Raw genomic sequence first — 106,178 nt, forward strand, 5'->3', positions numbered from 1 at the left:
TCAGGAAAGCTCTTTGTGTCCACCTTGATGAGAGGCAAGGAGGATGTTTGTCTCAGCAGATAGATGGCTTTGCAGATCCAGGGGAAACTGTGAGGTTACCAAGTAGGTGACATGAGCAGATTAACAAGAGCATGGGATACCTTCAAAATAAACACAGCCTGCCACAGGTCTCCATATTTAAGAGCAGCATTTCAGGGTCAACAGCCTGGTAGCTTTGGTCAGTCAGTAAGACCTAGCATTAGCCTCTGAAAGGGCGTCAGTTTCTACTTCACAAAACATAGCTTAGAATCTGAGTCTCCCAGGGACTTTTCTACTGCAAGCTTCTCCTCATGTGGCCAAATCCCTTCAAAGCCCAAGGAGCAAAAGAGAGGTGCTGGTCAGTCAACAGGCAGCAACGTTTTGAGCCCATGTGAGCAATGCACAGGTGCACAAAGTCAAAACTCCCCCCAGTGACATGAGGTGAGGAGGAAAACAGGCAGGTAAAGACCTCCACAGAACACATCCTCTGAAAGCCTCAGCTTTCCTCATACCTTCTCCCACCTGTCCTCATCACATACCACCCCAGGCAAATAACCGACACACAAGACAGAATGAAGGTCCCCTCATGTACTCATTGTCAAGCTTGCAAAGAAGTCCAAGGAGAGATATGCTATAATGCATTCAAACTACACCACTGTCTCCAGGAGCAGGACTTTCCCTAACCATCCTTCCCTCAGCTTTTTCCAAGAGAAGCAGGATAATACTTGCCTTTCTCCAGATCACCAGGGAAAACATCCCACTCCTAAGTGCAACCTCACCTCTTCAGGCTCTGCCCCCTGCCCCCTTCCCTCTTTCCTTCTCCACCTCCCCCACGGGTCACACCAAAAAGGCTACCAAAGCCTTCAGCAGATTCTCCAGCAAGAGAAAAGGCAGTCACAACCTCATTACAGTTTGCAATGAGCTGAGGGGAAAATACTTCTGCCCAATTAGAATTCTTAATGAGCGCCTGATTATTACGAGTGGGAGCTGGCCGGCCTCCTGTTTTGTCCCATCTGTAATGGCAGGACAGCTTCTAGCATCCTCCGTGTATCTCTTCCCCTCAGCCCAGCAGGAAGAGGTATAGTAACTCTTCACTAATCTGTACCACACCCTGGCAACAGCAAAAGAGAAATACTGCTGGTATTAATACATCAGCTCTTGCTGTAAATCAAAGGTTAAGCTTTCTGCTGCTTGGGAGAAACCTTTAGTCACTAACAATGTCACCAAAGACGCCAAAGACACTGAGTCATGTTGCACCCCAGAGACTGCTCTGCTTGGGGGTTTTAAGACTCTTTAAGAAGTGCTTGGAACCACGATGCTCTTTTTCTGTCCTATTTTATCTATTAAAAAATGCCCACCTCAAGCAATGGCTACTGTCAGGTGGTCTCAGCAGCACAGGAGAACTGCAAAATAGGTATTCACAAAAGAGCACACAGTCAGTGCTGCATGGTAAGCACAGGGCTAGGGTCTCCCAAGGCAGAAACACAGATCAGGTGCAGAGGACAGGATGGGGAATGTGCTGTCATCCCAAGGGGGATCCCTGCAGGGTGGGCTTGTGGTGTATCTGCAAGGCTGCTCTCTGAATCATGTTGAGAATTTTGCTATCTGTTCTCAGCTTGGGACCACAGACATCCCCAAGATGCCTCTCAGCAGCCTTCGTGTTCTCCCAGCACTACAGGCCCACCAGGCAGTGGCAATCCATAGGAGGATCCAGACTTTCTCCACCCCACATCTATGTCTGAGACTTTCAGCCAAAACCCTTGCAGCTATTGTTGACTCCTCCAGAAACCATGACTGCCACCTGTAACTTTCATCAATTTTTTCCACCTTCTATAGTGATCAGCACTATCTTTTCTCTGGCTTTCCAACAGTCCTTTCTTCAGCCTAAAAACACAAGCCAGCATGTGAGAAGGGCAGGAGAGGTTGTCCATGCCCAGCTTACCTAACTGATGTGACAGTCCCATGCAGCATTGATTTGAGTGAAAGAAAACAAACCCAAACACTAAGTGCTCTGATGAGATACTAGAGATGGAGAACATCTTTACTGTATGTTTAAGGCTACCTTCAGAGTTTACCTGCAGTTTACTGGAGCAATTGAACTGAAGTGTCTCATGCAGTCTTGGTGATTCAACTCTAGCCCACATAACTAAAGTGCCCAAGACCACTTGATGATGTGATAGAGCCAAGTGACTCATAACCAGGAGTGCTTGGACAGGACACTCCAGTGGCCACCATGACTCAGTTTTTGCTGCTACTGTGACACACACAAGGAATGACTAGGCCCAGATAGGCACAGGCAATGAGTTAGTCACTATACCTTGCACTGATTACGAAGGTTTCAAGGGACTCAGTAATCACTGAAAACCGTACAGTTGCATTATTTGTCAATACATATGTACATATATATATTTATTTATGTATCTTAGCAGGAGAGACAGAAACTTTCTCATCAAAAGTTTAGACCTGCTATGAACACAAGTATCTCTTATCCTATCACTACAAGCCCTTCTAAAAAGTCCCTCCCCATCTTTCTTCTAGGCCCCCTTCAGGTATTAGAAGGCCACTATAAGGTCTTCCTGGTGTCTTCTTTTTTCCAGACTGAACAGCCCCAACTCTTGCAGCCTGTCCCCATGTAGGAAGTGCTCCAGCTCTGGGTCTGTTCCTCTGAAGATTACTGTCTCATGTTGAGAGTGGATAAACCAGCAACCAAGTGGCAAGCTGCCATCCAGGGGTCTGATGCAGTCCTTTGGCACTTGTGCTGGAAGATCTTTCTGGCTGCATTGCCAGAGGAATGTGGAGAATGCAGTGCACCAGGAGCAACTGAAGTTCAGCACTCCAGCCAGCATGGGGACACACTGACATGAGTCACATACGCTGGCTTATACAAGCAGCAATACAGCCTCAAATCTCAGGATGTGGCTGGAAGAAGAGCCCAAGAGCAAGAGACATCTAGCCTGCTCTCACACTGCAGAGTCCTCCCTCTGAATCAGAAGGGGGAACATTCCTTAGCAAGAGCTGGGCAGGGTTTTCAGGTGACTTAAGGACCTTGCACCAAGTTATCATCTGAAACAAATGAGAAAGTGGACTGCAGCTGAACATCATGCTAAGCCTTGAGCCCTGTTTTTGCAGTGCTGCCAGACCTCCCTGCCAGAGCTGGTGCTCCTGCAGACTAGTTGATGGGCTTCAGCCTGCCATGGTTAACATAGCACCTCCTTTTCCCTGCTAACATCTCGTCTGCACACAGAGTCCAGTCCATCCTCTCAGGAAGTGTGGGGCAGCATCTCTTAGCCAGTGATGCCACTGCAAACCTGGCTTTCCCCATAGCCCTGCCAAAATGCCTCCAAGCCTGACTACTGTGTCCACCTCAGTCACCTGCCCAGGTTAAGCTGAGATCTGACCTACACCATTATTCAAGACCAAATTATACAACTCTGAGTGATCTAAAACACACACAACATCCCTCTGCAGTAAGGACTATCAATAAGCAACACCAGTATCTTTACAATATGGCCCAAACCACAGCCAGGCTTCCTTCAGCCCATCATGATGTCTTGAAGAGACAAACCAGGAGCAACAGGAGCATTACTGCACAGTAGGTTCCAAACACAGAGTCCAGCAAGAAAAAGTAAGAGGGAAATTATTCAGCATGTGAATGTGCCACAGTTTGCTCCAGGCAGCTGGGCATGGCCCTACCAACTTCATGAAGTCAAGATGGGGCAACATCTGCCCTGTGGCTAAAGCGCAGACTGAAAGGAAGCTGCATGCCCCATGCTAGCTGGCAGTCCCTCCCTGTTTGCCATGCCCCTGGCTAGCTGTGTCGCAAGGTGACTGCCAGCACATGGGCTGTCAGCGCTGCAGGAACTGGGGAAAAAACATCAGGCTAAGAAACCGGTTGCAAGTGGGATAAATATGTGAGAAGAGGTGTAGGCTCCTTTCTGGGAGTTGAGCTAGGCTGGCCAGGCTGCTGGCAGAGTGAATGAAGGTCTGAATGATATAACAAGGCATTTAAGAAGCCCAGTTTCCTCTGCTTTACACTATCTCTTCTTTCCCTTCTTTACTTTGGCTTTCTTTTTAGTCAGTTTAAGGGCAGACAGCTTATCCTATCAAGCTGCCCTGAGAGGAGGAATTGGGCTGTCCAACCTTCTAGCAGCTCCTTTCTGACAGACATTTATTCAAAGAATAGAATAGAATAGAATAGAATAGAATAGAATAGAATAGAATAGAATAGACCAAGTTGGAAGAGACCTGCAAGATCATCGTGTCCAACCTATCATCCAACACCACCTAATCAACTAAACCATGGCACCAAGCACCCTACCAAGTCTCCTCCTGAACACCTCCAGTGATGGTGACTCCACCACCTCCCTGAGCAGCCCCTTCCAATGGGCAATCACTCTCTCTGTGTAGAACTTCCTCCTAACCTCCAGCTAAACCTCCCCTGGCACAGCCTGAGACTGTGTCCTCTTGTTCTGGTACTGGCTGCCTGGGAGAAGAGACCAACCTCTGCCTGTCTACAACCTCCCTTCAGGTAGTTGTAAAAAGGTCACCCCTGAGTCTCCTCTTCTCCAGGCTAAGCAACCCCAGCTCCCTCAGTCTCTCCTCATAGGGCTTGTGTTCCAAACCCCTCACCAACCTTGTTGCCCTTCTCTGGACACGTTCCAGCAAGTCAACATCCTTCCTAAACTGAGGGGCCCAGAACTGGACACAGTACTCGAGGTGCGGCCTAACCAGTGCAGTGTACAGGGGCAGAATGACCTCCCTGCTCCTGCTGGCCACACTGTTCCTGATGCAGGCCAGGATGCCATTGGCCCTCCTGGCCGCCTGGGCACACTGCAGGCTCATGTTCAGCCTACCATCGACCAGTACCCCCAGGTCCCTCTCTGCCTGGCTGCTCTCCAGCCACTCTGACCCCAGCCTGTAGCACTGCATGGGGATGTTGTGGCCAATGTGCAGAACCTGACATCATTCTCCAGTTTCAGCCAAGAGAGAAGCCCAGAGATTCCAGAGATAATGAAAGTCCTTGCTCTGAACATCTCCACCACAGGAGAGACTGCAGTTTGAGTCAAAATACCAAGCACCACAAAACCTTCATGGAAGAAACCATGTAAATACCCTAGGCCACAGGAAACACCTCAGAAGAGCTCTTGCAGGGAACCAGCAGGTGACGGAGGCAGGGACAGCCCAATACGTCTGGGTCAGCAGCAGGTCTCTCTTCTCGTGGCCTCTGCACAGATGGAGGACACGTCTGTCTGGGAGCAGATGCATCCATTGCACCCGGTCTGCTATTGTGTAGATGCCTTTCCTGGCATCATTGGCCAGCACTGAACTGTGAATTAATGTCCAGGACTGCCAAAAGTGTTTAAAAGGCCTCTCCGTCTCTTAGAAAGGAAAGCACATCCTCATCCCTCTTTACACCAGCCCCAAGGAGACTGTACCCTCTATACTAACAGTGCTGGGCCAGCTTTGTGATGAAGCCACACTGTGCTGCTAATGCTCCTGCATCCTCTAGGCAGAATGAGGCCAATGAGCCTGATCTATGTGCAAATCTCCCCACACCCTCTCCACAAATAAGCTCATGCCAGGTCAGAGCCTGACTCCACCACTGACTTCGCTGGCACGCGAGTGCCTACCAGCTCCTTCAGAAGCTGCTGAACCAGGATTAATGATGGCTGTGACTCTTGCCTGCTCTCTGTGGATTTTCTGCACTCTGCTTGGGAGATCTCAATTCCCTCCCTCTGAAGGAAGATGACAGCAAATGAAGGAGCATTAGTCCTTCTGTTTGCACTGAAACACTGGCAGTGCCAGCATACAAAAATTGGAAGGAGTCACATACCTTCTTCTCCACATTTAGGCCATATCTTGGGCTAAACTATAGCAATTCACTCAGTGACTCCTCCCCAGCACAGAAGGGCAATAGAGAAAAAGGAGAGAAAACCCATGGATTGAAATGAAAACAGATTTAATGAAACAGCCAAACTAATGCCAATATAAAGCACACAACGTTATAGTCAGTCCCGTGGATGTGCGGTGGTCACAATAAACTGGAAGGCAGTCCACAGGAGCAGGAGGACCCCCCCCACCCTCAGCAAACTTCCCCCTTTACACCGAGTGTGATGTCATCCATGGTCTGGGATGCACCTGTGAGCCAGCCCAGGTCAAGCTGCCCTGGCTGACTCAGAACTGCTAACAGCCTGCAGCCCATGGCACGCCTGTGATTGTGTCCCAGAGAAACCAGGACACTTCCAATTTGAAAAACAGAAGAGCTAGGACGCTTTCCAAGCCTAGAAACAAACTTAAGGCCAAGGCTGACGTTCCAGGGATTGTTGCCAATTAACTTAATGGATAAAATTCCCCTCTTCAGCTGTGCTTTGTGCATGCAGGAGAGGAGCCGGACTGTTTTCATGCCCCAATTCCATATACTAATTTTTGCTGTGTTCACTCATCTGCCTGTTTTCATGCCTAGAGTATAAGCTGGTGTTGAAGTTGCATCTGCTGAAGAGCCTCTCTGCTCCCTATCCTGGGGGCTATTTGAGGGCAAAAATATCCATTAACCATTTACATTGAAGCACATACTCCACAAAAGCATGAGCAAGGAACATAATGATGCATCAAGTCCCACAAATTCATCAGCTGCGGCCACGCTGAGAGAGATGGAGGGAGCAGTGCTGCAGAGCAGGGTGGCTGCTTGTGAGGTGGTCACTAGGCTGCATGGGCTCCCCACCCCACCTGTACCATCACCTGGAAGGTGCAGCTTGCTCCTGGAGCATTACAACACAAGTGAAATCTCTAGCATGAGCAGTGACCCCAAACAGCCCCCATGTCCAAGGGTGGCTGGGCTTTCAGGGCAGCTCTGCTCACCTGCTGGCTGGCACTAGAGGACATGCACTGCCATAAACCCCCACAGCCCTCTGTTCCTTCCCTGTGGACCTGAATTCACATCACATCCACCCTCCTCCCAAAGATGTGAAGGCCTAAGTGGTGCTTTCTTGTCTTGCAAGTGGCTGTTTCACCAGCCTCAGCTTCAGAGATGCTGAATCAAATAACAGCAAGTTCCTAAACCTACCACAGAAAGAGAAAAGGAGCGAGAAAGGTCTAGGTGCAGTGTGCATTTCAGAGTGCATGAGTGACTGACAACAAACCCCAAATCCCTGAAACTCAGAGAAAACAGGAACAAAAGGTGGGAGAAAACCACACAAGCACAGGGGAGGGGGTGAGGAGAGGGGCTCTCAGTATTGATGCTTGAAACAGGCTCTTTAAAATGGAAGATAATGACACTGAAAATTATTCCGAGCTTTTCAAAGGCATAAATGACCAAACTGCCTCCTGACTCCTGAATTACATTATCCAGAAAGAACTTAATAGCATGTTATTATCACTTCTTCTCGCTGACAGGATTTCGGCACTGAAAAGACAAACAAGAAGTGCATTCATAATCACAACCGTGTTCACCTCTGCTGCGTGCTGGCCACAGCTAATTCCAGGTAAGTGGCTCAGTTGCTGGCCAGGGGAGCATGGCAGAGAGGTAATTGCCTTTGTCACTGCCTGAGGGGGACTGGCTGGGGGTCCTCAGAGGACAGCAGGTGCTGGAAACCTGCTGTATAGTGAACAGCATGGCTTGAGCTGGCTAGTGGCAGCTGATGAGGATCTACCCACCATGGGCCAGCTGTGGTGGGTCACAGTGCTCTTTATCCCAGCATACACCTGTGAAGGGCCTAGGGCTGTGCAGACAGCAGTGGACATCCCATGTCTGCTGCCTTTGTGGCTCTGCTGGCCTGTCAGGAACTTACAGGAATGGCAGCAACACAAGATAAGAGAACAGAGGAACATGCAAGGTCTGGGGAGTGTGAACAAGCAACCTGGCCTGAGTTCTCCAGGGACAGCCCCAGCCTCTGTTTTTTGTCATGTAGTTACTTTTCATGACTGGCAGCCAAGGTGATAGTGGTGCCATTCATTTCCAGAGCTGGGCAGCTTGGTAAGTCCTTCTCTCTCTTCTTCCACCCCTGCCACCCCATCCTTCTGCCCCGGTTCAGAGGTTAGAAAACAGCTCAGTCACATTGTGCCCTGGCCATGCCCCAGGGTGGGCATTGTCCTGGTGTAAGCCAGGGATGACCCTAGATTCACACAGCACCATTGTACTGCTGTCTGAAGGGTACCACACAACAGAGTTTACTCTGAGCCACTCCCAAGGCCTTTCTTTACATCTCCCTTGTGTTTTATCAATGTGTGCCACAGCAATCCAAAAATCCTCTCTCCCAGGAAGTATCCCATCTCCTCCTTCCAATGACCAGAGACAGCTGCAGCCATATCAGAGCAACACAGGAGACCAGTCCAGAGGAAAAGAAACAAAGACAAGAAAGAAGCAAAGAGCCAGAGAGCTCTGCTTGGTTGCCACTGCTACAGAAGTGTTTCCATGGGGCTGCCTGGGATGCAGAGCATGACCCAGTCCATCAGAGTCCCTAGGAAGGAGACTGTCCGTGCTACAGTGCTCACATGAGGCCAGCCTGAACCCCAGGGACAGCACTCATACAAGCACTCTGTGGGCTGCTCATGATCTATGTCCCAGAGTTAACAATATTTCATTTCAGCAGCCTTGCTTTGACATCCATAGGCCACTAAGCTAGTGAAGAGTGAAGGGGGTAACCACCAATAACAACAGCCAGCACTGTGCTCTGCTGCCCACTCACCACACATGTAGTGGTGATTCCCACCCCCCTGGCAGCACAATATGCCAAAGAAATAATCCTTCCCCGGTGGCAGCAGAAGACAGGCTGTGAGGAGAGCTTATGCAGTGTACCCAGAGCCACTCACACCACCAGGGTAGGACTGCTCAGCCTAGCCTCAGCAGGAAGCTCCAGGAGGTCATAGGAGCAGCCATTACCACAGCAGAGGGGCAGAGCACATGGCAGAAGAGCATACAGTCTCATGCCTCCCTCAAAGGCTCCTTCAGGGTCTACCTCTTGTCTAGCCAGTGCTTGGCAGATGGCACGAATGTGGTGACCAAAGGCAACCATGGGGAGAAGGCCTGGGACAGAGCTCCCAAGAGTAAGACTGTGAAGCATAAATGAGTTGTGTAAATCATATAAACTGGGCAGGGAACAGCCCTTGGCCAGTGAGGGCTGTGAGGGCAATGCTGCACAGCTTGCAGAGCTCTTCATTCTGTTCCCTGGCTTCAGAACTCTCACTCTGTGTGCACACAGTTGAACAGTTGTCTATAATTTCTCAGGGGTGTCTATAATTTCTCCCAGAGAACTGACTCTTCAGCCTGCCACGCACAGTTAGTAGTTGCACCACACTTTCAGCTGATGTCTCACACCACGTCAATCTGCTTTCTTCCCTCTGTCACTGTTCAGATCACATCAACACGCTTCAGGTGCATGGATGCCCCAAAGTAAATCCCCCAACCCACATCAGCTCATTGCTCAGCTCCCCATGCTGGCTGTTGCAGAGCAGCTATGTCTGTGCTGACCTTCTGCTCCTGGAAGTTATGCCAATGGACTTGCCCTGCTCCAATTTATCTGATGACCCTGCAATGCAGAGGACCAACAGGAGTCCTAGTGCAGACTGGGTGCAGCATAAGCAGCTGCAGGATTGGCTGTCCTATGATATATGCATCTTATATTGCCAAGTTTTCCTTTCAGCCTTATCAGCATGATGGATAGTTTAGCTATGGTGAAGTACAAGATAGTAATAACAATGGCCATGATTACTATTTTTCATATTTTCTTTAAGAGCAAGAAGCCATTACCAGGCTTCATACATGTCACTTTATTTATTAGCCACATTTAGTAATCTCTCCCATCTTTGCTTTATTAAAGTGAGGCACTATTAGGCTGTGTGCTGGGAGGAGAGCAGGGGCTCACAGGGCAGCCACCATGGGGAGACACCCACTTGCATCCACACCGAGCCCAGAGCTGCAGGCCTGCAAGTCACCAGCAGCTGACTTGCATTTTACATGCAGGCACATCCTGCTAGGTCAGACTTCAGTGTTGTTCCCTGTTTTGCAATGCTCCAGTTATAGGGAGAGGCTTTATGAGTGTTATTTATGCTCATACGTATCAGAGGAAGGAAAAGTAGCCTCAGCACAAAAAGATTCTGAATTAAAATAACATATTCAATAAAATAATAAAAGAAAATATCAAAGCTCCTCCCTACTCCACAGTGCTCATGCAGTCTGGGTGAACAGTTCTCACCAGATCACCAGAAATTCAAGTACCTGGGCTGCAGCAAGCAGCTCAAAGAGCAGCCAGTGATCTGACACTGTGGCTGCTCTGTAGTGCCACAGAGGGTAGTAAACAGAGTGATGCTCTCTGGATCACACAAGCAAATCCAGAAAGGCCCTTTGACAAGGTCACCTTGAGCTGCTTCGGGTCAGCAGGAGGTGTGTGGCTATGTGCAGAGTCACAGCTGCAGGCAAATGGATGGTAATGATCCCTGCAAGGCACAAAGACACGGATCACTACTCTGCAGAGAAGCAGCTACAGCCTTCCGAGTTGTCGAGGGAAAGGCCAGGCTCAGCTCACACCTCCGAGTGTGCTGAATGCCCTCAGCCAGGGAAACTCGGTACTGTCTTTATGGAACCTGACTACCATCACACAGAGGTCATTTAGCATCCTTCCAGGCTGCACAGGAGACCTTCTTCAGCTGTATGGAAGCAGAATTTACTCCCAGTTTAAAGCCTATTTGACATCTGAAGTAGCCACATTAGGACCATGGAGAATGCTCATAGTGCCTCTTCTCGGGAAGGCACTGTAACATGCAGGTTTTGTCCAGAAGGACCCGAGGTGGCTGGTCAATGAGAACGGCCAGGTAAGCTACCCAGGCTACCATTTGCCAGGACAGACAGACTCACAGCCCCAGTCCACGACCAAAGTAAACAAAAAGAGCCAGCAAGCTGGGCTTCAGAGCAATTACAAGCCCTGGGCAGGGACACTCTGTCTCATGTCTGAGCACAGACATTGACACAGAGGGAGAGCTGAAAAGGCTGAAACCCAGATCCAGCCTCATCCCACAGTGCTGACTCGACAGTGATGTGAGCCAGCCCCCTGCCTGCTTTGTGCTGTGGATGTATGGCTTCATGGGAAGCCTGGCTGGAAGGAGCAACAGGGCATCTGTCTCTTTCTGTCCTCACAGAGCCACTGAGCCACACTTTGCCCAGTCCTTGAAGCCTCCAGGGACTGAGACCCCCTCTGCATGACATGTCCTAGCTCTGCACCACCCTCCTGGTGAAATGCATCTCTGTGCACAATCTAACTATCCAAGCTGTAATTTGTGGCTATTGTCTCTTGCTAAGCCATCTGGCACTGCCAGAAGGAGTTTGGCTCTATTGCTTCTATAACTCTTTCAAAGAGCCACTGGCCATTTTTGGCTCACGTCTTTGCTTCCTCCTTGCCAGACTAAACAAGTCCTTCTCCCTTTCAGGCTATGGGCAGTAGGTCCTGGCTATGGTGCATGCCCTCCTGTGAGAGACTAAATCTTGTCTCTCTTGATGTGACTCAACAAAGAAAATCACCTTTGCTGCTTGCCCAGACAACAGCTGATGTGTATCGGGCACTGGATAACGACTCTCTGGAATGTGCATGGACAAGGTCATCTCTACCCATCAGCTACCCCAGCAAGGGAGGATGGTGCAAAGGACAATGAATTCACCACCTGGACACATAAAAACTGTATAAAAGATCTGAGCAACTACTGGCGCGGAAGAAGGGAAACTCCTGGGCAATGCCGCTCTGAAGGAAAACAAAGGAAATACCAGGAGAGAAAAGGACAGAGACATCACCATGCAGCCTGGAAGCAGACCAGCAGGAAGCCTCTCTCCGTGTCCTAAGTTCTGCCTGCTGCAACTCATGGAGCTGAAGAGGCTGCTCAGAGAAGGACTTGGACTTCAGGATCTCTCCCTCCCCTCCTCCAGCGGAGGACAGCACAGCCAGCAAGGATGACATCTCCTCCATGCTGAAAGGGCAGCACCCTTCCTCCACAGACCCAAACTGTCTTGGGGGTGTGGTAATAAAATTCCTTTCCACTTTTCTCTCCCTCTTCTCCCCATTTTTTTCCTCTCTCTCTGCCTTCTTCTGTTCCATACACTTTATTCTGTTAATAAACAGCCTCACTGTTGATATTTTGGCCTCACTTGTGCCTCTAATTTCATAATACAGGAACAGTCAAAAGAACTGAGCCTCTTTCCTTCTCTGGACTGCAACACCTCCCCAGACCCAATCCAGTTTTCCCACATCCTTCCTCAACTAGGAGAAATTTAAAAGGACATGGTTTCAGTTTTGGACTTAGCAGCACCAAGATGAGGAGCAGAACAAGTAGCCTCCCCTGCCACATTCCTCCTGATGTAGTCTAGGATATATTTTCCACTGCAAGCCCATATTTACCTGGGATCCCCCATAATCCTTTCATGCTCCTTTTCAGCAGGGCTCCTACTTCACTAGATTTTCTATTCAGCCGAAAGGTCCGAGTGATACCTCATGGAGTAGGATGTTAGGGGGGTGCCACTATCACCTACATAGTGCCTGGAAAGGATCATTTTTCTCAGCAAGCTAATTAGGTAATGTCAGTCTCTCACTGTGCAGCTTTTTTGCAGTCTCAGGCAGCACTTGAGCAACACTGGAGGAAAGAGGACCCCCACCCTGAAGGAACCTCACCAGGGCTGACCAAGGGCCAGCCTCATGCCAGCAGGAGCCTGGTGGCCCCAGTACCCTGGTGAAATGGGGACCCAGGTTGCCTTCCAGCCAAGGGCTTTAGCATGTGCCAGCACATCATCCCCAGCAGAGTGACAGCTGCTGGCTGATCAGCTGGAACAACAACCCAAAAAAGCCCAGGAGTCCCGCCTGGGGGAGTGAGGGAAACAGCCACAGGAGAGCTCCACAGAAACAGAGCTGAAAAAAGCTGCTGAACTGCCTTGCAGAGACTGCTGCACCTCAGCAAGTGTCATGCCACACTCTACTCATGGTGGGGGTGGGAGGAATGGGGAACCCTCTGTTGTGCCAGAGGTGGCAACTCACCTGCCACAGCATCTGGGTGACCTGTGAAGCAAAAAGCCAAGAATGCAGTCCAGAGCATTTAAAGATCACAGCTCCACTTAGAACCATGCTGGATTTCAGTACTTACACCCAAAAGGTGGGGGACACCTTTTCCTTTTTTCCTTTTTCCTTCCCCTTTTCTTTCCACAACTCTCCTCCCCTCCTATTCCCAAACCCTCAGCTCTCACTAGGAAAAACTAATTGCTGTGAACACACAGAAACATGCACATCCTCCCACTGCTCTGCAATGCAGGTGCCTGGTTGGAGCACCGTGGCCACTGCTAACTGTCCATCATCACACTGTGGCAAACCAGTTGAGGTCCAGTTCCCTTGCAAACAACACAGGCAGGACAGCAATCACCCCCACTGGCTGACAGTGCATGAGGACTGCCAGTGGGAAGGATAAGGAACTCTTTGGGCCTTGCAGACTTGCTCCACACAGCATGGCATGAGGCAGCGAGCATGGAGCAGTGGCTGTGGCTTTCCCCTAGAAGCATCACCAGCTGGCACCTCACTAGCTGGGGTGCTCCCCGCTGGGAACTGACGGAGGTCCTGGCCACCAGCAGTGCTGCAGCCCTGCCCAAGGTACAAAGCCACATAAGTGTGTGGCCCTGGAGCCTCCAGCAGCGTAGCAGAAGGACAGCAGGATTTCCTGAGGGCTGCTGTGCTTCTACAGCCATTGAGACTATCAGCTAGACCTGCAGGCAGCAGGCAGGAGATGGCTTTTTGGTGTGGAGCAGAGAGCAGCCCTTCTGCTTTGTTTCAGACATTAAAAGAGAAGTGATGAGAAAATTTACAGGCTCCAGTTGCTTCCTTCCCTGTGTGATGATTCCCTGCATGCTCTAGGAACAAGCAGCCTGCCCACACCCCTTTGGACTCTGGGTACAGTTGGGGAGAACTGTACCAAGGGGACATGGAGATACACAGTGGGAGGGGCGGGGGAGAGCCCTGCCAAGTGATGCATTGGAAGGTAGCCTCAGTGACCCAGGGGGAGTCATTCTGGCACTGCCCAGGCTGTGTGCCAGTCACAGTGCATTTGCTATGGGATGCAGGGAGTGGTTCACATGGAAAGCTTCTACGCTGCAACTGGATGATGTTCACACACCCCTACGGGGCAGCAGAAGGCACCAGGTAGCCTTGATCTGCAAATCTGTATGCCACCTACCTGTCATTTTTCGAGTTCAGTGGATGCACTGGGTAAAGGCTGTGGTGTTTAGTCATGCTCTCTCTGTCTTTTTCTTCAAATGGATGTAAAAAATCATACTCTGACTGCCTCATTCTCCACCTCCAGCCAACGTAACGATGGTATGTTTAAATGCCAGACGAAAAGCCTGCTGGATGCCCAACACTTCCAGAAGCACTGACAGCCTTTAGGGGGGAAGATAAGTTTACAATGTCACAGGAACTGAAAGTCAACTATTAGTTTTGCTTCTCTGGCCCTAGCTCTTACACCACACCTGTTAGTCCCAAGAGTCAGTGGGCTCAAAAGTCTGCTGTAAGGCAAATGTTTAATGCCTGCACCAAACTTCAGCTTGCTCACAGCTGAAGCCAGGCAGACAGCAGCCTGTGCACTGCCTGCAAGCAGAGCAGCAGAGGCTATGTTTCTAGTGGTGACAACACCAGTAAATGCAGGTTGGAAGGAGAGGCCAAGTGCCCAGAGCTGATCCAGGTCATCCATGTCTGACAACCACAAATTGGGATGAGAAAGTGTCTTTTCAAAACACTTTTAACACATTCACCTTTGAGAGCTTTCAGCAAAAAGACAAGGCAGGAATGTTAAAGGGTCAAACTCTGGGTCTTTCCTCAGGCAAACCCTCCTTGATTGACTGTGGGAAGGGAGAGAGCTGAGCACAACTGACAGAGGAGTCCCACTGCTAACACTGAAGCATACAGCCTCCTGGCACAGACCAATGACAACAGACAAAGCTCTTCCAAACACATCTCGCTCTCTGCCTGCTGCATGTTGCCAAAAACAACAGTGTGAGAGGTTGCTGATTCTCTACCACTTTCAGAGCCAGAACCTTCCTCAGGCAGCAGGACTAGCATGGTGGGATTTAGAACAGGTAAACGAACAGGCAAGGCTGAGAGTAGGCTGGGGGCTCAGTAGTCAACTAAATGCCAGCTGTGCAGAGCCCCTCCACAACACAGGATCTTCCAGAAATGAGGGATATAACCAGGGCCTCGCTGTGAGATGTGCTTTTACACACAGGTGTTAATGAAACCCAAACTCTGGTTGGTATATCCAGACATGGATAGGCAAAGGCATTTGCAGGGGCAGCTACAAGATGAAGATGTGAAGTCAATGACCTTTGCTGGAGTGTCTCCTAGACTTCAGTCAGTGCATCAGGCCAATTTTCTGAGCAGAGCTCTACTTGTGAGGGGAACAAGACAGGCCCACACACTCCAGCCAGCCTAGATGCTGGAAGTGCCTAAGCAAGGCACTGATTCAGCCCAACTACTCACATGAGCAAAGATTACTCACGTACAGGCTACAGGACCAATACTCCAGGGCCCCTATGACTCCCTGTCGACTCAGGATCTCGTCACTGCAATTACCACCACTCTCTTGCCTGACGCCACCACACAGCCCAGAAGTCAGGGCACTCAATCTTACTGGGGTTTATGGGTTTAGTCCTTAGCAAAGATGGGACAGCACATCACTCCCACTGCTGCCTCCGCAGTAGGAAGGGCTCAGAGAGTTAACATCAAGGTCAGGAGACTGACTGCATGTGAGACCAAAATCCCTTGTTTGTTCATCCCCCTCCAAAACTCTGCTAATCACACATTTCCTAACGGTCCTGAGCCAGCCAGCCATGCTTACAATCCAAAGCACAGTCACTAGCATAAGCCACACTTCTGCAGCCACTAACTCACCACACCCAAGCACACCTGTAGTCAGGTACTTTTCCTGGATTACATCACTTACCTCTTCCACACAGCCAGAAAGAGAATCAGTTCCTGAGGGACTGACCCACACTCTACCCCCTGCTTCCCTTCCCATGCAAATGGACTCAGTGCAAGTTGAGGTCTCCCATCTGTGAAAGCTGGCAAACTCTATGCAAAGTGGCAGAAAGCATGGTCACCTTGTGGCTTGCTCTCAGGCACAGCCAGGTGACTGAGTGACAACCCTCAGCTTAGCAAGCTTGCTGGCAGTAGAGGGACATTCCTGACCTGTCTTTCATGCCCCCTTTCATCAAGACAGTGTATGAGAAAGCTGAAATGATCTGAGCAGTCACCTCCATCCACCCTTCCTGGCTACAGGAATCCTCACAAGCAGCAGGGATGCCTCCCAGGATCCCAAATAAGTCTCACATAAAGGAGACCTCTAGGTGAGACCTCCTGGTAGTAACCCTATAGCTGCAAAGTCAGAACTATCAGACCTGTCACTTGCACCACCAAGCAAGAGGCAGGTTTTCATCTGAGGCAGGAGCAGTGAAATGTCACAAGTGACAAGGTGAAATGCTCAGTGTGTGGCACAGAGATGGTGATGTCTTATAGATGCCCTGCAACATGCTCTTACAGGCAGGGAGGAGGCAGGATCAGGGTGGATTTGGGTGGAAAAGAGTGGTGCATTCTCCCAGCAAATTAACATATTCTCCTCTATTCCATCCCAACACACACTGGCACAGCACCAGAGAACCCAGATGTGGAACAAACCTCTAGAGCAAAGATGAAGAGGCCATTTCATTTTGCTTGCAAGGAGTTAACAGAGATGTCTGGCATCACTCAGTGGAGAAATGGAAATGGGACTGATGTCAGAGGCCCAAACATCATCCTGAGCACACAGCCAGGCATCCATCTCCCAAAAGTCTCTCAGCCAACACATTTATTTTGCTGTGTGGCAGCACAGTACAGTCATATACATTATTACCAGCAGTTTCAGAGCCCTGAACACCTGAACAGAAATCAGACTAAGGAGACTGCTAAAACCAATACAAACCCTGTTGGATTTTAAAGGGACTTTCCATGTCTCTGTAAGGGTCTGAGAAATGTTTTCAGGCATTCTAGGCAGGGTGGGGATTCTCTTAAATTTGTACGATTCTTTAAGGAGAGGTTTTTGCTTCCAGTGCTGTCCCACTGGAATCCTAGTGGCATTTCTCCTGCTCAGATGGGGAAAGAAAATACTCTGCTCGTCCTGTCATGTGGTATCCCTCACCTCCTTTTCCTAAACCGTGAAATGGCAGAGCTCCAGGACCAACTCCACCTTCCAGCGCCAAAGGGAAAGCTAGTGCCGTAGCAGGCAAGGACAGTGCAGCCTGTAATGTGGAACAAGACACCAAAGAATAGACAGCCACAGTCAGAAAGGCAAATGTGCTGTGGTGAGCAGAACGGAGGGAGGGAGGGAGGGAGAGCACCCAGACCTCTCCCACAGGTTCAGGTCAGTACGTGGAATGCTGCATCCGGCTCAGGACAGCGATGACCAGCTTCCCCAGCTGGGACCCCTTCAGCCACAGCAGGAGTTCATAGAAGTTGATCTGCCACAGGCTCAGGGACTCTGTGAGTGAGATCTGGGCCCTCCTGTAAAGTGAGTGACTCTTGCTCCTCTGGTACCTAGGAGAAAGACAGTTGCATTAGATCCAGCAGGATGCAGCCCAGCAGGAAGGCCTGTCCTACATTTCCAGTACAATTGACCCTCCCTAGAGGAGGCGAACATCCCACATCTGGAGAATCACAAGCAATGGGGAACCCTGGGAGTAGGGATTGTCTCCAAGTGATGTTCCTGAGAAGCTGGGGACTGCCTTCCTAGCAGGAATCTGGCAGAAGAGACAGCCTGCTCCCCTGTAAGCCCAGCTCTCTTCCCACTGCATTTAGTGACCCAGGAACATAGCATCCTCTGCTTCTATGCCCAACTTCACTTCAGCTAACAAAGATTGGTGCACGCTCCTATAGTCTTTCCTGGCAGCACACTCATAATGGTCCAGCAATTCTGACACATTGATTCCAGGAAATGTAGTCCTCTACCTTTCTTCAGAAGCAGAGGTTAACTGGGCTTTGTGGTCCCTCATCAGCCAGAGAAATAACTGCTATTTCTTCTGCAAGGATGAGAAATCTCAGGCAAAAATGCCTTGACTCATAAGATTCACAGATGGAAATCTCTTGCATGACTCCTGCTCCTGGCTTTTAAACACCAACCTGATCTTCACAGTCAGCCCTAAATCAGGCTGCAGAAACTGGCAGCAGAGAAATGGCAGGTCTTTTCTACCCACAAATACGTTCCAGTGGTTATGCATGTAATAGGCAGGTAAGGACCTTTCCCTGTCTGAAGGGGCTAAACCCTAAGCCCTTACCATAAGACCTCCAACCCCACCCCTGGGCCTTAAGGGCCCTGAGTAGCCTGGCACATCCTCCCCCAGTCCTCTGCCCAGGATCTCAGTTATACTCTGGCCTGCATCTTCGGTCCCCACCTAAGTAATGCTCCCCAGCTCATGACCTGCTGTGAAGCCCCTTGATCTGGATCTTAATTCATAAAATGACCTCTTGGCTTGTCCTCAGCTATGTGTTATCACCATGCACCTGCCTGACAAGCACTAGGCCTGGACCTGATCTGCAGACTGACTTTCTGGTTTGACCTTGGACCTCTTCTGTCACCATGATGTTGCATCACAATACAGGCTTTTGGCTGGACTTGACCACCATCTGTGTGTCTGTCTTGCTCACCTTGCTCAGATGCTGTGAGACCGGGCCCTGACTGTCTTGCTGGCCCCAGGGTCCTCCCTGACTCCTGGCCCCCAGGGACAGACTGCCCCTGCTGCTCCATGTCTGGCCTCTGGTGCCTGGAGAAGAAACTCACGTGGAAACAGCTCTGATGCAGCAGCGAGACATGTTGAGGAAGGAGCTGGCACTGGCCCGTGTGCGCAGGGCTGCCTCGATCCCCCTCAACAAGTCATTGGTCTTCAGCAGCAGCAGCATCTGGCGGGGGACGTTGTTGAGGAGCTGGGTGATCTGGGGCAGGTAAGCAGCAGCGTTGGAACGGATCTCCACATCCTGAGGCCAGCCAGGTCATGTCAGAGAGAAAGGAGAGAGAAACTGAGAGTCCATGCATGGCAAACCCAGGTAGGGATGCAGCTGAGATCTGGCAGGGGTAGATGGTGTTATTCCAGACCATGACGCTAGACCAGAACCTAAAGAGCATTTTGTCCTGCTTTCCAGCAGACACCTAGCTGTCCCAAGCACTTACAGCACAGTCACAGATCACATTTTCCATATTCCCACCTGCCCCTCAGTGAGATAAGGACTTGTCCTCTAACTGGCAGGATTCATAGTCTCTCAGGAGACCAGGGCACTTGCTGCTATCTCAGTTCTTGGCTCCAGGCATCCCTGCAGCAGCCATGTCTCATTACTGCCCTTGCAGCGTTCTGACTGAGTCTCACCTCATCAGCCCCAAAGCTGGCAAAGCTGCATGTAGCACAGGACTGCTCAGGAAGGTGAAGGCATGCTGCAGAGACAACCAGGTTGCTCTTTGTCTTGTTGTTCCATGCAACTAATAGCTTTTTGCTATACTTACAAAGGCTGTTTCCAAGGCCTAGTTTAGTCCTCTGTCCTCCACACAACACAGAAGAGGTGAGAAACATCATGCAGTTATATGCCACATTAACCCAAAAGATTGAAAACTGTCATCTGTCAGATGATGGGTATATCCAGGCCTATATCCTGTCTGGCAGAAGCCAGTAGTAGGCACTTGAGGAAAGAGTGCAAGATCAAGGCAGACACAGGGTGATCCTTCATATTCCTTGGCTGCCCAGCTTCCAATAAATACACTATCCCACAGTATGATCCCAGTGGTAATAGCCTGAGCCACTTAAGACAAGCTCCCCTGCAAACATGAGCCACCACAGCATGCAAGACAGTCAACCCCCACTCTCCTGTCTCCTTTTAGATCTGAGAGTTCTCTCACAATCTTAGTAAACACAGCACAGTGTGGTGTGGAGCCAATCTCATACACATACCATGTTCCTGCCTCTCCCTACAGAGCCATGACACGAATCAGCAAATCAAAGTAGAAGTCCCTTGAACACCTGAGATCTCCAGAATCCATCAGAACACATGCAGAGAACAGCAAATGGCTTCTTACAAGATGGAGGCTCTTTTGTGGGAAAGGACAGCTCTAAAATCTTCTCTCTGGAATGAGGGACAGCTGACCTCCACTTCATGATATTGGATCCCACATTCACTCTTTGTGAACTTCAGACTTACAAAGTAACAGTTCTGTGCAAATCGAGCGTGCAGGTCACAGTGTCAAAGATGTCAGCTCAGACATCACCACAGTTGCTTGGCTGCTGACAAATAAATGTTTGTATCCTCCTGCCTCCATCACTGAAGAGATACACAAAGCTTCAGCAAAAAGATGCTTAGCTCTCCTAAACAGTAAATGTTTTGTTCTATTATCTGGTGGCAGAAAATTCCTCCCGATTATCCCTTATCCATTATCCCACCCAGTATCACTGCAGAGCCTACTTATTTTCCACACACAGGTTTTATTTGCTATTTATTTTCCTTTTATTTTTAGCTCCAACTGCTTGCCCACATCACAAAACAACCACATGACCTGTCATCAGAACTGTCATTTTCTGTCAAGGGCGAAGGCTGTGTGCAGAGGAAGAAATGAGCTATGCCACAGGACCTGAGAAAAGCCCCTTGGCTGCAGTCACAGAGGCTGCTGCAGGATGCAAGCAAAACATAATCATAAAATCAGATGAGATGAGGCCAGCAGCCACCCTGAGCAGTCAGCTGCCTGGCCCTGGCTTAAGATGGGCACAGCTACACCTATGGCAATCCTCACACATTTGCCCTGCTCCTAAAACACTGCAGTGCTGTGACTCAAAGGCTCCCCTCTCCTCATCTGCACCAGTGTTTCTCTGGCCTTGCTGTTAGAACTGTTTTTTCTCAGGTTAACCCCAACCTCCTTTGCTGAATTTAAAACTCATTACTTCTGGTCCTGTTTCCAGCAGCCCTCAACAGATTTGAAAATCACTACCCCAACTCTTCTCGACCTGTGCTCTTCTGGGTATTTTCTGCCCTAACCTGCTCAGGCTTACCTTATGGGCTGCACCTGTTTGACCACTAGTCCTTGTAGCTTCCTACTGGACTTGCCCCAGTGTCATGGAAACTTTCTTGAGTTGCAGTGGCCCAGTCTGGGGACAGCACTAGAGCGATGATTTTATTCCAGGAGGGTTGCTCCCTTGTCTCACAGGCTACTCTCACGTCGCCACATCCTCACGCACATTCTCAGGAGCTCTGTGCCGATGGTAGCTGCCTACACAGCACTTGGCTCCTGCAGCTGATACAATCTTTCAAATTCACCTTTAAACTAAGGGCAAGCAGCAGCTCATTTCCTAATGCCACAGCAAATCTGCTCATCTCCCCATTATCTGCCACAGGATTATCCAGTTTCAGCCTTAATTGTGTCATGTAGGCAAAGACAACAAATTTTGCTCCACAGACACGATTCAAGTCAGTGACAAAGTTCATTAGCCCACACAAGGCACCATGCAGTTGCACCTCTGGCATAACCTTCACCAGCCACTTCAGGATAAGCATTTCGTATCAGCTCAGGCTCAACACCGGCCTTGTAGTACTGGAACCAGCTCTGTGTTGATTTCCTTTGGTGCCTCTGAATTTTTTTCTGGAGCTACAGCACAAGAACTCACCAGATCAAGCACAGATCTGCTAGACAGTCACTCTATTATTTCTGATCTGCAGAAAATTAACTCATGTAAGAAGCAATCAAATTACTGGGCGGGGGGTCCATTACCCAAGGTATCCGACCTGCTCATTGCTATGGATAATGGCAAGCCAGTGCAGCAAATGCTGCCACATCCATCAAAATCAAATGCCAACCCAAAGGAATTTCCAGAAGAGAACTTCACAGGACAATATTCTAATACTACCTAAATGAATTTCATCCTTTCCACTACAAATTCAGGCAGATAAAACCAAACCATAGGATACAAGATGTTTCTGCCCTAGTCCATTGCCTGAAATCACATCACTACATCTGCATCTAAGAACAGCACAGCTGCCAGTGGCTCTGACTACCCTGAAGGCGGTGTTCAAGTGTCAGGAGTGTGAGAGGACTTCAGAAGGATCCAGCACGTGTGGATAGGAAAGGGTGAAGAATGTAAGTGGCAATTTCCTAGATTTGTAGTGATTGAGTTGACAGGATCTGCAGTTAAGCAACCTTGACTCCAAGTTAATAGAGTTTCTGATTGGGTGGTAATTTCCAAGGGGTTTTAGGAGTTTGTATCAGTGCTGATAGTCATTTGCATGAATAGTGATAATGCATTACCCTTCTCATGTCTTCCCACTATGCCTTTATGTCTCCTCTACCTTAACCTATCCTCTTTGATGGTTCCCTGCACAGCTGCATTCAACACTTTCTTAAGGAAAAGGCTGCCTACAATTGTCAGAACTGGTGAACACTTACTCATGAAAATATTATACAAAATTCAAGCAGCCCACAAGAAGTGTATCTGGGAAATGAAGTTCAGCCACTACATAACACATTGTAGGAGCAGTCCTGGCTTTTTCCAGCTCAGCTATCAATACAAAATTTGCTACAGAGCTGCCAGGGGTTGCCCAGCATCGCTGCAACATCAGGTGGTGACAACCACGAAAGGCACCTGAAGAGAAGAAAGGGCAAGGACAGGAAAGGACACAGAGGACCCACCTCTCTGGCTGAGACTGGTGACCGGTCAATGCCCCTGTTGACAGACTCCCAGGACCTGGCAGTCAGCATGCAGGCAAAGAGAGGGTACAAATCCCCTGCCCCAAGCCGCCGGCTGTACTTCTGCACCCTCTTCATGTCAGCCTTGATGAGGGCCTGCCAAAGGCGGCAGTAGTCCATGCGGAATGACTCGCTCAGCACCTAGGGAGAGAGACATGGGCCCCAGAACTCCATGGAGGACAGGGATCTAGGGGGGGAAGCCTTGTGCCCCCTAGCTTGCCCTGTCTTCCACTTCAGAGCTTGGAGGGCAATGAAATTAATAGGAAAAATATATTTGTATGGGCTTAGCAGGGCAAGGCTGCAGCTGGATATGCTCTTTCAGCCTGACATCCACAAGCAGCCTCACAAAGCCCTGAAAGCTCCCCGCAGCTACGTACCTGGTAGAGCCCATGGTCCAGGAGGATAATGTGGGCCTTGCCGGAGGCTGGGCACTTCCTCACTAGCACATTGCCTGGGTGTGGGTCACAGTGCACAAAGCCATTCACAAAGATCATTTCGCTGTAGAGTTTCCCCAGGTTTCGAGAGATCTGTGAGCAGACAGGAGATGGTCACACGCTGCCACTCACAGCAGGGTGCCTGCCAGGGAGGGAGGCAGCCCCTTGCATGTCAAAACTGCAGTAAGCGAGGGTCTGGTACGTGCCAATGTCCCCACACAAAGCTCTTGCAGCTCTTCAGACTGACAAACACACAGGGTGGCTGCTGGCATCTACTACAGAGTGATTCAGGACATTCAGGGAAAAATCTTTGCCAGGGTATCATGAAGGTGTTTGTGGGGTTAAGAGTTATATAGAGACACTTGCCTAGCATAAAAGTGAGAAAATACCTGTGGGTAGGAACAAAGTTTCTGGTAAAAAGGAGGGAAATGAAAGAGCAGGTAGGGCAGACAGACACTCACACAGAAGGCATGGAAAGAGTTCCCTCTTCCCTCCCCCCATGACACAGTTCCCCACTTTCCCCCTTACTTTCCTCAGACCCATGTTAACCTGTGAACACAAAGCAGCACAGAAACACTGTTTGAATTATTCTGTCACTGCTATGTCCCTCCATGCTGCTGCTCCTTATCACCAACAGATGTTAGTGAAGTTAAAAATCTCCCAGGACCAAGCAAATATTCCCAGGGCCTGGCATCAATCCCTCACCATGCACTAACACAGGAGCCTTGCCCTGACATCCCACTGCCAGCCCTCCCTGCCATCAGAGAGCAGCACAGTGCTCCACAATGGAGTGCTGAACAAGCAATTAAAAGACAATCATTATAAATGATTCCAAGCATGTCCCCAGACACATAATGGAAGCAGCAAACAGGCAGCTGTCCCCATCAGCAGAGGTGGTAGAAGGGGTAACAGGAGTACTAATGACAGCTTGTCCTACAGAAAACCAGACAGTTGGGGAAGGGTTTGCTTTAACCACCTCTGCAGCATGGACACTTCTGAGAAAAGCATGTTATAAATAGTGTCCAAGTAATTACAACTGAGGAGAAAGAATGGAAACCCTTCCTACAGCAACAAGAATGACTGTAGGACCGGTGGGACAGAGGGTTGTCCCAAGGGTTGTCTCAAGTGGGACCTGAAGCCATTGCTGAAATCACAGAGAATGCTGCCCCCTATGCTGGCTCACAGCTCCCCTAGTAACAGCTGTCACTGTAACGGTGACTGAGAGGAACGAGGTTTCCTTTCTGAATCATCAGCAGAGATCACTGGTGTGACCTTTATAGATCTCCCAGATCAACGAGTACTAATTGCACAGGACCAAAGCACCAGGAGCTGTGACCTCCGGAAGAGCTGAGCACTTGCTGGCAGCCCAAGGACATGCCAGATAGTCTGGTTTAAGCCAGTCATCCATTCACACAGCCTCCCAAGGACCTGTACACCAGGAGGAATGGATTTGGACATCATGACTGATCACTGGCATCCATCATGACACCTGTGTGCACACTGAGCAAACCCCATTTTGCCCTCCCTGTCTCAGCTGTTTGCCTTACAGAGACCTGGAACAGTACAGAATTATTGAAGGTGAGAACTTGGAGACAGTCTGAGGAACTATATGCTGCCTCATACCCACTAAATAAAAGTCCAGACAAGGTCTGTAGATGTGTTGGCTGGTTATGGATAAAGCCTGGAAAGCTATTAATTTGGGACACTGGAATGTGGGCTTCTCAAAGACAGCAGGCTCTCCTTGTGTGCTGTGGTGAGGGCATAGGTTGGGAATATCAAGCAGTGGAACAAGCTGCCCAGAGAGGCTGTGGAATCTACATCACTGGAAGTTTTGAAGACCAGTGCTGATAACACCCTGAGTAAACTGGTCTGATATCATAGTTGATCCTGCCTTAAAAAGAAGTTTGACAGGACACCTTCCGAGGTCCCCTCCAATCTCAAATATCCTAGGACCCTACAAAAACACCTCTCACCAAGTCATCCACGCCATACTCATAACAGCATTTTATGGTATGGCTGTAGGTTCCAGGTGCAGAGATCTCCCCTCCTGAGTCACCACCAGCAGAGAGGTGACTAAACAGACCTATAGTCTTAGCCTTTTGCATCCCATGACGCAACACAAAAGCAGCTCAGGACTCATCTCACCATGAAAACAGAGGGATCACAGACTTGTTCAGACCCTCAGGGTGGATCATGAGTGCAAGACAATCTTCCCTGTAAGATCCCCATCCTCTATCCCTTCTCAGCTGTACCTATATTTACCTCTTCCCCAGCATGCAACCTTGAGCATCTGCAGTAGTTAACTCACCCAAACCAGACCCGCCTGGTGGATGTGGGGAGGCCTGTGGATGTAGTCTACCTGGACCTCAGCAAGGCCTTTGACACCGTTCCCCATAGCAAACTCCTGGCCAAGCTGTCAGCCCATGGCTTGGATGGGAGCACACTGCGATGGGTTAGGAACTGGCTGGAGGGCCGAGCCCAGAGAGTGGTGGTGAATGGTGCCACATCCAGCTGGCAGCCAGTCACCAGTGGTGTGCCCCAGGGATCAGTGCTGGGCCCCATGCTCTTTAACATCTTTATTGATGATCTGGACGAGGGCATCGAGTCCATCATCAGTAAATTTGCTGACGACACCAAGCTGGGGGCAGGAGTTGATCTGCTGGAGGGTAGAGAGGCTCTGCAGAGGGACCTCGACAGGCTGGGCAGATGGGCAGAGTCCAACGGCATGAGATTTAACACATCCAAGTGCCGGGTTCTGCACATTGGCCACAGCAACCCCATGCAGAGCTACAGGCTGGGGTCAGAGTGGCTGGAGAGCAGTCAGGCTGAGAGGGACCTGGGGGTGCTGGTCGACGGTAGACTGAACATGAGCCTGCAGTGTGCCCAGGCAGCTAAGAGGGCCAATGGCATCCTGGCCTGCATCAGGAACAGTGTGGCCAGCAGGAGCAGGGAGGTCATTCTGCCCCTGTACACTGCACTGGTTAGGCCGCACCTCGAGTACTGTGTCCAGTTCTGGGCCCCTCAGTTTAGGAAGGAGGCTGACTTGCTGGAACGAGTCCAGAGAAGAGCAACAAAGTTGGTGAGGGGTTTGGAACACAAGCCCTACGAGGAGAGGCTGAGGGAGCTGGGGTTGCTTAGCCTGGAGAAGAGGAGACTCAGGGGTGACCTTATTACTCTCTACAACTACCTGAAGGGAGGTTGTAGACAGTCGGATGTTGGTCTCTTCTCCCAGGCAGCCAGTACCAGAACAAGAGGACACAGTCTCAGGCTGCGCCAGGGGAGGTTCAGGCTGGATGTTAGAAAAAAGTTCTATACAGAAAGAGTGATTGCCCATTGGAATGGGCTGCCTGGGGAGGTGGTGGAGTCGCCATCACTGGAGGTTTTTAGGAGAAGACTTGACAGGGTGCTTGGTGCTGTGGGTTAGTTGCTTGGGCGGTGTTGGATTGGTTGATGGGTTGGACGCGATGATCTTGAAGGTCTCTTCCAACCTGGTTTATTCTATGTATTCTATGTATTCTATGTATTCAATGCAGTCTGTATAACTGAGTGAGCATACAGAAGACATGTGACAGGGATTTATGATATAAACACAGAAACAGGCTTTACTTTTGAACAAATAAATAAATAAAAGCACAGGGTAAGAGCTGTGCTGCAGAGTAAAATATTTTCCCTCACTTTTGTATGTTGAATTACCTCCAAAATATGATAAAAATTAAATGACTACAGAAGGCACCAACACTGGTGAATGCTAAACAAACAAAAGCAACAAAAAAAGGAGAAAGGTTAAAGGCTGTATTTCTAGGGCTGAGTGTAAGATGTGAATAGTGACCTATCATTACAATTCAGACCAAAAAAAAGAGTTCATGTTTCTAGAGAAAAAGTTTAGGAAAAACAGCAGGACACCATTAATTCTCCAGTACTGTGCCACATCACCACAAGCCTGCATATGCAGAATTCACTTTGGAAGAGTGCAGTTAGGAAAAATGAGAAAACAAACAAGTGAAAACCTCTGCTCAGGAGGAATTCAGCATGCATTTAGGCTGTGTTAAGACCTTGGGGTGAAGGTGCTCCACAAATTAGACAAAAGGTTGCAGAGCTTTACAGAAGCAAAGACCAAAATAAACACACAGGCATTTTGTTATGACATGGAGAGGTCATCATTCCTTTCTCTGTTTAGCATCCAACACCACAAGGTCTTTGTCATTACCAGGGTCCCCCAGCACTGTTCTGCTGCACACTGTAAAACAATGATAATCACCCTTGGAATCCCGCATTCATTTCCAGACACCTCATTAGCAGAGAGACGCAGACTACAGAGAGTGAGTTCAGAGAAAGCATTAAATGACCAAGCTGCAGGAGGAATTTACTTGGGGAAAATATTAAAAGTTTGGAAAAAATATTAAAATATTAAAGATTAAGATTCCAAAGTTGGCTATGGAATGGCAGAGGACAGGCAGTCTACCAATACTAGAAGACTCGAGCAGCAAGGAAACAGAAGCACTTGTAGCACTGGATGTGCTACAAGAAATACAACTAGGCAGATGGGGGTGTAATCAAGAATGGCATGATTTATCCATAACACACAAGAAGAAGAACCATGCTAGTCAGTAAGCAGACCTGAGCTGGATCCATCAGAATAACACCACGCACTGCCTCTTGCTAGAGGCACATCCTTGCCTATTGGTGTGTTGCTGCCTAAAAGGAGTCATTGCAGATAGCAATCTGCCTTTGCTACACTATGTGACAGGACCATGACACTGTGTCAGGCAAATCACACATTTTCAGCTCAACCTTTTCATTTTGAAAAAAGGGTAGCTGAAGAGTAAGTAGATTGCAGATGACAAAATGGAGAGTCAGCAACCTGGGCCAAACAACGGAGTGCCAGATACATGTATGACAGCCAGATTTGGAGTAACTCTTCACCAAACTAAGCACACAAAGTTCATTTTATGTACTCAGTATGGCACACCATGGTCACAAACCATACCCTGTGAGTTGTGAGTTACAAGCAGATACAGAATAAGAATGTAATGCAGACATCACAGATTGTGACTGTGAAGCATCACAGCTGGTCAACTTCATTGGAAGTAAGAAAGACAGAAAGCATGACTGTGAAGACCCTTCCAAAATTTCACTCTCTAGATGGTGAAAACCTTTCTCCTAAATACCAGCCTAATCTTAATGATGTCCAGTTCAAATTATTTCCTTAGCTAACATAGCCCTAGAGCTTAACTAGCTCCTTTCCTCTCCAGCATTTACAACTCCAGTGTGTTTACCAGTAAGATAACAATCATCACAGACAGAGCATAAAAACTGCCCCTTTTCTACAGGATCCTCATTTATCTGCTATGTCCTAGGAGTCAACCTGCTTTTTCCCCAGTCACACTGCACTGGAAACACACACTTGCCTTGTGATTGACTAATATCCCAAAGCTAATTCTAGTATGTCACTTCCCTCTGATAAACACCCAGCATATTTCAGAAATCCTTCTTATTAGTTCCTAAGTGCAAGTCTTTGCTCATTTTTATCCCTTTCTATCACTTCAGTCCCCAAAGCCACCAAGTGCTATTGCGACTCTGGTCCTCCTCTACAATGACATAACCTCCCAATTTTGTGTCATCAACAACCTCCTTCACACAGTTCTGTTCATGTTGAGGTCATCACTGAATCTATTAAATAAGATCAGTTTGCAGAGCAAACCTCACAGAACTCCACCACAGTAATTTTTCTCCATCACTGCCTCTCTCAGTTTCTTAACTACTTTGCAGTTTCCTTACTAATCCCCACCTCTTCTAGTTAACTGATTCATACCCAGAGTACCAAGTATTTTACCAAGTACACCTACTGCATTTCTGTCATGTAATTCAGAGGATCCCAAGCTGTGGTACAGGGAGTAGCAGTGACCTATTTCTTGCATGCATACCCAGATGCAAACTGTTGCTGCCTTCAGTTTTGAAAGCCTAGACAACCTGTTACCCTCCCATGATCCACTAGGAGCTACTTTGGATGAAACCATATTATAAGTCCCTTGCATACAGCCCCATAGCAGCAAACCTCTGGACGCACACTAGCCGCTGTATGCAACTCTCCTCTCAGCACGCCCAGCTTACAGATCAACCTGACAACAAAGTACTGGAAAGTCCATCATAAATTAGTATCTTACAAACTCCAATATGCAGTAGGTAGCAAGAAACCTCTCAGGAAGAATGTGTGCAAATTTGAGGTTATGAATGCAGTAAAACAAAAAATGGCACAAGTATCACGTTCACAGATAGCTGCAACGTGAAAAACCAACCTGGGTTATCCAGGGCAAGTCACTGATACTTTCCTGGCCTTGTGAGCAAGCTGGCCCTGGCTTCATGCCTCTGGCTGACATGAAGAAGGCAAAGAAAAAAATCCTGTGACATGGTCCTGTAGACCTGATCTCACCGCCTGCCCCTGATAAGTCTCAGATGAAACTGCCAGATAGTGCCTCATACTTTCCTATCCCACCTCCATCTGTGACTGTCTCTTTAGATAAGGAACAGATACTAGTCTCTGACCTTAATTTGGCTTTAATATTTGCCAATTATTTTAAGAGATGGCGACACTAACTTCTATTGATCTCATTAAAAGTAAAGGTCGTTGTGCAGCTCATTTCTCAGGGCTCAATATTACCTCCTCAGGCCAAAATAATACCATTGATTTTGGAACCTTAATCGAAGGTTAATTGGATTGAAGAGTGTATTGGGTTTTTGCTTTCTTTCATTGTTGTTATTACAGCCTTCATCCAAGAGTTTGCTTAATCCTGCCAGGGCAATCCTGCCCAATTAAAATGGTGTCAAATTAGCAATGGGTGTGGATAGAAAACAGCCACAATTTGGAGCCTGCTCTGTGTCTCTGCTCTGAAATGGCTCCTGTTCACAGCACATTAGGATGGCCACACACAAGAGATCCGATTTCACAATCTGCCTTCTGTGATCCAGTTCTGAGGATCAAAACCCAGTGTTCTCTAATGCAGTGCTATCTCTATGCACTGATCTACCACCATAGCAAGGTGATGTCTGGACACACATGATGTCATTAAGCTACAGGAATAGTTTTTAGAACTCCTGGAGTGTACTAACAGCATATGCCACACTCCCTGTTGGGGACTGAGGAAATTATTTTCCTGCTCAATGCCCCATCTTCCATGGCATTTAAGTGGGGAACAATATTTAGACTCATCTGCTGAGGGAACTGAGGGATTAACTTGGTAAGTTTCTACAGATTCTCAAAAGCACACAGGTAGAGAAGACCAGTCATTTATTTAATTGCTTCTTGTACCTCTCTCGAATGTGAAATAGCCATGGGGATCATTTTCCTTTGGTTTTAAATGTAGTTCTGTTTCCTTGGATTTAATATAAACCTTGTTTCCAAGATTCAAGCAATGGACTGACGCTGATGCTTCAGACTGACTTTCAGCAAGGAACAGGTTCGTATGCAATTTAACTCTTTTTACCTGGAATCTTTGCACAGTTCAGAAGCTGGAAATGCTGGAGGTCATCTTTGCTTACCAGCACCTTGTAAATTTTCATCAAGCTTCAGACAAGAGGAAATGTTGGAGGATATGCAAGGAAACCTCTCCCCAGACTAAATCAGTAGGTGCAAAGAGCAAGAAAAGCCTTTTTGCCCAGAAACAGTGTTCTTCTCTGTGCTCCGTTTCAACTAACACTTGAGTGTTATACGCACAAATACTTGAGACATGAGAGGTTTCCACACTTGTCCTGACAAAGGAATCCCACCCTGGGAAATCCCACTTAAATTTCAACAGCTACAAGGCAGCAGCTCCTGCCTCTTGGCAGAAGAGTAAATCCCACACTGAAAGTGTATTTCAAGTTGCAAAGCTGTCAACCATGAGAAGGTAGCTTGGCTCTTTATTGAGCCTTATAAGAGATACCATTCCAGTGCAGAACCCATTTAGTAACAGAAGGAAGCAAAAAGCCACAGAAGGATGGGGTGACAGATGGCAGTAATTGCACACAATAGCTCATCTTAAGTACCTTAGCTGTTTGCTTTCACTTCTCAGCTGGACAAAACACTTTTCCTGTGTTCTGAATCATCCACAGCTCATCACCAGGCTCTTAGTGAGCTGAAGTAGATGGCATTGTTTCCTTTCCCTGACTTAAGTCCAAGCCAGGATGATAATGGGGGACTCCGCACTTGGCTAACTAAGCTGGCTGGTTAGCTGGAGGACATGGCATGAGTGCATCTGGTAAGCTCCACAGCTCTCACAGCCTGCTGACCCAGCAGCCTCTCTAGAGGCAAGCAGAGCATCCACAAAGAGGGACAGTGAGGACCCAAGCAGTGGATCAGAGATAATGATACAATTTGTACACAGACAAGGTCTCTCAAAGTAAACCAGGTAAGATCAGAATGGGTGCAAAACAAGCCATTTGTGATCCTCTTCCAAAGTCCATGCTCTACATAGCCTTGCTGTCCTTCCTCCCTCCTGCATACAGTATGCTATAAACACCTTGAGATGTCAGTCTGGTTTCCCTCCCCTTTCTACCCACCTCTGCCAAATGTACTGTAAAAGCTCTTGTGTCTTAAAACAGGAACAGCCTAGGTTCTACATGTCCCCCTTAACCCTGCCACAGCCCGGTCTTCCCTCAAAACTCATGCCAGCTCATTTCCTGCTAACGCTGCTCTCCAGGCTTCCCTCCCACTGTCAATATCTTAGCTGCATGCTCATCCTCAGCTGCGCTTGCACATGAATAAGTAACTGTTCCACAGGCAGATATTTCAGTGTTTGCACTTGTCTTTAGAAATCAAAGCCTTCTCTGATTAAATGCCATTACAATCCAGCGCTTGCATGGATCCAGAGAGATTAATGTGCTTTTGGGCAGCTTTAATGATAATCCTGCTACAGACGGTATTAAGTAAATGTCAGTAACCTGGTTTGAAGGAAGCTTTCACCTCAGGGATCCTTTCCATTTAGAGGAGGGAGGCTCAGCTTGCTTTTCAAGGCTGCATTGTCAGACAAGAGAAATCCTGCTTAGTAAAAACTCTTCTTCTTCCACCCAGTAAAACAAAATGGAGTATGATGACAGAGGGGTCAACAGATAAACAGATTGAGGTGATTCATAGGGAGCTAATGCATCCCTTGAAAGCCAGAATCTTATAAGCCATGTCATAGTTTTGAAGCCCCTCCTTATGGTCCTTTCAGTGTTTGATGCCTTTTGCTCACTTCACCACCATGTTATGCAGTTCTTTACCTGAAATATTAACAGCAGCAACTGAAAATGGACCTTGGTCATATTTGTCCCCACCTGCTGCACCTTGCCAGAGGGTAGATCTGTGATGTGCACTGCTCCTGCCTCATTTTACTGTGCCCATAACAACAGACCTTATTCCCCATCACATGATTCTGACAGGCTTGGTATTCCCTCCTTCCTACTGTTGCTTTATCGGTAATCAGTAGAAATTAATCATTAAAATTCGGGTGTGAAGAGAGCAAAGGAAGAATGAACAGCTCAATGCAGGCACTGACAGTGTTGGCAGAAACTCAGTCCTACCACTGAGCTGAGTAACATCCTATACGTGACAGATTGCCAGAACTTCTGAAGCTTCATCTTTGCAGTAGAAGCCTGCTGCCAATCTTTTTTAAGTTCCATCTTAGCCATCGTTTAGAGACCAGCTCGGAATCAGCAAAATATGTGGTTTCATTGTTGCACAGAACCTATTGTGCCAAAAGGTCACCAAAATTACCTTCTCAAAGGCATGAATGGTCAAAAAAAGGAGATGAATTTTCACCCCAAATCTCTCATACTAGAAGAAAAAGCCTCTGCAAGCTAGAAGAACTGAAATTAGCTGCTTTTCTACTTTATTTTGGCACATATTGGCAGAAAACGTCCCACTGAAAGGCTGAAGTCACCAAATTCTCCACCATGACTGGTTGGGGAAAGCTACAGAAGGTTGCAAAGAATGTTCTTCCCCAGGCTTCTCCAGATAACTTTGCCATTTAAGAAAATCCAAAGTAGAAGCCAAAGCCTCAGGAAGCTACACTATCCTAGCTACCTCAACCTTAGAATGAATCTGCTGTTAAAGTACTGTGAGGAAGTGCAGCTCAAAACAGTCAACTGTTGTATCCGAGTGCAGTGGGCTAGACCTGACCTGTCTTTATAGTAGAAAAAAGGCTAGGATTAACTCAAATTAACAACTTTGTCACTTCTGACCAGTAGACTTCTCCAGCTGAATGGAGCTGACTGTACATTCTGCCATGGACAAGGCCTTCTTAAATCTCTATTGATAGCAAATTCCATGAGCTGCCATGTTCTCAACAGTCACACTATGGTGTTCTTGGTAGACCAGGTGCATCCAGGTACCTACCTTGGTAAACACAAAGAAAGATCATCAGCACAAAACAGAGAAGGAATTGTTTCTACCTCTGATCAGCTGACAATTACCTCTGGATTGCCCCGATGAGAGGGAAGAGGAGAAACAGTGATATAAATGCTCCAAATTCTTCTTGATGGAGACATGAGAGACCATGCTATCTATGGGTAACCTTCTATTAATCTAAGAAGTCCCTTAAATGAAAATGGACCACCTATCTTGCAGAGAATAAAGTGTCATTCAGTATTGACCTTGGCTTGTTCATCACAGTTACAATGGAAAACTGTTTCAGAATCTACTTTAACCTTAACTTTTCTCTCCTGTGTTTCAGTGGAGAAACACGTGAGAAGATGGCTGCCTTTCTACCTGCAGAGGTTACCAGAAAATCTCTCACTGAGTTCTGCAAGGTGCAAGAGCAGAGAAAAACGTGAAGAGAAACAAGCAAAGAAAGAGGCAGGTTACCCAATCCTCCACCTCTGTTTTTGCTGAGTTCTTTAGGCAGAGAAAAAGGCACCTCCTGACACAGGGAGGCAGCTGAGAAAATACAGTTAACCCTTTGGGGGCGCACCAAACTCAACCTCAAATTTCCCCATCTCTTGAGAGGTCTTTGGCATGTCTCTAACTGATGGCACATGAACTTTGCCATGGATAGAAAGGGGGCAGAGGAAGAGCAGAGAGAGAGGAACTTTCATATTTCAGAGGTAAGTGGATGGACAGACTACCTACAGTTGATTTTATGCCGCAGCTCTTGGATGACCAGGCAACCAAGTGCATCTTTGAAGCTCATTCACAGGGCACAAGGGAAGCAGCACTCACTGAGGGAAACACTCACTGACTGAGAGTTGTGGCTTGACACACTGTCCAGTGGCTGAAAACCCTTTCCCCTGACATCTTCCCAATCCTTCTGGGATGTAATGCCTTCTTTTCCTCAAGAATCCTTCAGCCACAGAGAATCCAAAGTGCTCTTCTACCTTCATGCCTCACACACAATCTCATTCACTGGAGGGATGAAGTCTGTTTAATGAAGGACTGCAAAACTACACAGCAATGTAGGACCAGGAAGCAATGAAGAAAACCACTGCATCCAAAAGAAAAAATGAGGCTTTGGAAAACAGAAGAAAACAATCCATGTCAGAGCATTATACCATGGCTAAGGGCTCCAGCACTCTAATAAATGATCATGTAAAACCCATATCTCCTGCATAAGGTGATAGATGCATTTGTCCAGAAGAAAGTAAATGCAGAAGAAAGAGGGATGGAAGAGAGACAAAATGAACCAGAAGCTGAAGCTGTTCCTTTAGGAGAACAGGAACTATCATTCTGGAATAAACTGTGGGTGTATGTGATATAAGAGCATGGTCATCTTTCGTGCTCTGGCTTTCTGAAGACCTTTTGTGCAGTGTCCATGACAGTGTTCCCCAAAAAGGGATATGGACTTTTCCCAGAAGCACAGGAACTGAGACCTCTTAGATTGATTGCTCTGTTCACATCTGTGTGTGCTTTCTTTTCCATTCCCTCCTGTCACATTAGCCTCTGCTTTGGATCAATGTCAGCTGATGTCAACATCAGTTTTGCTTTGCCCACCTCACCCAACTCAGGGATGGCTGAGTAACTACCTCATTGACATTGATGCCATTCCTCTCCATGTAGGCCCTGTCATTCACTTGTCCCCCTTCCATAAATTCCATGAGGAGGACACGCCTTGATGAGAGCTCCCAGTAGATCCTGGGGACCTGAAACAGGAACAGATGGGTTAGGTCAAACAACAGGTTGGGAAAGCAAAGAGAATACATAACACAAAGCCCAGAAAAAGTAAAAATGGAACAGGCTGAAACAAGGACTTGTTTTTCTCCCTGAGAACAAGGGAGCTAAATCCATTTATAGGCCTCTTCACCAGGACAGCAGCAATGTGTGCAAGGATAACACAACAGCAGGATATGTCCTTATGGCACATTTCTGGCCACACTCCACAAGATTTTGACCACCTCCCACATCCAATGATTTCTAAGGGCTTTACCTGCTCTGCAGCTCCTCTAGCTGGGCTGCCTAACTAGTACCTATCTCAAGTTTCTGAATCATCCACTCAGGTCCTTTAGACAGAAACTGCATCTCATTTATCTCATTTGCTATGCCCAGGGCCTACTTAAGCAGCTCTAAAAATGATAAACCATCATCATAAACTGTACGTCTGCAGGGCCCCATGGAACACAAATGCCTTTGAGCTGACAAACCCTGTATAGTTAGGTCATCTGCAACTGAAAACCAAGTGTCAGAAATAAGGGGCTTGTCACAGAAGCCCTGGGAGATCCTTAACTATCTTATTGTCAGTGTGACACAGCAACAAATGTAAAATATCAAAGCACTTGTCATTCAATCCACAATAAATCAAACTGAGGTGAGATAACAATAAGAGGCCTAGTGTCATCCAGGGAGGCAGTGACTGGCTCCCTCTTTTCCAGCTTCTTTCTCCTGCCACATTCTTTCCATGCTGCAGCCTCTATTGTAGAGAGTCCTTTGCTGACATTCCCTTTGGATATTGCTCACATCACTGTGCTGACTACCTCCCAAGCTGTCCAGATTTGCTTTTGCACATGGGTAAAGCCACACAGGTACATTTTACTAAAGGTGTAAGGGAGTTCCACACATCTTTTTTACTATGCCCCAGTAGAGTTGCACATTCTGGATCCTCTAAAGGAGAGACAGCTGTGTAGACCCCTCTCCTTACCTGCCTGACTCATCCATGGACTCAGGACTCATATACTGCAAGGGTCCAGCATCTTGGGGCAGGACCAGCAGAATTAAGAGGTCCTGTCCATCTGGTGTGACAGAAACCAGAGGAACAAGACAGGCCACTGTAGCTCAGGTTCTCACAGCCTTCCCAGCTTATCTGGATGTCCATTCTTTACAGTCAGATAGGTGTGAAAGCAAACCGAAACAGTTCCCCAGACCATCCAGCTCACTGATCCCTGCTGCCTTAGATCATTTCAGGTGACACTCGTTCTTGTCTCAAGATTTACAGATGCAAGTCAGTGGGCTTGTAAAGTACTATCCATGCATTTGGAGATGCCTTTCTCACTCTCAGCCAAATTCTGCAGTGATTTTTTTAATTACTCACAGATGTTTGCCTGTAATGCTAGTGCATGGAAACAATTTATCTGTGGCTTTAAAAGCTCAAACAGGTTCACAGCACAAAATCTACTTCTCAGCTTTCTAGCATGTTTAGGAAAATTAATGATACAGGAGCCCAATTCTTCTGTTGCCTTTGGGTGATGAACATGTCTCTGAATTGGCAGGTCAGACAGGAGGATCCATTACTTAGCCATCTCAAGCCATTTGTTATTGTTACACATATTGATATCATGATAGCTCCTTAACCCAGTGAGGAGGTAATTGGCTGTCTCCATGGGGATTTACTTCACTGTATCCTAGTTACGGCTGCAACGGATACAGCTCTTCAAGGTGCATCACTTCTGATAAGCGCCCACTCAGCAAAATCATTGTCCTTTGACCTTCTGTAGCCCTGGTGGCTTTTAGCTATCTGTGTCTATGGGAAGGCCACTGCTGCTACAGGGCTCCAGGACTTCCCAAAAGCTGGAGTCAGGTAACAAGGAATTATAGCCCTTAAATGGGGGAAACAAGGATAAAAAGATGCACCAGCCTGCAAAGTCTAACAAAACTCACCTGATTTCAGGTATTTGTCACTTCCATTTTGGGACTTCTGCATAAACCTGAGCTGAGAACCTCATTTTGATGTGTGTATGCAGGAGGGTCCAAAGGAGGGGGCATTTTTTACTGCCTTTGTGCATGTGCAAAAGCAGGTACATAAGTGACTGTGCCCAGAGCACTATGTGTGCTTGATTATACTTGTGTATGTCCAGAATGCACACAGCAGAGGCTTCTGCTTCTTGTGCATCAGCAAGAGAGGTGTGCATGTGCAAGCTTCAAGACAGGGGCTCAGGTCTTTCCAAGAATGAGATGTGTACATGACTGGCTGTACTTGACACATTTGTCAGTGACCTTAGTGCAGCAGCAGGGCAGATGGGGCAAGAGTGTCTGTGGGGGAGAGCAAAATGTTGGTGCAATTGACTTTGTGTATGAAGACAACATGAATACATAAGCCATGAACATGTACGAAGGCTGAATGCTCAATTCCAGATTGAAAATGTACTTTTTTGAAGGAGGAAAGATCATGCTTCCTCCTGAGATATACAGCATTCCCAGTCCTACTTGACACCATCAGCTTCAGTCTAGCTTTTCTGGTTTATATCCATTTCTTGTCCTCAGTTGAGCCCAGGAAAGAGGTACCATCAGATGGCTCAATAAAGAATGGAAAACTCACAAGTCTCTGGACCAGTTCAGAAATGCTGGGAAAACAAGTAGCAGGATCCAGAGACAGCTGGCCCCAAGTCACCACTGCTCATCCAGTATACGGTGCCTACAGCCGGTAACTGATAAGGATGATGCCTGTCTCAGAGAAGTTTCGGGTTGGTATCAGCAGAGCAGTTTAGGATGAACAACACACAGAGAATGAGCTCCATTCTCCCTCTGTATCGTTCCTCTAAGTGGTGAATGAGGTGCACAAGATGCCTAAAGTCAGACTATTAATGTACATACATAGAAATATGTGTTTCCTCACCTTCAGGAAGTCAAACTTCTTGAGCATATGAGCAACCTTCTCAGCATTTCTGCCTTCATTGAGGAAATCCAGCTCCAAGGGCAGATTCTTCTTAGCTTCTTCCACCAGCCACATGAACTCAAAATCTGGAAAGATCTGCTTCACAACCAAGAGGAGAACCTGAGAACAAGGAAACAATCAGCTGCATCCTGGCTCCAAAATCATGCAGCTACAGATAATGCTGTGATAGGACTCTTCCACGTCATTTACAACATCCCTAGCTTATGCCCCAAGTGCTTGTAGGGTTCACAGTGCAACACATGGCGTCATGCTTTGGTCATGCAACACAAATTTTGACTTGCCTTTCCACAAAGGCACACCTGGGAGTTAAATGACAGCACAGACACCACAGGGAGCCCTGCTGACTAGAAGAAAAAGAGCAAAGCCCTGGAGAAAAGACCACCCGGCTAGATCTCACCAATGGCGTGGCCCAGGAGCAACTTTCTTCTGAGTGCTGACTTTTAATGTTACTCCTTTCCACTGCTAAGCAAGAGTTTTGCTAGCACAGAAAATCCACTGGCCAGTTCACAGAAGACTGTGGCATCTGGATACAGGTAGTAGGCTACATATCTTTAAAGGACGCCTCTGGTGAGGGTCAGAGGGCACGCTGCTCCTCAGCATCAGTCACAGGCATCCTCAGCAATGCTGAGCTGGTGTTTTCCAAGCACCGCGTATCGACCACCTGACATCCTCCTCTTCTTAAAGGCATTAGGTACTCTGCTACACAGGGTCTCTTTCTGGAAATCTTTGCTTAAAACAACATTTAAGGGGTGAGTAATGGGCAGTCCTTCCTGAAGAAGATGAAGACTATGTGACTGGATGGCATAATCAAAGCTGCACAGCAGTCAAGCATGTTTTCTGTTCCAGTGAAGGGCCAGTTTCAGAATCAGTCACAAAATGACACCAGCTGACAGTCTGGACCACATCTTAAGGAAAACAAAACATTCTGTGGGCTTTTTACCTAACTACCTGAGTCATAAAACAAAAATAAAGCATAAAGAATTCAATCCACATTGCTGTCTTTATCTTTGCTCTGTACACCCATCTGAGAATTAAAATAGACTTGTCAGTGTGTGTTTCTGGACACTTTCACCTTCTAGACCTTCACCACTGAGGTGGGAATTCCTGCATGGCAGGAAGAATGTTTAAAGACCACGCAGAAAGCTGCTATCATTGACATGCATGGAAAGAAAGAAATTTATGAATCATCGCTGTTCCTGTTCAGCCGCGTGAAAGCATTTTGTTCTCCACCCCTGTCTCCACTTCCCTTATCTAAATGTAAGTTTCAAACTCAGTGTTCCTTTAAAAATGTAATCACCAGGTTCCAGACACTATTGAATGATTTTTCTACTGTCATATCTAGAGGCTTAAATCCTTTCAAATCTATCTCACTCGGTGATCTTCGTGAACATACACATAAACTTCATAGAGGCTGCACAATTATTTCATGGGTGTCCAACGTGCATTGGTTTTGGCTTTCTTTAAATTCTTTAAATGCTCTTTTGAACCCATTTGCCAATTTGACCATCAGCAGGGACATACTTAACAAATATCTGGCCTCTCCTCTTTCTGACATCAGTCTAGCATATGATCTTGAAATAGGTACCAAAATAAGAAGAGGTATCTCGGTATCTCCCTCTGGATTTATCAGATGCTGTACCGATTTTTAAAGAGTCAGTACTGATGCCATGAAACTTCAAATGAATTTAGGAATCTTCCATCTAGCTTTTTCCATTCAGGCTCCTTCCCATTAGTCTCTAAATAGAATAGAATAGAATAAACCAGGTTGGAAGAGACCTTCAATATCATCGTGTCCAACCTATCAACTAATCCAACCCACCTAATCAACTAAACCATGGCACCAAGCACCCCATCAAGTCTTCTCCTAAACACCTCCAATGATGGTGACTCCACCACCTCCCCAGGCAGCCCATTCCAATGGCCAATCACTCTCTCTGTGTAGAACTTCTTCCTAACATCCAGCCTAAACCTCCCCTGGTGCAGCCTGAGACTGTGTCCTCTTGTTCTGGTGCTGGCTGCCTGCGAGAAGAGATCAACCTCCACCTGTCTACAACCTCCCTTCAGGTAGTTGTAGAGAGCAATAAGGTCACCCCTGAGTCTCCTCCTCTCCAGGCTAAGCTACCTGACCATCTCCATCAATATGTAAATCAACCTCCCATCTAACTGGAATGTCTGATTCTTAAGAACCAGACCTTCAGTGCATATTCATCTGGCTTTCACTTCAGCCTACACAAAAATAACCTCACACAAGGATACAATTATGCATGTAAGCCAACACTCCATAAGAGACCCTTTAAAAACAAGACTGCATTGTGTCATGTTGTGAGCTACTTCTCCACAGATCTCAAGGATGACAAGCTAGACTGTCTGTAGAGGAAGGACAATAATATATTGCAAAAAAGCAAACACACTGGTTTAGTTTCAGGTTTTCTATGAGGATTAGTCTAAAAGCAGAAAATAAAGGAATCATTCTCAAATTGTTCAAACGTGCCTGCCAATATAACCAGGAATCACAGCAGCATGGTGTGAGGAAAGATTTTTCCTGTGACACCTACTGTCAAAAGGACAACTATCCCAAAGTGGGTGTAGATGGGTGGCTCATTCATACACAATTCTCTTATTGTCCTGGTCTTACAGCCTTTCATTACCTGTTAGTCCTTCTTTAACTGCTTTGTTTCTGCCATCCTGTCCTGGCCAGGAGTGAAGGATGCCATAAGCCCCTTGAGAATTGCTGTACCTGTGATGACTCACAAAAGCAAACTCTGGGCAGATCACTACAGTCAGACCTGAATCAATTCCACATCTACAGCTGGACCCAAAGCCAGTTCAAACAGTTCTGTGCTCTCAAAGAAGCTCTGCAACAGACATATCTAATCTAACTGGGATATCTTTATTGAACCAATTTTTTTTTCACTATGAGTCCAAAATAAATGTTCAGCTGCAAAAGTATGTGCTCCAGCTGGAACCAGCTGTGCTTCTTTGCAGACTAGCCAGGATTGCTCAAAGCAGAGCGTTTTAGCTGCCCAAAGAAGCAGAGTTACACTCTTCTCTGAGAGGGTGCTGGCAGCATCTTTGATTCCTGATCTCCTGTGTTGGAGAACTCTGTGTCACTGCATCAGCAGCTCACTCTAAAAACTTATTAGACCCCCCATCAGCTTAAGGTTCCCCTCTTTATTCCCCTGGGTGTACCTGTATGACAGCGGATACACACATTACTGCACTACACATATGGATATGCCTATTAGGAGAGCTTTTAGCTTTAGCATTACCATTTACAGACCTAATCCTTTGCCTCTCCCTCACCTCAACCTTATCCCCATTTCCCCAGCTCCCTGCTTTAACAAGGGGAAGTTTGGCCAAAGCTACAGCATGGTACTGAGAACACGAATGGTACCCACCATTCAGCAGAGGACCAGGAGACAGGCACTGAAACCTCTGTGCCAGGGGAAGTTTAGGCTCAAAGTGAGGAGAAAGTTCTTCACTGAGAGTGGAATGTGCTGCCCAGGGAGGTAGTGGAGTCACCATCCGTGGAGGTGTTCAAGAGGGGACTGGATGTGACACTTGGTACCATGGTTTAGTCATGAGGTCTGTGGTGACAGGTTGGAACTGATGATCTTTGAGGTCTCTTCCAACCTGGGTGATTCTGTGATTCTTGCCTAACTGAATCTCTCATTTGTGATTCTGCCTGTGTTGGGTGATCCTCTCCATGTTTCACTGTGTTTGTTTCCAGCATCAACCAACTCAGCACTAAGCTGCAGCTCAAGAAAAAATGCTGAATCACAGCAACCTTAGCCACTGTTGAATCCATACTGGAGTGTAACTGAAAACATGCTAACCCTAAAGAATGATCATTCCTTGGCCACACAGCCCTGAATGCAAGGGCAACTGAGATTTGTTTAATCAAGCAGTTGATGGGCACACAGGCTGAAGAGAGACTTCAAGACTCACGTTCTAGTTCTCAAATCTCATATGGACTTAATCTGTTGTCATTCGTGTTTACCTATCATCTCATTCTGCCCCCTTCACTCTTACCTTCTTGCTCAGCTTCTCCTTCCACACAATCACTTGCACTGTAATCCTCATCAGCTTTCTGTATCATTCCCATAAGACAACACTTACATTTGGAGGTTTCAGGGCTGCAGGATGATGGTGTTACACCTGCTTACATCACGGGTAAATGCATCTCCCACAGGTTTTGAAGGCAATTGCTCTGTAAATCAAGTCAATAGCTAGTTTTACCTCCATAAGCAAAATATCCTTGGAGCTCTGGGCTTGGACCTTCGGGTGCTGGATTTTCACTGCCACCGTTCTTCCATCCTGCAGGACTGCCTTGTGCACCTGAGCGAGTGATGCTGCTCCTAAGGGAGTGTCCTCAAAACTCAGGAACAGCTCTTCTATCTGCCAGGAAAAGAGACAGAGGTATCAGCTTTGGGGTACCAGACACTGTCCTATGGAAAGCCCTGCCACAGGCCAAAGACAGCAAGTGCCAAAGCTGGGGAGGCTCATCCCTTTGATACTACCTCTCGTAAGACCTGAGCCTTGTTGCTGCTTGGCCTCCCAATGAAACCTGCCAAGCGTGGAAGTGCCCCGGAGATATTTTGTTCATGGAAATCCGTGGCAGACCCCAGTAGTACATTTCATCTAGGACATGGAGTAGTCAGGCAGCAAGTGAGGGACCCCTCCTGAAAATGTTTTGCAGCAGTAATATCCAGCATCCTTGATTGCTACTGCATGCAGAAGTCAATGGCTCTCCCTTTGCATGTATTTCTTTTGCATGTATTTTTAATGCCACCTATCATCACCCCCTGAAACCTGACACTTCATTGTTTGCAAGCATTACAGCAGCAGCAGTGAGCTTACTTGGTCAAAGCCAGCATATGGCCAGAAGCAATGGTAAGGGGGTGGGCATGGGGACAAAAATTGCAGTTTGCACCTTTGATGATTTGCCCTGAAAATATGTTTGACGTGTGTCCTGGCTTCACCGGGTTAGAATCAGAACCAGTTTTATAGCCAGGAAAAGAGTATTTCTGAGAAGACTGCAGCACCCAATTCAGTGAGAACAAAGTTGCTAAGACACCATGGGTTTGTTTATGGCTAGCCATGGTAAGCAGGTCTCCACATAGTTATCAAGGTCTTTAGCAGCTTTAAATTAGACAGATGCTAAAGCTAGGAGGAGCAAAAGCAGCTGACTGAAGCTGGCCAACACGCGTATTCCGTACCACAAACATCACGCTCAGTATAAAGACAGTCCCTGGAGAGTCTTGCCCATCATTCTGCTCCCAAAACTAACATTCCTGTTCACTGTGACCCTCGATGTTTTCACTGAAGCTGTGGTGCTCACAGTGCTTGACATCTTGCACTCACTGCAAGTGCACAGCTCACAACCACTACACTGCCCGAATACAAGCTTGTGTACTTTCTGTTAGTATGAAGAGGGTTATTATTTTCTTTTGTTAAATCTGTTTCCATTTCAGTCCATGTGTGCCTTTTCCTTTTCCAAGTTCCTCTTGCTAGGGACATGGGGTGTCACTGGGTAACACAATTGGCTAAACAAAGACAGCATGATAGACTTTCACACACATCCAATAAAAGGAACCAGTGCTCTCAGCTCAGAAAAAGCACCAAGTGGGGACGGCAAAGCACTTCATGGGCAGGAGAGGAAATTATTAGCAGTTCTGACTGTGAAATTCAGGACTGGACTATAAGAAAAGTTGCAGATGAAGACATAGATTTACCAGGTGAATGAACAGAATGCAAAAACCAAGGCAGCCATGGGTGTGGCAATGGGAGGTGGGCAAAGGCTCATCTTCCCTTCATAACACAGCACCCTGTTAGAGACTCTCAGTGCAGCACTGGACAGCTTGAGCCCTATAAACAGTTACTACAGTAGTGTGGTAGCTGCTAGTGACTAGCTCTGCACCGTTAGTTAGCTCAGAGGGAGTGCCAACACACTCATGAAGCTTCAGGCATGGAGCTAGTTCATGTAATGCTAGTTAAGGGTTTCTGTCCTGCTCTGCAGAGCAAGGTGCAAATAGGCTCTGAGGTATCAATAAGTCAACAAAGGAAACCTGTCCCACTCTTCCCGCAGGCTGGACTGGTTTTGGGCAAGCAGCTGAGAAGCTTGTAATTTATGCAGTAACAAAAAAGAAGGAATGTCAGTGCATTTTTGTAACCTGCTTTTTAAAAGGTAATTAAGGATGGGAGCTGCAGAGAGCTAGTAATTAACTATGAATAAAGACTTTCTAAGCAAAGTCTTCATGCAAAGCACTTGAAGGAATATTCTTTTTGCTGACAACGAAGAAAAATACTATACAAGGAGCAGACTGTTCCCTCCTGCAGCTGCCAGGGAATGAGCCCCCTCCCACACCACCCTACCCCTTCTCTCCCAGTACCTTCTACAGAAAACCACTGCTAGCAACAAACTGGAGCATTTGCAGCAATTAGATTCCAACAGAGACTCAGCTGCCTCCAGTAATTCACTAGGAAGGTGCATTTTATTTATTTAATTAATTCCCTTTGGTCCTGGCAGCAAAATCAATTAAGTAAAAACAACTGCATTTAAAAGCAACTAGTTATGTGGTTTTTAATTACAGCAGGTCCATAATTCAAACCTATTGACGTTCATGTCCCAAGAGAAAAAAAGATTTTTCTCTCTTTAACCCCCACCCTTTTTTTCCTAACTCACTTCTGGATTTTGAGGCTCTTGTTTCAGTTTAGTAAAAAGAAAGACTTTTTCCTTTATGTAAAGTTTGTGTATCAGCCAAAGAGAGGATATCTTAAGGGGAATAATACAGACAATATTCTTGTGTCACTATATTTTTTTGAGGAAACCTCCTTTGAAGACAGCTGCCTCTAGGAGTTCTTTTGGGCAGAAGTATTGCTTTTAAAAACTTGATATTTAAAATATGAAAGTCAGGTTGGCAGTCACAGAGCCAGCTGCAACTCAAGAGGGAATTTGTGCAGACCCACAGGCTGCAGGTGAGGGCAGCGAGGTGAGGGACTGCAACGGGGCCTGCGAATTGACAGCTCCTCCAGGAGCGTAAGGGTAGAGTGTGCACATGGGGGAGGGAGTAGATCACAGCCAGGCCATTACATGAGCAGCTGTGAGGCTGAGATAAAGCAGGAGCACCATTACAGCTGGGTTCCAGGACCCCCCACTTAGCAAATCACCCTCATTCATTATGAAATTCTCTTTTCACAGCTCGCTGGAGGCAGCTAGTACTTCTGATGCAGGCTGTGTGTCCCAGACAGGCAAAAGCAAGCAAGAGTCTGTATGACTTGGGAGCAGAGGTGAGTGAGGCTCCCTTGTTGCCTGCCAGAGAGCAGGATCCTTCCCAAGGGGTGGAGGCTGCAGCCATTTCATGTGTGCAGTGAGTTCCTGGAGCAGGCTGCAGGCTCTTCCTGCTCACAAGCACCTAGCTAATAAATGCCCTTAAAAACTCTACCCATGGGTTTGGGATGTGTAATTAGCAAGCAAAGGTCTAGGATAGTCTCAGAGCCCACACAATATAGAATTCTCAAGCTTCTTTCAAGCCACAGCTGGTCTCAAAGGGCCTTCTCAAACTGGCTCTTACCATCTGTAACACTGGCAGGAGATGAAACAAGCATAGTTTCCAGACAGGTTTAATAAATATTTAAAAGAGAAAAGGAATTTTAGGGCTGCTCTTTTAAAAAGAGGAGCAGGACAGCCAGCTGCAGGTTTACAGCTGTACAGGTGAGCAGTGTCCCTGCACGCAGTAGATTCCCTCACTAGCCTTCTGCACAGCCAGTTCCCATCAGGTATGTGCTCAGCCAGCCCATGAAGGTGCCTCTGTACTTCTCTGTCTGGAAATGGAGTCCTCACCATTTAAAGAATGAAACTTGTTCAGTTTTAAATATGTAAAACCTTTCCATGATTGTTGGTATTAGTATTCACACCTCAGGGAGATGATACAAAAGCTCTAACAGGATCTATCTACTTAGGCACTTATTAGTATGTATTTGTGCTGAGGTGGCACCTAGAGACCATCATTAAGCCCAGAGTGCTGCTGTAGGAGGTGCACATCCACTGCAGGCCCTGCACACTCAGCTTTATGGGAGTCCCCAGCTGTCACCGCCAGGTCTCCTCACATGCTGAAGTGCCTTCCCAAAGCACACAATGCTCGGCTGGAGGTCTGTGGCATACACCAGCTCTGCTGCAATGGTGAGTATCAGAATGCCTCAGTATTTTTTGTGAATCTGTCCTTAAACACTGAGGAAGTTACTGAAAGTCAATTGGATTTAAGCTCCCAAATCCTGAGTCCTTTCTGAAAGTATTACCTTACATGACCTGCCCAGCATGTTATGAGAAGCCTATGGCAGAGCTGGGATTTAACCCAGATATCCCAAGTTCCAGCCTGATGTCTTAATCTCCAAACCATAAACGTTAAATGTGCGTGCCTTGCTAGCTAATTTCTTTTGAAATATACTGCCTCTTAATCCCAACCTTTTTATATCCATCTGTTGCAGCAAATGATCAAATATTACCGCCTGGTTTCACCCTGCCCACTCCAGAGAGAGGGATATTCCCTTCCCTCTCCACAAAGGCTGCTAACAAGGTACCCTGGAGCAGGAGCTGAAATCACAATGCCCCTTCCTGACCCAGTGATGTCATCCTGAGTGGAATGTGGTGGCTGCACTCTGATGTAGTGACCACAGCAGATGAAGCACCACATCATGTATCAGTAGTCTGTTCAGGACAAATTTAGGATGCACTGGGATGAAGGATCACTAATAGAAGATGTCTCAGCAGCCCAGCCCTGTTTAGCTGGCAGGCTGAATCCCTTCCAGCATGGTGCTCCAGAGCCCTGTATATGGTGCAGCCTGAATAAGGCTACTGTGGGGTCTAAGAACATTTTGCTTTACAAATCCTATCCAAGAGTTTTCCAGAAGAGTCCATTACAGTTTTGAAAATTCCACTCTTCCACAATCACTTACAAAGAACCTTTCCTCTACTCTGTGCCAGCTGAACCAGTCCAGTCCAGGAGGTGTCAGTGAAGAGACTTTCAAATGCTCAGCACTTCCCAGGGGAAGAGAGTCCTTCACCAAAGCATTTTGAAAAATGCCTTCAAATATTTTCCAGGACATCAAAGGACTCTTCAGCCTGGAAAGATAGACAATAGGGAGGGAATGTCACAGAGCTCTATGAAATTACTTCTGTCGTGGAAAATGGGATTGGGCATGTTCATTCACTCCACAGAAGAATGGGGGGGCAACAAATTGTCGATTAGCACACAAGATTAGCAAATGGCAGGAGTAAAACAAGCAAAAAGAAGGTTTTTTTTTTCCCTACACCAATTAAGCTGGACAATTTATTGCCACAGAATGTTATGAATACCAGAAGTCCAGCTGGGGAGATAAGTCACTGAAGAAAATCACAAGTTATTAAACAGCAATATACAATCTCGAGACCAGGCAATCTAACCTTTGGATTACTGGGACCAGGAAGATGATACCAGGTAAAGCTTAACTGTATGTCTGCCATGCTTTTATAGCCTTTGTCTCTTAGCCAATATTTGCTGCAGTTAGTGGCAGAGTAGTGGGCTTCAGCATTTTGTCTGATCTGTACAGTTATCCTTATGTTCTTCAGAATCTCTTCCCACCAAACTGACCAATGTTCATGACAGCAGCATGATGCAGGAATTATTTCACAGGCTGCTAGCTTGGGAATCAGTTGCTGTTTGACAGCCTAGAAAAATAACTGAGAGATCCTGTAAGATTCCGAGTCTTGCACTTTGTATTTGGAAATAGCAATGTATTGGATCTCCTGCTATTTCAGAAGGGACTGACAAGGCAACACAGGATCAACTTGAACTTCTTGCCTCCAGGAAACTCATCACAAGCCATGATAAAACAGAGCTTCATTAACAGTACAGTAGCTCAGTCTCCTAGCATTTTGATGCCACGTACAGGAAGATGCAAATGGGAGAACTGGGCTAAATCCATTCAAGACAAAGAGAACCATACAGTTGGGAGACAGGTACATGTCAGAAGCAGACAGAAATAAAGTGAATACAGTATGTAAATTTTGCATATCTCCTTGTGCTGTGATTCTTCAATGGAATTCCCTTGATGAGGTGACTTGATTCATCCATTTATTCCATTCCTGACAGACACAGCACTGAACAGTCCCCTCTTAATCATAGGTACATGGATGGTGATTTGCTAAGGTGAGCTCAATCTACAGGAGCTTTCTGAGATTTACACAGGGATCATGCAGTCTGCAGCCTCCTAGAGCAGACAGCATGGGGCACTGTGACAATGGGATTTGTGAGCTTGTTGGAAAACAAACCAACACAATACCACTCTGGGACAACAGCAGGTTTCCCTGGGGAATTTTGAGGGCTGCATTTGCCATCTTAACACTGCCTAGAACAATGTCCCCTCTATTTCATGTGGCAGAAGAGCTGAAGAGTTACTCAGTTCTGTAACTGATACATTTTAAGGCTTGTGGCTCCCAGAACTTTTGGAATTCACTTTATTTACACTAGGATCCTATTGCTCTCAAAAATGTGACAGCCTTTCCTGGAGCAGGTTTAAAAGATGTGAACTTCATCCTAGGGTGGTCATCTTTTGAAGAATGTAACTGTCCATGGCACCAAGGACTTACCAACCCCTGCAAGTCTGTCAGACTAAAGGATCTAGGAGTGAGCAGTCTACTTCCCAGTGAGCAAATGAGGGTTTTTTCCATTGTCACAGCCTCTCTATCCCCACTACAAAAACAAAATATCACAGTATTGCTCCAAGAATTATTAAGACAGCAAAAACTGAAAGATTAGATTTATCACAGCAGACAGTGGATTATGAAGAATAATTCATCAAACGTCAGAACAAACAGCCCACAATTTACAGGCGGCTTTGTTGAGTCAGTGAAATCTGATTGGACTTCTCCCCACCTAATGAATGCCAAACCTAATTGATGGCTCCTAAATGCATCTGTCAAAAACAAGTATTTATTAACTCAATATTTTTATTAATACTGTAGATATACACAGAAGAGTGGCTTTGTTCAGCATGGGGTCCCTGGTGTTCAGACACATGTAAGTGTGCACACACAGAGAGGTATATACCACACAAATGCACAGGTAAAAGGCATGCATGCATTCTGAAACAATTAGATATAGCTTGCTACACCAAATCCCTGCATCTTCCAGTGCACAGGATGGAAAAGCAATGTGGTCCATCTCAAGGGGAGATGTGCCTACCTAGAATTTTTTACAGCTGAGCTCTTACACTGGCTCTCTGTGATATCCCACATGATGCTGGACCACACCATTTTGCAGAGCTCATGCACAGATGAGCAGAATTAGGGCTGTCCAGTTAGCTATAAATGAGCCCTTGTTTAATTTCTAAGGGCCAAATTTCTAACTTCAATACCTTTTTTAAAAGAACTTATCTGTATAATTCATACACACAGCAGTTATTACACACACAGCCAAAGACATTGAACTTCATCTGCCAGTGGTACACATTTTCTCTGGGCATGTTGATCACTGCTAACCTGGTTTTTCACTGCTAATGTTGCACCACAGTAGCAGAACACCAGGGCTGTCCATCAGCTACCAGCTTTTCTTCTGGGAAAGGGCTGTGAGACAGCTTTCCTGTTATTTCTACCTGGTACCACTTTGGTACTCTGCATTCCACTACCAGCTATATCACTCTGGGATCCTACCAACAGCATTTCCCAGTGTAAAGCCATGAATCTTACAGAAAATTAACTCTGCTAAAGGAACAGTTTTTGATTGCATCATCTAGAGACCAAAGTTGGCTCACTCATTCACTGCCAAATCATAGAATTGTCGAGGCTGGAAGGGACCTCTGAAAGTTATCCAGTTGAACCCCTTCTGCAGTATGCAGGGGCATCCTCAGATAGATCAGGTTGCCCAGAGCCCTGTTGAGCCTCACTTTGATATCTATTCCCTGTTCCACTCACCCATCATCGTCTTTAGTCTGTTCTGGATAGAAATGCAGTGGGAGACCCTACATGTAGCCACTCTTGCTTTTATCTCATTCATTCACTGAACTGTACAGTAATAGTGTCAGTCCACTTGCTATAAGTACTTCTAATTGCTACAGAGCCATACTTTAAGTGCCCTTTTTTCCATTCCTGATGGCTCTTGCTTTTCTATGCTTAGACACACTCATGGTAGGTTCATTTATTTTCTTGAATAAAGTCAGATCCTTAAGACAAGGCAGAACTGTCTGAGAATATCACTCATCCGGGATCGAAACCAATCTCAGTGGTGACAGCTACAATAGGCAGTAACAGCAAGGAGCAGACAGAGCTGATGTACATCTCCTGAGATCCTACCTGTGAGGTGGACCTCATCTCCCATCTCTCTGAAGGGTCAGTCAGTTACCCATGGCTCCCACACACAAAACAAAAAACCAAACCAAACCAAACTACCCACTCCAACAAACACAAGGACTGCCATGGTCATACTGGAACTTCACTGGCTCAGGAGCTTCCTCTGTCTGGCACAAGGAGATAAATGTCCTTCATCAATTAAGCCACTGGGTGTCCTACTACCTTCCAGAAACAAAGGATACCAAGATTAACTGACACTGCACATCAGACTGTCATAAGTGAGATATTAAGCTGGATAGTAGAAAAGCAGAGTCTAGGTACTACTCGTATGGCCAGTTCAACATCTCCAGTGGCACAAGCACATACAGAGAGAGGAAACAACAAAACTGGGATGTCTCAGAGTAGGGCTCTAACCTATCCACCAGTATGAACATTACTGCTGGTACTCCACTTCAGGCAATGCAGATAGCTTTCCCCATGTCTGTAATCCCATGCTCAGAGTTAAACTGCAGGAGGCAGTGTCTTTGCAAAATGTCCATTACCAAAGGAAAAGTTTTGCTGTCAGAAGTTGCATCCTAATTTTAAGATGCAAGTCCAGATCTCATAGAGAAGCAAGAAGGTAGAATAACCTTGCACTACTGAAGTCAATTTTTTCCTCAGTGATGATAAAGCACCAATCCCTCTAATTCTGATGTGGCCATTGAGAAAATGTTCATTTCCTGTTTCTAGATGCAGTCAATCAGCACAATCACCTGACCTGTTCAGCATCCCATTTGTTTCCACCCCAGAATAAACTCTTGTGCAGCTTGTTGGTTTTCCACTATCCTAAAACACTTCCACAACCCAGTCTGTCTGTGACTGGACACCACCAGCAGCTATTGTTTCCTCATCCGGAGAGTCAAGCCAAAGTCCACCAGCAACACTGCTTTTGTAGAGAGAGCAGGTGGAAAATTATAGTCTTTCAAAATGCACACTAAATAATGTCACTACTCTCTCTGTTTTGCATGATCTAAGCATCTTATAGCCTATACAAAATGCACAGATCAAAGTAGTGTAAGGCTGAGGCATGTATATACATTTATATACACACTTGGTCACTTTTCATCATGCTGAAAAATAAAGTAGTGACTTGTGAGTGACTTATTCCCTGTAACAGTGCAGGCTATGGGGCTACCTCATGTTCTCTGCCCTCCCCTTGCACATAAAGACTTCCCTTTATCTTAATTTGCTCTTCCACCTTGAGCTGTCCCTCACTTGAACAATGCTGATTGAATCTACTCTTTTCTCTCTGTCTTTTTGGAGAAATATTGCTTCACCTGCATCTCTCCTGCCTGCAAGGATGGAGCCACACTTGTCAGTCATTCAGACAGACTGGGATCACAGCCCTTCAAGAGCACACAACTTCTCCACCCCCAGTGCTGAAAGCATTGCACTCACTCTCTCTCTCCCCCTGCTAACCAAGAAGGCTCTCAGTTTTTATACCGGCATGTAGTGAGAGCAGGGCAGAAGACAACTCTCTCGCAGTCAACAAACTTCTTTCTGCATCCCATCTGCCTTAAGGCATTCCATGGTTCAGGAGGAGCAGTGGTGACCCCTTTCTCCTGAGATCTTTGTGGCTTACTGTGTTCTCTGCAGCTGCTCAGCTCCTAAGCAACAGAGCTGAAAGTGCTAACATAGCAGGAACATCCATGTAGTTCCTAAGGAAGGCAGCAGTTTCCCCAGACTTCTGCTCTTCTAATGGCTCTGTCATTGTATCTGAGCAGCTTCCTTACCCCTTTCCCAGCTTTCTGGACATGTTCCACAAAGCTCTGCTCACAGCCCCTAGCCTCACCACTGCATCTAGATAACAGCTCCCATAAAATTTCCACCTCCTTTCTGGTGACTTCTAGTGACTGTAAATAGAGACTACTTATAGACAAAGTACAATTTCAGCTTGTCTCAGACATCTTCTTTCAGGTAGTCATCTCTCTGTTCATATTCAACACAGAAAAAGCACAGTTTCTAATAGTCCATTCAAACCATCCCTCCTTGTCTCCTTCCATCACAACCGACAATGACACAAACTTTCTGACAAGCATGCATACAGAGCTGGCCTTGTCATCAACACTGACCTATGTCATTTCCAGACTAGGTCTCCATCTAGTACTACACACGGAGTGCTAATGCTCACTAGTGATAGGTGACAACAATCCACCTGTTCTCCCCAAAGTTCCCATTTCTCTGGAGCTGCAAATGTAGTAAGACATGTGAGAGTCCCTGGCATACCCAGAACCCCTTGTCTGAATTCCTGCAGACATACTCCCAAATGACTTATCCCTTCCACAGATGCCAACAGCCTCTGGCAAAGATAGCACATTTGGAAAGAATGACCAAATCACAGAATATCCCAGGTTGGAAGGGATCTCAAAAGGCCATGTGGTCCAACTTTTCATGGGAAAGGAGCGTAGATGAGATTATCACATCTTGAAAAACTTCAATAATGGGGACCCTACCACATCCCTGGAAAAGGTGGTTCCCATGATTGATAGTTCTCAACATAAAAAAATCCTCTTCTATCGAGACAAAACCTCTCCCAAAATGCCACAGAGAAGAAGACACGCCACAGAGATGGGGCCAGCTGGCATATTAAGCAAGAAGGTAAGGTTCAAGAAAGTACCCATAAGCAAATGAATTTCCAAGACCCTTTTGACTTCAGGCATAAACACATCCCTGCCATGTACTGGCTGAAACATGAGTAGGAAAGGGTCAACAGACCCACAATAAACAGGCTCCAGTTAGTTGCAGCCAGGCAGAGGGAGACTCTGCTGAGATGCCCCAAGGGCCTTGTCAGCAGTAAACCTGCACAACAGCAGCAGTCCTGTGAGAAATAACCAGCTGCCAGAGACTGAGAATATATAGGGACCTTCGGGAACACACATCACCTGTGCCTCATCTCAAATGCCTCTGATTCAGCTTTGAAAGCCTAGGGGCTTCGAGAAGCACACAGGAGAAGGGGTGGTGAAGAAGAACCATCCATGGGCAGGTTTATGAGACTATACAGAGAGTGGTGAGGAGATGTCTAGAGGTATGTTTGGAAGAGGTGAGCTACAAACACCTCATCAGCAAGCAAGGCTGTGCAACAGCTTGTGCAGAGAGTTAAGGAGGAGGCACAGGGCAGCGCATTTGTGTGTGCAGCTTGAGTGGAGCAAAATCCTCCACTGGCAGAGAGGCAGGGTCAGGACAGGTGTGTGGGTGCAGAGACAGGGTGTGCAGGGGGAGTGGAGAGCTGTGTTGCAAGGCTAGGTATCTGGCAGGACAGTACTGCATACGTGTGAGTATATGCTACGCTGACAGACCCTTCTACTCCAGCTCCCGAGAGAGAGGCATACTCCCATGGGTACTATGTGGAATGCTCTTAGGTGTCTTCTCAGAAAGAGATGATGGAAAAGTGGTTGTAGGCTCAAGACAAAGAGCAGAAATGACAAAAGGAGCATTGCACTATGAAGCAGCCTATCATCGTGGTGGATAAATGAACAGTACAATAAAAACACCACAGAGAGCAAAGCCCAGCCCCAGTCAAACTCTGCCCGGCTACAATGCCTTCCCCAGGCTTTGGTCAGAATTACATCAATGCAAGCATGATAAAGTTTTATTGAAGCACAATATAGCTCCAGAATAATAATAGAGAAAAATGAGAGTGAGGATCTGAAGCAGACATGGAAGTACATGTAGCCTGGCAGACGTGGGCAGCTCTGTCTGAATTGAATTCATATCAAGAGCAGGATTTAATGAGGTCACTACCATTAGAAGAAATTAGCTAAAAATGTAGGAAAGCTCTGCTGAAGATGTAAAGCTTCTAATCCACTTACTCTTGCTGACTGTGCCTTGATGGGATACTGAAACTCTGTCACACCTGGCAAAACAGCCAGTGCAAAAGGCACAGCTGTATAGCAGTCCACACCACCAAGAAAAAGGTGTGGGGACTGAAGTCAAGGAAGAATGACTTACAAAGGGATCTAGATGGGACCCTAGAGTTTGTGTCCTTTGCAGCCTGCTCTCAGAAAAAGTAGACATCCAGAAAAGCAATTAGAGAGAGACAACTGCATGGCAAATTAAATCCACAAGTAACTCTGCCAACAGTATCACTGACACCATGCTGGGGAACAGGCTCCACGCATTCCCTAATGACCAGTTACACAGACCCCGGAGCTCAGAGTTCTCTGCACTGATCCAAAGAGAGAAGTCCAAAGAGAAAAGTCCTGTGCTCAGCCAGGTACATTATTTCCTGTTCCCTCCTTGTCAATCTCTCCTCTGAATATCAGCCTTCCCTTTCTTCTCCTGCCTATATTTTCCCTGTTTTCACATCTCCTACAGTTTATTTATTATCCCTCTTCCTTCTCCCCATGTTTTGTCATTTGCGCCCAGATCTTCTTGTTGGGCTGCAAGGTTCCTGGTTCAATGGCACAACTCAGCTGATTTGCTCTTCTTAAAGCAGAGTCTGCTCTCATGTAAATCACCCTCCAAACCCAGCCTGTGAAATGGGCTTGTTCACTAAACTCTATGAATAGGGAAGTAGGCACAGCTGGCCTATTCATAATCAACATAAAAAATAGATTAGCACTTTACAGATTAAACATTATCGTTTCAAGAGTTAACATAAATCAACGACGCTTACAGGCCTAGCATTGCTGCTGCCACTGCACACTGACAAGCACTGCAAAGGAAGGGCTGCCAGTCCAGGGTGCAGTGGGAAACTGCTTGTTTGTCTTCCACCTTGAAGGCACGTTCTTTTCTGGCACCCCAAGGGTGTACTGCTAGAGGTTGCTACAAGGAGAAAAGTGGGCTAAGGCAACAAAAGTAGGGGGTTAATTTTGCTTAATTTACATGCATTTCAGAGCAATCCAGCAACCCACTATTCTAGAGCCAAAATTCAGCTGCCCTACTTTACTTCCTGGAGTTGATGCAAGTCAAAAACAGATGGAGCAACAGAGTCAGTCTCTGGAATATGAATAGGACAAGGAGCCTCTAAACACCAACTGGTACCTAGCTCTGTTTCCTGTAGCTCAAAATCACTGGGCTCCTGTAGATGAAGCAAAGACATTTGGAGGAATTCTATCTAATGTAAGTAGGGACACCCATCTCAAAACACAACTCATCGTAACTCAAGGAGTCACCTCACCAAGGACTCCAGACATGCCCCAAGGAAAGCAAAGCCAGAACAGAGTAGTCCAGAAACTGCTACTGGTCAAGCTGCACCTCTTTCTTCATAAAGGACAGGACACAAAGTCACTGGAGATGTTCCACCCAACACAGTGCTACGGTTGTCAGACAACAGAGAGCTAACACCCATAGAACCAGTGCAGACCATGCCCTTTCCCTCCCCACTGCCCACTCACAGAGAACCACCCAGTGTCCTAAACGTTTAGGACCTGTAATTCCTGAGCTGGTCCTGAAAAAAACCTTTGACAGGATATCCCAGTAAGAACCAGACACACAGCTCTTTCAAACAGGAAAAAATAAAAAGAAAAAAGAAGTGAGGTTATAAGCCAAAGGACAAAAGACTGCCTGGGACAGGACAGTGTGGCCTTAGAGGGTGTTTTGGCAGCCAGGGCAAAAACACTAGCAGGTCACAAAGGAGAGGGCAGCAAAAGTCACATGGAGAGTCTTCTTTAGTATAACCCCTTTTAATAAGCCCTAGTAATTTTAATTGCTCTAGCCTCCTTCTAGCCTTTCTTGATAAATGGGAATAACAGTTAATAGACCTGAACCAATCAGTTACATCCAATAAGCTGTTTGGCAAAATTAGCTTTGTTCTCCACTCCAACTGATACCACCTCGGTTCCATTCATTATCTGAAATGAGCCAACTAATGGATATTTTCTACTAATCATTTGAAATTTGGAAGGCTTGGTGCTGAACAGCCTCTTCCAAGAATTTGCCAATTTGAGACAGAGTAGTTACGTGAGCTTTGTCAGGCAGAAACTCACGGGTTTGTAACAGCTGAGCTTTCCTGGCACAAGCAATAGGTCACATGAGTTTATTGCTTCAGTTGTACAGACAGCTTCACAGGTTTGGCTCTGAACCACACACCTTGTAGAAACAAAGCACTGCAAAGCTTACAGAAAAGAAGTGCAAAATGTACTTAATGTTCACAAACACAACTTGGTTTTTCCGAAGCGAAGAGGAGGAAACTTTCTCCCTCTCAGGCCAGCCTGCCTACTAGGGACTGACACACTTTGCTCACTGGAGGAAAGACCTTTGAGACCCCTTAAATCCCAATTCTCACTTCAATTCTCAAAACACAAAAGCATGTTGACTGTGAGGTTTCCCATGAGGAGAATTTTCAATGTTCTCTCCCACAGCAACTTTTTCACTCTGCCAGCACGGTGAAGCTCAGCATCCTTCTATGGAATTCGGAGCTGTCTCTCAGCCAGGTCCCAGAAGTGCCATAAAACAGAGCCCATTACATCAGTGTACAACTTAACAATTCATAAAAATGCTATGTGTCTATTCTGTCTTAGGAAAATGCAGATGTGCCAAGGTTAGGACCTGTAACTCCTTATTTCATTTTATGTCATTGGTTTCATCTACAAATAACCTCCTGCCACAAGTCACCCAACACAATGCACCATGTTGTCATGTTTGCCATGGGTCAAGAGCCAAGTAACTGTGCAGATGTAAAATTCAGAGACAAAACAGGAGACATGAACCAGGCAGAATGAAGTAAGACATTAAAATATCAGCAGGCAGAAGACAGGATTCCCTGCAGCATCAGAAAAATCAGGCATAATAAACCCAGCCTGAGTCTAGATCAGAGTATTGAGTAAGACTATTTCTGAGAGTACCACCAGCAAGCTTTGAAGCAGAAGCCAGTCGCTCCACATGGCAGCTGAGTGCTTCTGCCACTTCCCAGATCCTGCCAGAGGCTGCTGAGCAAAGGAGACACACACCACGTTCAAAAAAAGGAAGTCTCTGTATGCAAGAAGGCCACATAAGAACTATCAAACCCAGTTACAGATAGCAATTTCCACTGACTGTTTGGAACTGGAGGAGTTACCCATGGCTGAGAGGTAGTTTCTGCTGATGGCTAGAGCATTGCTGTGCAGCACATCCTCTGCATGATGTGGACACCGAACATGAACTTTATTTGCATCAGAGCAACATTTCAAGCGTCATAAAACTCTTGAGAAACTGAAGAGATACTACCACCTGCACACAAGACACTGTGAGCAAACAAGTTCTGTGTAGGTGTGTCATACACTGACCCCCAGGCACCTAAAAAATTTGTAAACTAAAGGAAAAAAAAGTCACTAAGTATGGAGAGGAGAGCTACTCCCCACAGCAGGCCAGGCCCCGTTGCATTTTCTGATCTCAAATCTTTCACTTTCTTGCAAAAGGCCCTCAAAAAAAACCCCAAACAAAACAAAACAAAGAAAAACCCAAACCACCAAAAAAAAGCTGCAGACAATCTACTGTCCAACTTTCTGTTTTGTAAATCTTATTATCTTGAAAGAAGCCAAAGAAGATTATCCTCTAATCTATTCACAAAACCTTCCTTCTCTTAGACAAGGGGCTTAGAGCACCCAGGAAGAGGCTGCCATGAGCAAGACTCAGATCCTCTCCCAGGAGCTGTGAACAGAGAGAAAACCCCCTGTTCCAAATCTTCCCTGCCACAAGGGCACATTTCAGCATCGTTGGTGTGGATCACTAACACTGGACCCTGAAAACAGAACAACTAGGGACACAGGGAATAAAACAAGGTGGACCACCTGAGCCACACAAAGGTCCCTGTTTGCCTTCCCCACCTGGCCTTGGCAGTGAAGCAGCAGCTCTGAGCAGCTACTGCCCACATGAGAGCTTGGTGTAGAGGCAGCCACACAGAGACGCAGCAGTAACTGGGGCCTCTTACCAGAGACAGGGCAGGGAGAGCACCACGGAGGCTGCAGCAGCTGCTCCTGCCTTGCAGTTGAGTAATGCAGGCCCATTTGTTCTGGATGACATTAATGCTATTCACCATCCATCTCAGACTCTTTAAATTACCTTTTTATGGCCAAAATCCTTTTCATAATTGATAAAAATCTCTTTTTTATATCCCAAGTTATTGCAAAAAATGTGAAGGTTTTTTACTCCTCATTACAGTTTTAATACAAATGTGTTTTTTATTGACAGCTGCTTGGAAGCCCTGACAGGCCTACTGAGAGAGACTCAGAGGGCTGTGAGAAGGGCAAGATCCTTCCATCTCATTTCCTAGCACCTCACACTGTCAGAGTAATGCCACCACAGCCCAGCCTCCACTCTGGTGGGTAACACCATGCAGGAAGAGGTTTTCTGTAATGGACATAATACCCAGGGCAGGAAGAAGAAGCTCTTGCTGACCTAATTCTAGTTTCCCTTTGTCTATTAGGAAAGTACATGAGAGCCAACTTGACAGAGCACCCCAGCACAGCATTGCTGGAGTGAGGTACTTCAGGATAGAATCAAGGTCACAAGCTATGGGAGAGATCCAGGTCTTTGGCAGAACCATTTAACATCAGTCCCATGGCCCCAAGCAATCATGACAGCAAACATGCACTGACTGTGCCACACGTCAGTGCTTCTAGGCAGAACACTTGGCCACAGGCTGTGCAACACTTGAGGAAGCAGGCACATGTCCTGGTATCCTGGATGGGCTAGGCAACACTGCCAGCCTGGGAAGTGGCTTTCTGGAGCCATAACAGGATCTGCAGCATCATGACCTGAAGACCCTGTGATCTAGCAGGGTAAATGAATCTTCTGTAGAGCAATGTAAAGAGCCAGCCACAAAACGTGGCTCATACTCCCTTGGGAGCACCCTGGATGCTGTAGGACATGCAGCATAATACCCAACAGCCTACTGAAAGACTAAATGCTCTCCCACAGGGCTGAGCACTGTTTCAATAGCTTTGCAAATAAGAAGTAAGCATATGTCTCATCAGAGCTCAAAATGCTAATCAACAGTTACAGAGGGAAGGGAATCAGTCCATCCTCCCCGTCACTGACACAGCAAAGGCTGCCAAGCTGTACCAAGAATGAGTACAGAAACAGCACTGTAAATAGGAATCTCTTCCCTCTGTCTTTTCTTACACTCCAACAGTTCAAGGGAAGTCTCTTGCTGTGTGAACTAGCACCTTGCTGTGGTCTCATTATAAATCTTTTCAATGGTAGGTTCACACAGGCATATCAGTTTTGTCCCTCCCTGTCAAATGGCCACATGCCATTGGTGCACATCACTGCAGCGACCATGCTCCCATCTACATGGGTACACTTCAGCTGGAGGAGTAACATTCATGTGCCCAACCCTGAAGACACTTTGGGAATCTTAAAAGCAATTTTAAGCAGGGGGACAAAGGGCAGTATTCTTCTTAGTCACAGTTTTGCTGCAGGGATAGTAATTTCTTAGATAAGGATTTTCTGTTTCTTACTGCACAGCACTGGTGCCATGCCAGCTACAACAGTAGGAATCTAAGGAGAGCAAAGCCCTCCAACCTAAGGCTGAGTCCTCCAAACATCACTGTGTAAGTGCATTCTGCTTCACAAACCACAGCACAGGGGGTTCCTCTAGCACATGTGCTTTGCTTACAAATCACAGTCAAACCACTGACATATCTGGCCCTGCTCAATCAGCAAGCTCCATTATTGTATGGCTGCAGGAGGCTTCTTGCAAATGGCAAAATAGTCCTTGAAAAACAGGTAAAAGCTGCAATTAAGTGTGGATGAAAAGGATGGTCTCCTTGGAGGTGCTAGCTAATCAAGCAATTAGAAACTACTTCCCATTACCTGCACTCCCACAAAGCAGAGCTGAACTGACATCCTTCCAAATGACTCTTTCCATCTCCAAGTCCTTTATACAATTTGGTTTCAGCAGAGACAAGCCTTGACCTCTGGGCACTCACAAGCCCTTTCTCCCGGCTTTGAACAAAGCAAGTACTGGAACCAACACATTCAATCACTAATGTGTTCTCCCTGTGGAGCCTGTTTAGCCTCTCAGCCTTCCTGGAGTGCAGCAAACTCACCAGCAAAGGTCTATCTGCAAATGTGGATGCCTGGGGTCAGGATTTCTCGGGATCCATCACTCCACACTCCGCAGCATTTGCCACTGCTCAGCTTTGGCAATTTCTACTCATCTCTGCAACATCCTCATATCTCTTGCTAACAGATGTTGAAGCTAAGTCAAAGGGCAAGAAGAAAGGACAGACCCCCACTCCCATGGCAAGCAAGGCTGGCCCTGTGCCCTACACCAGCTCCTTGCCCTGCAGGCAAAGATGCAACCTGGACACAGAGCACTTGGTAGCCACAGCGCACAGGTGCTCTACCAGCATGAGAAAGACCCTGCCTGGGACCACAGTGGCCTCATGGGGATGCTAAATCTATCCTTGCCCTAACCCTCAACTGCACAGGAACAGGGGCCAGAGAACCAGCCTGGCAGAAACCTGCCAGAAAGAAGCAAAACTGGAAGACCCAAATTTGATTACAAAATTCTGTTGTATAAGGATGGGCTGATAGCAGATGAGCAGTATCCCTGTAACCCACAACCACAAGCCAGTTCCTTCCAACAGACCAGCCAGAGGAAGGAACCTCTAATCCCAGTGCTGGCAAAACATTTCTTCCATCATTTCTGCTTCCCAAGCACAACAATTTAGTGGTTCTAAGATGCAGCCATTATGACAGGTTTCTCTTTCAGAGCCCCTCTCATCAGCCTTTCTCCCTAAACGTCTGGTGTCCGTGTTTCACCAGAAGTCGCCTGGCTCTCCTCTGTGTGCCCTTGGTTGAGTTAGAGAGCGTAGCTGAATCAGCTGTCTTTCCTTGAGTCATTAATAGCTTTGGAGAGAAAATAACAATTCTGGGGTAGGTAACATACTCATTTTGCTTTCATTTTCCACACGACACCTTTTCACTTTCAGGACCTTCTTCAAGCAAGGAAGATGAAAAGAGAGGTAGAAGAAACTCCTTCAACTGTATCTCATCAGCTATTATTATGCATACAGCTTTTCCCAACTGCTCAAATCCAGCCTATGGTATCTCCACTGACTCCCCAAAAGACTCTATGATCTTGATGATGATTGTTTACAGGACTCATTGTAAAGATTTCTTTGTGCTGCCTCTCCCACAGGTACTACTTGTACCGCCCTGAGAATGCCACCTCAGCCTCCTGCATACAACACTCAAGAGAATGGATCACTTCCCACCATCACTTAGCTAAACCACTGTGGCTATTAGAAAGACAGCATCTGCTCACTGCTGATTATTTTTATCCAAATGATCCCCAACAGCTACAAAGGTTCCCCTTAGACTTAAACCAGGGTTTGTCAGGGCAACCCATCACTATGCATGCACAATGCTCCTCCTTCCGTGTCAGATCAGCACACGTGCCGTTTTCCTTTCAAGCAGTGCATTAGCCCATGGCAGCACAGCTACATGCTGCAGCTCTCAGCTTCAAGCCATGACATTGGCCTAAAGTGGGAGGTTCCCCCAGCAGCAGAGTGTCACACAAATCTGCATGGTGACCAAAGAACTACATTGAACTGCTGTAAAGCTAACTCACAAGCGCTCTGTCTTTGCTCCAAGATCGGTCCCATTGACATGGTCTCACTTCACTTCCCACAAAATCACTCCATTGGTCAAACAGCCAAGCCTCTGACAAGATTTTCAGGAGCAGACCACAACAGAAGACAGACTATTTCTAATTGACTGAAGATACAATGTTTCTGTACAAGAAATTGGCTTTTTTGATCTTCAAATATACGTGCCTTTTTGCAAGCTCTTGCCTAATTCGTCAGCCTTCACATTCCTCCCTATGTATCTCAGTATTTCCAGTTGCTATTTCTTCCATTTGCTCTGCACTGACCCTAACTGGATGTAACTACCTCTTGCTTACACTTGGGATTCATCTGAAGAGCCTGCTCCTGCACCCAAGGGAAATGGAAGTCTTACCACTGAATTCAAGAGCTATGAGGTTAGGCATAGGCACCCTGGGAAGGTTCCCTCTCTATCATTTTCTCTTCTATTTGAATTCATCTGCAAGTTCCCAGGTGTAATGCAGGCCACAAGAGGAGTGGGTTTGGGATCCCTCTTTGCACCCTCCTCTGCCCTGACACTCCACCTTGCTCTTCTGCCATGTATATCATATTTTCAATGTACTGAGGACATAGTTACATGGGAAATAAATTTGTTCCTGAATTAGCCCCATTAAATCTTCTGGGCTCCAGAAAAGACAACTTTGGTGCATTATGTTCCCCAAATCCTTTTTGTTTTCAAACACCTTGAACTGATACCCTGTAACTAACAGACATGGGTGTTTACCTTGGCATTTAATACTGCCCAGTCTCACCAGCTCCTTTATTTCTGTACTTGTCATTCTCTTCATTCTTCTCTTTCACCATCCTCTACTTAGTATTTTCTTTCTGTCCCTTTCTTCCCATTTCTACCTTTTTTCCCTCCCTTTCTGTATCTCTTTAAATATTGCCCAGCACTGCAAATGTGGGTGAAATAAATACTAAGACAGAAGGCTGCTGTGGAGACTGGACTTAAGCTGCCTTGCTGGGAATCAATGAGGTATGGAAGGCTCATCTAGGTTCATAGAAGCTGAAAGAAACCAGGTAGTATCAGTGGCAGCTGAACACACACTTGAGAAAAGAAAGGCACTGACCTCTGAGCACCTGCCTCAACCTCTGAAAGATGCCACACAAACAGAACCAGAGGTGGCTGCTGTGGTAATTTAGTGGGTGCTAATCTTGAGGTGGCTTTCCATGACTCCTGTAGAGGGAGACTGCCAGAGGGAGGCCCACAGAGCAGCAGGAGTCCATCAGCCTACCCTGCTCCATCTATCCACTGAGCTATGAAACACGGCTGACACCAGCCATGCTACAAAGATGCAGTGCTGAGAGAGGGAGCCTCTTGCAGGTCAGGGGCTGGTATTAACCCTGCAATTAAACTACAGGGAAATATTGTCGTTCCTGACTAGATGATATCTAGACCCTAAAACTACACAAAGGCAGACTCACCACGTCCAAATCTACCCATAATATACCAGTAGGTACAAATATTTCCTTTATCCCATTGTGTTCGCCCCAGTACCTCCTTATCACATAGTCAGGCAGTCCAGAACAACCAAAACCAGTCCCATAAATCTATCTGTGAGCAACAACAGCTTCCCTTCTTCATCTTCCTGTCTTCCTCCTCCTCACACATACCTTTTCTATCATTGCTTTTGCACATTGTTGCTTTCTGCCTCCCTCACCATGTTGGCTGTGATCCTTGAAATGCTTCTCCTCAACCTAGGCTGGAGTGAGAGGATCTCTTTTTTGTAAGGGGCAAGATGCAAAACCGCAGAATACCCTCCCCAAATACTGCAATTACTTCCCTTGTATCTAATGAACACTGATGTCAGTGCTGTGGGCTGCTGAGGGTTAATGGTGATAATTTCCTCAGCTACCATGTTACCTGACTGCAAGCAACAGAAATGATTTATGCTATTATTTTCTTTGGGGGTTAATTAGGGGCTCCAGAAAGTAAAGGGCTGTCAGTGCCAGCTGGAATTGGTCTAGTGCGGCCAGGGGAGAGCAGTCATCCCTCACAGAGTTCTGCTAATATATCTTTGCTGTAAACATCAACACCTCCAGATCCTACCTCTCAGTGTCGCAGACGACCCTTCATCCTGACCTCCAGTAACTCTGTTAGTCTTGGCATAACCTCTGAGGTATGCTGTTCTGCTGAGTCCTGCCATTTCCACCTAGCAGCTTTCACATCCTTAATCCTCTGTTATCTTCTCCTTTCCTAAGCTTACCAACCAGTAATGCCCATCAACAGACAGGGAATATTAGCATGGCATTGTCCCAGGGGCAAGTAGAGAAGTCCCCTCAGTATCTCTTGCACCTCAGAACCACCTCCTGTTTTCCTTCCTTTAGCTGCCCTGGGCTTGCCAAGGCCCAAGAAGGCAACAGGCTATCGGCTGCCCTTACCTCTTTGCCCAGATCCTCACGGATAACTTGCTCAATCTCCTGCCTGGTGCTCTGTGGAGCTTGGCTGTGCAGCACTTTGAGGGTGCGTGTGTACTCCTCCGGCAGCAGGTAGTCCAGTGCTCCCAGGTGCTGTCCCACCTTGATGAAGGTGCCTCGGTTAGCGCAGCACAGCTCACGGAGGCGCTCAGCAGAGCGCAGGTGCACCTGTGGAAAGACCAGAACATAAGCCAAGCCCTTCTGCTGTCTGTTACATGCACACACACACAGATGTACTTTTCATTTGTCCAGTATTTAAACAGACCAGGGATTTACTTTCTTGATTTTGGGTATCATCATCCAATGTGTCAGCTAAGTATTAGGACTCTGACTTGATTTAGAGGGGCTGAACCAAACGAGATGCTCCCGAGTACAAAGGGGCTTTGACGCTTATTTGCACAGGCACCAGGATCAGTGACAGCACATCAGTTTTTGGCTCTATCCAGAGCCACATCCTTGCACAGAATAAGAAGTCTAGCCATAAGGCAGCACTGGTTTGTCACTGTGATCCACCACTACAATGTGCAGTTTGAGAATCCCTATTCAAAACAATGTAAGTCAGAACCACAACTATGTATGTTAAGACTCTTATGCTGTGTGATGAACAAAAGTGAGAAGAAAATCACAGATACCATCCCAGAAACTTTCAGGAACCTGGAAGAAGAACCTGTTAAAAATCAGAACTTCCTATGTCTACTTGGCAGTAAGGAGGACAGTATGTGAGAAGTCCTTCATGCTTCTCCGTTCACATCACAAGGAGAAAGTACATCCTTCTAGTACAACTAGCTCTTGGTCTTACTCCTTGCATTGCCAAAAAAACCCTGCAGAAGAGTGTTTAAAAACTAACAATTAGAAGACTTGCCAGCTTTGCTCATGGTTGCCAAAATGCAGCCAACAAATGAGAAAACCCGTCACCAACCTCTTCTGCATTTCAGCTCCTGAGGTTCTTTCTGCCTCTCAAGAACAAACCAGCCACCACATCCTTCAGTGACAATGATTTATTCTGCCTTTATTATTCTCACTAGAAAAGCCTCCTGCCAAGGACACAGATATACTCAATATTCTTTAATAAACTTCAGATAAGTTTACTCTGATACATTAATAAAATCTAAGCATGAATCAATGACAAAAAATAACTCTGCACCGCTCTCCTGTTAACATCTGACACCTATCTGCATGGAGGCTCCAAATTCCTCCAGCTTCTCTAACTGAAGGTCAAATCCTGTATCTGCAGACCTCATCTGCACAAGATTCCATTAAAAGCCTCAAAGTATGTGGCAGAAAGGAACGCCATGGCAAACATGCATGAACAGCACACACAGCCACCCCATTTAGCAGCTGCCTTCCCCCTCTGTGCAAAGCAGTGCCGTGTCACATCACAGGAGAGGGTAAGCGTCTCACATTTGGGAACACATCAGGGGGCAGACCGGGTGCTGAGCTGCAAGTGCATGAAACAGAGGCCTAGGGGAGTGTGAGGAGAAAGCCTAATGTGCAAGTCTCACACTCCATGTGTGAGACTTGACAGCTTGATGCACACAGACAACACACACACGCACTTCCCCAAGTGGGCATGCACAGGCAAGCCTAACTCACGCTAGGAAAGTGAGCTTCCCCTAGCACATTGCCCGCTCAGAAGGACTCATCAAAATACCATCCATGAGCATGCCTAGTGTCTCCCACACTATCATGCTGTATTTTACACACCAGCTTCAAAGCTCATGCTCTAACAAGCCAGCCTCTGCCCTGGCTGCTTCCCCTGCTCTCCTCCCCTGTGTGTCTGGCTGGGGTAAAAGTAAGCCAGAAGGGGACAAGAAAAGGAAGCTGTGAAAGAGAACGAGAGAGCAAGAAAAGCAGTGAGGGCATAACAGGATGAAAGAGAAAAGCAGTGGGAGGGAAGGAGCTATAGCAGCTGGGTAGTTTGCGACAGCACTAGGAGTGCAGCCCATTACAGGGAAACAGCTTTTATGCAGCTCTGATAATCGCCTTCTGCCTGCTGCCTTCAGTCGTGGAGGAAAACCACCTGCCAGCACTGAAGGGGAAGGGGGACGGTGTCCTGCCACCCCCCCTGTTAAGCATCAGGAAGCCATAGCCCAGGGCACCAGCAGGAAACAGTGGCAAGGCTCCTGGCAGATGTACTCCTAAAAACCCAGCTCTGAGTATAGGCCAGCACAGGGCCCTGCGACCTCCCACAGGCACAGCAGGAGCCCAGCAAATAGCCTCAGGCTGAGGCACGGCTCAGGGCAGAGTGGCAGCAACCCTGGGGCTCTGGCACTGTGCTGGGCATGAGGCTGGGCAGCCAGGCTGGGGTTGAGATGCTGGCTCCAATACACCTACAGATCCCCATACAGATCGCCAAAGGAGATAGAGAAAAAACAGATGGAAAGCTCAAGTAGCTGAAAATGCAACTTGCTATAGACACACTTGGATGAAACATCCATCTTTATGTCAGTCACAGCTGAGGAGGAGGCAGAAATAGCCTCTCTCTTCTCTAGCACAAGAAGAGAGGAAATTTTGGGCCTCCCAGACTTACCCATCCTGTAGAGAAGTCAGTTGGCCTCATGGGCACAGCAGTCCTGGCCAAGGCAGACTAGTGCATCCTCAGGAACAAAACTCTCATGCACCCCATCCTCCACCATGCTCTCACTCTGGCTTGGTTATAACTCCTAAGAGACAGCTGCCCTGGCTAGCTGACCAGACCAGAGAATATCAGCTCCTAGCCCTCCCCAGGAGAAAGAGGATGACCAAGGAACTTATCTCAGATGAAGGAAATATATCTATAGCCCTAGGTCACATTAGCAGCAGAACTACAGTGAGAATGAAGCAGGACTGTGAATGCAGCTTCTGAAGTTGCTTTTCTTAGCAACCAGGTCAGGATTTATAGTGGAAAAATATTCCTAACACTATTAATTGCCTGAATCTTCCCAAGCTAGATCACAGTCCAGAGAGAGCACTTGCTTCTCTGATAGATGACATTCCCTTAATCATAAGCAAGAGAGCCACATTTCCACTACTGTGTCCAATACTGTTGACCCACACTTCTGTCCTACCTTGAAGAAACTGCACAGTAAATGGAAACCCCAGAATGGCTCAAACCTTTTCTCCAAGGAATCCCACGAGATATTGCTCTTCGTTGCCCAAGCAATACCTTGGAGACTCTTCTCATCAGAAAAAAGAACTGGGAACAACAGCCAGTTAGACATGGACCTGCATTATGCCCAGGAGCTCACTGCAAGGAAAGGAAGCGTTTCATGTGTTGAGGATTGCCAAGAATAAGCCTCCATCAGGAAGCACTTCAGATCACAAATACTATCTGACTGCATATATGGAGGATGCAGGTACTGGGTGCCTTAAAAACAGCAATAGAAAACCTAGAACCCATTGCAATGACAGTCTAGTTGCATCCAAGGGGCATCAAGAAATTGTAATAAGCATACAGCTAATATAAACTTCTGTAGCCTTCACTAATGTTATCCATCCAGTAATCAAGCTGACTGACAGCAGGGATGCTGCAGGGAGACACACGACTCTAAATTGGACTGTTATTGCTTCCTTTTGTACTCACTTCCCTGCCTACCTGTTATGAAAAAGCCCATTCCTCAGCACACCAGATACTTTCCATTCAAATGCTTCCTTACACCAATACTAACTGATAATACTGCTAATCACAGACAGATCCATGTCTTTGGAATTTGAATAATTTCTGCTTCAATATACCCCACTACCTAATACTTGATTATTTGTGTACATTATGTATTACATCCCTAAGGAACTACCTGCTTGCCCATATGAGAGTAGGGCATTCCCTGTGTTCTCACTTAGGCAAGTATATTGTTATCTCTTCAGACCTACAATTTTAAGTTAATTTGCCCTGGTACAAACCCCAGTTAAAAAGGCATTCCCCTAATCCTCAGTTTTGACTTCCATAGCTCAAAATAGTCTCAGTACAGATCAAGATCCTTCAGAAATTCCACCACAAGAGTTGGTTGCCAATGCAAGAGCCAGGAAGCAAGAAAGAGAGCTTTATAGCTTGCAAAGGGTAAAGAAGCACAGGGAACTAATGGAGAGAGCCCAACAGAAGGCTACAAAGATGACCAGGGGACTAGAACATTTCACTTATAAGGAGAGGCTGAGAGACCTGGGGCTATTTAACCTGGCAAAGAGAAGACTGAGAGGGGATCTCATCAATACACATAAAAGGTAAAAGTCATGAGGATGGGGCTCTGCTCTGCTCTTCTCAATGGTAGCCAGTGATAGGACAAAGGGCAATGGGCACAAATTAGACACAGGGTTCACCTGAACTTAAGGAGAAACATCTTTCTTTACTTTGAGAGTGACAGAGCATTTGACCAGGCTGCCCAAGGTTGTGAAGTCTCCTTCTGTGGAAACTTTCAAAACTCACCTGGATGCATTCCTGTGCAACCTGATCTAGGCAAACCTGCTTTAGAAGGGGGGGTTGGACTAAATGATCTCCAGAGGTCCCTCACAAACCCTATCATTACATGATTCTATGACAGAGATGATCACTTAGATTAAAATGACGATTTCTTAATTCTCAGTTTCAGAAGCGAAGGAAGAAGGAGCCAAGACAGCCGGCAGGATGAACAGGGAGCTCTCTACAAATGGAAGGATATACACAGTAAACCTGCATCAGACAGCTGAAATCTGGTGTTGGTGCTAGAGCCTTGTATCACTGGAGCTCGAGGCAGCTGAAGTTAAAGCAAACACTTTCCGTGATTTGTGCAAACCTTCCCTGGAGATCAAAAGGGACTTTTCCCAGTCACTGCCAGCCCATTTCACACTGAACAGACATGCAAGCCCCCACTATTCAAGACTCTGAAAATCCACACAAACATACTGACCTCCCACCTGTGTTACACATACCCCCATACTTTCCCCACTAATGTTCTGAATGGAAAACATGGCTTTTAATAATCCATACAGGTGAGTAAGAGGTGGCTTAGCACAAACTTCTGATCTGAGATGTCACTTGGGTCAGGAAACATTCCTGCTGGACTGAGGTCCATCTCTTCAGCCAGTCACTTCCCAAGCTGCCCTGGAGAAGAGGAAGCCGTGTTGCTCAACTGCAGCCCAGAGCACCAGTCACCTTGCTGAACCCTGCCCTTGCTGGCTGGTGCATACACAGCCAGAACCAATCGCCTGCTCAGGTTCCATCTTCGTTTTGCTCCAAGCTTGGTCATTTGTGCTCTGATTATCTCTCATTACTGACGACCTTGCTGTAATGAGTTTTAATCTGCCTCATATTAATTAGAAACATTTTCATTAGCCAGCTCAATTTTAGGTAAATAGCTAATAGAAGCAACTCAGCTGCAATTAGTTATCTGTGGGGCAGTTCAAGAGAAAAATCAGAAGGGAGCAGCTGTTTCCCCTCTAGACACCTCTGTGATACAATGCACTACTCTAAGTGTCCTCAGCAGGGAGAACAAGGACCACAGACAAATGGTCAGAGACAAAAGGAAAACAACATGTTAAAACAACTCGGATGCAACACTTCTATGGCTATAGCATTGCCTGTCTACTCTCTCCCACTAACAGTTCTAGATGTGACTGCTGAATACAGGAATCTGGGAGTCAGGCTGAGTCCTTTACACCTACAGACATCACCTCCAGTGAACAAGATTCTGCTCTTGAAGCTGTTTTACCTTGTGACTGTACAACACATTCTTCATGTTGTACAATATCTTCTGGGGCATATACACTTGTGTGAATGGTAGAATAGAGTAGAATAGAATAGACCAGACCAGGTTGGAAGAGACCTTCAAGATCATCACATCCAACCCATCACCCAACACCATCTAGTCAACTAAACCATGGCAACAAGCACCCCATCCAGTCTCCTCCTAAACACCTCCAGTGATGGCAACTCCACCACCTCCCCGGGCAGCCCATTCCAATGGCCAATCACTCTCTCTATGAAGAATTTCTTCCTAATATCCAGTCTAAACCTCCCCTGGTGCAGCTTCAGACTGTGTCCTCTTGTTCTGGTGCTGGTTGCCTGGGAGAACAGACCGGCCCCCACCTGTCTACAACCTCCCTACCTCCCTCCCTACCTAATGGTACTTACACACAACGATATTGCATGAGAAGGAAGGACCAGACCTATGCATACACAGATGTAGAATACTTGCAAAGTTAGCAGGTTCCCAAAAGTGCCCTCAGTGCTTTGCAGTTCAGATAAGGCTGGTATACAAAGAGATCTGTCCTATGCTTCATTACAGAGTACCCATGGAGGATAAGAAGAAATTCAGCAGCGTGGCTGCAGAAGGCACAGTGACATTTATAGAAGCCGCAGTGAAATTAGGCACATGTCTCAATCCATTGATCACAGTGCCTGCAGCTCCTGTTACAGAGGCAGGTGAAATTATAATAAATTTGACACAGTATCTCTCAAAATCTTGCAAACAAAATTAATTCAGCTCAGTTTGGATTAGACTATGTGAGATGGCAATGAAAATAAGATGAGGGCTGTAAGGACACAGCTTTGTGTTTAGCTGTAGTAGGGGGCCCTCCCAGCCATCAGCCATATTAAGCCCCGTTTTATTTGCTGTTTCCAGGTGCTGTAAGGAACAAGATCAACTGAGACACCATGTTCAGGAGTGTTCCATAAACAGGAGCTGCTGCCACATCTCACAGAAATCACAGACTATTGACTGAATGGCAAGAGATGATGTGCAGCAAAGATGCCCTGAAGGGAGAGCAAGCCACAGACAGCTATGTCCATGTAAGGAGACCCTGAGAAGGCAGTAGCATGGGAAGTGAGGTCCTGGGCCATGGGGAGGGTGTGGTAAAAAGCCAAACAAGGCCACAGTGGGAATTGTCTCTCACTGAAGCTTATACAGTAGTAACTATGCATATGTAGGCATCACATAGGGCAGAGGGATATAGAGATGGTGTCTTCACTTAGAAAAAGGTCTTAAGTTTCACAGGGACCAGAGAGAGCAAAACATATAAGGAAGAGTACATCAGGAACCACTGCAAGACAGATGAACCAGTATGGTATAAAAGAGAGTTTCATGGCCTGCCCTCAATAATAAAATGAGATGTTGCCAAAAGGCTGACCTTGTAACATTCTCCAACTTCTCAAGAGGTTGAATACTGTAAATGTGAAGGAAAACATACAGGGTGTTACTAGGGTGAATGAAGAGGTGGAAGATGAGATGAAATGAATATGAGGGGAATGTTCACTGATGAATATTCCTGGCCTTCAAAGAAAAGTGTAGGAACCCAGCAGCAGGCATGACAATGGACATTTGACAGCCTCTTCCCTTAATCCCCACACACCATTCTGCAATAAAATGCAGCTGGAAAAGCCATGGACTCCACAGGAAGCACTGACAGACAGAAGAGAAACCTCACTTTTCAGTGTGTCTTTCAGCATAACAAGATGGATGGCCAAAGCACAGAAGGAAAGATGGAGACAGCTCAGCTAAGCCTCATCTGATTCAGCAGCTGAGGGTCATGACAGGGTAGCTTCACACAGTCTGCTCTCCTAGTGTGGGTGTGCAGGAAAGAAGGAGGCACGAAGGCAGCCGTTGCAGCTGGAGGGGAGAAATCGTCACATCCACTTTGTCAATGCCAAAGAATCTGGGCTGACATTTTTCTCTTCCCAACAGTCGAATCCCACCCTACCAGCTGCATGTCACAGCTGACCTCCAGTCAGGACCCATCCGAGTCAACGTCAGGCGATTAAGCTACGCAGCAGCAGCTTCTCCCCCTTGTACATATGCAACTTCTCTCCCGGCAGGCCACTCCAATGGCCAGGGGAGTGCAGCAGGCAGGCTCCCTCTCTTACAGCCACACAGACAGCACTCAGCTTGGTCACAGAACACAGAAAGAAGGGTTTCTACTGCAGGCTCTGCAGAGATCTCAGTACAGCTCCTTACCAAACAGAGAGGCAGATTCCTTCCCCCCTTCTTCCATCTGAGAAGCTCTGACCTTTAAAGTACAGACCTCTTCCCATAAGAACAGGATGCCTGAAGAAGAGACAGTAACACACGAAATACCTAGAAGTGATTCAATTGGACTGACAAAGAAGTCAGGAAAAATAACCATGGTTTTATGCCATCAGTTCCAAAAGCCTGCAGTGACTGCCACAGCACCACATCCAACAGACAGAGGGGCTACAGTGCCAGTAAGCCACCATCAATGGCAAAGTGCAGGTCTTCTAAAAGTGCCTATGCTCAAACAAAAAAGCCTTGTTACTCAGAAGGCCTGTTCTTTGCCAAGTACCAGTGTTGCTGACTTCAGTGGAAAAAATTATAATAAATACATACATACATATATATTAAAAAAAGACTCTAGCTTTTTCAACTGGTTATCACCACACAGCTCTACATCAAGAAAGCCAGCTAGTCCCAGCAATGTCACCACTATGGGAGACTGACATCTCTTCTGATTCATACACAATCAATAGACTTGCTAAACTAAAATTAGAAGCTAAGGTCTTTCCTCCCAGCCACTCTTGTGCTTTCTCACTGAAAGCAATAGGTTTGTGCAGGTGCCAGTGGAAGCAGAATTTGGGGAAAATAGGCTTATGTGGGTGCTAGTGAGGGCAGCATTCAGTCTACTGAATCCTTACAGCTGCTGGAAACGCAGGCAACAGAGTTTATATTGGTTTTGAGAGTGCCACTTCAAAATAGCAAGAGATAGCAGTTTAATAAAGTAAAACATGAATATTTGACATGACACCAAGCTGAGATGAACTAAAGCAAAGCCCAGGTGATACTGCATGTTGGTTATTCATCATTGAGAGCAGATTACTTTTGCTGCCACAATAAGCAGAAGGAATTACCCCCAGCAGCAACAGAGGCAACTGCTTTTATTGCAGCTGGTATCACAACGAACAGCATTGTGCATGTCCCCCCTGCACTTGTCTGTGGCTCACCAAGGTTGTGAAGGGAATAAAACTGAGATTGGCTTTGTATACAATTACATATTCAACATTTTGCCCTTTCCATTGCCAGTTGTTGAGTTTTCCCTCTTATCTAAGAGATGAATGAGCATCCACGTGGCAGGGATGCTGCACTGGTAAATGTCAAACATATTACAAGAACCTAGAGTAAAATAGTCAGTAAAGCTGTTGAGTATCATGTCTCTTTCCAATTTTAAGAAAACTGAGTGGCCCTCCAGCTGCAGACTCACTGTTAACCCTGATTTTATTTACAAGGAATTGGGTGCAAAAGGAAACACTTGATGTGTGATGAGCTGGGCACAGAGCCAAGAAGAAAAGGAGCTGAAAGTCTCCACCTCCAGGTTACCTATCCCACCCAGTATTACAGTGAACATTTAATAGTCAATATTTAAGAACAGTTCAGTCTAGAACACTATAAACCAGATTTCTGCACATTTGCCTGTGAAGGAAAACCTTATCCTCCAGCACTCCAGAGAAGCAACAACAAATAGCATGAAATGGGTATCTAGGGTGAATTTTCTCTTGATTTAAAAGATGCTGATTACTACAGACCACCTGTGCAAGTACTCCAAAGGGCAGGGTAGAAGAAAATTAATCCATCACTACCCAGTTATAACTTCTCTGAGGAGAAAACTGCAAAAACAGGCAGCACTTGCCACAATGTTAAAAAGAAAGCCTCGCCTAGGAATCCACAGGTTCAGTCTGAATCTCACAAAAGCAAAAGCCAAGGTTTCTTCGTCAATAGGGGGAGAACCTGGTATAACAGACTTACCCTGGACAAGAAAAAAAAGTAATGACACAAACACTAACACAGCAGCAGAGATAACAGGCAATCTCCATCAACAGGTTAGTCAAAGGCAGCTAATTTCAAACCTTGGGTAGAAGGTAAATAATAAACTGAAAGCAAAAGGCCTTCCAGAAAGGTGATCAGAGCAAAACCTGACAGAAAAACAATACTGTTGAAGATCCTCCAAAGAATCAGACCTTGCTGGCAAAATTCAATCACTGTGTATAGCCTCAAAGAAAAATTTTGCATGACACAAAAGACCACAGAGATCCTACACAGAAGGATGAAATCACAATAAAACTAGAAGTTGGCATCAGCAGGCAGGAGAAGATGGAAAATGGCATAAACATGGTCTTGGTTTGTTCTCTGGAAAAGAGTGGAACTTGACTTAAACAGGAAACCCTTAGTGGCAATAAAGCAGTCCAAATGACAACTTTATGTCTTGTTCTAAAATCCATCAAATCCACAAGTCCAGCATTTCTCACTTCCAAGCCTTCACAATGCTGCTCAACCATGACCCAGAGAGAAGATACTGGTCCGATACCAACCAGGAAGACCTCCCTTTCCCATGGCAATGCCCAGGCTCAAGCTCATTTTGGCACATGGTATCAGAAAGCCAAAAGCTCAATAAAAGTGAGCTTGGAAACCCACTCTATACTTCAGTCCTAATTTTGCAAATCCCCCATCTCCAACAAACTATGTTGGCTTACAGAGAAGCACATGTCTGTAGCAGTCATACAGAAGCTGTTAAATTTTACTATTCAGTTGCCTGAAAGAAGAAAAAGAAAGAAATGCCTTCTGTTGGCCTATTAATCTGTCATAACCAGATTCTTCATAATTAATTTGTCCCTAACTGTTGCTTTGTAATGGTACCAAGAGAACATTTCAGGAATGGCAATTACCTCTGGTGTCAAAATGATGAGGAAAACAAATGTTCAACCATCAACAAAACGCAGTGTCTTTTCCACTCCCACCCAACGGTGGGTGACAGCACTGCACATCAGAATTACGGTGCAGTTAATTACCAGGCATGGTGCAACTGAGAATTCCTTCCTCAGCTTGAGATTACATTTGTTGAGCAATGCAGGTTGGAAGGAGGTGCATCTGTCACTGGGATGCAGGTTGCGTGGAGAAGTGATCTTACCTTGCTTCTTCCTTCATTTACTACACAGCCAACAATTACAAGCAGTGAATGCTATTTAAAGATGCCTGCATTTGCCTTTTAATGCTAATAGGAAATATAATGGGTTTCTAGGTTATTTGTAAATGGAAGAGCTCCTTGGGTTATGAGCTTATTGGATTTCAGCATGTTACAGAATCCGACATCTGTTTCTGAAGTGGGATTTCCAGGAATGAAGCTAAGACACACACAATGTGGAGTTCACCTCTCCAGGTGAGGACCACATTCTGCCAGAGCTGGGGGAATCCTACTCCAGAAGGGCCTGGGGCATCCTGCTGGCTCAACTGCCAGTGACAGAGGTGTGCAAAGCTGCAGCCTGGGAGAGCTTTCCTGTCTGGGGTCTCAGTTTTCTCAGAAAATTAAGATTGTAGCAAGTCTTTGCCATGAGAGTTACTAATGAATGCAAGGCTGAGTGAAGTCTGTATCAGCAGCACAGTGTGGGCCAGGCAGGTGGCAGCCAGGACTGAAGCATCAGTAGGGAGAAGTAAAGGCAGAGCTGGGTCAGGCTGCAGGAGAATCAGGAGAGAAGGAAATTGATTCAGTTCGGTGGCAGTGCAAGTGGAAGAGAGGTCAGCTGTGCAGGGTAAGTGTGAGAAGCTACAGATGGGGATGCACCACAAGTGCACGTGTGGAGCTGCTTCTGCCAATGCATTTTGCTCAGTTCTCAACCACGTTGTCAAGCACTCACTACCCTAAAGTCGTTTGGACAGGTTTAAAAGAATCAAACATCAGACTCCTTCCTGGTACAAACTCAGCCCACACCCTGTGGCCTTTAGGGTCAACAGAGGTAAAGGAAAGTTGCAGCGGATCTAATTCTGATGGTCAGGGTTGCAGGAGTTTGTACAGTTCATGGGAGTTCTTCACATGCATCAGAGGTTGCACACACTTTTTGTCTTCAGGGACACAGTCCATTACATGCTCAGAGCAAGGAAAGCATGATACCAGCTACCACCCTTGCTGTTTCTCACTGCCCATCTCCCAGAAGCCATCAGTTCATTATAACAATGTTCCCCAGTCAAGGATCACCACTTCATATATTGGCAACGAATAGCACCCAATTCAGACTGCCACAGCAAAACCTCAGCTTACTGGAAAAAACAGAGACGCTGTCCTGGAGAGGAAGTGGAGAGAGAGTGCAGGGCACTGCAAAGATGAAACAGTTCCTGCTGAGCTCTGGAAATGCCCATCTGTGCTGCTTGACTGTGAACACAAAGGAAAGAGCTCTAGGGAAGAAAGTATCTTCCCCACTTCTCTTCACACAACAGTCCTGTGATAAACAAACGGGAGTGCAAAGCCTGCTGCCCTTCAGCAATCCTGTGAAAAACAGCTTGTGTTCAGAGCACCCTACAGTAACAAACAGGCTGCACTGTTACAGAGTTCACAGGCAACCCAAACCCCTACATTTTCATACAGAGACTGCAGGGGCAGCATAGATAATTTCGGAGCTGGGTTGGTTTTTTTCAAAAGCAGTTCTGCTAGTGACCTTTTCAGTGAATTTACCTCTAAACTCAGCAAAAATGGATCCAGGCTTGGCAGGAGGCATTTCATAAAGCACTGTGCATCTGTGTAAATGTGCAGGCTCACATGCAGATTCATTGTTCAAGGGGAGCTGTATAAAGACAACCCTTGTCACAATGTTTACCCGCTCCCTGTGGGTCCTTTCCAAGTCACATCAACTCAGTACAGTGACAAAACCAAGTTGTTACTGGTGTCAGAACTGCCAAAATGATGCTGCTGCAGAGGAAGGAGCAGCAAGCTGCTCTGAATGGTGCATCATCAGCAGAATCTGCAGACACTGAGACAGGACTCTCAAGTCCAAAACAAAACCAAAAGCAACACAAAATAAACAGACAAACCAAACAAGAACAAAATGCAAACCGCTTCTGTGGGACCAATAGCTGGCTTAACTAGGCTAGCAGTGAATGTGATTATAACCTTGGATTCACTTCTCCAAAGCCATCTTTGAACCTTTGACTCTGTCTCAGAAGTGGCTAGTTTAACAGAAGCACTCACACTCATACAGGCACATGTCCACAAGCACGTAGATGGCTGTCCAGATATACAAAGATGCAGGCACTTGCTCACATCAGCAAATTTCCAGGCAGGGCAGTAAAGACACCAGTAAATAAAGATGTAGCTTCCAAACCTGGCACTGAACTTCACAATTTGTTTTCATCTGAAAATAAATCAGCAACTGCTCCAACTCAAGGGAAAAACAGCTTCCTTCTTTCTTAGTCCCCAGGGTTTCCACAGCCTGGCAGAGATCTGCCTGGTCTTAGAGCACTAGGTGGAGAAAGACAGCAGAGTTCCTTACAGAGACACCTCTCCCTCAAGTATGCAACAGAGTGGTCCCCACATAGGTGAAACAGTTTGCCTGGAACCCACTAGTGGACCTACAACATTGATAAAAAGCCCATAGAAGTTTCTGCAAGATTCCACCCACCACGGCAATTCTCTCAACACTGGTTTCAGAGACTAAATGAAGACACTGGCTCGACGAGTAAGGTAATTGTGTGCTAACCTCCAGCACATTCTTGCATCAGATACACTTTGGGGAGAATGTGATAAGGTCACTGGTTTATCAGAGCAAATCTACAGCATTCAGCCCTGCTGTGAAATGCCAACCTGGCCTGATACAAGTAGTACCCTCTGCATGCCATGCTAATCTTACCACTCCTAATTTAGGGTACTTCAAGCTGGTGTTCCATTGCAAGCTGACTACAGCAACTTTAGAAAGGTGAACAGATTCCATGACATAGGTCTTGTTAAGGACACAACAGACAAAGAGAATGCTTACTTCGTCACTGCAAGTACGTGTCTCTACCCCTAGATGAATTTTTCAGGCATCCATTTATCCTACTCTCAAATAGGACTATTTCAATTCTCAGGCCAGCTGTTTTCCTGATATTAAAATAGATAAAGCACGGGCTACCTGTCAGCAATATTGATATTACAGGTGGCCTCCAACACCTAAGTCATACAAACTGGCTAGTAGTTCACGACTACACAGTCCCTCCTTAAGAAAACATCCTTAATTATGGCCAGATTCACAGTCAATAGGACCAGACTTAAGTTACTTAGGGTGGCATTCTAAAGCAATTGCTTCTTTTTGTTTCCTCCAGTCCTTACACAGACCTTCACAACTCTGAGAAATCCTATGCTCATAGCTATTAGTGCCACTCACATCTAGGGGGGAAATCTAGCCATGTAAATAAATCTCTACAGAGAAGGTACCTCCTCTTGCCATATCTCTTAACTTTGCATCGATTAATTGTTCATTTCACATTGGGACTCAAGATAAGATTACATCTCCACTTCCCATTTGCTCTTTTCACAGTGCTCCTCCTGGCGTAGGCTCCTTGCAACCTACATCATTCAAGGGCTTCCTCACTGTACCGCTTGAGATGTTCTTGAGATACTGCTTCGGCTATTGTGTACTTCCTCAGCAACTACAAAGGAACAAAAGTAATGAGGTCTTCAGGGATTCAAATGAAAAGGGATAGCCCCACCTGGAGGGCAGAAGACTAAACGCTCCCAAGGCACGGAGTTAATTTAACTCCTGCTGAGGAGGCGCAATAAAGATGTAGGACCGTCTAGGCAAGTGCCTAACACCTCACACTCATGCTCCTAGAGTGAAGCACTTCAGGGATAAGGGTGCGCAGCCAGGAAAAAATATGCAGCGAGGCACAGCCTCTTTCTCCTCACTTGTTCCTCCTTCAAAAATGTCCCAGTGAGATGGCCCATTTCTCTGAATAAATCACTGCACAGGACAGAAAACACATCTTTCCCATAGGCACACATCCCCTCACTGCCAAATGGACCTTCCTCATTCTACAAAACCAAAACCTAGAGATGCTGTGTCCATAGTATTCAGATGACACTGCTCTAGAAAGCAGAAGGAGGAAAAGGAAGTGTTTTATAATTATAAAGATTTATTGTACAGCTTGTTATGTGTTTTCAGTGCAAAGCTTTCATGCTTAATGTGTTGGCAGGAAGTTCACTAGACAGCAATGCTCAAGTGCAAAGTCATCAAGCCACCAGCTGGCCCTTGCTAGTAGCTTTTTTAGGCTGCATTAGTGTCCAGCATGCTTTTAGACTAAGAGAAATCCTGGGGAGCACATAATAGGGCAACCAAATATGATGAGCTCAGGGACTGTGAATGGGCTGTGAAGCTCTTCACCTCCCTATTACTGGTTCCCATTTAGATTGGTGACGGAAAGTCACTGCCACCTATTGGCTTTTCCATCTTACAGGGAGGTTCATTTGCTTCTCACCCAGTTCACCACCGGTTGAAGCACAAGCAGAAGGCCACCACCACCACAGGCACTAACCATGGTGTGGAAGAGCTCACAGTCCCTACTCACAGTTGCCTTTTTGAAGGAATGCCATGGAGAGCTCATAGGGTTTTCTCTGCAGAGATAGTCCACCTCCATCACAAAGAAACTTTCAGGACCTAAGTTCCTATTATCTAAGGCACCCAGTGCTACTGACTCATGAAGGAAATCCAAAGACACAGGCTATTCCTTGGCCTGAATTATCCAGAAACTGCAGGTTATTTTGGAAAAACACATGCACACATACACCCACTCATTTTCTTTGCAGCATCCTTCAGTCCATCAGCTTCACTGTGAGATACAGCTTGTTGTGAAAACAGCCACTCCATCGTGAGAAGCAAACACAGCAAACACTATGAATAGCCTCCATGGAACAGGAAATCACATTCTGTATAATGATGGCACAAGGTTACACCTTCCAAATATTTGCCCAGATACTGACAGCCCAATAACCAGGAGTTTGCATGAGAGCATCCTCATTCTGCTCTACAAAAAAAAAAGTGAAGTTAATTAACCTTGCCAAATGGCTTCCCCCTGACAAAGCAATTCTGTAGCCAACAAAGTTAATTCAAGAATGGATTCTCACTGTCTCCCAAGACACCTTGACCACACATCCTTTCTCTCCTTGCTATCTCCTCTCTACTAAAAACAAAACAACAAATAAACAAACCAACCTGTATCTTCATTCACAGCAGCAATCTTTTGTCCTACAGAGGAAAACAAAAAATGTCCTGCTCATGGCTCTCAATTGTGGCTGCTTGTGCTGAAATCTGCAAAATGAGCAACCTAATGCAATCCTCTTACCACAGTGGTGGCAACTTGGAATCCCACTGATGCCAGCCCTTAAACAAACTGCATGTTGTGAGATCCTGACTGATTGACAGTGGGATCAACAGAAATTGATGCCAGCAATATAGGAAGTGTCAACCAAGACATCCAGGTGCTACAGTGAAAGACACACTGGAAATGGCAAAGGGTAGGCTGACTTGAACTGAGGAAGCAAACACTCAAGGAGGCAGAAGAATGTCAGAGAAATACAACCCTCTACAGAATGAAATGGTTTGTTGAGAAAGCAATAGGTAAGGAAATATCACTGAGCAGGCTGCCTGCCTTCCTCCTCTGAACCAATACAAGCAGGGGCAGAAACAGCAAGAAATGCCCAAGCTTACAGGAGCAAAGATGGCCATGATAGCAAAGACAGACATGAAGAAAGCTCTTTTGTCCCCTAATACTCCTGACACTAGAACTACAGATGGCCAATGTCTTGGGGCCAACCATGGCTACCACTGGCCTTGACATTAATAAGATAGCATTATCATTAAATGTAGAAAAATGGCAGACACCACAGGAAGAGATCCTTAACTCAGGAAAAAGCTCAAGTTTCCTACATGGCCAAGCCACTAAGCAGTGAGACGAAGCAACCACTGGGACAGACATAAAACCTGACCACTTAAACAAGTTTATATTCCCTGTTAAGGCAGGAGCAGAAATGGGAAAAGAGTTATTACTTTTCCTCTTGACTAATGCTGAGGAAGGGCTTTGAGTGACATCAGCAACTGGATCCTCATGTCTTCTGACTAGTAGGAGAATTAGAGAGGCAAAGCAACCCCAGGGGGCCACAGTGAATTTCCAGATACTATTTCTTGCCTCTTGGAAAGCAGCAAAGCATCCCCAACCTGCTGGCCATAAAAAGGTGCTGAGAACTGAGGAGCTGAGAACGTTAGCATCAAAAGTGGTCCACGAGGGACAGAAAAGTAGAGTAAGATTGAAGAGAATTCCTTGGAGCTAAGCAGGAACCTGGCTAAGAGCCCCAGGGGAACCCATTTACTTCTTAATCTGCTTTGCATTTCATTGATTTCTAATGACTACATCCCTGTTTGGCCCAAACACACTCAGGGCTGCTACCGAGGCTTCCCATCTCTCATCTGAGGCCATGGGCAATTTAGAGTCTTCAGTTTAACAGTTAACTGGGAATCTGTGGAGAGGAAGTTAAACATTATTTCCACTGGAGTAGCACCCAGTGCAGAGTACTAGGAGGAGATGCATGGAAAAAGTGCATGCAACCAGCTGCAACCCCATCCCAGAAACACATGCAGCTGCATCCTCTTACTGGAGAAGTGGCACAGCAGCTGCACCCAGATCTGCTGGCACTATTTGCAGCCCCAGAGTCACCAAATTCCTGCTTCACAGAATCTCTCTTCTAACCACTGTAGCAAAAGTGAGGCTAGAAATCAGTAACCAATTCACACACATGCTTAAAAGAAAATTCCAAACTCTCAGCATACAAAGAGAAGGTTAAGATGCCCTCTGAAAGGACAGAAATTAAAGAGTACAAAGAATGGCTGAGAGCACCAGAGATCTATTCAGGACAGAGCAATATGAGCAGCATCTGGATAATTCTTCACATATACCATGTACTTGGGAAAGGCACTCACATTCTCTTGACCTCTTACAATGACTAATCTCCAGCACTGTCTCCAATGGGGCAACTTCCTACAAATCATTCTGAGCTAGTTCTAGACCAACAAAATCAACTTCCACAGAGTGTTAAAAGAGCTGCAAGGTGGTATAGACTTGGTTGCCACCCACTAAAGTTGCACTGAGATCAAGGGTTTGACATGTAATTGCTCAAACACAGAAAGTTCTCCCATGGAAACTGATGGTTTGCTAGCACAAACTGTACAGAGATGTTACTGAGGAACCCACTCTGTCACTGTCAGCCTTAGTGGTAGCCCTCCAAAACATCTGCCAACAGCAGAACATGCCTTCATTTGCCTGCATCTTCTTCCTCCTGTGTCCCAGCTCATTCCCCTTTAAGCAGCCAAAGGCTAGTGCTGGCCATGCCACAGAGTGGTCCTGTGTCATGCTGACATGCTGTACATGCCATTGGCTCTGCCATACACAGGGACTGACTCAGCTAGCCCTGGCTTCCAAGCAGGGAGAGCACAGGTCTGTGCAGTGCCAGCAAACAGGGCCCTTTCTTGATGCCTGGGGCATGAATTGACAAACCATCACAACCTGCATGACAGAGGTTAATGAAGTCATGAGGAGACATTGCAAAAGGTCAGGAATTTGCAAAGGCTGCTGCAAACTGCTGCCAAATGACAAGCTGTCCACAGCACTGATAACTCCATAACTTGGGTGTTGCTCAAGAAAGCTACAAGCAGGCTTTCTGCAAACCAGGTTTCAAAGGTACACAGCAGAGACATGGGCAGATGCAAAGTGAAGCGCTAAACTCCAAGACATCTATCTCCAGTTTATGCCAGAGCAGCAGTGCCATTCTCCTGGGATGGGGAGCTACAGAACAGCTTAGCATCTTTAGACAGGAAAAGATGAGTACAAGCCCAAGGAAACCACCCTACAAACTATTCTAAATACTCTAAGACCATACAGATGGTGTGGATTTTCTGTCCAAGAAATAGCAAAACATCCTGGAGTCCAGTGCCACTGACTTTTATCTGGTCCACTGATCAGAGCTTTAGAGTCCTGAGTCCCTCCAGTCTGAGAGTCCTTGGAGTGCATCACCCCATGCATTACAACCACACCAGCAGCCTATGCACCAAGAGAGAAAAAAATGCAGTTAAAGACTTTCAAATGCACTACGCAGAATGGCATAGTTTGGCACAAGCCATATTTCCCACTCTAAAGAGGCCTTGAGCTGAAATAGCAGAGAGACCCTGGCTACATATACCACGTTCATCCAGCTAAAACTTAAATGTCACTGACAGCTCAAGGTATTGTAGGGCTGTAGGCTGGAGTGAAAGGTACAGCACAAGACTGAGAGGAGTAATAGGGGTGCTCATCGTCCTTCTCACTAGAAATGCTTTCTCTGTTTGGGTTAATTACTGGTATCAAAACACAACAATGTGTTTTGCAATGAGATGAATGTTTCTTTGCCCAATTCTTACTTCTTTGTGGAGATCTACAAGCCTAATTCATCCCTGTTACTCCTCCTCCAACAGACTCCTTTTACTTTAATTCCCCCAGCCTTCATGTTATGGCCACTACCAACCAATAAGCAAGGTAAGAAACTATTGCCAGTCCCTTCTCAGCAGCCAACTTTCACACAACCAGTCTAGGCAGCAGAGGACTGGTGACAGAGCCCAAATGCATCTTATCCAACACACCAAGCTCTTGAATCTCTAAAGAATGCAAGTGAGCACTGGCTGCATGTGGTTTCTCCACTGGGCAATGCAAGTCCTGCAAGAATGTAATCTAATGTGCAGCACGGTTTGCTGTTAACCATTTGTTAGAAGGCACACTGAATTATTAAACAGACAGTTTGATGGTTTGCCTTACAGTAATGAGTTTGGCAACACACCTCCCCTGTGCCTTGCAGAATTTCCAAGGAACACAGTCCAGTGCTATCACCTACCTGTGATCTGAGGATGTCATACTCCTCTGATCCATATGGAACACTCCGAAGAGAGGTGAGGTAGTCGTAGCTGATAATTGCTGTCTGCAAAAGAAAACAAAAATGTTGAGCAAGCTCTGCAGTTATCAAAGGAACAAGACTTCTCTTAAGGAGAACGTATGTAACTTAGGCTCCAAAGTTGAGTCTCCATGGTGAAGTTTATGTTAACACTCTTAAGAAATGAAAATATCCCTATTTCAATGCACATTCATAGAAAGCAGTGCAGCAGCCTCACTGATGTGCAGGTAGTAAAAATAAGCAACACCTGACACTCCTGTACTATTTTCTATTGGAGAAGCTCAAAGCATTTTCATAATCTCTGTAAGCACCTTGCACAGCAGACTCCCATTCTCAGTCAACCATCTGGGGCTTTCACAATAAAGTCGCTGCTAGTAATAGAGGCTACGAAGAGCTTCTTTGTGCCCCATCAGTTATCTCACACCATCCAACCTGCCCAACTATCTTGGTGCACACTGAGCTCACTATGTGTTGCTGGCTCAGCAGAGAGCAGAATAACTGAAGACAAGCTCCCCAGTTAGCACCAGCAGTAGTACTTTTGGAGATATTCAACTGTATACAGGACTAGAGGGGTAAGGGGTCAGATACCCAATTACAAACCAACAATATGGGGATCCAGCTAAAGCTTGTTAGCCAGACAGTCACAAACAATGAAATTAGATTCCTAAGTACCTTCACAATGTCTGAAAGTGGGTATTTCACAATGTTATCCTATGACTAAAGTTCTTTTCTGTCCACAGTCAGAATGGAACTGTCAGCAAAAGGAACTGACACATACGTGTCATGTTTACTAAGTTTCCTTGGAGAGAAAGGAATTAACATCTAGATGAGCTTGTCCACTAACCTGCTATTTGAGCTTCAAGATCCTAACCATACATAACCTCAACTCAGATATAAAGTCAGATTTCCTACAGTCTTTGCACTGAAGAGGAAACATCACATTCTGGGACACATACTAGCCCCACCCTTCATCACAAACATGCCTAGCAAGGACATAAAGCACAACTGATGTATCATGAAAGCCAGGGAGGCAAGAGAATCAAATTTGGTTTGAGACAGTCACTAGAACTGACAATAGAGAAACAGTGCGAAGCTCAGAGATGCATCCAAATGGGGATCAAGCTGGGAATCAGTTACAATCAGACACACTCTTAACTTGTGAAGGTTGGGTTTCTCATGTTCCCTGTTTTCCAAATTGGAAATGGAGAACAGCATCTTATTTTCTGGCTTTTTAGGCTCCCTCGCCCCTGGTGAACTCAGGAGCTACACACCTACACAAAGACCCATTCGGGAAAAAAGATTATTCAAAGCATCTTCACGACCTCAAAAAACAACTTTAAAAGTGGAGGGAGGCTCCTATCAGCCTTGCATGAAGTTCCTATTTTATCTCTGGTCCAAAAGGGTAATTATGACCTCCAACTTGAAAAGAAGTAGCTAACAGATTGGCCTGTATTAGAGGAAGAGGGAATTAATTAAGTGGTTGCTAATTATATTGTAATCTTAAACACTGAATTAGTATTATGATGATCCAGATAGGCAACTCTGACATTGCCAAATCCCTGCTAGTGTCTGAGATTTATTCCAGCTACTGCACAGAACATCTCTTCCATATATCCAGAGTAAGTGTGATACCCTCAGTGAAATACAGCAAATGCACAACTGCTCTGCCAGGCTTCTAATTTTACCAGAAACTATCTGAAATGTGATGTTGCCCATGCCACTGACTTCTTTCTCAGCTAAGACTAGTGCAGTCATTCCTGTTACAGTGTGAGACTGAATCTCAGGCACATAAGACAACCTACAAGATCAATCAGTCACTCCCCTTACAAATGCCAGACTGCTTAGCTGATCTTGCATGCAGGCCAATGTCAAATGTCCCCAAGAACAGGGCTTCCACTTTGCATCAAGGAATTCTCAACACCTTACATTCTTCCATCACTGTTAAAACTATCCTCAGATTTTACCAAGTCATGGTGCAATGTTCCCTCTGAATAGCTGTCTACCCACAAGCAAGAGCCAGCTGCCTAAACTGAGGTTCAGGAAGATATTTTCATCAAGCTTCTTCAGAAAGTCTGCAGAGGACTAGTGAACCAGTATGCTTAAAATGTAAGTGGACTCAGATCTTTCTTACCAACCCCAGATAAAGACTGCCCAGAGTCCTGTACTTAGAGGTCAGATTTCCTGATCTCCACACTTTCTTTCCTCCAGGCTTTTGATTTGTTTTGTTTGCCAAACCATAACTTGTCTTAAATTTTTGTGTCTGCTGCTGCTGAACTTAGCTCTTAAGAATTACAGACTCTCAATTGCAGCCTGCTTTTGCCTGGCAATGGTCCAATGATCAGATCAAGCATCCCGGTAAAAAGCCTGGGCATGGCTAGGATTGAAGGACTGACATGTTACATCCATGCAGATGCCACCAATATCCCAAGTCACTTGTTTGTAGTGCTACAGAGTCTCACCTTTCATTTAAAAAAGAGCAAGCCCAAGAAGCTGAGCTTCTTAGAAATTAACATGTCTAATTGCTCTATTGACTTCACTCAGTCCATGGCTAAGAAATGGGAGTCATTTGGGCTGCCAGTGCTCAGATGAGAGATGACCTCTAACTGTCCAACAAGGAGCAGACTTCAAGCTGAAGGTACAGCAGGACTAAAGGATGTCTTGGAAGCAGCCTAACCCAAGTCTTATATATGAGAGAACATAGAATTGAAAAAGAGACAGAAATTTGTTTGAAAAGTATACACATAAACACATACTACTATCACCCTCAGAAGACAGCATTGATAGCTTGGGTTTGGGGGGGTCACTGCTATGGGTGCATAACCCTGCAATGTGTGTAAGAGCAAGGACAATTAAGTACTTTACAGCCTGTGACTTGTGACATCCCTGAAGGCAGAGGATGTGAAAGTCAAGCATGTCTTTAGCTTCATCAGCATGCAAAGCAAAGAAAATCTCCCTTCCTCTACTTCCTATTCATCAGAAAAGTAGTTTCTCCTGGGCACTCAAAACACAGACCAACTGCACAGCCTCATCTCACTTACTTTTGTGTTAAATGGAAGATAGCCACAAAAACACTGGTTTCAAAAGACTGAGAAACACTGGTCAAGCAAGCAGAACTCAAGGACAGACTGGAGAGCCCCAAAAGATTGAATAGAGGAATTCCCTCCAGCCAATAAATTTGTTCCATCTCCATTCCTCAGTTTCCTGTGCAGCAAAAGGGAGAGAGCTGCTCTCTGCAACCAGGCAGCACTGCTCTATGGTCAGGAATGGAGCACAAAGCTCAGCACCTGTTAGGTAGGAAGGAAAGATGAGTTTGTATTTCTGTCCTCACCCTTTCAAAATAAACACTCATTTCTCACAAAAGTTCATGGTGCAGCTGGTACATACAAACAGTGAGGCACCCAAGCCAACCCACAGATCTTGTTTCTTACTGCATGTGCCCTCAGGAGCTGACTCCCTCTAAAACTCATTAATGAAATGTTTAGAAGTCATAAAACATGCAGAGAGACAGCTGCCTACCACTGGGGTCTCTAAATGATGGAGATCATGGCCTGAAGTGACAAATGTATAATGCAAGTGAGGTACAGGGAGACAGAGTTCTCTGTTGTCCTTGTTCCTGGCTGCTCATGGATTCATCAACTAATATCCTCCAGAAGGCAGCAACCTGTTTGGCTGGCAGTCTCCATTCTGATGTTTTCTGGATAGTGATGACCAAAGGTGAAATAATAGTGACAGTAGGTGGGTGCAGTGTTTATTTCACAAATCTGGAAACCAATCACAGAAGTACATTACCTCCCATCCTCGCTTTACCCTTGCTTTGGGAACAACTCTCAAAACACCTGCCCTCCCCTCCCCAGATCTCACCAGGAATGGCTACCATTCCTATTAATATAACAACCACAACCCTTAAAAGAAAAAAAACACTCCAGTGTGAAAAAAATGGCACATGCAGACAACATGGTTTGAATTAGGTCATTGTTAAAGGCAACAGGACATGGTACCCAGGTCACTGGCCTTGAGGCCCAAAGTAAGCCCTTGCTCTGAAGGTTCCATCCTATCCAGGGAAGGAGAGACAGGTCTGTGCAGCTCAGTATCTTTCTTTGTTCCTTTCCAAAATGTGCAAAAGACAGTTCTATTTCTCCCCCCAGTGCCAATAACTTGAAGAGCTCCTTATTGACCTTCTGACTCCTGACACCAGCTGTCAACTGAAAATGCAAAATAGGAATACAAGAAATTCTAAGTTCTTGTGAACTCCAATTCCCTTACCCAGCCAGGAATCCTCCTGCTGCACACTACTAGTGTGAAACTTACTGTGGCAATGGCTCGGCCCACACGAACAACTCCAAAATCATTGGGATCCAGGAACTTGTTTCCATACAGACAGATGCCAGAAGCAGCTGCTACCAATGAGGTAAGTTTCAAGACCCTTCGTGCCATGACTGATGAACCCTGCTAAGATACAAAACAGCAACTGTAACATACAAGGACCTACTGGCCTGATGCCCACAGTCCCGGCAATCCAAGTTTTAACTGCTCCTTTGCTACCGATGCATTGCGACCACTGTCCACAGCCAAGAGCTCAAGCAAACACACAGCGATCAAAGGCAGGCTGTTGTCCTCGGACTCGATTGCTATTCCTAACTTGACAGTGTCTACAGGACACAAACCCAGAACTAACTCAATGCTAAACCTTGTGTACTCAGAGCAAAACAACAGTTCATGGTCCCAAAGGTTTTCCAAGGGGAAATAACAGGCAGACAAAGAGAAGGGAGCACGAGCTCATCAAAAGTCAAGGCTGTCTCCTCAATGCAAGTGTTTTGAAGATAACACAACGTAGGTAGATTGCAAGAGGGTAAGAGAAAGCAAGAGATCAAAAAGAGCTCTTGCAACATCAAGAGCGCCCAAAAGTTGGAAGCCCTGCCAGACTAGTTAGTAAAATGCCTCACTGCTAATCAGTTTGGGGAGAAGAGGCACTGCATTCCTGGATGTTGCATGCAACTCCAGTAGCCAGTGGCGGACAGCTGCATACAACACAGGGGATGGGGGACCTGATCTGTGACCAAGTGAGATTCGTTTTCTTAAGATGTCCATCCTGTTCAAGTGCAAGACAGCGACTGCACTAGGTGAACAGACATCTGCAGAAATCAACAGCCTAATCCTGGCTCTGCCACTGGCCCACCCAGGGTAAGGCACCTCTCACTGACTTTTTCTCTGGGAGACAAGGGCGCAGAACAAACACATTTGCCCCACTAAGCACTTTGGGGAAATGCATTCCTTCCTTATAGTATACAGAGTAAGTGTATTTCTTCCCTTCCCCTTTAGCTGGTATTCGATAGAAAATGTTTGATGATTCCTTCTGCTTGCACCACGAATCAAGAAGCATGGCTCACCTAATAGACGGGCTCTGCAGAGCACCCTTGAGAGTGCAAGCTTTTACCCCTCTCTACATTTCACCCGTATCTGGGGCTAAACTATCACCACTGCGCTATCATCCAATGACACCCCGCCTCCCCCAGCAGAGAAGGTGAATCAGGAAAAGCAGAGAAGACAGATTTAATGAAACTCTAAACTAATACCAATGCCAATATAAAGCACACAAAGTTACACTCAGAGCGGCAAATGTATGGTGGTTACAAGAAACAAGACCTCTGGACATAAACCTCAGGTAAACTTTATTATTTCCTTTTATTTCCTTACAAGCCCTAGGTAACTTTGAGGCAGAAAAGCTGAGATACATTCTGTCAGCACCTGTCAGAGCTGCCTACAGCACCCCAGCTCTTTCTCCTTTCAGAAGGGGTACATCACTGATGAGGACTCCTCCAAATCTATAATTAAACTCAAGAGAAAACAAGCCTGGCCTCTTGACTGCAGCCAAATGAACATGTGTCACTGCAATTCCAGAACTTGAGGCTTCTTCCTGGAGGACTGGTCTTTTTGTACAGAAATCTCTTGTATCCTCTGTCACCTTCAAAAGACATTTTCCGCAACGCATTTTAATTAAACCATTTCTACATTTTTTTGGTAGAATTTAACTCACTGGGAAGTGAAAGGTGCAAAAAGTGACTTTTTTTTTTTTTTTAACACAGAAATTACACCTCTCGTTTTCATTATTTTTCCTTCACATTCTTTATTACTAAAAGAACATTTGTTTGAAAGCAAGTCCATCTGTTCTTGCATCTTATTACTACCCGAAGCTATACTCTGCAGTTTGTGACATCACAGCTATTGCCATACCCGCCAGCTGTCCGTCACGGACAGACGATGGGAACTTTAGCTAGCGAACGGGCAGAGCAGCTGACAAAGTTTCTACTTTCATGCTTAATGTGTAACACCAATAAAAAGGGAAGAATTAAAACTTCTGAGTATAAGGTATAGAAATGAAACTGTCAGAAATCAATTGTATTTCAAAGTTTTGCATAAGGTGCTGAGGAGCCTTTTCTATGTAAATGAGCCATTATGGCATCCCTAGGGGTATCTTAAAGACCCTGTCAGCTGTGAAATAGGGCTCAGGATGTCACTGCCTCTCATTATTAAGGCCGGCAATGATGAATCACCAAGGTGAGCTGCCTTCTTTGACTTTCACACAACTTCACACACGTTAGGTTTTCTTTCGTGACAGCTGGACGCCATGACTTTCCTATCCCACTCGGGTGAGCCGGAACGGGACAGGAATTTAATGTGTTTTTCCCGGAACCCGGGAGGTGAACCCCTCGAGGCACAGCACCGGCCAGGCCCGTTTCCCGGCGCGGCAGCGCTGCCCGGGAGGTCGTGCCCTCATAAGGCCCAGGGAGCGGCAGAGCGCGCCGAGCCCCGAGGGACAACGGGGACAGTGCAGCCGGTCCCACCGCAAAGCCCTAGCGATTGCCGCCCGCCCTCCGAGCCCGCGCCCGCTGCCCCAGCAGCGTGGCGCAAGGTCTTCTCGTGAAGGACACAAGGGCCCGGGCCCGGGTTCAGCTGCTTTCGGTTCTCCTTCAGGAGAGCCGAGCCGCACCGCGCCTCCAAGGGCAGCGCCCGCGCCCCTCACTGCTCCTGCCTTCTGAAATGACCCCGTCCCCGCCCTGCCGTGCGGCAACTGGGCCTCCGCTCCCGGGACCCGCGCCTGCAGCGGACATCTACTACCTAGGCCCGGACCCCCTCGTCTGCCGGCACCGGCCGGGGCGCGGAGAACTCGAACGGGCCGAGGCGCCTGTAACGGCAGTGAGGGGTAGGAGGACAGCGAGGGTCCGGATCTGGATGACAGTCTGAATCCCAGTCCTTTCTGGACCCTCCACAGCCTCCGTCGACCGCATCGACCCCTCCGCCAGCGCACGGAACCGGCACTTACCGCCTTGCCGGCACGGCGGCACTTCAACTCCCGCGCGCTCAGCCGCCTACGCCCCCTCCGCCTCGCATATGGTACGGTCCTTTCCGCGCCGCATGCAGGGAAATGTAGTACGCGGCCACAACTGCTAGAAGCGGCGGAGGCCTGGCGGGACTTCACGAGGCGGCCCCTGGGCGAGTCCACCGGGAAACGGCGGGGGAGGCCCCCGTGCTGGGGACACGCGATTGCCGAGGAGTAGGCAGGTGCAAGGAACCAGTGCAGCGTACACCAGGGTAACGCAGTCTCCCCTCTTTCAGTGGCGCTCCGGGCCTGGCACGGCTCTCCAGAAATACCTCTGCTGTGCTCTTAAAAGCGCTGGAGGCTTTATGGCATTCGGTGTGCTCTCACTGGAACCCTGCAGCAGGAAGAAGACCTACAGATGTTTATCTATGTATCAGAAATCATGAACGAAGGCAGAAATGCCAAACTCGGAGCACTTCTTTTCTATATTCTCCAACAGGTGCCGGAGTGGCGCTGACACTTTTATTGACTAGGGGTCACGACTGCGCTTTAGTAAAGGGTGTGGGTTTGACCAGGGCACCATCAACATTCCCAGGCTGTGATTGCAACACATCGGGATTAGGTGTGAGCACAGTCACCCACACAGGCGTCGCACATGAGCTGGTAATGCTGCGTCCGCGCCCGGTGCTGTGGGAGTGTGCTTACCTGAGGGCTTCTGGACGTAGAGTAGTCCTGCTTGTGTTGACATGTGGTCAGAGACCCAAGCAACACAAACTGACACCATAAATTATGCTGCTGTACTTTGCCTTCACTATTTGGTGACAGGAACACACAGCTGCCTAATACCAGCTTATATTTAAAGGTATAATTGTGAAGGCCAAAGGGATGTGCATCGTAAATATTTCAGAACCTGCTGTTCTCCATCAACAGAATGATCCTGTGTTCATCAGGAATAAAAGAGCTGTTTGCTACAAGGAATAATAATTTCTGAATTAAAAAAAACAAACAACTTTTATCTCCAGCTAGCTTTTAGGTCCTTACTATAAGAAATAGAAATTACAATAAATTTTATCATATTGAAGATCCCATTCAAAACTAAACCTCTTCTAATAAAGCATCTTCTAATAAAGATTACAGTAAAAGAGAGAACAGAGCAGAGAATGAAAAAAAATGGTGATGAATCATCAGAAATACTGTAAGATTCATATTCCTGAAACTTGGCATTTTTAATTTCTCCCATTGTGAAAAGAAGGAAACTCAGTGTTGTTCACAGTCATTCTCTTCCTGATAAAAAGAAACCAATTCAGTTACACCTGGGAACCCATAATGGAAAACTGGAAGTATTTGGGCCAGAGTTAAGGGCACAGATACCATGATTAATCCTTAATACTTTAAAGATGCAAGAGACCAAAAGGCTCTTAATTCTTTGAAAGTTATCATTTCCAGGAAGGTCCTGGAAACACTAAAACCAATCCGGGGAAATAGCACCACACTGCATTTCCATTCATATCTGCAGAGATACAGTTGCACCCCAAAAAAGTAGAGACAAGTTAAAAAGGGATCTAAAAACAATTGAAGCAAAAGGTCTTTGCTTCTACAAGTAATAAACCAGAACACTGAGCTCTGGGAAAGTTCTGTGACCAGCTGCTCTTTCAGGATGAATTTTCATTCAAGCCCCCATACAATGTACTGTAAAGGTAACCTGTCCACCTTCTCACTACCTGTAGGACAATGGTATATTTATTTTTTCCTAAAGATCAGTATAATATTGGGAATATTTGCTAGGTACCCCTTTTGTTTCCATCTGACTTCATTTTTCTTTTCCTTACTTGTCCCCTGCAGCAGACATTAACACAAATGCCTGCCCTGCGTGAGCTTCCTGCTAAATACTATCTCTGAGAAATCTCTGCAAAATATTCTCTAGCAGGAAGCTAAATATTATCTCTGAGAGCAACTACAAATGATGAAGGGCAGAGTTGAGGGTGAGTACCCTACCAGCACACAGAGGATTCAGGGACCACGTGGCCAGTTGCTGCATCAGCCACATGATGGCCAAACTGGCTACAATCCCATAAAATTCTCTCACTTCTTGGACAGATGGGAGCTTTTGAACTGATGGAAGGTAGTGATGCATCCCATCTTAGTCTTGGACCATTACAAACTGTATAAGAAAGCCTGTTCTTGGAAGATAGCTTTACAGTTTAAAAGATGATGTTAAAAGAGGAAGAAAATAAAAAGCCAGGGAGATGTGTGTGATGTACTACTGAGAGAGATGAGTGCAGGCTGACATGAAGTAATCACTCTGAATGACAGAATAAAATAAGCTTAGAAATATGAGGAAAAGATCTATTACTCCTGTATCTACTAGAGCCTGTGGAAGTGTTGCTGTGCATTTTTGTCTTGGCAAATTCAGGACCTTTATGGCTCAGGCTGATACTGGCCATAATAGTGCTGTCTCTATTTAAGGCTACTGTGCTACTCCACACAAAAATCCAAAACAGAGACTAACCTCAGCACAACCACAAATTCCTGATCACACACACAGCCTGCTGTTTCTACAAGGGATGCTTAAGACTGTGGCCCAGTCTATCAATCCCCTGCTTTAACTGCTAGATCACACATGCTGGCAAAGCTCCCAGCAAAGGGAGCAGGTCAGTATCTCATTTTTTATGGCCTCTCCTGGAAAACCTATTGGAGGCTGCTTCAGTTTAATTCTGTTCCTTGTAGCTCTCAGTTAAACAGGCTGATGCTGGGTCTGCTGTGGAGAGGGGGAATAAAAAAGAGGCTTTTGTCATATAACAATGCTGTGTGCTGATGTGCAGTGGGCAATTATGTAACCAACGCTAAATCTTTCTATAATTAGAACAAGCACCTAGTTAGACTGATCAGAGCTCTTTTGTGTGAGCCTGCACAGGGATAAGGCAAGAAAAAGCTTGGCTCAAAAGAAAGATGCTGGCTTGATTTTCCTTTTCACTTCAACTGGTGAATAAATTAAATCTCAGATTACCCCAAATTGCTGTGAAAGATGAAAAGCAAAAAGCATTTCCTTTTCATTCTTGGTGAAGACATTTGCATCCCAGGTGTGAATTTCATGAAATGCAGAAATAAACCCAAAGACTCAGTCCTCTCTCTGCCAAGCATCAGCACAGGAAAAGCAGCCAGACTGCCATAAAAGAGGACAGAAGGTCAGAATCAGCCCACCCTACTGAGAATCAGTCTCTTTTTTTAGACTTGCTCTGATGAAGAACATGGCATGGTATCTGGAAAGTCTCACATCAGACATGTCTCATGTAGGGGAGGAAGAACAGTAAATGAGATCAAACAGTCCCAGAAAGCAGGTAGTCCTGTGACTTTGTGGACTCAAAGAACCAATTTAACAGTGAGACACAAAAAGGTATGGGGAGAAGTTGCTACCAGTGCAGTGGGGAGAACAGCTTGACCCAGCAGGTTCTTCCACACTCCACACTGATCTTCCAGACTGATCAGTCCTGCCATTCTGTGGATGTTCAGCAACACAAATACTAAGGCAGATCCATCTGCAACTACAAACAAGTTCAGCTCTAAAACTTGCTGTAGCAATGGCAATTCATACACATTGAAGATCTAGCTGGTGGGATCTTTGCTGCTACAGATCTGTAATAAGAAATATTTTCTGATTTTTCTGGTTAATTAAGGTCACCAGAAGAAATATTACAAATACCTCTGTGTAAGTGCTGACAGATGTGCAAATCAACATGGAAGACAGGAAGTAAAACCTGGAACTCATTCCAAAGACAGTTTAACACACTCCCACAGGTATCCTGCTAGGCCAAAGGCACCCATGTTCTTAGTCTAACTTTAAATGGAGATTGACAGGATTTACCTTTATATCAGCAACAGAAAGCTCAGAACTGACTCTGGCAGCCATCAAATTTTAGAGTTTGGTCTTTTTTTACCAATCATACTGCACAAAGCCAATATTTGGATAAGACATCTCTCAAAAGAAACATGCCCATTACCCTAAGTTGGTCCCTTCAAGTCAGTAGTGACCAATGTCTGAATGTGATAACAGAAAGTGATGTGCTGCTTGGAAAGCTGTGCTGTCGGTGAGCTGCAAAATCCACCTCTACTGTTGTTTTGCTCCTTCAAGGCTGTTGCACAACCCTGTTGCTCGACAACAGCTTAGACAATTGCAGGCCACTTCCATACCTCTCTCCTCCAATTTCTGTTGGCAAAAAAATTCCACCTTACTTTGTTTGCCAAACCTGTTGGTGGCTAACTGCCACTTCTAGCAGTTGTAGGAAGTGTCCTTGGGCCACTATGTACTGTGTGAACAGATCTTTAGCATTCAGGAGTGGAATGTTTCCAAAACATTTGCAAAACACGTGGAGTCTGGAAGGTTACAGAAGCATGAGATAATTTTTGCCTATGGGAGAAAGTGTACTTTATAAAAAAGTAAAACAAACAACAGAAATTAAACCATCCCCCATTTCAGTCATTCCAGAGAATACAGATGTGGCTTGAAGAATTTAAGGATTTTCACAAAAGCACTAATAAACCTTCTGATCTTTTTCCCTCAGCTACCATTATTCCTTCTGAATGCTGCCTGTAATCCTTAAGGGAATGTGAAATGTGAGGGTTGCTGATACAGCTGAACCTTTCCATCTAGGTAAATCTCTTCTTTCTCACTGTTTAGCATCTTACCTGTGGCATAATTTATCCCTTGAGTTAAGAAGTGTCATTTATTTTGAACATTTTTGCCCTACAATGTGCAGGCATACAGATATCTGATATTAACAATAGCTTATTCCATTACTTTCAATTGTCGTCTTCATTTGCTACAAGATATTTCATGAACCGTTTAATTCTGCATTTGCAAATGTGAAAAATGCTGAAGTAGATTATATTAAAAAGAAAAAAAAAAAAAAAAGTGCAGAGGATTCAACAGCCTAAATCTACCCCAAAAGGCTCCTTGGAATGCATCATAACTGTGCTCTCAAAACTAGGTATGGTATTCACATCAAACTAAAAGCGTCCCTGCTGACAGCCATGCCATGCATTAAATCCTCCACAGAGCCTGAACCCTTACTCACTGTACAAGAGGCTAATTCTGGCATGACTGTTGTGTGAAAAGAGATGTATGTGGAAATCTGATAGCAATATTGCCCATAAATGTTAATCAAAAATTATCATGGTAAAACCAAACAGGAATTCATGCTTCTTTCTGAGAGACAGATTTATATTTGGGGGAAAACGTGTTTGAGGGTATCTGAACCATTCCTTGCCTAATATTTATTTTTATCAGAGCTCTGCCAGACCTGGTGTCTCTGAACCATTACCAGGTCTGGTTCAGAAAATGTCTGGAACTAGGAGATACATGAAGACACACAGAGATGGTTAATTCAGAAGAGAATACTAACTTTTCTTATCGGATGCTGTATATATTGTGAGACATAAGTTTTACTTGGCTATTCCTATATGGACCCTGGTTGCTCAGGCATGCCCAAAGCAGATCCTGCAATAATGAAACTGCTCCCATGAGATTTCAGCTTTGCTTAGAAGATAAGAAATTGAACACTGAGCACCTCCTGACGCACTGAATTTAGGGAGTAGAACCTCAAGCAATGCTCAGCTGATAGAAGGAAATGTTTTAGCTCTTCTGGGCCACAAACCCTGTGAACAAACTGCAGCTATGCAGAGAGAAAAAAACATTTAGCTGATTACCAACGGCCATTGTGACTCAGGAAGCCACAAAACGACCTGAGAATGAGAGCTGGTAAACATTGCAAGAGAGTCTTTTGTCTTCTCTCTGAACTTAGATGAGATGCTTGATCGTTTGCCTTTTGTCTAACGCCTGTCTGGGCCTTGCCCTGCTATGTGTGTTCCCTGGCATTTTCTCGGCAGCCAATCATGAGTCTGTAACTGTCGCACGGACACATCTAATTACCAATCACAAGTTGCTTTTGATTATGTTAGCCTATATAAAGAAAAGACTTTGTACAATAAAGTAGACCCTTTGCTTGCATCAAGCTTTGTCTCCATCTCTCAATCGCGGTACCTCCCACAGTTTTCCAAAGGTTAATTACTCTCATTGTTAAATATTTATGTGTAATTTCTCATTTGAATTTCCCTAATTTCCCCTTCCAATCACTGGTTCTTGTTTTGCCTTCCTCCAATGAGATTGAAGAGTACCTTCAGAGCTTGTATTTCTAACTTGTACAGGTACACATACAGGGAGGTCTAATCTCCTTTTGCAATGAGCACAACATAGTAACTGTCTTCATTTAGTTGTGTCTCAGTCTGGAGAGGGAAAGAGACTCAGTTCTTTTGTACATTCCCGAGGCCAAAATATCAACAGCTAGACTATTCATTACATAAATAAAGTAGATGGATCAGAAGGGGAGAGAGAGCAAATAGAGAGTGAGAGACCAAAGAGAGACAGAGAAGAGGAAAGGAATTATATTACCACACCCCTCACACCCCACCCTGCTCAAGACAGTTTGAGTCTGTGGAGGAAAGGTGCTGAAGGAGATACTGGGTCTGTAGAGAAACGGTGCTGAGGCTTTGGCTGTAGAAGAGATGTGGTCCTCTGGGCAGCTTCTTCAGCTCCATGAGTTGCAGCAGGCGGAACTTAGGACATGGAGAGAGGGTTCTGCTTCTTCCAGGCTCCATGGCCTCTTTTTCCAGAGCAGCATTGTCCCGGGCTTTTCCTTCTCTCATGCTTTCTTTCTCAGCGGCATTGTCCTTCTCCTGTGTTTTTCTTCATCTCCATTTTTCTTCTGCTGAGCCAGTAGTTGCTCAAGTCTTTTATACAGTTTGTTAGTCCTTAGCTGTGTGTCCAAGTGTGATCGTTTGAGGCTGTGCCTTTAAGAACAAACAGTACTGGGACACACTGGCTAAATGTTTTCGGTACTAGAACAAAAACATTCTGGTATTCTAAACGAATTTCATTGGTGGATAGACAAAATGCAACTTTAAATTGTAGAGCAGTTGGAATTTTTCTCAGTTCAGTTTGGTTTGGGAGTTTGGGAGTGTGGGTTTCAGCCTGTTCTCCCTGCCTGCTTCTTCGCGAACTAGCTGGAGTTGGCCTTCAGATAAGCAAAAACTAATCCTGCATGGGCTTTTGAAGCTTACTAACAACTCTTTTCCTTAATAACTTGCCTTTCTTTCTCTCTAACCCCCTTTTTGGGGAAAAAGGGAGGTAGGGGGGGAGAGAGGGGGTTACAGGGAGGGGATCCCTCCTTGGGGAGAGATTTTTGTTGTGTTATTTCTCTTTGCTGTATATTTCTGTGTATATATTGTAAATACCTGTATATATTGTGTTATATATATAACCTGCTTTCCATATATGCTTGTAAATATATAGCTTTGCTCCTCCGACTGGGTTAGCTGTGGTTTCTGACTCTGTGGAGGAGAGAGACCTAGGCCCTCTCTCAACCTACCACACCAAGTATTGTCCCTCAGGAAGTCAGGGGCCAGGAAATCATCCTTAGTTAAGTATCCAGGTATCGTTCCCCAGGAAATATTTTTGTGTATTCCTGTGTGTTTGGGGGGGGGGGGAAGGGGGGACCTCCACCTCCTCCTCCATCTACCTGCCCACACACTCATTACACATCAGGAAACAGGTGGTGAATCCATTGTCTCACCATCCTCCCTTTCCAGGGTACTTGATGGGTGGAGATTTTCTCATGAATATTCCCGAAGGTGGCCTCGGTCCATTGTTGTGAGGCCAGCTGTGGTCCAGTGAGCAATGTTATCTTTGCACCTTCTAAGAGTCGTTCCAGTGGCTCTGCCCAACACACATCAGCTATTGTCTGGGCAAGCAGCAAGTGATTTTATTTTTGTTGAGTCACACCAGGAGAGACAAACTTGCTAAGATCATTTCTGCTTGTAATATAATTGACTGATAGCACAGACAAATGGCGTTTACCTCATTCTAATCTGGCAATGTAATATTTACACAACTTGGACACAAAGAAATTTTCCATATTGCATTCCCCCAACACTTCCAATTAACACTAGCCTTGTATTATCTTTGTTTTCTCCTAACCTTCTTCTATCTTCCAGCACTGTTTTCAAAACTTTGAACACCAGGACAACTCAGAGTCCCTGCAGAGTTCACCGTGTCCCTACTTCTACATCCCCATGGACAAAACCTTTTGTTACTTCCTGGCACAAGAAATTTATGCTAAACTGCTTCTCTCTCATAACCCTCCTGAACCCTTTTCAGAACCACTGTTTCCCAGGACAGTCTGTACTTAACCCCCCCATTTCTTACTTCCAAATATAGAAGTTGTACAATGTGATATTAAAACACATCTTGTTTATATTAATTCTACTTAACATGTAAACTAGATCATGCTGTATGACTCTCCTCTCAGAATAACTGAACATTTTGCTATTCATTTTGAAACCTACACATTCTATAAACAGCAATTCCATATTGATTCCAAGCTGATGAAAATGGTCACTAGCATAAGTCTGGGTCCCTTCCTCTGTAATTTCCTCAGAAAGACCCTTAGGCACTGGTTGTTATGAATATACTGGTGATTCTGTGCTTTGTGTTAAAGGTAGAGAATTCAGAGTGCACTGAGACTGGGGGTCAGGAGCTTGCAGGAGCCTGTTTTGAGGACAAATGGGGAGCTGCATATTTTACAGACTTAGACAGCGTGTTTGGCTAATTGGAGACACTAAGGCTGAGGAGAAGAACTGAGAATTTGTTTTCTTTAGATAAGAAGCCTGGACAATTGAGCATGTGTGAAAGTGGATGCTTTGACCCTTACCACACCGAATGTAGGGAGAAGGGATTTGATCACCTATTCTGAAAACTCATTATCATATGCCTGCCTTCTATTTAGCATAAGCTTGTTTATGTAGATGATGTAACTATATAAGATGAAGAAAGCTATTGTAAAGCTGCTGTGGGGCAAAGTTTTGTACCCTCGCATGCCCAACCGATTGCTTTGCTTGCTTTTATTGCCTTTTATTACCTTTTTAGGATCTTTTAGTGCCAATAAAACTGTTACCAAAAACTTTTACCAGGAGTCATCCATAACACTGGTGATCCTTTGCTTTTTGAAATGCCAGCCAGTTCTCACCCAGGTACTGTATCCCTTCAGTTGTTGCACAGTGCTAATTCTTCAATCAAAACATCTTGAAAAGCAGAAGATGTAAGTAATGGGAGGTGTACCAGGTCATTTTCAAGATCAGCTTTATGAATAATGTATTTCTTTGGTCTGGTGGCTAACCTAACATAAAAAAATAATGGGTTCCTCACTCCAGGAAAAAAGGAGGGGGGGTGAAACCAACCAACATTCTGTATACATATATTAAAAAAAAAAGAAAGAAAAAAAATAAACAAACAGAAAACCACCAATAAAAAACAGCAGATCAGAAATTAAACACATTCTAGGTTTAAGGATTTTCCCACTTTCAAAACAGTAAGCACATTCAGACTATACTTGGCCAAAAAACACTACACCAAAGTTTGAATAATTCATGTTGCAAATGTTTAAAAAGATTCCAACTTTCCAAGCTTCTCACAGTTCTTGAGTTCAGAACTTCTCAAAAGTAAACATTCTTGTAAACATCCCAGTAAGCATTTTCCAGCAGTTATACCATATATATAAGCCTTTTCCAGGTTTGATAGGTGCTAAGTAATGCAAAGCAGGGACAAGAAATTGTTCACAGCGGCACCTGTGTAAAATAAAGACTGTAATACGTTTTAAGCAACTGAGACATCAAAATTAAACAACAGAAAAAAAGAGGCTCAAAGAGAAGAAAATAAAGTATTAAAAAGAACCAGCATTGCTTGTAGCCAGACAGCTATAAACATCTGCACACACAAACAACTCGTGGTCTGCAGACAAAGCAACTGCACAGTTCTTGGAACAAGCCATAAGACTGAGGAAACCAAAGGAACATCTCCCTAATCATAGAATCAATAAGGTTGGAAAAGACCTCAAAGATCATCAAGTCCAACCTGTCACCCAAGACCTCATGACTACTAAACCACGGCACCAAGTGCCACATCCAATCCCCTCTTGAACACCTCCAGGGACGGTGACTCCACCACCTCCCTGGGCAGCACATTCCAATGGTGAACGACTCTGTGAAGAACTTTCTCCTCACCTCAGTTCTAAACTTCCCCTGGCACAGCTTGAGATTGTGTCCTCCTGTTCTGGTGCTGGTTGCCTGGGAGAAGAGACCAACCCCCTCCTGGCTACAACCACCCTTCAGGTAGTTGTAGACAGCAATAAGGTCTCCCCTGAGCCTCCTCTTCTCCAGCCTAAACAATCCCACCTCCCTCAGCCTCTCCTCATAGGGCTTGTGCTCGAGGCCCCTCACCAGCCTCGTTGCCCTGTGCAGGAGTGGAGGCAGCTTGCTCACCTCTAATTTTACCTTCTAAACAATAATCTTGTATTGTGGCTGCCTGCTAAGCTGGGTTGTGAAACAGCTCATGAAGTTGCATATTTACCATATAGCATTAAATAATGCATCATAGCAAAGGATGAAGGAGAAATATCATAGCAGGAGGGAGAAAAGATTATTTTTTTTCCAGCTGAGACTGGGAACAGAGGCCCTGGCAACTTCCAACAGTGAAAGGAAGCTCCTGAATCAGAAGGTAATTTTGCCAGCTTTGACAATAGCAATTGTGTTGCTAAATGACTGACAGAAATAGGTAGGAGAGATGACAGATGAGTTTTGTTCAAGGAAATTATTGATAAACGATGTATGTCTCAGTCTTGTATCTTTAGCTTTGTCTCAAGTGCTCATAAGAGACCAGCTGTCTTGGAGAGAAGGGTAAGTATCTGTCATTCATAAAGATGATGACAGAGCTCTTTTCACCACAAGGCAAAGCCAAAGTCTGATTCCCACTGGAGATGACAAGAGTTTGGGCAGAGAGCAACTGCAACAGTACTGTCCTTACCTTCCTTCAAATCTCCCCATCCTAGAAATTGTAGCAGACTAATTTAGTATGCCCTGCTAATCTGAGGATGACAGACAAAATTACTAGAAGACTGAAAGTCCTGCCTCTAATGGTATGATTTTTTTATTACTAATAAAGACTATGCATACTTAATCATTCTACCAGCTTCTGTTTCTCTTCTAGATGAACCATGCCTAGCACAATGGGACTCTTCTCCCTTCAATTAACTAGGTACCAATATAATTATAGCAGTTACTAAATAAATCTCTCTTGTTTATTTATGGTACCACATACTGCCACCTCAACACAAATAGCCATTTACCCATGTAAAGCTCCACCTACAACATCTACTACAACTCCCCAAGAAGTATTTTTTCCTACTCCACACTTTAACTATGTTCTAAAGAGTGCATCTCTTGGCTTGATTAAAAAAAATACTCCTCAACATAACATATGGAGGCCCATTAAACATAGCCAGTACAACTCCTGGTATTTAATAGGTAAGTTTTTATTTTAAGTTATATTTTTACACCACTTTCAATCACCTTTCTCCACTTCTCTCTGTGGCTCTTTGCTATAGCTGATACTAGCTGATGGCTTTTGCTTGGCTATTGCTGACCTTGGCTGTGTTCTTGTGGTGGCTAAGTAACTAACAAGCTCTGCTCTTTTCTCTTGTACAGGGAAAAGGGGGGCAGAGAGGGGGAAGCTATTAGTAACCCCCTGGTTTTGTCCAAGAGGGTTCTTGTGTTGTTCATAAATTGTAAATGCATGTAAATACTGTGTATTTTGTATGTATTCATTGCATTTCATATTGCTAGATTTTAGGTTGCTTCCATCCCAAACTGAACTGGTCTGGCAATTTTATTCTGGGGGTTAGTTCTCCAAATTAGTTGGGGGATAATTTCAACCCACCCCAGCCTCTCATGTCTCAATTCAATGATATCTATGTAGCAGATAGGAGAATAAGAAATGTTATTCCAATCCATTTGCTTGGTATTCTCTACTTTTTAGTTGGACACCATCAGTTAGATTGAGGTGTAAAGCTACTGAGGTCATTAGAAACTATCTGATTAGATAGGATGTCAAGAAAAAAAAGAGAAAAAAAACCCAAACAAACAAGGAGGAGGGGGATATTGTAGAGAGCTCTTTTTTTTTCTTTCCACATAATCAGAGTCACTATGGTTGGGAAAGACCTTCACAATCATCAAGTCCAACCGTCATCTAACTGTACAAGGGCCACTACACCACCATATCCTTGAATGCCATATCTAGATGGATTTTAACCAGATACAGGTGACTTAGAGAAAGACAAGACTCAGTAAGTTTCTTGTATTATGCTCCTATTTCAGCGCTGGACACAGGTAAAATCCCTTCAAAAGCCCTGTGTGTCTTCAGAGAGTTTTGTGCAGGCTTACATACAAAGAGTTATCCATCTAAAATGAGAGAGGTATGTTAATATTTCACAAAAAATCCCAGATGTTTTCTATCCATACAAAGGTTATCTATCTAAAAACAACAGAAGTATCTTACAGAAATCCTGCTGTTTCTTATCTATGCAAATGCTGTCTGTCTAATCCTCTCCCCCTCCTGCATTTCAGCATTCCAGCTAACAATGGGGAGTTCCCTATCACCTCTGTTACTCTGTTAAAGTCAATAATATTTTTAAAAGAAGTTGGTGCTCATCACAGGGATGGCAATTCAGCCACTTCTGCAAGCAGTCTGTTCCAGTCTTTGACAGCCCTTTCAGTTTATGTTTTTCCTAATGTCTGAACTAAACCTACCATGGCAATTTCCTCTTGGAACTTGTGAGAAGAGGCAAACAGCCTCCTCTCTACAAGCTCTATTCAGATAGTTGTATAGCCATAAGGCCTTGTGAGAGACTAAAGCTTGTCTCTCCTGCGGTGACTCAACAAAGCATCTTTGCTGCTTGCCCAGACAATAGCTGTGTATTGGGCAGAGCCACTCTTGGGAAGGTGCCCACAGGTGCTCACTGGACCACAGCTGGCCTCACAACAATGGACCAAGGCCACTCTTGGGAATATGCATAAGACAAGATAAACTCCACCCATCAAGTACCAAGTATCAAGGAAAGGGAGGATGTGTTAAGTATCAAGGAAAGGGAGGATGGTGAGACAATGGATTCACCACCGGGCCCCTGATTTCCTGGGGGACAATACTTGGACACATATCTAAAGACTAAAAACTGTATAAAAGACTTGAGCAACTACTGGCTCAGCAGAAGAAAAACACAGAAGGAAAACACGGAGATAAACACAGGAGAAGGACAATGCTGCTGAGAAGGAAAACACAAGAGAAGGAAAAGCCTGGGGCAATGCTGCTCTGAAGAAAAACGGAAAGAAAAATGACAGAGACATTACCGTGGAGCCTGGAAGAAGCAGAACCCTCTCTCCATGTCCTAAATTCCACCTGCTGCAACTCATGAAGCTGAAGAGGCTGCCCAGAAGACCACATCTCCTCTACAGCCAAAGCCTCAGCACCGTTTCTCTACAGACCCAGTATCTCCTTCAGCACCTTTCCTCCACAGACTCAAACTGTCTTGGGGGGGAGGGGTGAGGGGTGTGGTAATATAATTCCTTTCATCTTCTCTGTCTCTCTTTGGTCTCTCACTCTCTATTTGCTTTCTCTACCCTTCTGATCCATCCACTTTATTTATGTAATAAATAGTCTAGCTGTTGATATTTTGGCCTCGTTTGTGCCTCTAATTTCACAACACTGGAATATTCAAAAGAACTGAGTCTCTTTCCCTCTCTGGACTGAGACAGGCCTCCCTCAGCCTTCTTCTCACCAGCTCTCTCAGCTGCTGTCAAGAGCCTTCACCAGCTTTGTTGCCGTTCTCTGAACCTGCTCCAACACCTCAATATCTCTCACACCCTGGTGCTCAGAACCGAACACAGTACTCAAGGTGTGGCTTCACCTGTGCTGAGTACAGTGGCACAATCTCTAGTCCTGCTGGCCACACTCTTCCTAATGCAGGCCAGGATGCTGTTGGCCGCCTTGGCCATCTGACCACGCTGCTGGCCACTTGACCACAGTGTGGTAGTTTTAGGCTGTGCCTAGAAAATTTTCCACAAGTCTTGAACAGAAAGTGATAGAATGTAAATAAACCACCACTGGATGCAAAAGGAAAATAATGATAAGGTCTAAATAATCCAATTAGTCTGACTAGCTTTGTTAGTAGTTTGTATAAGCTTTCAGTTTCCTTCTCTCTGGCAGATACTAGCTACTGCTTCTGCTGGCTTTGCTGACCTTGACTGCATTGTTATGGTTAAGTACTAATAGCAACTCTCTGCTTTTCTCCCTTCTCTCTCTTGTCCTGTGTACAGGGGGGAGGGAAGGGAGCAGGGAGCTGTTGGTAACCCCGTGGTTTTGTCCCGGGCGATTCTTGTGTTGTTTGTAAGCTGTAAATACCTCTAAGTATTGCAGATTTTGTGCATATGCATTGCATTCCATTCCATATTTCTGGATTGTAGGTTTGCCTGTAAATAAGTTTCATTTGCTTTCAACTGAGCTGGTCTAGCAATTTTTGGAGCGGGGGTTGGGGAGTGGTAATTTTAACCCACCACATTAACCCAGCTGACCATCAACATCCTCAGGTCCCTTTGTGCCAGGCAACTTTCCAGCCACTCAGCCCCAAGCCTGTAGTGTTGTATGCAGTTGTGATCAAACTATAGGACCCAGCACTTGGCCTTGAAGCCCGT

The 106,178-nt window shown here is 45.8% G+C and overlaps 1 protein-coding gene across 3 annotated transcripts; it reads right to left on the bottom strand.

Moving 5' to 3' along the window:
- Window positions 1-16,545: 16,545 nt before the first annotated feature.
- Window positions 16,546-91,639, bottom strand: ADCK1 (aarF domain containing kinase 1). Of its 3 annotated transcripts, none has more exons than XM_054161987.1 (11): window positions 91,554-91,639; window positions 88,541-88,681; window positions 84,176-84,259; window positions 64,535-64,738; window positions 42,494-42,652; window positions 38,195-38,353; window positions 35,175-35,291; window positions 23,145-23,294; window positions 22,711-22,908; window positions 18,835-19,028; window positions 16,546-17,594 (listed from the first exon to the last, which is right to left on the bottom strand). In XM_054161987.1, exons 2-11 carry the CDS (start codon window positions 88,664-88,666, stop codon window positions 17,423-17,425), a joined length of 1,563 nt encoding a protein of 520 aa, XP_054017962.1. In that variant the 5' UTR covers window positions 88,667-88,681; window positions 91,554-91,639; the 3' UTR covers window positions 16,546-17,422. The 3 variants fall into 3 exon arrangements, 2 of the variants coding, with proteins under 2 accessions (XP_054017962.1, XP_009907647.2); XM_009909345.2 differs by having other exon boundaries at window positions 88,541-88,678; window positions 91,554-91,619; XR_008462264.1 differs by having other exon boundaries at window positions 17,509-17,594; window positions 18,702-19,028.
- Window positions 91,640-106,178: the final 14,539 nt, after the last annotated feature.

This window comes from Dryobates pubescens, chromosome 5, assembly GCF_014839835.1.
Source record: "Dryobates pubescens isolate bDryPub1 chromosome 5, bDryPub1.pri, whole genome shotgun sequence".
Taxonomy (NCBI): domain Eukaryota; kingdom Metazoa; phylum Chordata; class Aves; order Piciformes; family Picidae; genus Dryobates; species Dryobates pubescens.

Bases quoted from the DNA above. Each gene is read 5' to 3' on its own strand.
- ADCK1 (XM_054161987.1), bottom strand. From the start codon at position 88,666: ATGGCACGAAGGGTCTTGAAACTTACCTCATTGGTAGCAGCTGCTTCT. The intron at 84,260-88,540 runs GTAAGTTTCACA...TTTCTTTTGCAG, and splicing joins TGGGCCGAGCCATTGCCACA to ACAGCAATTATCAGCTACGA. The intron at 64,739-84,175 runs GTAGGTGATAGC...GTCTTTCCACAG, and splicing joins ATGACATCCTCAGATCACAG to GTGCACCTGCGCTCTGCTGA.